The 144,179-nt window shown below is 42.3% G+C and overlaps 1 protein-coding gene and 2 non-coding genes across 3 annotated transcripts; 1 reads left to right on the forward strand and 2 right to left on the reverse strand.

The window, feature by feature from the left end:
• Nucleotides 1-5,284: 5,284 nt before the first annotated feature.
• Nucleotides 5,285-98,688, forward strand: KCNK10 (potassium two pore domain channel subfamily K member 10). The gene is made up of 10 exons (XM_038746055.1): nt 5,285-5,386; nt 6,384-6,388; nt 9,459-9,616; nt 11,891-12,016; nt 23,332-23,660; nt 46,204-46,321; nt 57,685-57,845; nt 82,670-82,856; nt 94,341-94,483; nt 96,313-98,688. Exons 1-10 carry the CDS (start codon nt 5,285-5,287, stop codon nt 96,931-96,933), a joined length of 1,950 nt encoding a protein of 649 aa, XP_038601983.1. The 3' UTR covers nt 96,934-98,688.
• TRNAK-UUU lies at nt 27,498-27,570 on the reverse strand. Its single transcript has one exon. It is a non-coding gene; the product is annotated as a tRNA-Lys (tRNA).
• LOC119935713 lies at nt 44,843-44,980 on the reverse strand. Its single transcript, XR_005453421.1, has one exon. It is a non-coding gene; the product is annotated as a small nucleolar RNA SNORA7 (small nucleolar RNA).
• Nucleotides 98,689-144,179: the final 45,491 nt, after the last annotated feature.

Consider the following 144,179-nt stretch of genomic DNA (forward strand, 5'->3'; position numbering starts at 1 on the left):
TGACAATTCAGCTTTGCCTCTACCACTCTGTTTTCATATTTTTTATATTAAAAACATTTGCATGAACAAATCTGTAGTTTTAGTGTTCAGGTTTTCTAGCTATCCTTCACCTAAATCATAATCCTTTCTGCACGATATCACAGGTAGTTGTGGGGGAAAAAAGGTATTATTACTTAATGTAAGAATAGATGAAAATTTAGCTAGGACAGGATCTAGTGCCTGGTATTTCAAGGCAGCCTGGAGATAATGATGCCCTTTCTAGTCATGAAGCAGATATCCTAAAGCTCACTGTGGGCAGGGAACATAATATACTGTTATATTGGATACTGTGATATTGGACTCTCTAATACAGTGCTCTGCTCACTGTTAGTGCTCAATAAATACCTTTGATTGATTGATTGAAAGTTCCTAGAGTTTTTCTAAATTGATTCTTTATGGAAATATAATCCCATCCATTATTCATCTTCATTCTTCTCTCTCTCTCTCTTCAAACCTACATAAAAAAGTTGGGGATTGACTAGAGCAGACCCCAAATCTTTCCATTTCCAATGGACTCAGACTGGGTTTGGAATGGGGAAGGCCTAGGTTGGGTTGGATAGGTCCTAAAAGTCTAGTCCACGCAGAGGTCAAATATGTATATGTATTCTCCCTGGGGATCTAGAAGATTTCTAATCCCACTGAGTACACAGGAGCTTCTGTAAATGTATAATTTTTCAAGCATGAGTAACAGCTTCACAGTTGCTTTGCTTGCCCAGAGCCATCATTAGGGTGACCAGTCTTCTAGTTTTATACCAGACAGTTGTGTTTTCCTCTGGTTTGTCCCCTGTCTGGTATGACTCTGACACCGGTATACTTATTTCAAATGACCAGGATTCTTCCAATGTGGTTCCAGCTACCTAATTCTGTGATTTAAAATCTGTGCCCATGTTCAGAGGGACCGGTGGGGAAAGCAAAGGCTCTGGAGCAAGTAGGGTTGGGGGTGCGGGAGACTGCAAGGACCCTGTGGACAGAGAACATGTCTACCAACTCTGTTATACTGCACTCTCCCAAGTGCTTACTACAGTGCTCTACATAAAGTAAGTGCTCGATAAAAAAATTGATTGTTTGGGAGGGTCTTCCTGGAGAAATTCTCTAGGTTAGAGGGCTCTGGATGTATGTGTGCAAAATGGCATGCATGATTTTATTATGTTATGCTAGGGACAAGAAAAACACCTGCAACACCATGTGTGTCTCTTTGTATAGCATTCATGAGGGGTATGATGTCTATCCTTTGTCTGAGGAGGCCCAAACAGATGAGGCATGGCTCCAGGGCAGGTAGAAGGGTGGCAGAAAGCAAGAATTGATCAGTAGTATTTTCTGAGCATCTCCTACATGCAGAGTACTGCTCTAATCGAATGGGTGAGTATAATTCATAGACTTGATTCCATGCCCTCAAGTGCTTAGAGTGTAGTGGGAAACACAGACACAAAATAAATTGCAGAAGGAAGAGGAGAAAGGAAAAAGTAATATGCATATGAGCTTGAAATAATAGATGTTGATATGTACAGAAGTGCTTTGAGAGCATAAGGGTGAATATAATTCACGCAGGTGTGCTGACATAGTAGAAGGGAGGTATGACCTGTAGAGAAGAAAAATTAATTAGCAGGTTGGGGTAAAGGGTGGTGCTGCTTTTCTTCATAAAAAAATATAGCTTATTTTTCTTTCTTCAGTTTCCATCTAAGTTTTCCTTATTTACCTTTTTTGGGTTTGTTTGGACATATTTTTCCTTCCCATTTTTGTTTCTTTAAATTTTTAGATGTTTTTCTTTTATACTGCTTTTTGCAGGAAATTGGAAAAGTAACCTAGGTTTATTAAAGCCGACATGAGTATCATACTCAGCAAGTGGCTTCATGAAAAATGGGCAAGGATACAACAGTTCTGCTGCTCGTGAGGTCTTAGGGAAATTCTGCACCTGTGCCTGATATCCTTGGCAGCTGTCTCTCAGTGTGTGTTGCTGGGTATAGGGGCACAAGGTGAGAAAGTGTGGACGGTTCAGTACAAACCATTGCCACTCCTACAAAAATACCTCAAGCATGTGTCATATATCTTTCCCCTCCCCTAAATCATTTAGTCCTATGAAACACACACAGGTCTATTCTGGTTTCTTGTTGAGAGAAATAACAGTGACATTGGATACTAGGGATGCAGTGCTCATCCTAAAGGATGAGGGGCTGGTTAATCAATTGATCAATCAATCATATTTATTGAGGATTTACTATTTTCAGAGCACTGTATTAAGTGCTTGGGGGAGTACAACGCAACAGAATTACAGACACATATTCTGCCCATTACGAGCTTACAGTCTAGAGAGCAATGAACCCTTCCGTATTTTTTCCAGTATATATAATGATGGTATTTGTTAAGCGCATACTGTGTGCCAGGCACTGTACTAAGCACTGGAGTACATATAAGCACATGGTGTTAATAAAAGTCCCTGTTCTATGTTGGACTCGCAGTTTCAATCCCTATTTTACAGATGAGGTAACTGAGGCACAAAGAAGTGAAGTGTCTCGCCCAAGGTCATACAGCAGACAAGGGTGTAGTGGGATTAGAACACATGACCTCCTGTCTCCCAGGCCTATGCTTTATCCACTGCACCATGCTGCTTCTATATAACACCTCCACACAAATGCAATTCAGCAGACCAAATCTTTAAATATACTTGGCTGATTACTCCCACCCTTTGCCTCCTCCCCCACAGCACACGTATACACACATATGTGGTACTGCTGCATGATGCACACACACACATGTGGCACTGCTGCACTAAGATATAAGGTGGAATGCATCAATTTTTAATTGCAATTAATAGGGCATAACGTGGCTTTGAAGCAGTTCAGGGTAGGAAGAAGAAGAAGCATTCTTATTGAAATTTCAGAGGATCTTTGACTCACTTTCTTCAGCTAAGTCTCTATATGAAGTAGGGGGAATGGAAGGTGGAGTGGAAGAGTTGTTTAAGTTCCAGAAAATTGATGGACAAATACAATCCATTCAGCTTGATGAGAGAGTGAAGAAGATACTGATAAGCCAATTTGAATTTAGAGTATCCAAAGCTCCAGCAATCCTTTACAGTTCTAATGCACTGTTATAATGGGCCCTAAGGATGCTACCAGATGTTCCTTAATAGATGTATTAGGTTTTATAGCTCTGAATACAGGACATTATGCCTATTGGACTTTTTTCTTTTCAAGAATAACTTGAGAACTTTATGAAACTTTCAGACTCTACTGGTATATCTGGGCTTCAGTTTTGCTGATATTGCATCTAGATGTACAAGTTCTGAAGTTTATTTTTAGGGTTCTTTCAAAAAGCAGTCAGGTACTTTGTGTTGGAGAAAATTATGCAAATCAGCTGTTAGTTTTTTTCAGAGCTATCTTTATTTCCCTATCAATTCAATCAATCAATTGTATTTATTGAGCACTTTTTATGTGCAGAGCACTGTACTAAGCACTTGGGAGAGTACAACACTATTGAACTCTATAAAATCTGTCCATCCAGCCTCTCCTGAGTCTTAGTTCCACTATGAATTCATATTGCCAGGTTTAGGAACCTGAATCTCAGGACTCACATGAGAAGCAGCATGGCCTAGAGGAAAGAGCATGGACCTGGGAGTCAAATGACCTGGGTTACAAATCCAGCTTTGCCAATTGCTTGCTGTGTGATCTTGGGCAAGTCACTTAACATATCTGTGCCTCAGTCATCTCATATCTGAAATGAAGATTAAATTTTCCTCCCTCCAGTTTAGACTTTCAGTCCCATGTGGGACAGGGACTATGTCCAACCCGATAAACCTGTAGCTACCTCAGCATTTAGAACAGTGTTTGACATACAGCAAGCACTTCATTCATTCAATTATGTTCAATCATATTGATTGAGTGCTTACTGTGTGCAGAACACTGTAATAAATGCTTGGGAGAGTACAATACAACAATAAAGCAAAATATTCCCTGAATTCCATAAAAAGAGTGGGGGCCACTCTCTGGGACATATACCTAAGACAAGAGGAATTCTAGGGAAAGCTAATGGGGAATACTTCCAGGTAATTAGCAGGAAAGGCAAGCTATGGAGAAATTCTCTATTTGCTTATGCTTCTACCTCTCATTTCCTCCTCATGCCATCCTGTTCAGCAGTTAAATACTAAAAGATTCCTCTTGGCTTTACTTTCCATTATAATTTCATTCTACTATGGCCAAAAGGCAATGAAAGATTGCTGTTATAATTTCATGACTCAGTGACTGAGCATTTCAGTAGGATGCATGACTCTGAGGATACACAAATGAGCTGGTGAACAGGCCAAATTTAGCGACTAATGAATACTGAAAATTATCTTTCAAATATCTGTGGTTTGGCTGAAAGTACTTTCCTTTCATATTTTTTATCAGGAATATTTTAAGGGAAACATATTATCTTTCTCATTCACAGACATCAAATCATCATGATGTTTTTCAAGGACCATTTGATTTCCAAGACACATTTTGCTAAATTTGAATAATCAAAACTCCAAATCCCTTGGCTTCTAAGGGTCTTATTGGTCAAACCTGAAACTTACAATTTATGCAGAATTACAGATGTGGAGTCCCATCTTTTAATTATAATGGTCTTAACTCCATTGTATTCTCCATTTTAAAGTGAAAAGGAGATAATTTTTTACCATTTACAATAACCTGAACTGCTTTCCCAAACTCAGTAGGAGCCGGATAAATTTGTGGATTAGAGTTCCAAAGAGGGTATTTAGGGAAATGGAGAGATATTGGTAGGTTGATTCAATCAATCAATGGTACTCACTGTGTGCAAAGCACCGTACTAAGCATTTGGGAGAGTGTGATATGCTGCCACATGGCTGGATATTAAGGAGGGCCATCAGCCCAGTGTTCCTTCGATGACCATGTTACCACTCTCAGAGATAAGGTGTTGGGCTGGCTGATTGATCCAACCCACTGTGGCACTGCTTATGTTCTTATAATGAATCAATCTACCATGAAGTACTATATAAAGCACTTTCCTAAAAAGCATGTGCCACTGAAGTAGCTGCTCTGAAAATGGATTTGAATTCTCTGGATAATTTAAACTTTTGCAGATTATTCCTATCTGTTTGCGATCTCATTAAATCATTCAGACTGCTTAGAACAGAGTATATTATCAGAATTTGATCAGAATACAGAATGTATTATATCAGAAAATGGTATTATGAGATTATATCTCCTAAAGCCTGGATTTAAATCATCTCCAAAATGTACAATAACCCATGTCGAGATTTCGGCATCCTGAAGCAAATAAAAGTATAAAAATTCCAAATATAAGTGATAAGACCATTGAAAAGAAACCCCAGTTGATTTCTGACCTGAAGGTATTGCCTCATATATACAGTTATCCAGTTTTGTTGTGGGCAGGGAATGTGTCTGTAATTTTGTTATATTGTACTCTTCCCAGCACGTAGTATAATGCCTGTATACAGTAAATGCTTAAAAAATATGATTGATTCATTGATTGTTTGTAAACGGTTCCCAGTATCCAAAAGAACAGCCATTCATAGGAAATGTAAGGAAATCAATCAATGGTATTTATTAAGAGCTTACTGTGTGCAGAGCACTTATTAAGCACTTGGGAAAGAACAGTACAGTAGAGTTGGTTGACAAGTTCCCTATCCTCTAGCTCATAGTCTTGAGGGGGACACAGTCATTAAAATTAATAAATTACAAATATGAACATTTCCACAACACACCCTGGGTAGTGCTGCAAACCACTATCAAGTCAATCAGCAATTTAGCTAACACCAATGCTAATTTTCAGGCAACAATTTGGGGATCAGACACAAGTCAGTGTTCCTGATTTCTTTAACATGGATGTGAAAATTACTTCCAGGGTTTTAGCTTTTAGTAGGGAATCACCATTAGTTTGATGCTTGTTGTTCCCCACCAATGAAGGGATGTTTCCAACACAAAAAATAGGAGCAGCCTGCCCAGCCATCTATTAAGAATTAAAATAATTCTGGGAACTTTCAATCCACTAGCAAAGATCACTTTTCAGCAGTTCTCAGTGTGTCAGTCACAGTATTTTTTTGAGGTTTGAATTCAACCACACTTCAGAGAAGCAAGTCTTTTGACATTAAGCACGATGTGGGAAGGAAATGTGTCTACCAAATCTGTTATATTGCCCTCTCCCAATTTGCTTAGTACAATGCTCTGCTCACAGTAAGCGCTCAATAAATATGACTGATTATGACAATATTGAGTAAAGATTAATGAGTAGCACCAGCAGGTATTAATCGACAAAGTTCTGTATGCTTTCTGTCTCACCTGATGCTGTATGTCCTGCCGAAAAATCTAAGAAATTTTCCTTTTTAGCTCAGGTATGCCTATGTCTAGGGCTGGAGGAATCTTTGTATTTTTAAAACTACGTAATTTGCTGTAATTTGGCACAATGGTAAGAAAATGCAGAGCTAGCAGGGAAGGAAAGCTATGGATAAACTCTCAATTTGTTTACCCTTCTACTTCTCATTTCCTCCTCAAGGCACCCAATTCCGCCGGTAGCTGCTAATTAAATACTGAAAGATTCCTTCTGGCTTTACTTTCCACTATGATTTCATTCTGTTATGGCAAAAGGGCAATGAAAGATATCTCTGTTATAATTTAATGACTCAGTAACTGAAGGCTTCAGTAAGAAGCATGACTCTGAGGATGTACAAAAGAGCTGAAGGTAGACTGTAGACTGCTAGCCCCTTGTAATAATAATGACAGTAATTATGGTATTTGTTAAGCACTTACTATGTGCCAAGCACTGTTCTCTAAGCACTGGGATAGATACAAGGTAATCAGGTTGTCCCACGTTGGGGTCACACTCTTAATCCCCATTGTATAGATGAGGTAACTGAGGCATAGAGAAGTTAAGTGGCTTGCCCAAGGCCATCCAGCAGACAAGTGATGGAGCCAGGATTAGAACCCATGTCCTCTGACTCCCAAACCCGTGCTCTTTCCACTGAGCCACACTGCTTCTCCTTGTAGGCAGGGATGCCAACTCTATTGTATTCGATCAATTATATTTATTGAGTGCTTCCTGTGTGCAATGCACTGTACTAAGTACTTGATTTGTATTTTGACAAGTGCTTAATACAGTGCTCGGCATACAATAAGTGCTTAGTAAGTACTATTTATTGATGGAATGACTGACTGATCGAATAGAGTAGAAACATTTGCAGTTTAACGCCTTGATGCATCTTATTTTATCTTGACCAACCTTTATTCAACTGTAAATTACAGTTTTACGTTTAAGACTGGGATAGGCTAAACATAACCTTCAGATTGAGACAATACTTGGTGATGAGAAAAACCCAACTACAATTAAATCCCGAGAAAAACTGAAGTTCTTTATTTTTCACTAACTAGCTCAAAGGTGGGAAGCTTGACCATTTTTATTGCAGTGCATATATTGACCAGGGTCATCCTTGGGTAGGACAAAGTGACATAATTGCCCTGGATCTTGTCCCTCAGTGTGGGGGGTGGGGGGAGTCCTGCTGCCACTTTGTGCAAGAGGCTCTGCTGCTTACAGAGACTGTGTCCAACCCAATTTGCATGTATCTGCCCCAGTGCTTAGTACATTGCCTGGTACATAGTAAACATTTAACAAGTATCACAATTATTATTATTAGTCTTGGAGAAACTGTCTGAAGAGGGAACCAAACTAGTCCACTTACTAGTTGCTTACAGGATCAGGCTGGGAGGTAAAGGTGGCAGGTAAAGGAGCAATGCTACTGCTCCTTAATGTCCCTTTCCTCACCTGCTGGATGGTCTCACATCAGATAGCTTACCCCAGGTCTCACACTGCCTAGGGACAGTCCTGAATTTTGGTCCAATTATGAGAGCCCAGAACTGGGAGGCAGAATCACTGTGTTCTCAGCACTGTTGTGGTAATGACTGAGTTTCTCTGGGGTGAGTTAGATGTGTGGCAAGCCTGAAGGTAGAGGAATGAACAAGTTGATCTCCCTTCCTTGAGTATTCAGACCAGGGGCCTCTGCTCTGGAATTATCCCAGATGATCAAATCTGTGTCTACTCTAGCCTCTGGTAATCTGAGTTAGTTCTAGGTTGATTCCTCTAGACTGTAAGCTTGTCCTCTAGACTGTAGGCTTGTTATGGACAGGGAATGTGTCCGCTGATTCTGTTGTGTTGTACTCTCCCAAGTGCTTAGTACAGTGCTCCTCACATAGTAGGAGCTCAATAAATGCCATTGATTGATGGTTTATTCCAGGGCCCTGTACTGAAAGGGATCACACAGCTCCTTCTTGAGTAGATCAGAGTTCTTGGGGCTGGTCTCATAGGGTCCCACTGGACAGAGGCCAGCAAACTTGGCTGTCTTGGGGGACACCCTGGCTAATAAAGCAGAAATGTCCAGAGGCGAGGCATGAGCCTGGCATGCTCTAGACTGAGCTCGCTAAGAGCAGGGACTGTCACTGTATACTGTTGTTTTGTTCTTTCCCAAGCACTTAGTACAGCGCTCTGCACACAGTAGGTGCTTAATAAATATGATTGAATGAATGCTCACCTGGATATGTAGTGCTCTCCCACCCTGGGAGTCACCTCCTTTACGTAGGGTGTCCTGCTTCCCCCAGATGGGGCAGGATGGGATTTAACCTGACTTTCCTTGACTTTAAAGTAAGCTTACCTTTGCAATTTCTGTAAGAATACTCACTTGCCCGCAAGAGCATTTTGAGAAGGTATTAATCACATTAAAACATGTATCATTTTCTGGTAGGGGAAACAATGCAACTTCTATTTACCTACCCATTCAGCTTCTGGGGATTAACGGTACATTTTCTTCTCCCTTTTACATTACTCTGTACCTCTGTACTAGATTCATTCTTTGCCACTGATACTTCATGCACAGTAAATCACAACTAGGTTGCTGAGTCAGCAGTATTAGTACTGCAAGAGAGAATTCACTTTAGAGGAAATTATGTTAGTCTATTCAAAGGGATGCTGGTATTGCGCGGGAGACTATATTGATACCGTTTTTTTCCAGGGAAACTTTGTATTCCATTTTACTTCTTTAAATCCCAATATCAGAAAGTTGTCACATTTTCACCGAGTACATTTTTGTGCCTACAAAAGGAACAGAATCAGGAGGCATGGAATGCTCAGTTTCTCCACACTTCACATTCAACACAAGCAGCACAGGCCCCAAACTGTTCTGACACTTCAAATGTTTTCTAGATAAACCTCACTAGGGAAGAGAGAGTTCCTCATCTCTTTGAATGATTCAATGTAAGTGTTTTCTGGGTTGGTCAGCCAGTCACATATATGTTGAATATCCATATGGTGAATAGGTTTGTACTAGATGCTTATAATATGGGGCACATCTGGGGGCTAACAACAAATGTGGAGATTGCATGGGCTATATAGCTATACCCTTACAATTTGTCCTGCAGCCCAGCAATTGGTGTGCTTGCTGAAGACTGTATTATCTTCTTTCCTGGTGATCTTGAAGAACAAGGGAAGCATCCATCTGTATGGGATAGTTTAGGTGTGGCCCTTGGTGACAACTATATTAGTCACCTAACTTTGCCTTCATCTCTTCCCCTGACTGGTCTATTCTTTACTCTGATATTAGCAAATCATTTTCCTAAAATGTTGTTCAGCAAACCTGTCTATCCATAATAGTAATAATCATAATAATAATGATGATGGTATTTTTAAGCGCTTATTATGTGCCAGGCACTGTCCTAAGAGCTGGGGTGGATACAATAAAATCAAGTTGGACTCAGTCTTGTCCCACATGGGGCTCACAGTCTCAATCCCCATTTTACAAATGAGGTAACTGAGGCCCAGAGAAGTTAAGTGACTTGCCCAAGGCCACACAGCAGACAAGTGGTGTAGCTCATACTAGAACCCATGATCTTCTGACTCCCAGGCCTGTGCTTCTCAAATCATGTTGCTTCTTGAATAGTTACCTGCTCATCTTTGCATAAAACAGAAACTCGTGCCCATTGGCTTTAAAGCATACCATCAGCTCTCATTATCTTAATTATCTGCTCTCTCTACTACACACCAGCTCCCAAGCTCCATGCCCCCAAAGCTCACGTTCTAATTTTACTTCATTAATGAGTCTCCCAGCTTCAACCCCCTAATTCATGCCCTTCTTCTTTCCTGGAATTCCTTCTCCCTTCAGATCTTCCAGATCTCAATGCTCCACCTTTTCCAAGTTCTTCTCAAATCCTTTCTCCTTTGGGAAACTTTCCCTGATTAACTTTTCTTCTTCCCAGGTTACATCCCCTCATCTGAAATTTCAGCATTTTTCCACAATCCTGAAACTTTTGCTCGTAACCTCGTATTGTATTTTTGTATGTATTGATTTGCATACTCTACTGTGTAAGCACTTCTTCTGTGATTCTGAAAATTATTATAACTGCCTTACTCATTAGCGTGCAAGCTCTCCAGGAACAAGAATCAGGTCTTCCCCACCATCTATTGTGCTCTTCTAAAGATCTTCATTCTAAAGAGCTCTGTACACAGTCTATATTTAAGACTATTGGTATTTGAAAGCTGTAGGTCCTTTCTAGACCTGTGATAGTCCAGATGCACATACCCTTCCGCACACTGTAAGCGCTCAACAATAAAAATTTATATTAATATAAATTAATTTATATTAATAATTTATAATAATAATTATTGAGTGCTTAGTACAGTGCTATGCACACAATAAGCACTCAATAAATAAGATTGTTTATTATTACAGTGATTTTTAAGTGCTTACTATGCTCCAAGTGTCGTACTAAGTGCTGGGGCGGTTACAAAATAATCAGGCTGGACACAGTCCCTGTCCCACATGAAGCTCACAGTCTAATTGGAGGGAGTAGGATTTAATCTGCATGTTATAGATGAGAAAACCGAAGCACAGAGAAGTGAAGTGACTTGCCCAAGGTCACCCAGATGACAAATGGCAGAGCCAAGATTAGAACCCATATTCACTGACTCCCAGGTCCTTGCTCTTTCCAAAGCAGGCCATACTGCTTTCCAATGATTGACTGATTTATTGTATCTGCAAAAATACAGTAATCACCCTTTAATCATTATTCAAAAAACAGTATCTTCAGTTTTGAGGCAAGATGGCTGCAGTTATCTGGAGATTCTGGGCAAGTATGATCTTTTCCCTAATTATCCTGGTAATTGCCTCAGTGCACTTCTTTGCCTGAGTTTATATGCCATTATGCCCATTTCTCTGATTGCTGAATAATTATTGCCCCAAAATGAAGCTGAAAACATGTTCAGCCTGAGAAAAAAGCCTGAGAGTATAAATAAAGAGTGTCTCTTGCATAGGCTTCTCCTTCATTTAAGAGGAAATAAGATATATTTAAAGGAAATAAGATATATGAAAGGGAAATGAAAAGACATTAAATATGGATTTTACTAATTGCTGTGTGCTTTCACTTGGAAACAACCTGTAATCTTTAATCATAGAATCTAATGATTTTAGGTTAACTTGAGTCAAGCCCAGTTCTGCTGCTCATTTTCTGAGCTCTGCTCTCTCTCTCATCTGCAGAGCTTCTTGTGTCCTAATACATTTCCTCTTTTAAAGGAGCACAATCCCAACACTAAAATAGAATGCTAGCAAGATTATCTACCCGAGCTCTTAATATAGTGCCTAGCACGTAGTAAGCGCTTAACAAATCCCATTTAAAAAAAAGAGGTGCAATTCTGTTGACTCCTGGTCTGTGATGTCGTGGTACAAGTTTGGAAAGTGGATGGACTACTTCTGAAGGGTAATGGGTGTCCTGCCAGAAGCACAAGAAACTTGACATACATCAGCATATTCAAGGATGAAAAATCCAAAGGGAGATGTCCAGTTTGCTTTTGTTTGCAGAGCAAACTATCCCGAGGACTATCCTGTCCCTGGACTACCTCTGGAGCAACAGCAAATTGGTTTCATATGTATTTCAGGACTCCACCTGTTATCAAGAATTCATCTCCAAAAGAGAGAAGACGCATGGTAAGTGTGTATGCATCCTCAGATTATGAAAGGCTAGGGCTCTGTCAGTAAGGGACTTCCTAATAGAGAAATTTACATTTATCCAATTGGAATAAAAAAATGGGAATGGGGAGTATTAATAATGGAGTCTGTGAAACCTCATGTCATTTAACTGCATAGATTCTTGCACAGATGTGTAAGCAGAGTAATTACTACTATTCTCCAACCTCAGGAAGAGAATAAGAACAACAAAAAAGACAGTAATAACTGTTAAATACAAAGGCATGAGGTGGTGATGACAACATGGATTTTGCAGCCATTTCTGATGGCCAGATAGGCTGAATTCCAGAAAGCATCCAACAGAGTCCTAGACCAATTCTGTCTTTCTCTAGTCAGCCAGTCAGTCTGTTGAGTGCTTACTGTGTATAGAACACTGTACTAAGTGCTTGGGAGAGTACGATATAACAATATAACAGACACATTCCCTGCCCACAACGAGTTTACAGTCCAGAGGTTACAGTCTCCACTCTTTCTACCCTGCCAAAATAAGTAGCACTGATGAAAGCTGTATGTATGAGGGTGGATTAGATGTTCAGGTATTGGGACTTTCATTTTGCATGAAAGGAAAAATTTGGGATGTTTTAGGGGAAATCACTGGTGAGTTGAAGTAATGAGAATAAATTGACTCATATATGATGAAATTAGCTTCTGCAAATGATGACCATTTAATTCTCCCACCCACTGAGCCAATTCCCTCAGGGGGTCTTCTAAGGATGAACTAAAATTGGCAATTGCCAAAACCAAAGTGGCGGCCATCTGTTTTATTTATATGAACTCAAATTACATGAGTTGGAGAAGACTGTTCTTTTTGTCCACTGCCACAATGGCAAATCACCAACATAAGTTTCACTAACTTAACAGGATTTATATATAGTAGTCATATCACATGGACCAATGAGGAAAGAGATCTCACCCTTTCCCAGCCAACTGGAAAAATGTACTTTTCAGCTATTTTTCTTAGCTAGTGGGCTTGCAAATTATGCCATGTTGTTTATATACTATTTGGATTAAAATAACATTTTCAGATCCTAGCTCTAACTGGTTGTCTCTGAAGGCTAAAATCATTATAGTACAGTGCTCTGCACACAGTAAGTGCTCAATAAATATGATTGAATGAATGAATGAACAGCACTATCCTTCACTGGCCAAAAGAGAAATTTCCTTTCACAAGTCTTGTGAAATCTGTATCTTCTGTTGGTTTCATTACAGGACATAGTAAGTAAAAATACTAGACTCTTATCAATCAATCAAAAGTCATATTTATGGAGTGCTTACTGTGTGCAAAGCACTGTACTAAGTGCTTGGGAGAGTACAATATAACAGAATTGGTAGACACATTTTGTGCCTGCAATAAGGTTACAGTCTAGAGGGGTAGACAGACATTAATATAAAAAAACAAATTGTTTATATAAACAATTAAATAAATAACAAATATATATACATTAAATATAAATTTATATAAACAGTTTAAATACATTAGCTGTGAGGCTGAGGAGGGATGAATAAAGGGAGCAAATCAGGGCAACACAGAAGGGAGTGGAAGAGGAAATGAGGGCTTAGTCAGGGAGGGCTTCTTGGAGGAGCTATGCCTTCAATAAAGCATTGAAGGCGGGGAGAGTAATTGTCTGTCAGATATGAACAGGGAGGGCATTCCAGGCCAGCAGCTGTATGTGGGTGAGAGTTCGGCAGTGAGATAAACAACATCGAAGTGCAGTGAGTAGGTTGGCATTAGAGCAGCAAAGTGTACAAACTGAGTTGTAATAGAACAGCAGCAAGGTGAGGTAGGAGGGGCAAGGTGATTGAGTGTTTTAAAGCTGCATAGAAGGAGTTTCTGTTTGATGCTGAGGTGGACAGGCAACCACTAGAGGTTCCTGAGGAGTGGGGAAACATGGATTGAACATTTTTCTAGAAAAATGACCAGGACAGCAGAGTGAAGTATGGACTGGAGTGAGGACAGACAGGAGGCTGGGAAGTCAGCAAGGTGGGATAGAATAAGTGCGTGAAGTGTGTGGATTAACGTGGTAGCAGTTTGGATTCTGAGGAGAGGGCAGATTTTAGCGACGCTGTGAATGTTGAACAGAAAGGATTTAGTGATAAATTGAATATGTGGGTTGAATAAGAGAGATAAATCAAGGATAACACCAAGATTGTGGGCTTGTGAAACAGGAAATATGGTGGTGCTGTTTACAGTGATGGGAAAGCCAAGGGGAGAACAGAGTTTGGTGAGAAGATAAGGAATTCTGTTTTGGGCATGTTTAATTTGAGGTGACTGCAGGACATCCAAGTGGAGATATCTTGAAGGCAGGAAATATGCCTTTTTCTTTGCCATTCTCTCACTGGAAAGTAAAACTGATGAGGAGAAGCCAAAGGCAACCCCCTTAGCGAAAAATAATTTGCCAAAATACTGCATCTGCACTGAGCACCAGCAGTGCCTTTTAATAAAGCAGCTTATGTCTAATTCAAGATGTAGCATTCATGCCTGGCATATAATCTGCATTTGAGAAACAGTCCAGATGACATAATGTATTGAAACAGAGCAAGAGCACTTTTTACAAAGCCTTCTGTGCTCTGTTGCAGCAGGAAACAGCTAGAGTGAAACTAGTCATAACCAAAAAACAAACATGGCAGAGAATCTTGTTCCCACCTAATGGGACTTATTTTAAAATTCAGCACAATTAAATCTTTATACATCTTGTATATGAATAGTGGCCTCAAGTTTCTGACCACTTGTGGCTATTAAAGATCCCTTGGAGGTTTTCAAAAGAGCTGGGGCATTGACCTTTGTACTCTGGCCAGATTCCAGATGGGTAAGTACACTTTGCTGTGTTACATTCCCTCAACAGTGTTAGTTCTGCTTCTTCATCACTCCAAATTTTCTGGGCAATGCTGGACAATCGGAAGTTGGCTACATTTTTCTATCAATGAAAAGATTTCTTATTCATATTTTGGACAATGAATTGTTCAGTTGGTGACATTTTGGAGGCCAGAAATGATTAAAACTATAAACATCTTTTATAATTAAATGACATGTTAAAAAAATCATCATATTCACCATGACCACTAAACAGGACTTCCAGGTGAAATACAGAAAAACCTTTTATTAGAAGCAATGTTTCTAAAGAATCTAGGGGAATATATTGGGCTTCATTTTTCCTACTCCATAGCCGAGCATAATTTTTGCTATTTTCTACTTCATTTCTAGACATCACAAAGTAAATGGACCATTACTCTTAATAGTTTATCAATTATTGACGCTTTTCACATGACAATTGTAAGTAATGGGACAACAGTAGTTGCTAGCTACTCTACTGAAGTGGAAATTATTTCACACCTGTAAAGTACTGGTCACCAATATGGGAAATTGCATCTCTCACATTTCAGAAATGAGGCCAACTTGATCCATTCATTTGGGAGATGAAGCATCTCTGAAGGAAAAGGACAGGAATAGCCCCTTCTAGACTGTTAGCCTGTTGTTTGGCAGGGATTGTTTCTATTGCAAAATTGTACTTTCCAAGCGTTTAGTACAGTGCTCTGCACACAGTAAACGCTCAATAAATATGTTTGAATGAATGAAGAAGGGGACTCATTCAGTTAAAGGTCACTATCCTTCTGCTGGACAGCACAGAGCACAAAAGTTCCCATAGTGGTATTTACTTCTCATAGTGGCATTTACTCAGGGAAGAGACATTTTAATTGATGTAGGGTTTAGATCACAACAGTGTTCAACGACATAAACCACAGTCAAAGGTATATCATAATAGTTTTCACTTTCAGCATGGTACTTTTATCTAAATTAAGACTTCTAGCTTGCCAGAGAGGTAAATATTTTGGAGCCCTATTCTCCCAAGGGAGGAAAAGGGCTGCATAAAAGTTCATAAGCATGCAGAAGCCATCCTCCAAGGATTTAACTGTGCTCCTTCAGGGAAAGAATTGCTCCATTTCCCCTTTCTGCCTCCTTCTCACCCCCAGAGACACACAGCATGGATTGGGGGTGAGGACTTTTGGGGCAATTCTGTCACCTGTGCAGCCCCTTCCTAGACACATCTTTCTTGAATTTTAAAGTACCCCTGCTGCATACCCCTTTAGGGGGTTGCTTCTGAAGAGGGAAGAACCAGGGCTGTTTTGAGGTTCCCTTTGTGTGGGACAATGGTTGCGAGCAGTGACTGGAATTGCTCCCTAAAACAGAGGCCCCCTGAGGATAATTCTGTCCTCTCCTGGTTCTTGTCTTATCTCTCCAGCCGTTCATTCTCAGTCTCCTTTGCGAGCTCCTCCTCCCCCTCCCATCCCCTTATTGTAGGGGTTCCTCAAGGGTCAGTTCTTGGTCCCCTTCTGTTTTCTATCTACACTTACTCCCTTGGTGAACTCATTTGCTACCATGGTTTCAGCTATCATCTCTATGCTGATGACACCCAAATCTACATCTCTGCCCCTGCTTTCTCTCCCTCCCTCCAGGCTCATATCTTCTCCTGCCTTCAGGACTTCTCCATCTGGATGTCTACCCACCATCTAAAACTCAGTATGTCCAAGACTGAACTCCTTATCTTCCCTCCCAAACCCTGCCCTCTCCCTGACTTTCCCGTCACTGTAGACGGCACTACCATCCTTCCTGTCTCGCAACCTTGTAGTCATCCTCGACTGCACTCTCTCATTCACCACACACATCCAATCCGCCACCAAAACCTGCCAGTCTCACCTCCACAACATTGCCAAGATCCGCCCTTTCCTCTCCATCCAAACTGCTACCTTGCTGGTTCAGTCTCTCATCCTATCCCGACTGGATTACTGCATCATCCTCTTCTCTGATTTCCCATCCTCCTGTCTCTCATGATTTCAGTCTATACTTCACTCTACGGCCCAGATTATCTTTGTACAGAAACAGTCTGGGCATGTTACTCCCCTCCTCAAAAATCTCTAGTGGCTGCCTGTCAACCTACGAATCAAGCAAAAACTCCTAACTCTCGGCTTCAAGGCTCTCCATCACCTCGCCCTCTCCGACCTCACCTCCCTTCTTTCCTTCTCGTCTGGACTACTGCATCAGCCTTCTCTCTGATCTCCCATCCTCGTGTCTCTCCCCACTTCAATCCATACTTCATGCTGCTGCCCGGATTGTCTTTGTCCAGAAATGCTCTGGGCATGTTACTCCCCTCCCCAAAAATCTCCAATGGCTACCAATCAATCTGCGCATCAGGCAGAAACTCCTCACCCTGGGCTTCAAGGCTCTCCATCACCTCGCCCCCTCCTACCTCACCTCCCTTCTCTCCTTCTACAACCCACCCCGCACCCTCCGCTCCTCTGCTGCTTATCTCCTCACCGTACCTCGTTCTCGCCTGTCCCGCCATCGACCCCCGGCCCACGTCATCCCCCGGCCCTGGAATGCCCTCCCTCTGCCCATCCGCCAAGCTAGCTCTCTTCCTCCCTTCAAGGCCCTACTGAGAGCTCACGTCCTCCAGGAGGCCTTCCCAGACTGAGCCCCTTCCTTCCTCTCCCCCTCGTTCCCCTCTCCATCCCCCCCATCTTACCTCCTTCCCTTCCCCACAGCATCTGTATATATGTATATATGTTTGTACATATTTATTACTCTATTAATTTATTTATTTATTTTACTTGTACATATCTATTCTATTTATTTTATTTTGTTAGTATGTTTGGTTTTGTTCTCTGTCTCCCCCTTTTAGACTGTGAGCCCACTGTTGGGTAGGGACTGTCTCTATATGTTGCCAACTTGTACTTCCCAAGCGCTTAGTACAGTGCTCTGCACACAGTAAGTGCTCAATAAATACGATTGATTGATTGATTGATTGATTCTACAGCCCAGCCAGCACCTTCTGCTCCTCTGCCGCTAACCTCCTCACTATACCTCATTCTCTCCTGTCTCGCCGCTGACCCCCGGTCCACGTCCTTCCCCTGGCCTGAAATGCCCTCCCTCCACAGATCCGCTAAGCTAGCTCTCTCCCTCCCTTCAAAGCCCTACTGAGAGCTCACCTCTTCCAGGAGGCCTTCCCAGATTGAGCCCCCTTTTTCCTCTCCTCCTCCCCATCCTCCCCCAACCTCCTTCCCCTCCCCACAGCACTTGTATATATTTGTACAGATTTATTATTCTATTTATTTTTCTTATACATATTTACTATTCCATTTATTTCATTAATGATGTGCATATAGCTTTAATTCTAATTGTTCGGACGATTTTGACACCTGTCTATATGTTTTGTTTTGTTTTGTTGTCTGTCTCCCCTTTCTAGACTGTGAGCCCGTTGTTGGGTAGGGACCGTCTCTATATGTTGATGACTTGTACTCCCCAAGTGCTTAGTACAGTGCTCTGCACACAGTAAGTGCTCAATAAATATGATTGAATGAATGAATGAATGAATGAATGTTTGCCAAACAGAATTATCCCTTCTTCCCTAGCCAACCTTTTCCTCCTTTCCTCCCTGAAAAGTTCCTAAAGATTCCAGGAGATCTCTTGAAAGGGCAGCAGGAGCTCAGAACTCAGAACCTGGGGATCCTGGCCTTGTGGATGTTGCCTTCTTAATACTACTACTACTACTAATAATGATAATTATGGTATTTTTAAGTGCTTACTATGTGCCAGGCACTGTACTAAGCAGTGGGGTGGATACAAGCAACATGGCTTAGTGGAAAGAGCATGGGCTTGGGAGTCAGAGGTCATGGGTTCTAATCCCAGCTCTGCCACTTGTCAGCTGTGTTACTTTGGGCAAGTCGATTCACTTCTCTGTGCTTCAGTTACCTCATCTGTAAAATGGGGATTAAGACTGTGAACCCCACGTGGGACAACTTGATCACCTTGTATCCCCCCAGTGCTTAGAACAGTTCTTTGCACATAGTAAGCACTTAACAAATGCCATTATTATTATTATTATTATAATTGGGTTGGACACAGTCCAGGTCCTGCAGATGTCTCACAGTCTTAATCCCCATTTCACAGATGAGGTAACTGAGGACGAGAGAAGTGAAGTGACTTGCCCAAGGCCACATAGCAGACATGTGGCAGACCTGGGATTAGAACCCATGACCTTCTGATTCCCAGGCCCATACTCTATGCCACTATGCCATACTGCTTCAGAATAAGGAATGTACATAAAGCCTGGGACTACTTCCAGGTAATGACGGGGAGAAAAGTTGTGGACTCGTCCAAGATTTGAAAGGCAGGCTAAATGAGGCATAAAGGGAGACTATCTTTTTAAAACAGGATCAACCATGCCTCTTTCAGCTTAAACCAGAGAAACAGATTTGACTTTCTCAATTTGTGAGGCATGGTTCAGTAAGAGTAGCATATTCTGAAATAACTCAACCATTTGTTTTTTGCATTTAACAGGTATTAATCTGGCATGTCCCTTGTCCTCTAGACTGTAAACTTGTTGTAGGCAGGGAACATGTATACCAATTCTGTTATATTTTACTCTCCCAAGTGCTTTGTACGGTCCTCTGCATACAGTAAATGCTCAATAAATATGACTGATTGATTCTCAGAACAGAAATGTGGAACCTGAACAACAACTACCATGTCTGCAAACTCTCATCTTCAGCCTAAACTACACTCTGCAGCCTTGTTCATCTTAAAATGTCTATCGGCACAAATCTCTTCTATCCTCAGAAGCCTCCTCTTGCTGCCAAGTTCCCCCTCCATCAAGGAAAAACCCTTTTACCATTGGGTTCAAGTCTTTTCACCAGAGCTTATATATTGGCTCTTTTCATCTGCTACACTCTAGCTTGCCCTTCATGTCTCTCCCACTTCCAGTCTCTTACTCGTGTCCTCTCCTCTGCTTGGAATTTCCCTCCCTCCAAATCCTCAATGCCACAGCTCTCTCCATCATCAGTTTCTTTCTAAATGTCCACCTCTGGCTACCTTAGCAGTCTGAACTTGCACCTCCTTTCAACACTTAAGAATATATCCTTCTAACTGTAATATGATTCTACCTTATTACTATTATTGTCATTATTATTATTATATTTAAGCATTTATAATAAGTCAAACAATGTTCAAAGTACTGGAGTGGATACAAGTTAATCAGATTGCACACGGTCCCTGTCCCACATGGGGCTCACAGTCTAAGTATGGGGGGAGAACTGGCATTGAATCCCCATTTTACAGAAGAGAAAACTGAGGCACAGAGAAGTTAAATGATTTGACCAAGGTCACACAGCAGGCTATAGGCAGAGGCAGGATTAGAACCCAGGTCTTCTGACTCCCAGGCCCAGGCCCTTTCCTCTAGGAATGCAATGTTCTTCAGGAACATAATCCCCAAAATGTACCAATAGTATTGAGATCTCTGATATAACCTTTGTCTACATGTTTCTTCTCATAGATTGAAAGTTTCATGTAGGCAGTTACTATGCCTTTATACTCTGCCATGTTAGATTTACTTAGTGCAGTCCTCTACACAGAGTAGACACTCAAAAAAAGATCATTGATTTTTTTTAAGAAACGACAAGGAATGTATTCTTTTAAAATGCTCTCCACCCCTGAGAAATCATCCATCTTTAAGAATAAATGCAATTCTGAATCTTTGATTTGTATCTGTACCTCTTAAGCATTTGATATTCACTCCACTCTCAGTCCTAACAGCACTTTTGCACATATCCCATAATTTATTTTAATGTCCATCCATGACTCTTGATTGGAAGCTCCTTCTAAACTAAGCACTGTGTGAGCAGGGACTGTGTCCATCAATTCTTTTATATTGTACTCTCCCAAGCATTTAGTACAGTGTTTGGCACATAGAGCACTTAAGATGTTCACATCCATAATTTACTATTATGGCTGTCTCCCCCTCTACACTCTGAGCTCCATGTAGGCAGGGATCATATCTACTAACTCTGTTATATAGTGCTCTCCCAAGTACTCAGTAAAGCACTCAATAAATGCTATTGATTTATTGATTTGAAAATCCTGAAAAGTCCATCAATGTGTTATTTTAAACTCATACTTTCTAGGCAAGCCCTGAAAAAAGAGCACTCACAAATTCAAGCAGAGTGGCTTATTGGAAAGGACACCTGCCTGAGAGTCAGAGGACTTGAGTTCCAATCTAGACGCTGCCACTTCTCTGCTGTGTGACCTTGGGCAAATCACTTCACTTCTCTGTGCTTCAGTTTCTTCGTCTTTAAAATGGAGATTAAATCCTTCTCCTTCTTACCTCGACTGTGAGCCCCAAGCAGGACAGGGACTGAATCCAACTGATAACTTTGTATCTACCATCGCTCTTAGAGGAGTGCTTGGTACATAGTAAGTGCTTAATAAATGCCATAATTACTATTCAAAAGAAGGCCTATACTACTAAGATTCCTACTCTATCCAGAAATGCCAAATCCTTCTTTAAGAGTATATGAATGAATTTTACACTGTCCTGTGGGCAGTACTGAAACTCACAAACTGACTGACTGACTCTTGCTCATGCTAGAAATAGGGCAAAGCTACACTACTGGATCTATGAAATTAAGGAATGTACTTTTCTAAACTTCTCTCTTAAAAAGTATTTGTAGTGCTGACATTTAGAGTTTTGAAAAATAAGAAAGCATCATGTACTTTATGCAGCCTAAGATTTAGCCACACAAATCCTACCAGTGCTTAACTGTTTACACCTCTTTTGTTAATTATTTGAAATCTCTTAAATCTTCTCCTTGTTCATGAAGAAACTGGGAAGCTCAGTGACATGCAATCTAAGGGAATAAGAGGGAAAGGAAACTGGAAAAAAATATGTATCACTCACTCACTTAACAGTACATTTTTGCATTGCATTAAAAAACTAAATATCATATGGCCATTTAATTCCTGCCACACCAGTTGAGACTGGGAGATAAATTCTTGTTTCCAAATTAATTAAATTACAACTATATGGAATAGTTCTGAAAGATTTCATGAAATCCTAAGGAAATTACCTTCCAGTGGAATTTTGAGAGGTAGGGAAGAGGGAACTTCAGGGACTAATAAGCTAGAAGGAATTTTCAGCTAGCTAACTTGTATTTTCCATCAATAAGTCAATCAATCGTACTTATTCATTCATTCATTCATTCATTCACTTAGAGGGCTTATTGTGTGCAGAACACTGTACTAACTGCTTGGGATAGTACAATATAACTGAGCTGGTAGACATGTTCCCTACAGACATGCATTTAGAATCTCCCATAAACTGTATCTACTTTTTAGGAAATACAATTTGACTTTGAACACCAGTCACCATTCACTTTTTGAATCACTGTGATCTTTACTCCTGAGCACAAAGTAATCTTCAGAAACTCAGATTTTCTTTGCTATTTGTGAATTTTGGCTATTTTCTTTTCCAGCTTTTCTATGGCTCCTTGTCCCAGGAGCCATCCTATGTGTTGCACTCACCTTTGCATTCTTTTATCTATTCTCTCCCCTTTGTACATTTATCTCTGGATATTATGAAGAAGTCTAGCTGAACAGGTGAATTATTTTTATTCCACATAACTTTTCCCGAGGGTTTTGTACTATTTTTTATGACATTTGTTAAGTGCTTACTATGTACTATGTACTATGTACCAGGCACTGTACTAAGTCCTCTAGACTGTGAGCCCGTTGTTGGGTAGGGACTGTCTCTATATGTTGCCAACTTGTACTTCCCAAGCGCTTAGTACAGTGCTCTGCACACAGTAAGTGCTCAATAAATACGATTGAGTGAATGAATGCTGGGTTAGATATGAGATAATCAGGTTGGACACAGTCCATGCCCCATATGGGGCTCAGTCTTAATCCCCATTTTACAGCTGAGGTAACTGAGACACAAAGAAGTTAAGTGACTTGCCCAAGGTCACACAGCAAAGTGGCAGATCTGGGATTAAAACCCAAGGTCCTCTGAATCCCAGGTCCCTGCTCTTTCAACTAGGCCACACTGCCTCACTGCTTCAGTTCAGTTCAAGAATTCATGCCCTTCAAATGTTACCATAGTTTTATGTCTCTTACTCTTAGTAAAGAAAGCACAGAAGAAACAAAATATCAAAAAGGGTTTGTGAAAAATAAATCATTTTCAGAATTTTCACTGGCTTTGTAGAGAAGTGAAGGACTAAGTTCAAGTTTGGGTCCTTTTGCTAGGTTCCAAAAGTTGACACTGGGAGATTCAATGGGCTATCCCAATGGTATATTGGTATATTAAGATTCCCTGAAGGGTAGGACTGGTTTTACTAATTTCAGGGCTTAGGCCCCCAGTTTTAATGTTCCTGTTTGGAAACTGGACTGCAAAAGAGCTCTATTTTAAAACAATGGGATGTTAACATTAAACATTTCTTTTCTTTTCCCCAAGTGGCTGTTCCTGCGGCAGTGTCGGCTTGTCAGCCCAAGGCCCCAACTAACGGTCATCGTCCGGCTCCGCGTCTCTCCCTCACTTCTCGGGCCACGGTGGTTGCCAGAATGGAAAGCACTTCCCAGGGCTTGCAAACAGTCATGAAGTGGAAAACTGTCGTGGCTATCTTTGTGGTTGTGGTGGTCTACCTGGTCACTGGCGGTCTGGTCTTCCGAGCCCTGGAGCAACCTTTTGAGAGCAGCCAGAAAAATACAATCGCCTTAGAGAAGGCAGATTTTCTTCGGGATCATGTCTGTGTGACCCCTCAAGAGCTGGAAACCCTAATTCAGGTGAGTAGAGTGGGTTCAAGACAGCCTGATCCTTGGGAACCACAGCTGAGGGACAAATATGGATGGGGGTTTCCTGGAAAACTGCATTTTGTATTTCATCAAGAGTAGCAGGTTGCTGTAGTGTGGGGAGCAGGAAGAGGAAGCATGGAGTTTTTAGTCTCCAGGCTGCTTGTGGTTTCAACCTGAAATTTCCATAATTTTAGATCAATGGGAAATCCCTCAGTTTTTTATGTCTCAGAAAGGATTTGCTGTAGGAGTCCATGCGGGGGTAGATATAGTCCATCATTTAAGACAGCATGGTGTAGTTGGAAAGAGCATGGGCCTGGCAGTCTGAAAGTCATGGGTTCCTAATCCTGGTTCCACAATTTGTCTGCTGTGTGACCTTGGGCAAGTGACTTCACTTACCTGTGCCTCAGGTACCTCATCTATAAAATGGGGATTGAGACTTGAGACTGTGAGACCCACCTGGGACAGGGACTGTGTCCATCCCTGTGGATCCATCCCAGTGCTTAATATAGTGCCTGGCGCATAGTAAGCACTTAACAAACATTCATTCATTCAATCGTATTTATTGAGTGCTTACTGTGTGCGGAGCACTGTACTAAGTGCTTGGGAAGTACAAGTTGGCAACATATAGAGATGGCCCCTACCCAACAACGGGCTCACAAACATTATTATTATTATTATTATTATTATTATTATTATTGGCTTCCCGGGCAGTTTAAATAAGGGCCAATATTCACTCCTTTCCTGGAGCAGAGGACTTAAGACAAGGTCTAGGGGAGAGGAAGTAGGGACAAGAGAAGAGGCCTGTTCACTATTCAATCAATCAACTGAATTTACTGAACACTTACTGTGTGCAGAGCACTGTGCTGGGTGCTTGGAAGTGTACAAGATAAGAAATTTGGTGGACATGTTACCTGTTCACAAGTATATTACAGAGGGGGAGATAGACATTAAAATAAATTATGTATATGACATAAGGGCTGGGGGACTGAGGGTGGGAAGGATAAAAGGTACAAATCTAAGTGCAAAGGTGGTTCAGAAGGGCGAGGGAGTAGGGGAAATGAGGGCTTAGTAGGGGAAGACCTCTTGGATGTGCTACAGAGAGTCTGTGAAGCACGAGAGAATTGATTATCTGACAGGCCTGAAGAGGGAGGGAGTTCCAGCCCAGAGACAGGATATGGGCGAGGGGTCGTCGGCAAAATAGACAAGGTTGAGGTACAGTGAGTAGGTTGGTGTTAGAAGAATGAAGTGAGGAGGGTGGGTTACAGTCAGAAATCAGTGAGGTAAGATAGGAGGGGGCGAGGTGATTGAGTGCTTTATAGCCAATGGTAAGGAGTTTCTGTTTAATGTGGAAGTGGGTGGGCAAACACTGGAGGTTCTTGAGGAGTGGGGTAACATCAGTCAGCCAATCAATCAATTGGGACTGAATAGGTTTTGAGAAAAATGATCTGGGTAGCAGAGTGAAGTATGGACTAGAGTTGGGAGAGCCAGGAGGAAGAAAAGTCAGTAAGGAGGCTGATGTAGTAGTCAAGGCAGTTTAGGATAAGTGCTTGGATCAACGTGGTAGGAGTTTGGGTAGAGAGGGAAACATGGATTTTAGTGATATTCTGAAGGTAGAATTGACAGGATCTGGTGACAGATTGAATATGTGGGTTGAATTAGAGAGGGGAGTCGAGGATAGTGCCAAGACAGGGAGGATGATGGGCTGCCTATACTGATGGGAAACTCAAGGGGAGTACAGTGCTTAAATGGGGATTAAGACTGTGAACTCCATGTGGGTCATGGACTGTGTTCAACCTGATTAGCTTGTATAAGCACCTAACAAATAAAGTTAAAAAAAGGGGAGGAGTTCTGTTTTGCTATGTCTGAGATGTCAACACGACATCCAAGTAGAGATGTCATGAAGGGAAGAGGAAATACGAGACCAAAAGGAGAAAGGTTAGGGCTGGAGAGGTCGATTTGGGAATCATCTGCATGGAGATGTTAGTCAAAGCCATGGGAGCGAATAAATTCTCCAAGGGAGTGGATGTAGATGGAAATTAGAAGGGAACTCAAATGGGCCTTGAGTGACCACCAATGAACTGTTTCCATGGTGAGCCCTGGGAAATGTCTAAGGTGGCCACTGATGACACTCAAGAATACCAAAACACACTGTTACTGACCTGACAAAGGACAGATTGGCTGAAAATTGGACAACCCAGTATAATAATAATAATGATGATGATGGTATTTGTTAAGTGCTACTATGTGCTAAGCACTGCTCTAAGTGCTGGGGTAGATATAAGGTAATCACGTTGTTCCACATGGGACTCACAGTCTTAATCCCCATTTTACAGATGAGGTAAATGAGGCACAGAGAAGTGAAGTGACTTGCCCAAAGTCACATAGCTGATAAGTAGTGGAGCCGGGATCAGAACCCAAGACCTCTTACTCCCAAACCTGGGCTCTTTCCACTAAGCCATGCTGCTTCTTAGAACCAGATGGATGATCTCCCTAGCAACTTCAAATCCCATAACCTAAAGCAGCCCCATATATATTCAGCATTGTGCCTACTATAGATTTTAGCTCATTTTATGCTTCTATTTTAGGTTCTACCACAGATTCTAACCCTTTTTTAATGCCCAAACATCATGGGACTAACAGCTATGGCTATGGCTTGGATATGTTGTGCTACAGGAACATATTGCTTCTCCTGAGCAATAATCACCAGAGAACTTAATTGTTCTGAGGTGATATGGAAAGGCTTCTAATCACCTTGCCTATTAAATAGCACAGACTTCATTTCTCCATCCCTTCTCGCCATGCACACTAAAAAAATCCCTCAATTTTAATCCACCTATCCCTCCTTTACACCTAGAATCAGCTCTACAGTAAGCCTTAAACAGTCTTTAAAAGCTCATCAAATGGGGTAAAAATGATTGATGCACTTTCATATTGGTCTCTGTAATACTATATATTAAATGAGGTCATGGAAATAATTTTGACAATGTGGTGGAGTATATAATAGCTTTAGGGTAATCATTAGGATGATTTAACTAAAAAAATCATTTCCTAATCTGGCAAAATGGCTTTTCTCTAAAGCACCAAATTCTGAAGACAGAAAGCTGAACAAAGGAATAGCTATAGTCACCTTTTGGGTTTTGACGACCATGAGTTCACTGACCTGAAAGCTGTGCATGAGTGCCTGCTTGCTTTGAATAATCTAGACTGTGAGCCTACTGTTGGGTAGGGACTGTCTGTATATGTTGCCAACTTGTACTTCCCAAGTGCTTAGTACTTATCTTATTGAGCACACAGTAAGTGCTTAATAAATACGATTGATTGATTGATTGATGTAGTCTATCATGGCTTTGATGGGTCTCTGAATAATTTTCAAAGTCCTCAAATGGTTAGCCACCTCCTTCGTATCAATCAACGACTCCTTATCATTGGTTCCAAGGCTCCCCACCAACCTTTCCCACCTGATTTACTGGCTCTTCTCACCTACTACTAGCCTATTTTCACTCTTTGCTCCCAACATCACCTATTGCTCTGACTCCATACTCATGTTGACATTTGGCACTGGAATTCTGGAACCCTCCCAAATTTACCAGACCTCAGCCCTGCCTATCTTCAAAGCTCTCCTAAAATCCCACCTCCTCCAACAACCTTTCCCCAACTAATTATCAGTACTTGAAATTTATCAGCCCTTAATGAATCAATTGTATTTATTGAGCGCTTACTGTGTGCAGAGCACTGTACTAAGCGCTTGGGGAGTACAAGTTGGCAACATATAGAGGCGGTCCCTACCTAACAGTGGGCTCACAGTCTAGAAGGGGGAAAATATTTCCTCGCCCGCACAGGGACGTGAACCCTGGACCCTCAGATTAAAAGTCTGATGCTCTACCGACTGGGCTACCCGGGCCCTTAAGCCACCTCGTACACTGAGGTATGTTTTTATTTATTCACATTCTCAACTCTTGTTAATACACTTGTTTATATCTATATTGATTGACTATTTCATTGAAATGCTTCTTGTTCCAGTCCTTGCAAATACTTCTGTGTTCTCCTCCACCTTTAGAAGGTAAACTCCAGGCAGGAGGCAGGTAGGGAAGGAGTCTTGTGCATTTGTTGTACTTCCCAAGTATTAGTACACAAAATTACACCCAGGGGGTGCTCAACAAATACCATTACTACTACTACTACTACTACTACTACTACTACTACTACTACTACTACTACTTCTACTACTACCACCACCACCAGAGGTATCAGTTCAGAGGTCTTTCAACCCTCACGTAAAATCAATTGCTGAATCTTGTCCATTTTTACTCCTTAACATTTCCCAGGTCTGCCCTTTCCTTTCCACCCAGAAACCTCCAATCTGGCTCAAGCTCTTGTCATAAAATGGTTAGACTGTTGTATTCACCTCCTCACTAGTCTCCCCCTCCAGCCTCACCTCCTTTCAGACCATACTCCCCAATAGATCATTTTCTTGAACTGTCACTTGGCACACATCCCTCCATTCCTCCAAACCCACTGATGGCTGCTTTCTTCCTTTAAAACAAACATTTTGTTTAAGGCATTTCATCAACTTTCTCTAGCTTACTTATAGGCTCTCTTACATGTTACATATAGGTTCACTAAACTCAGAGGCTCACTTCACTTGCTTACCTATAAGCATTCTAATAACAGTCAACCTATACATATGTTCTCTTTACCATATTCTCCTTAGTTCACATTCTTTGTGCCTCCTAAGTGCCCCTCACTCTCAACTCTCCCACCTCTGATTCATGGCTCCCTGCTCTTCCTCCTGCTCAGAACTCTTTCTCAGTTCCAGTTGGCCAGACCTCAACTTTCCCTATCTTCAAAGTCTTTCTGGAATCACACTTCCTCCAGTAAGCCTTTTCAGATTTATGAAATAAACCTCACTTGTACCAATCCAACCCCTATGCTTACCACTTACATATTCTCTACCTAGCCTCAGCACTCATGTACATTTTTATTTTTGTATTCATTTCTACATGTACTTATTTAGTCAGCTAATTTATTTCTATTACCTCCTGCCATATCCCTCCTCCCACTTTCACTATTTGTAATTAGTTTTGCTGTCATCTCATTAAATTGGACTGAAACCAGGGATCGAAAGGCAATTCTGAATGGAAAGGGTTTATCCCATCATTTTAATTCCCCCCTCCAAAAAAAAAAAAAAACACCTAAATGCTGTTTGACTATTGGTTTGATTTCTGTAGTGGAATTTGGACATGAATCCATTTTGAGGAAACATGATGAGAGATATTGTGGTCTGACACATTAAGAAGTTCTTGAATGTAATCTTGTTGTGGGCAGGGAAAGTGTCCACCAGCTATATAATACTGTACTCTCCCAAGTGTTTAATACAGTGGTCTGCACACAGTAAGCCCTCAGTAAATGTGATTGATTGATTGGGTTCAATTCCCAGACTGAGCATCCAATTGTTTCTGTTCCCAAAAGAGAGTCCCTAAAACTCTGTCTCAGGATGTGGAGGTACAGGTTTTACCTCTGGAGGTTCATTCTATAAGAGTTTAGAATCTGGTAAGGCCCAAAGAGAAGTTGAAGATACTTCCTTTAAAGGTTCATCCTAAGAGGAAAAGCAACATTAGCTGTTTTGTCTGAATTCAGGTGTTTGGGGGAATAACTATATCCGCAACAACAGTTTTGAAAAAAATACTCAGTTGGAGATTTTTTTCTCTCAAGTCAGAGAGCCATTGAGTAGGGGAGAGAGGAGAATTAGGTAGAAAAGCACATGAAGCTGGAATAAAGGGACTCTGTAAATTTCTTGAAATGCTATGCCCGATATGATGGCATTAGGCAAAGGCAAAGGCAAGGACACTGGTTTCCCACCTTTTTATTTTTGTCTCCTCAGCTCCTCTAGGCAATCTTTCTCAAGGCCTCAGCAGTAGAGAAGAGTCCCCCTGCTGATTCTGGAAGGTTGGCTCATTTAATGGAAAACGCTGTTGGCTAATGGGGCCTCTCTCTATTTTTTCTGTGGTAATTGGTAAACACTTACTATCTTCCAGGCACTATACTAAGCACTAGGGAAAATACAAGATAATTAGGTTGGACACAGTCCCTGTCCCACATGGGACTTACAGTCTTAGTCCCCATTTTACTAAAGAGGTAACTGAGGCACAGAGAAATTTAAGTGACTTGCTCAGGGTCATTCAGCAGACAGGTGGTGAAGTTGGGAGTAGAACCTAGGTTCTCTGACTCCCATGCCTGCGCTTAGGCCACCCTGCTTCTCTTATTGTTCTCAAGCTAGAAAAATAGGTTCTGAATTATGTGCTTTGATTAGACTGCTACTTAAATTTGACATAGTAAATAGGTCTACACTACCAAACTGCCCGGATAATTAAGACCAGAACAAAGGATCTTTTCTCTCAAGACACCCAGACAATTGGGGTCAAAGTCTAATTTTTAATTTGAATTGTCCAGGTAATTTCTTAAGCTCAGTGTGGGCATGGAATGTGTCTGTTATATTGTTGTTTATTACCTCCCAAGCACTTAGTACAGTGCTCTGTACACAGAAAGTGTTCTATAAATACAATTCATTGATTAATAGTGTAGATAGAAACTTCAGAATACAGTTTAACCTTAGTTCAGTAAATACATAAACACACACACACAAACACACACACATACGTATGCTCTCTGCAAGTTGAATGATTCTTATGACAGCAAAAACATTTTTGACATTATGGATTATTATTTGAGGATGTAGTCTCATTGCTGGCAGCATCGTCTTTTTTTAAAAAAAGGCCAGCTCCACTACTATTATTATTAGAGGATAAAGTACCACTTGGTCCAAACAAAACTTGACCACCACAGCTCAACTTTCAGACAGTCTTTGGAGGGGAATTCAACATTTTAAAAAATAATTTTGACCTAGTCAGAGATTTTTTAAACAAACAGAACATCATTTAGTAATTAAGCACTAGGATATTGCTTGTCCTTAATCTTCCTGAAAGAATTTTGTCCAAATAATTTTAAATTCTGCAGAATATGGCTGTAATATTCTAAAACACCATTCAAAAGCATGCATAACTTTCTGAAATAATCATCCTTTGCACAGATATTTTCAGCCACAAATAATGCTACAGGCAATGTACCTTATTCAGGATTGCAAAGTGTTCACTTGTGTTCATACTAATAGTCTATTATTGCCAGTTGGTAGATCTTTGAAAGAATAATGCAATTTCTCTTTCCCCTAAAGAAAAGTCATTGCTATGTTACAGCTGAACCCATCAAGTGAGAAGTGATCTGCATTATATAAGTTGGTGACTGCAGTGATTTTTGGTCTCCAGTCAGCATTTTTGTTATCTCCACATATTATTCATTTTGTTACTGTGAAATGAATATCCAAACCTATTCCAGACAGAAATTAAAGTGATAATGAAAATAGCTATGTGTTTGGAAGATGAAGACAGAAATGTCTTGAGAGCACCAGAGAAAAGTAATATGTGTCCACATTCGTGTCAAATATACTCATTTTTGTTCTTCAGAGCTGATGAATGAATGCATTTTAGAGTAATTCTCAAAGTAACCCCTCCCAATATAATGGTGAATATTGCTTTTGGGTGTACTTCAAACATATTGGCTAGGGACCATGTTTAACTTCATGGACCCAGGAGAAAGAAAATCTGAATGAAGAGACTAAGAATAATAATTATGGTTCTTGTTAAGCGCCTACTATGTGCCAAACAGTGTTCTAAGCACTGGGATAGGTGCAAACTAATCAGGTTGGACACAATCCCTGTCCCATATAGGGCTCAAAGTCTTCATCTTGATTTTACAGATGAGGTAACTGAGACCCAAAGAAGTTAAGTGACTTTCCCAAGTTCACACAGCAGACATGTGGCAGAAGTGGCATTATAACACAGGTCTTTCTGACTCCCAGGCCCTTGCTGTATAAGTCTGGAGACAGAAACTGGTGCGGAGAAGGGTTGAGAGCAGAACAGCAGCTGTGAACTTTGGACAGTCCTGCTTGTTTAGCAAAAACTTCTTCATTCCCTTCCCAACTGTTCCCAAGTAAGAGTCCAGTGAAGACTATGGCATAGAGGCAAAAGGGGAGGACACTCTTCCTCCCAAACTACTTGGGGAGAATTTGGCTCAATGAGTCTCCCTGAGACAATGAATCCTCACCTGAAATTTAGAAAGCATGAAACATGCTGATAACTTTGGAGTTTGACTAAGGTTATTATTTTACTAGCTTCCATGGAAGGCTTTACATTTACTTCTTAATTATGACTACTTACTTTCATTCATTCATTCATTCAATCATATTTATTGAGCACTTACTGTGTGCAGAGCACTGTACTAAGCACTTGGGAAGTACAAGTTGGCAACATATAGAGATGGTCCCTACCCAACAACGGGCTCACAGTCTAGTTACTTCCTAACTCTATCTCTCTTTTCCACATATTCAGAACCCTAGAAAATATTCACTATCAAATATAGAGTGCAGACCACATTTCTGAAAAATTTGAAATCCATGACAAAATGCATAACCAAGCAAGGATACTTGGCATCAATATAGACACAGAAATGCAAATGAAGTTATGACAAACCCCACTGTTGTATCAAAGGGTAAACAGAAGTATCAAAGGAAAACTTGCCCTCAAATACTCAAGATTTCAGGGGTCCAAACTCAGTTTGCAAATTAGATATTCTTCTTTTTCGCTTATTCTATCCTACCATCATCACTGCTTTAGTAGAGAGTTTGGTACAGAAACAGGTTTCCAAGATGGCCTTTAAGCTCCCAATAGAAAATAGTTGCTTAGTTCACTCCAAGGAACCTGGAAAAATGTGAATTTTTGCATTTAACTGATTTGTTCTGGCCCAACTGTGATGACTCCTGCTAGGCTGTAAGCTCATTATGGCCAGAGAATGTGTCTGGTAATTCTGTTGTATTGCACTCTCCCCAGTGCTCTCAAGAAATATGATTGATTGCCAATGATGATGATGATCCTCTACACTGTAGCTTGTTGTGGGCAGGGAATGTGTCTATTTACTCTTGATTTGTACTCTTCCAAACGCTTAGTACAGTGCTCTGCACACAATAACTGCTCAATAAATATGATTGAATGAATGAATGAATGATGATGATAGCTCCTGTTCGTGTATGCTGTTCTGTTCACCTGTTCTCCTGTTCCTTCACTGGACTGTAAGCTTGTTGTGGACAGAGAATGTGTCTGTTATATTGTTATATTGTACTCTCCACAATGCTTAGTACAGTGCTCTGCACACAATAAGCACTCAATAAATAAGATTGACTTACTGGCTGTTGAGAGCCAGCCATTCTTAAAGAAATCAATTACAGCTCCAGTGGTTGGGGTAGTGCCAGTCATATTCTTTTGCCCTGCCAAATCATCTTCCATCAGGGAAATGGAGTGCAGTGAGCAAGTATGCAGGCAGGGGTGCAGTGAACTGTGAAGGGGCCATGCAGGTTTTTGGGTTTGTTTGTTTTTTTTCAGACCCATTCATGGCTGAAATGACTGCTGCACAGTACCAATACTGTGCCAGAGTGTCACACCCAGCAACAGGCTGCTATCTTGGTAGCCACTCTCAGTCTTTACTGCTCATGTTAGGCTGCAATTTTTCTGCTCAGCTTGTCCTCCTTGCAAAATGCCCTAGATGGTTTTTTGGTCAGGAACCTTGGTTTCATGATTCCCAGAGTCATGCTCTTTCTACTGGACCAACATTGGGACTATAGCTATGGAAAACAGCCCTGGCCCACAAGCATGGAATCTAACAGAATTAGGATGGTGGAGGTAATGAAAATCAGGCAGTAAACCTAAATGGCATTTCATAAACTCTATCTTTCATTTTCAGATTAATTTCAGGGGAATCTGTACTTGCAAAGGAATACTGAGTCTATTTACTGTAGGCTCTCTGAGCCAGCAACAGGGAGCAGAAGGAGCTGATGAATGAGAATACTTAGGGCAATGGGAGGGCAGGCCAAACTGAGATTTTGAAACCTATTAACAAGGCTGAGTCAAAATACTGCAGGCACATCCCATTTCATTAAGTTCATCCAATGGAGGAGTCAGAGGAAACAACCATGAAAGCATTCAGAAACTTGACATTTTTTCTCTGACAAATCCCTGCATCTGAAATAAGGATGAGTGGATATGTTCTGAGAACTTAAATGATGGATTGTGAGTATTGACTGTACCAGAACCAATCCATAAGAAGGAAAAAAAAAAGGAAGAGGAATTTCACAGAGCGGTTGCTAGGGAGTACCTCCTTAGATCTGTTTTTTAATTAAGAAGAAACTATCTGAGAGAAAAAAAAGAGGAAAAAGAATATTGCTCAGAATCTTGCACAATCCTCTTTTAGGAAAAAGGAGGCTAGAAGTAGAAATGAAATGTGAGAAGCAGTGTGGTCTAGTGGAAAGAGTACGAGACTGGGAGTCAGAGGGACCTGAGTTCTACACCTGCCTCTGCCACTAGTCTGCAGTGTGACATTGGGCAAGTCACTTAAGTTCTCTGTGCCTCAGTTACCTTATCTATAAAACAATAAGCATTTAACAAATATTAAAAAAAAAGTGAGGGGAAGAGTGAATGCAGAATCAGGTAATTCTTAGAATTAGAAATGAAGAAAGAATCTGATTGGAATTTTCTATTTACAATCATTCTTTGAATAGTCCTTCAAATAGACCCCCTGTAATCACTTTCAATTCTGTTTCTAGAGGGCATTTTAGGAGGGCTTTTTAGAGCTCAGGTTTAAATGATACCCTCCACTTCTACTTAATATCTGAGATAGACTGCATGTTTTGAAAAAAAAGCTCATAGTGAGCTCAGATCTAAAATGTGGCCCAAGACAAAGGTCTTTTCTGCCTTCTTTTTAAAGAAGAAATTTGTTTTATACTAAGTATTAAGCAGGACCAGCAGGATTTTATACTTGTGTAGGACAATTTGCACAAGTCATTTGGTCATCTTTGGTCTCATTTGGCCTACTCTGGTCATTTTGTGCCAGCATCCCTTTGGGTTAGCTAGCACTAATATCTCATGGAAAACTTTCCTGACTTTTCTAGTAACTTGCTACAAAATGAACAATAAAATTTGCCTGCATTGGGAGATGGGAGTGATGGCAGGACCCAGGACCGGCTCTACTGCAACGTGGCCTGGGCTGGACACTGCAGTGCAGGAGTGGGGGATTCTGGGAATCCAAAACTACTTTGGATGGCAGGGGAGGGGACGGTAAGAGAAGGGGGGCATGTGAGAGGAAGACACAAAGCCAGATTTTCTCAAGGCTGGATAAATCACCCAACTTGCTGTCTTGCCTAAGTCTGGCTTGATTTCCCACTCCATTAAATATGTTACAAACCACAAATCCCTCCCCAAAGCATCCCCTAACTTTTGGACCAGGAATTGCCTTTGTTAAATTTTGGTTTTTCTTTTTTGCAGCTACCAACTGGGGAAGGGGAAAAATGTGATGGAGGTTCCCAGCATACAAAGAAAGAAGCTAAAATGGCTATTAACCAATAAAATACTCATTAACCTTTTAACCTAAAGTATTCATTAACCAAAAAAGAAGAGTAGAGATTTGTTACTCAACAGTAACTAGTTAAAACACAAAAAGCCTCCAATAAACAATGTGTCATTAGTTGGATTGGTCACAGAGGAAGAGAATAGAAGCTTAAGTCTGACTCTTGCATTATCCATTTCAAGAAAAAAGTAATTGACGTTTTAGAAATTTCTGCTCCAAAGGGGAATGACTTCGTTGTTAGCTTCAGTGAAAATATTTATTACTTTTAGCTCAGATCTTCCTCATCCTGCAGATCACAGTACTCCCACTTTCATTTATGTTTATTTCGATCTGAAATATTGTTGACTCATAAGCCAAGGTAATGAAATAATATGTGTGGAAAAGAAATGAACAAAGTTCTGTACTGCATAAGCTTCTGGTGCTGATAATTTGTCTTGTGCCCCTTTATTCTAGGTTCAATACTTGAGGGTAGAAAGATGAAAGGAAATCAGCAGATTCTGGTTAACCTGTAAGTGGGCTTTCAAAGCCTAATGGCATTTCAGAGTTGTGGTGATCCCATCTCACCAACTATTATTAACCACCACACATATATTATTGTTAACCTTTTTTCCTCTAAGGAGGTCCTAAAGGAGAAAAGAGGGTTCTTATTTTTAGCACATTTCTGAAACCACAAGTTAAAAATAGATCCTAAATAGTAAATCACATTCCCAAGAGTGCCCTATTGTGGACAGAGAACAATGTGGATATAGAACAATCACTTGATTGTCAAAATTTAATTCTTTCTATTTGTCCCAGTGGTACATATTAGCAATGCACTTGGTTAGGGGTGAAAGACTCAGATTGTTCAGTTAGCATGATGCAAAATGAGCTAAGATAATCTGCCATTTCTTAAACATTTAGAATCAGATAATTAAATGACCACAAAATATATGAAAAGATTCAGACATTCATCATCATCATCATCAATCATATTTATTGAGTGCTTACTGTGTGCAGAGCACTGTACTAAGCGCTTGGGAAGTACAAGTTGGCAACATATAGAGACAGTCCCTACCCAACAGTGGGCTCAGGGGGAGACAGAGAACAAAACCAAACATACTAACAAAATAAAATAAATAGAATAGATATGTACAAGTAAAATAAATAAATAAATAAATAAATAGAGTAACAAATATGTATAAACATATACATATATACAGGTGCTGTGGGGAAGGGAAGAAGGTAGGATGGGGGGGATGGAGAGGGGGACGTGGGGGAGAGGAAGGAAGGGGCTTAGTCTGGGAAGGCCTCCTGGAGTAGGTGAGCTCTCAGTAGGGCCTTGAAGGGTGGAAGAGAGCTAGCTTGGCGGATGGGCAGAGGGAGGGCATTCCAGGCCCGGGGGATGACGTGGGCCGGGGGTCGATGGCGGGACAGGCGAGAACGAGGTACAGTGAGGAGATTAGCGGCAGAGGAGCGGAGGGTGTGGGGTGGGCTGTAGAAGGAGAGAAGGGAGGTGAGGTAGGAGGGGGTGAGGTGATGGAGAGCCTTGAAGCCCAGGGTGAGGAGTTTCTGCCTGTTGCGCAGATTGATTGGAAGCCACTGGAGATTTTTGAGGAGGGGATTAACATGCCCAGAGCGTTTCTGGACAAAGACAATCCGGGCAGCAGCATGAAGTATGGATTGAAGTGGAGAGAGACACGAGGATGGGAGATCAGAGAGAAGGCTGATGCAGTAGTCCAGATGGGATAGGATGAGAGCTTGAATGAGAAGGGTAGCGGTGTGGATGGAGAGGAAAGGGCGGATCTTGGCAATGTTGTGGAGCTGAGACCGGCAGGTGTTGGTGACGGCTTGGATGTGAGGGGTGAATGAGAGAGCGGAGTCGAGGATGACACCAAGGCTGTGGGCTTGTGAGACGGGAAGGATGGTAGTGCCGTCAACAGAGATGGGAAAGTCAGGGAGAGGGCAGGGTTTGGGAGGGAAGACAAGGAGTTCAGTCTTGGACATGTTGAGTTTTAGGTGGCGGGCAGACATCCAGATGGAGATGTCCTGAAGGCAGGAGGAGATGCGAGCCTGGAGAGAGGGGGAGAGATAAGGGGCAGAGATGTAGATCTGGGTGTCATCAGCGTAGAGATGATAGTTGAAGCCGTGGGAGTGAATGAGGTCACCAAAGGAGTGCGTGTAGATTGAGAACAGAAGGGGACCAAGCACTGAACCTTGGGGAACCCCCACAGTAAGGGGATGGGAGGGGGAGGAGGAGCCTGAAAAAGAAACTGAGAATGAACGACTGGAGAGATAAGAGGAGAACCAGGAGAGGACGGAGTCAGTGAAGCCAAGGTCAGATAGCATGTTGAGGAGAAGGGGGTGGTCCACAGTGTCAAAGTCAGCTGAGAGGTCGAGGAGGATTAGTATAGAGTATGAGCCGTTGGATTTTGCAAGCAGGAGGTCATTGGTGACCTTTGAGAGGGCAGTTTCCGTGGAATGTAAGGGACAGAAGCCTGACTGGAGGGGGTCGAGGAGAGTGTTGTTGTTGAGGAATTCGAGGCAGCGAGTGTAGACAACATGTTCAAGGAGTTTGGAAAGGAATGGTAGGAGGGATATAGGGCGATAACTAGAAGGTGAGGTGGCGTCAAGAGAGGGTTTTTTTAGGATGGGAGAGACATGGGCATGTTTGAAGGCAGAGGGGAAGTAAATCACAATTCACTCCCAAGTAGCAGTAACATTATTCATATCATCTTGGACTATGACACACGCAACATATACACACTGCCTTGGGAGAAGTGGCAGTTTTAAACCTGATAATTTTCCCACGTATAGTTCACCTGCTTGGGATTAATCATAGAAGCCCATAATCTTATTTGGATACAGCATTTCTCTTGATATCTTTTATGAGTAAGCTTTGTGTGGTCAGGGAACATGTTTACCAACCCTGTTACATTGTACTCTCCCAAATGCTTAGTACAGTGTTCTGCACACAGTAACCATTCAATAAAATGATTGATTGATTGATTGACTGAGTAGTGAAATACTGACCTATGAGCAGGGCTGGCTCTATGGCAGGCAGATCTCTGAGCAAGTTTAGGATAGGGTCATATCCTGGAGGGGTTAGGGAAGGGAAAGGGGTGTGCATATGTGAACACACACATACACACACACATGAGAAAGTGCTCAATCTGGGGTGTAATGGGGGTGTGGAGATTTGGTTGAGGAGCAGTGGCAGAGAGAGGTCCTATACTTTGGGCAGGGCTGAGTGGCCCCATGCTGTGTTCATTTTTTTCTTTTTTTAATGGAACTCGTTAAGCACTTAGTATGTGCCAGGCACTGTACTAAGCACTGCAGAAGGTACAAGATAACCAGGTTGGACACAGACCCTGTCTCATTTGGGGCTCACAGTCTTAATCCTCATTTTACAGATGAAGTAATTGAGGCACAGAAAAGTTAAGTGACTTGCCGAAGATCACACAGCAGGCAAGAAATGGATCCAGAATTAGAAGCCAGGTCCTTCTGACTCCTAGGCCCGTACTCTATCCTGCCACTCTGCTTTACGCATCTGTGAATTCTCCCATGCTGAGTCTGTTAAAAGCAACAGAGGGTATGGAGCACAGCAACGGAGCCAATGGAATGTCACCAGTGAGAGAGGCAGCCCAGAATCAATGGCCATGATAGTAAGATGCAGGTCTTATTAAAATACATTCTCTGACAATATACCCCACTTTCCTTCTTTCACACCTGAATCCTCATGTAAAGAACCCCAAATTCCTAAGTTTTGCTGGGCACATTTTAGGACTTCTTTTAGTTCAGCCAGATGGATTTATTCCCCTGTATTATATCTCTTGTACTTGTCTGATTTTAAAATTAATGACCCTGATTCTCTTCCCTTCACTTTTGGGACACAGTATGACCTAGTGGAAAAAGCATTCATTCACTCATTCAATCGTATTTATTGAGCACTTACTGTGTGCAGAGCACTGTACTAAGTGCTTTGGGAAGTACAAGTCGACAACATATAGAGACAGTCCAAAAGCATGGTCGTGGGAGTCAGAGGACCTATGTTCTAATTCCAGCTCTGCCATTTGCCTGCTGTGACCCATGGGCAAATCACTTAACTTCTTTGTGCCTCAGCTTCCTCACCTGTCAAATGGGAATTAAGTACCCCTTCTTCCTCCCTTTTCGATTTAGAGACAGGGGTTGTAGATTGTAGCTATGTCTTACCTGGGATTTGAACTTGGTATGCACTCACTACATAGACTGCTTTAAACACTATAAGAGTGAAAGCAATTACTAGTCACCCTATTTAACCCTTAAGCCATTTCAACTGAAGTATCAAGTGATGGATTAGAAGTCAAGAAAAGTCATGAGAATGAGGAGGCATAAAAATTCAAAGCCCTCCTGAAAACCCACATCCCTAGGAGTCTTTCCCCAATTAATTTCCTTTCCCCAGGTCACATCTTCAGTGCTTGGCCATAGTAAGGGCATAATGAGCACCACAATTAGTATTATTTTGATTATTATTTGTAGTGGGATCCTTCCTAATGGATTCTCACAGTCAGCTGAGCATATGCCAATAAAATCCCACTCCTGGCTGCATGGTGGCCAAGAAAAGCCATTTCTCTGCCCCCCAAAACCCTTGGGTTTTGCCTTGAAGGCAATTTGTACAGGAAATGAGAAGACCAAATAGTCAAAACTTAGTGTGTTAGTGAGTGATGGCATTTATTAAGGGCTTACTATATGCCAAGCACTGTACTAAGAGCTAGGATAATAATAATAATTATTATTATTATTATGGTATTTGTTAAGTGTATACTATGTGGCAGGCACTGTATTATGTTCTGGGGTGGATACAAACAAATCGGGTTGGACACAGTCCCTTGCCCCATGTGGGGCTCACAGTCTCAATCCCCATTTTACAGCTGAGATAACAGAGGCACAGGGAGATGAAGTGACTTGTCCAAAGTCACACAGCAGACAAGTGGTGGATCTGGGATTAAAACCCATGATCTTCTGATTCTCAGGCCAGTGCTCTATCCACTATGCCATGCTCCTTCTTAATAATGATGGTATTTGTTAAGCACTTACTATGTTCCAGGCACTGTACTGAGTGCTGTGGTGAATACAAGCAAATTAGGTTGGACAGAGTCCCTGTCGCTTGTGGGGCTCACTGTCTCAATCTCCATTTTCCGGATGAGATAACTGTTGCACAGAGAAGTAAAGTGACTTGCCCAAGGTCACACAGCAGACGAGTGGTGAAGCTGGGATTAGAACCCATGACCTTCTGGCTCCCAAGGCCGTGCTCTGTCCAACTGTGCCATTAACGTATCCAACACAGTCTCTGTCCAAAAAGGGTCTGACAATTTAAGGTGGGGATATTTAAAGAAAACAGTAACAATAAACTGCAGACCTCAAGCAACCTCATCAACAAGCTAAAATAACATCATCATCATCATCAATCGTATTTATTGAGTGCTTACTGTGTGCAGAGCATTGTACTAAGCACTTGGGAAGTACAAGTTGGCAACATATACAGACAGTCCCTACCCAACAGTGGGCTCACAGTCTAAAAGGGGGAGACAGAGAACAAAACCAAACAAACTAACAAAATAAAATAAATAGAATAGATATGTACAAGCAAAATAAATAAATAAATAAATAGAGTAACAAATATGTATAAACATATATACATATATACAGGTGCAGTGGGGAAGGGAAGGAGGTAAGATGGGGGGATGGAGAGGGGGACGAGAGGAAGAGGAAGGAAGGGGCTCAGTCTGGGAAGGCCTCCTGGAGTAGGTGAGCTCTCAGCAGGGCCTTGAAGGGAGGAAGAGAGCTAGCTTGGCGGATGGGCAGAGGGAGGGCATTCCAGGCCCGGGGGATGACATGGGCCGGGGGTCGATGGCGGGACAGGCGAGAACGAGGTATGGTGAGGAGATTAGTGGCAGAGGAGCGGAGGGTGCGGGGTGGGCTGTAGAAGGAGAGAAGGGAGGTGAGGTAGGAGGGGGCGAGGTGATGGAGAGCCTTGAAGCCCAGGGTGAGGAGTTTCTGCCTGATGCGCAGATTGATTGGTAGCCACTGGAGATTTTTGAGGAGGGGAGTAACATGCCCAGAGCATTTCTGGACAAAGACAATCCGGGCAGCAGCATGAAGTATGGATTGAAGTGGGGAGAGACGCGAGGATGGGAGATCAGAGAGAAGGCTGATGCAGTAGTCCCGATGTGATAGGATGAGAGCTTGAATGAGAAGGGTAGCGGTGTGGATGGAGAGGAAAGGGCGGATCTTGGCAATGTTGCGGAGCTGAGACCGGCAGGTTTTGGTGACGGCTTGGATGTGAGGGGTGAACGAGAGAGTGGAGTCGAGGATGACACCAAGGTTGCGGGCTTGTGAGACGGGAAGGATGGTAGTGCCGTCAACAGAGATGGGAAAGTCAGGGAGAGGGCAGGGTTTGGGAGGGAAGACAAGGAGTTCAGTCTAAAATAATGGAACTTGGAGGTGGAAGCCCTCAGTTTCCCACTGCTCTTGGTAAACTGTACTTAGTTACAAACCACCAGCAACATCCCCAGGATTTTGAAGAATATTAAAATAGTTTTTCAGAGTGTGTCCTGCAGAGCTGGGGAGGATGGACTATATGGTTCGATGATAGCTAACCTGCCAGATGGCTAAAGAGGGGGTGGGTGGAGAATCAATCTGGTTTTAAACAGTGCCTTTCTTTCATTCATTCATTCAATCGTATTTTTTTTATAATGGCATTTTTTAAGCACTTACTATGTGCAAAGCACTGTTCTAAGCACTGGGGAGGTAACAAGGTGATCAGGTTGTCCCATGGGGGACTCACAGTCTTAAATCCCCATTTTACCTATGAGGTAACTGAGGCCCAGAGAAGTTAAGTGACTTGCCCAAAGTCACACAGCTGACAATTGGCTGAGCCAGGATTTGAACCCATGACCTCTGACTCCAAAGCCCGGGCTCTTTCCACTGAGCCACACTGCTTCTCTTTATTGAGCACTTACTCTGTGCAGAGCACTTACTAAGTGCTTGGGAAGTACAAGTCGGCAACATACAGACACGGTTCCTACCCAACAACGGGCTCACAGTCTAGAACAGGGAGACAGACAAAACAAAACATGTAGACAGGTGTAAAAACCATTAGAATAAATAGAATTATAGCTATAATAATAATAATGATGGCATTTATTAAGTGCTTACTATGTGCAAAGCACTATTCTAAGCATTGGGGAGGTTACAAGGTGATCAGGTTGTTCCATGGGGGGCTCACAGTCTTAATCTCCATTTTACATATAAGGTAACTGAGGCACAGAGAAGTTAAGTGACTTGTCCAAAGTCACATATCTGACAATTGGCGGAGCCGGGGTTTGAACATCATTAGGATATGCACATATCCTAATGTGCACAGCTATATGTGCATATGTACATTGTTAATAAAATAGAGTAGTAAATATGTACAAGTAAAATAGAGTAATAAGTATGTACAAATATATACAAGTGCTGTGGAAGGAGGTAGGCTGGGGGGACGATGGGGAGGAGGAGAGGAAAAGGGGGTTCAGTCTGGGATGGCCTCCTGGAGGAGGTGAGCTCTCAGTACAGCTTTGAAAGGAGGAAAAGAGCTAGTTTGGTGGATGTGTACTGAAACTGCCCTCTCAAAGGTCACCAATGACCTCCTTCTTGCCAAATCCAATGGCTCCTACTTTAGCTTAATCCTCCTTGACCTCTCAGCTGCCTTCGACACTGTGGACCACCCCCTCCTCCTCAACAAGCTATCCAACCTTGGCTTCACAGACTCTGTCCTCTCCTAGTTCTCCTCTATCTCTCTGGCCATTCATACTCAGTCTCCTTCGTGAGCTCCTCCTCTCCCTCCCATACCCTTACTGTAGGGGTTCCTCAAGGGTCAGTTCTTGGTCCCCTTCTGTTCTCTAACTATACTCACTCCCTTGATGAACTCATTCACTCCCTCAGCTTCAACTATCATCTCTACGCTGACGACACCTAAACGTACATCTCCACCCCTGCTCTTTCTCCCTCCCTCTAGGCTCGTATCTCCTCCTGGCTTCAGGACATCTCCATCTGGATGTCTGCTCGCCATCTAAAACTCAATGTGTCCAAGACTGAGCTCCTTGTCTTCCCTCCCAAACCCTGTCCTATCCCTGACTTTCCCATCACTGTAGATGACACTACCATCCTTCTCATCTCACAAGCCCGCAGCCTTGGTGTCATCCTCGACTTCACTCTCTCATTCACCCCACACATCCAATCCATCACCAAACCCTGCTGGTCTCACCTCCACAACATCGCCAAGATCTGCCTTTTCCTCTCCATCCAAACCGCTACCTTGCTGGTTCAATCTCTCTTCCTATCCCGACTGGATTACTGCATCATCCTCCTCTCTGATCTCCCATCCTCCTGTCTCTCCCTGATTCAGTCAATACTTCACTCTGCTGCCTGGTTGCCACTCTCCAATGGTTGCCTGTCAACCTACGAATCAAGAAAAACTTCTCACTCTCGGCTTCAAGGCTCTTCATCACTTCGCCCCCTCCTACCTCACCTCCCTTCTCTCCTTCTACAGCCCAGCCCACACCCTCCAATCATCTGCCGCTGACCTCCTCACTGTTCCTTGTTCTCATCTGCCCTGACATCGACCCCTGGCCCACATCCTTCCCCCGGCTCAAGAGGCTAACCTCTGTTATCACACGGATTATCTTGTTCATAGTGTCTATTAACTCTGTTGTATTGCATTCTTCCAAGCACTTAGCACAATGCTCTGCACACAGTTAAGTGCTCAAACAATTGACTGACTGTTTCATCCTCAAAACATTCTTCTGAGGTTGGAAGGAGCAAGCATTATTATTACCATTTTACAGGCAGAGAATCTAAGGACCAGAGAGGTTACGTCATTTTTCCAAGATAGACAGTTACTGGTAGCACTAGCCTTTGGCTTCCTTTTGATTTTTTTGATTTTTGATTTTTATAAAGGTTTTAAGAGATTCGAGAGCCATATCAATCAATTTTATTTACTGAGCATTTACTTTGTACAGAGCACTGTACTAAGCACTTGTGAGAGTCCAATGTAACAGAGTTGATAGAAGTTGATAGACAGGTTCTCTACCCACAGTAAGCTTACAGTCTAGAGAGGGAGACATACATTAATATAACTAAGTATATTACAGATATCTACATAAGTGTTGTGGGGCCTAGAGAGGAGTGAATAAAGGGTACAAATCTAAGTGCATGGGTGGCACAGAAGGCAGTGGGAGAAGAGGAAATGAGAGCTTAGTCAGGGAAGACCCCTTGGAGGAGATGTGCCTTCAAAAAGCTTTAAAGATGGAAATATGAAATGATTGATCTTTTTTAGGAATTTGCAAATGTCACGTGTAAAGGAGGGAACAAAGTGACAAATCTAGCTGTGCCCCTAACCATGACCCTAAGTGTTTTGGTCTCAGGTGAACTATGAGGGGAAATTGTCTTGTTTTGTCTTATGTTGCCGAGTTGTCTCAGACCCATAGCGACTTCATGGACACATCTCTCCCAGAATGCCCCACTCTCCATCTGCAATTGTATTGGTAGTGTATCCATAGAGCTTTCTTGCAAAAATATGGAAGTGGTTATCACTGCCTTCTGCAGAGTAAACTAGAGTTTCCATCCTCGACTCTCTCCCTTGCCGCTGCTGCCTAGCACAGTAAGTTTTGACTTGAAGCAGATTGCCTTCCACTCACTAGTCACTGCCAAAGCTAGGAATGGAATGGGTATGCCTCTGCTTGACTCTCCCTCCTGTAACCGAGACTGTTAGAACACTGGAAACTCTCCAGGTGTGATCCTGAGATGGGTGAGGGGAGATTAGGCAATGAGATATTGAAATAGTAGGAATGATTTAGTGTGAAATTGAATCTGAAGGCTTTCGGTCCGTACTGAATAAAATAGGACTTTTCTAGCAAAAAGGACATACCATCTGTTTCTTCTTCAACAACAACATAAGGGGCATATATGAATAAGTGATCTGTGTCAAATCACTGATTTATTCTGTTTCATAAATAGATTAGCCTAACAACTCAGACATCTTTTAGACCGAAAAACCAAATTGCAGCCTTATGTAATTTAAAATAAGGCTATGAATTCCTGAAAATCAGGATTTATATTACAAAGAGTGGCAGTCAAGATATGGTGGCAATATTTCACATTCTTAAAAGCAGGAAGAAATTGAAGAATTGCTTTAAAATTACTGCATTTTCTTTTGTGACTTGCATAAACCTGGTAGCCTCATAGATAAGAGGTAGGTCAGTCTTTCAGGAAGACTGGAATCTTGCCCATCTATTATTATATCAAGATTATATGTGGCAATCGCTAAATGATGGTGCTATTTTGTGCAGATCAGTTCAGAAGTCCTAAATATATTCTGGACCTACTTGCATGTTGTTTTGCTTCCTGACTTTTTTATTTTAAAGATTGGCTTTAAACCAGAGGTAGAAATCAGTCTGTGAGCTCATTAGCGCCTCCTCCAGCCTGTAGGCTCCTTGTGGGTAGGGAACATGTCTACCAACTCTGTCATGTTGCACTCTCCCAAGTGCTCAGAGAAGTGCACTGCAAACAGTAAGTCCTCAATAAATATCACTGATTCATTTTACATTTTCTACTGCAATCTGTAAAGCATCAGAATTCTGGAAGTCCAAGATGTAGTCTAAGATGTAGTCAATAGTTACCAGTTTTTCAAATTGGAACTCTTTACTGACTTTCCAATTTCCCTCAGGGAATAATGCATTACTCCTTTTAGGTTTTTTTTACTCTTTTCCCTTCACAGTAGATACTCTGTCTTTTCATTCCATCTCACCACTTCCTCTCCTATAGCCATCTTGATTGTCTGCCAGTGCAGCTTCCTTTCTAATTAACTCTACTTCCTACTCATCTCAGCCTCAGGAATCATTTACCCTTTGCTTTATTTTGGTTTACATCATTTGCAGGAGATGTGCACAAAACTGTGCTATTTTATAGTGTTAGGATTTCTTTGAAAAGCAAAATCCTGCGAAAGCTCACGGCTTTCTTTCTGTATTTGCAGCATGCTCTTGATGCTGACAATGCTGGTGTGAGTCCAGTAGGAAATTCTTCTAACAACAGCAGTCACTGGGACCTTGGAAGTGCCTTTTTCTTTGCTGGAACAGTCATCACAACCATAGGTAACCCGCTTGTTTGGTAACATTTTCTCCCTTGCCCCAGAACCCAGTGAGAAATTCAACATCCTCACCAGCTTGACCCTGGGCTCACTTCATAACTGTAAAAGGAGTTAGCCCCAGGACATGCAGTTGTAATGTATGTGTAGGATGCCCAGGGGGAATTGTAGATCTATTCTATTAATGACCATAGTGCTTTCACTACAAGGTAAAAGGGGATGCAGAATTCAGTTTTCAGACAAAGGGCCTGGGGACAGCTAGGTTGAAAGAAGGCAGTGACAAAAATGTAGAGATCAGTTAAGCTCAGAGGATTCAGCTGACCTCTACCTCCTTAGCAAATTCTAAATGCTGCCTTCATTTAAGCATCAGAGATGGGGGATGAGGAGGGCAAGAGATCTTGGGTACTGTGGAGGGTGTTAGTGACTCTTTTGTTAATAATGAAATTTGCCAGAAGCTGGAAGGTGCTATAAAATGAGTTTCACAGCTCTAGGCATCACTTTATGACATTGTTGTGGCTCCAGTTAGCAGAAGACAGATGTCTCGGTTTCTACAGCCATACTAACCTTCTCACTAACACAAAGACCAAACTTAAAATAATTCAGGGTAACAAGGGTCCAGTCTCTGTGAGCTTATTGGGAATAGCAGATTCAGATTGTTTCTAAGTGGGCCACCAAAACACCTGACAACCCAGTCTCTTTATGAAAACTCCTTATATACAATAGAAACCTCTAACTAGTGAAGTTTTCCATGGGTTCTGGCAACCCGGGTATCACAGATGTGCAAGGCTAAAGGTAAGATATTTATTTACTTATTCTTAATGGTATTTGTTATGTGCTTACTATATACCAGGCACTGTACTAAGCGCTGGGATAGACACAAGCTAATCAGGTTGGACACAGTCTATGTCCCATATGGGGCTAATATTACATATGAGGTCACTGAGGCCCAAAGAAGTTAATTAATCAATCATATTTACTGAGCACTTACTATGCATAGAACATTGTACTAAGTACTTGGGAAAGTATAATACAGCAGAATTAGCAGACACGTTCCCTACACATAACTACCTTACAGGCTAGAGGGTGACCAGACATTAATATGACTAAATAATTTATAATACGTAATTTAAAGCTCTGTATATAAGTGCTGGGTGGTTGGGGATGGGGCAAATATCAAATATCCAAAGGTAACAGATTGAAGTGCATAGATAATGCAGAAGGGAGAGTGAGAGGGTGAAAAGAGAGCTTAATTAGGGAAGGCCTCTTGGAGGAGTTGTGACCTTAGTAATGCCTTGAAGGTGCAGAGAGTGATGGTCTGGCGTATATAGAAGGGGAGGGAGTTCCAAACTAGGGGGAGGATGTGAGAAAGGGTTCAGCAGTGAGATAGATGAGATCGGGGCACAGAAGTAAGCAGGCTATAGAGGAGCAGAGAATGTGGGCTGGGCTATAGTAGGAGAATAGTGAGGTGAGGTAGGATGGGGAAAGCTGTTTAAGTGCTTTAAAGCCAATGGGAATGAGTTTTTTGTTTGATGAGGAGGTGGATGGACTGCCATTGGAGGTTTTTGAGTGGGAGACATGAACTGAACATTTTTGTTGATAAATGATTTGTGCAGCAAAGTGAAGTAGAGATTGGAGAGACAGGAGGCTGGCAGGTCAGTGATTAGGCAGATACAGTGGTCAAGGTGGGTTAGGATAAATGCTTGGATCAGCATGGTAGCAGTTTGGATGGAGATGAAAGACCACGTTTTAGCAATGTTGTGAAGGTAAAACTGACAGGGTTTGGTGACAGATTGAGTAAGTGGGTGGAATGAGAGAGATGAGTCGAGGACAACACCAAGGTTAGGGGCTCTTGAGGTAGGGATGATAGTGGTGGGCAAGTTAAGGGGCTTGCTAAAGGTCACACAGCAGACAAATGGTAGAGCCAAATCTTTGCCGGGCCACTCCACCTTTGAGCACTCAGTTATTGTAATCAACAATTGCCTAATAAAGATAAGACTAAAGTTTCAGGAGTGTCATGCCACCAGTCCATCCTCTGTATTCTGGCATTTCTATATCTGCCTGCTAGACAGAGAGCAGTTAGACCAGCCCCAATCCTGGCCCTACAATCTGCTGAGTGCCCTGGGGATCTAACTTACTATAGTCTCCAAAGTTCAGGCAAATTTCCCCATCCCCTAATGTCACTTCAGCACTTCTTTGTCACCTACACACTTGGATACTCACTCCCTAACCACTATTTCCATATCTCTAAACTCTGTCACTTCCCCTTAGGTGGAATTTATTTTATTGACTATCTACCCTGCTAGATGGTTAGGTCTACAAGGGCAGCAGTGGTGTCCCTATTGTACTCTCACAAGTGGTTAATACAGTGCTCTGCCCAGGGTAAAGGCTCAATAAATACTACTGTTCAGTGAATAATCCTTTTTAAAAACATCTATACAAAATGCTCCCCCACCAAAAAACCCAAAAAACGCACAATTTTTTTGGGGGGTATTTGTTAAATGCTTACTATGTGTCAAACACTGTTCTAAGCCCTTGGGTAGGTACATGTTTGTCAGGTTGGACACAGTCCCTGTCCCACAAGGGGCTCACAGTCTAAGTAGGTGAGAGAAGGATTGAATCCACATTTTACAAATGAGGTAACTGAGGTACAAACAAGTTAAGTGACTTGCCCAAGGTCACACAGAAAGCAAGTGGTGGCGCTGGGATTAGAACCCAGGTCCTCTGATTCCCAGGCCCATATTTCTTTCCACTAGGCCCTGCCACTTTTCTATAACAAATAACATAAATAATAAAGCCCTCCAGAATTGGTCCCTGAGTTTCATTTCCCCTTCCTGTTCACCATCATTGAGAAGAAACCCTTGTCCTCTAGGATCAGGAGAGGCAGAAACTGCCCTGCCCCATGGCCCTGAGCTCCTGCCATCAGAGGGGCTCCTTGAACCTCTAGCACTTTTCCTCTCCCTTCCTGCCCATCAATGCTGAGGGGAGGCCCTTATCAAACCATTCAAGGGGTGAGAAAGTTCAGCCTGATTCTGAATTAGACTGTAAGCTCTTTGAGGGCAGGGAATGTATCTCTTTCCTCTACCATTCTCACCATAGAGCTTAGATACAGATGGTACTCAATAATGAATACCACTGATTGGCAAATTCATGGTATTTACTAAGTACTTCAATCCAGTCTACATGTTTTGTTTTGTCTTGTTTTGTTGTCTGACTCCCCCTTCTAGACTGTGAGCCAGTTGTTGCGTAGGGACCGTCTCTATATGTTGCCGACTTGTACTTTCCAAGTGCTTAGTACAGTGCTCTGCACACAGTAAGTGCTCAATAAATATGATTGATTGAATGAATGAATGAATAATCAATGGTATTTATTCAGTCCTTAACTATGTGCAGAGCACTGTACTAAGAGTTTGGGAGAATACAATATAAGAGTTGGTAGACACATTCCCTGCCCAGTCAATCACATTTATTAAGTACTGTATGCAGAGCACCATACTAAGCACTTGGGAGTGTACAATATAACAATATAGCAGACACATTCCCTGTCCACAGCGAGCTTACAGTCTAGAGGGGAAAGCAGACATTGATTCTGATTGGAGTGGTGACAAGCCTGAGGACCATTCCCTCCCCACAGTACTAGACTGCAACTTATTATTATTCTTTTTACATAGTTTTACTTAATTGTGTGAGTAGCATAGCATAGTGGATAGAGCATGGGCCTGGGAATCAGAAAGTCATAAGTTCTAATCATGGGTCAACCACTTGTCTGTTGTGTGTCCTTGGGTAGTCACTTCACTTCTCTAGGCTTCAGTTACCTCATCTGTAAAATGGGGATTGAGACGGTGAGCCCAACGTGGAACAGGGACTATGTCCAACTCGATTTGCTTGTAACCACCCCAGCACTTAGAACAGTGCCTGGCACATAGTAAGCACTTAACAAATACCATTATTATTATTTTATTATTATTAATCATTTGCCCAGTTATTTTCTTCCAGGGTTTCAATCTCCTCTCCCCTCTCACCTAACCCCATAAACCCCCTCTCCAGCCATGTGTGTTCCATGTGGGTCATTGAACGTGTCTGAATGATCATGCATGTGTCTATGTGTGTGCAGGTGTATACATGAAGTTCACCTATATGTTTAGTTCAGTACTTATCACAAAGTAAGCACTTAGTACAATAAATGATTATTATCATGAAGGGTTCTACTGCCCTGGTCATCACTTCTTTAAATTATGTATTATAAGTTACTCATTTATTCTGTCTCCCCCTCTAGACTGTAAGCTTTTTACGGGCAGGGTATGTGTCTGCTGATTCTGTTGTTTTGTAGTCTTCCAAATGCTTAGTACAGTTCTGGACAAAGTAAGTGTTTAATAAATACCATTGATTGTTTGATTAATCATTCTGTAGGCTACAGTGCTTTCAACACAGGAATGACGAATTATTTTTTTCTTGTTTAAATTCGTTAGGAATGTTAGGACAGCTTTGCTCTGAAATGCTTTCTTTTAGGATCTGACAGTTCAGAGAAGATTGGACCATGTCCTAACCAATTTGCTTGTATCCACTCCAGAGCTTAGTATAGTGACTAGTGCTGAGTAAGTGCTTGACAAGTACCACAATTACTACTACTATTATTATACAGTATACACCACAGTACTACTATAATAGTAATGGAATTTATTGAGTTCCTACTGAGTGCAATGCATTGTAGTAAGAACTTGGGAAGCACAGCACATAAGACACAGTCCCTATCTCCAAGAAGCTTACATTCATTTTACAGTAGAGGTGAAAGTGAACCCTGGGAAATAAAGGGAAAGTAAGGAAGTGAGTTCAGGTTGTGATGAGAAGCAAGAAAGCCTTCTGGAACAGGGGAGGGTTGATGATAAAAATAACAATAATGGTATTTATTAAATGCTTATAATGTTCCAAGCCCTGTAAAAAGTGGTAGGACAGCTACTTATATATGCAGCTTAGACACAACCCCTGTCCCACGTGGAGCTCACAGTTTGAGGGAGAGTTAGAACAGGACTTTTACCCCTGTTTTACAGATGAAAAAACTGAGGTGCACCAAAGTTAACTGAATGTCCTAAGATCACACAGAGCCAGGATTAGAACCCCTCATTCCACTAGAATGCTTTTCCATTGACTACCTATGATGATAGGAGGGAACACTGGACCAGAGGTACACATGCTGGGGTAAGGAAACAAAGAGGAAAGGTCACATCTCTTATGTTTTGTGGGGGTGGCCCAACTCGTGGGATGTCAGCGTTTGAAATGAAAGATACTGCTACCTTTACAACCTGGGCTTTCATAGGGTTGAATCTTAGATTTACTAAGTTTTTTTGCAGCTGGGGATTCATTATCTGGATCTGGAATTCATTTAAGTTATGAGTGCCTTGCAGTAAGCGTTAATTTTTTATTTTGCAGCTAAAAATTAACCAAAAATTGAATGGGGACTTTCATCATGGGCCACCTTTTGTCTAGTGATTGAGGGTCAGTTTTTATCTGAAAATCTCAAAGCACTTATAAGTCCTTTTCTGACCAGTGAAAGTTATGTGCCTCTTTTTACACATGGGGAAAACAGGGGGAAAAGGTGGTTAATTTTCTTCCAGGTAATCTCCGTGCTAGGGGCACTTCAGGGGGAATATCTATTTATTCCTATTTATTTTATTTTGTTAATATGTTTTGTTTTGTTCTCTGTCTCCCCCTTCTAGACTGTGAGCCCACTGTTGGGTAGGGACCATCTCTATAGGTTGCCAACTTGTACTTCCCAAGTGCTTAGTACAGTGCTCTGCACACAGTAAGCGCTCAATAAATATGATTGAATAGATGAATATCCCACATCCTCAAGCACGAGGCCCAGGTTACTTCTCTGAACATCTGCCCAAATTCCATTCTCATAATGAGTTCCAATATCTGTAGCAGAACAAATCAAGAAATTCACATTTATGGACATCATCTTTGCACTACCAGAAGTCAGTTCATAGTTTGTATGCCCATGATGAAGAAGTCAAATATTTTCCACTGAAAAGCATAATAATAAGCTCTTGAATAAATAGCTTGAATAAGTAGCTTGAAGATTGTAAAATATAATTTAGATTTCCCTAAAAAGCATTCAGATTATCCTATTAAGCTGCTACCAAACCAAGCATCAGTTAAAGGACCTATTGCTTTCAAAGGGATTAATTTCATTATAGTAATATTAAGGGAGTTACTAAATGGAAAAAGATAACCCTAAGTGTTTCCAGGCTTGATTTATGTTAGAAGGACTATGAAAGTTTGAGCAAAATGGCTGAGTACTTCAAACTCCAAATCTCTTGTAGAAGCAGCGCTAATAATAATAACAACAATAATATTTGTTAAGCCCTTACGATGTGCCAGGCACCATACTAAGCACTGAGGTAGATACACGCAAATCACAAGTGGTTCCCCCCCGCCTTACCTCCTTCCCCTCCCCACAGCACCTGTATAGATGTATATATGTTTGTATGTATTTATTACTCTATTTTATTTGTACATATTTATGCTATTCATTTTATTTTGTTAATATGTTTTGTTTTGTTCTCTGTCTCCCCCTTCTACACTGTGAGCCCACTGTTGGGTAGGGACCGTCTCTATGTGTTGCCAACTTGTACTTCCCAAGCGCTTAGTACAGTGCTCTGCACACAGTAAGTGCTCAATAAATACGATTGAATGAATGAATGAAGTGGTTAGAAAAGGACTTGTAAATGATTTGCGATTCTCAGATAAAAAGTGACCCTCAATTACTAGACGAAAGGTGGCCTAAGATGAAAGTCCCCATTCAATTTTTGGTGAATTTTTGGCTGCAAAATAATAAATTAATGCTTACTGCAAGGCACTCACAACTTAATTGAATTCCAGTTCCTGTCCCACAGAGGGCTAACAGTCTCAATCCCCATTTTACAGATGAGGTAACTGAGGCCCAGAGAAGTGAAGTGACTTGCCCAAGGTCACACAGCAGACAAGTGGCAGAGGAGGATTAGAACCCAGGCCCATGCTCTATCCATAATGCCATGATGCTTCACTGCTGCTTCACTCATCATTATCATTACTATCTTCATCCAGTATTTACTGAGCATTTCCTATATGAAGGTGGTTTTTCAGGTTTGTGTTAACAATGCAAATTCCTGAATGGGTGCAGAGCTTTTCCTAGCAGGTAGCTATGGGGCCTTGGGCTTCTTTAGGCTTGTAGGTAGCTCTCTGCTTATTCTAAGAAGTGGCTCATGATCATGTGCATGTCTTCTTATGTGTGTACTTAATAATCAATTGTATTTATTGAGTGCTTACTGTGTGCAGAGCACTATTAAACACTTGGGAGACTACAATATTACAGAGTTGATAGGCATGTTCCCTGCCCACAATGAGCTTACAGTCTAGAGGAATAATTGTGGTATTTGTTAAGCACTTACTAAATGGAAAAAGATAACCCTAAGTGCTTCCAGGTTTGATTTATGTTAGAAGGACTATGAAAGTTGTAACAAAATGGCTGAGTACATCAAACTCCAAATCTCTTCTCTACAAGTAGTGAACTAAGTTGTGGGGTAGATAAGAGATCTTCAGGTCCACATGGAGCTCACAGTCAAAGTAGGAAAGAGAACAGATATTGAGCTCCCTTTTTACAGATTAGGGAATTGAGGCTCTCAGAGCAGTTGTCAGTGAATAGAAGCTCCAGTATGTTTCAATGATGCCCTTATCTTATTGAGTTAAAGATTTTCCAGCAATCAGAATGGGTTCCACCACTTGTGTGCTGGGTGACCTAGGGCATGTCACTTAACTTCTCCTCAGTTACCTCATCTGTAAAATGGGGATTGAGACTGTGAGCCCTATGTGGGACAGGGGCTATGTCCAACCCAGTTTGCTTGTATCCACCCCAGTGCTCAGAACGAAACATGGCACACAGTAAGCGCTTAACAAATACCATAATTATTTATTATTATTATTATTGTTGTGATACCAAATGCCATGTTGTGTCCTCAAACACAGCTGTGTAGAATAGGTTGAAGACTGAATTACATACATATACACTTGCATTACTACTCCAGATGACACTAGGAAAAGAGCAGACAGGGAAACTCCAATTCTGAAGTAGTCTACCCTAAAATAATAATTATAATAACAATAATAGTAATTGTGTTTTTTTAAGTGCTTATTATGTGCCAAGTACTGTACTAAGTACTGAGGTAGACACAGGATAATCAGGTTAGACACAGTTGCCCAAGGGACTCTGAGGGTGAATTCCCACTATCTCTACACCACCACCCGTGTATCCACTGCCTCCAGCCCCCATCACTCTGATTCCTTGTGACCCCTAGAGAAGGGTCTGGTAGATGGTAAACTCTTCCACATCAGATAGAAACGGCTTCCTTCCACCTACACATCACATGGAAGTTCCTTACCGCAGACTTTAAAGCACTCAATTACTTTGCCAAATGAGTATTTATTACTCTATTTTACTTGTACATATTTATTCTATTTATTTTATTCTGTTAATATGTTTTGTTTTGTTCTCTGTCTCCCCCTTCTAGACTGTGAGCCCACTGTTGGGTAGGGACCGTCTCTATATGTTGCCAACTTGGACTTCCCAAGCGCTTAGTATGGTGCTTTGCACACAGTAAGCGCTCAATAAATACGATTGATTGATTAGGTGCTTGCTATGTGCAAAGCACTGTACTAAGCACTGGGGAGGTTACAAGGTGATCAGGTTGTCCCATGGCGGGGGTGGGGGAGGGGGCTCACAGTCTTAATATGTTTTGTTTTGCTACCTGTATATATGTATATATGTTTGTACATATTTATTACTCTATTTTATTTGTACATATTTAGTCTATTTTATTTTGTTAATATGTTTTGTTTTGTTGTCTGTCTCCCCCTTCTAGACTGTGAGCCCGTTGTTTGGTAGGGACCGTCTCTATATGTTGCCAACTTGTACTTCCCAAGTGCTTAGTACAGTGCTCTGCACACAGTAAGCGCTCAATAAATACGATTGAATGAATGAGTGTCCCCGTGGAGCTCAGTCTAAATGGAAGTGAGAACAGGGATTTTATCTGCATTTTACAGATGAAGAGCCTGAGGCACAGAGAAGTTAAATGGATTTTCCAAGGTCACACAGCAGGCAAATGGCAGAGCCCATGTTATAACCCAGGCCATCTGACTCCCAGGCCTATCAATCCACCATCAATAAATCAATCCTGTTTGTTCAACATTTACTGTATTCAGGGCACTGTATTAAGCACTTGAGAGAGTACAACATAATAATATAACAGACACATTCCCTGCCTACAATGAGCTAACAGTCATTAACAGGGGGAGGCACATATTAACACAAATAAATAAATTATGGATATGTACATAAGTGCTGTGTGGCTGGGGGAGGGGTGGTTAATAAAGGTAGCAAGTCAGTGAGACGAAGAAGGGATTAGGGGAAGAGGAAATGCTGGTTCCCATATCATCATGAAGCAATCTAGGCTCTTGATAAACTTCTTTAGAAGTTGCCAGAGCCCAGGTTTGGTGGTGTGAATATATGTAAGCGGCATGAACACCAGAGAGATGGGTTTACTCTGAGGTACCACTTCTAAAATGCAGCTTCCCAAAATAGTTTTTTCTGCCCATAGCAATCAAGAGACCACCAGTAAGGTGCCATTACTTAGACAGAAAAACAGGCCGCAGAGGTTAGCAGTCTTTCTTCAACAATGGGAAGCATCATGGCCTAGTGGAAAGAGCACAGGCCTGGGAGTCACAGGACCTTGGTTCTAATCCCCGTCTGCCATTAGTCTGTTGTGTAACCTTGGGCAAGTCACTTAGCTTCTCTGTGCCTCAGTTACCTCGGCTATGAAATGGGGATCGAAACCTCCTTCTTCTGATTTAGACCAGAAGCCCATGTGGGACTGGCACTGGGTTCAACCTGATTATCTTGTATCTGCCCCAGTGTTTAATATAGTGCCTGGCACATAGTAAGAGCTTAACAAATACCATATAAAACAAATGTCATCAAGATGCTTGGAAGAATTGGTGTAATCCTTCCCCTCCCTAACATCTAACCTCACTATTAGCAAGCTTGTTTGCTGTATACTCACTAATTTCCCCCTAGTAGCTCTTTATGGACTTCTCATTCATTTAGTTGAATCCTTTCCTATTTAATTATGTGAGTTAGTCAGTTGTATTTATTGAGCACTTCCTGTGTGCAGAGCAGTGTAAGTACAATATAACAATAAACAGACTCATTCTCTGCCCACAATTGAAGAATCCTTATCTTTTGCACCTGAGCACATACAGTCCTGCTTTAAAGTAAGCCTAGTGCTTAAAGTTAGGTTTATGTCCACAGATTCAAAATAGCAAAGAAAATTTTCTGCAAAGAAATTCTTTCCAAAAATACTCCTTGCATTATGCAAACCAAGCTAAGAAGATGCCTATTCAAGGAATTTTTGGGCTTGAAATGAGTTGCCTAGATCTACAGTCTGTCCTCGTGAAGATACTCAAACAGAAAGAAAAGCTTTAATTAGCCGACAATTATAAGGCGATTATGTGACAGTGGGAATGGGGGAAATATTTTCCAAAGTAATCTGGAGGAGTCCATGAGTTCCTCTAATTTCTGGGCAAACAAAGGCGTGTAGGTGTCTTCTTCCATTTTAATGGAGCTATTTAAATGTATATAGGATCCTTCCAGAAATAAGGCTGAAACATTCCTTTTTCTGAAAGTCTACAAAAAAAGAATTTTTAATGCTGCCAAAAAAATGAAATGGGGGCTTTTGTTATTAAACGGAAAATATGGGAAAGAAAGGAGTGCTGGCAGATTGTCTCCTAAACATTATTTTAAGAAACAGAAACTGTAATCCAGATCATTTATAAGAGCCTTGAAAAAATTCGAACAGAAAATTGAAAAGGAAAATGGATAGGTGAGTCTTTCTTGAAGGCAAGAAATAATTTGTAAAGTACAGTAGTGGAATCGATCACTTCACTTCACTTCTCTATGCCTCAGTTATATGAGCCCATTCTTGGGTAGGGATCTTCTCTATATGTTGCTGACTTGTACTTCCCAAGCGCTTAATGCAGTGCTCTGAACACAGTAAGCGCTCAATAAATATGATTGAATGAATCTGTAAAGTGGGGATTGAGACTGTGAGCCCCATGTGGGGCAGGGACTGTCCCACCCGAATTTCTTATATCCACTCCAGTGCTTAGCACAGTGCCTGGCACATAATAAGAGCTTAACAAATACCATAATTATTATTATTACTTTAAGCAGGCTTATGAAATCAGGAACTCCATTGTTGGGACAGATAGGGAGGACAAATTGGAGCCTCTCAATTTCTCTGACGTCTAATAGATCTCTTGACTCTTGATCTTTCCTAACAGGGTATGGAAATATTGCTCCAAGCACTGAAGGTGGCAAAATTTTCTGTATTTTGTATGCCATATTTGGGATTCCACTCTTTGGCTTCTTATTAGCTGGAATTGGAGATCAGCTTGGGACTATCTTTGGAAAAAGCATCGCAAGAGTGGAAAAGGTATTTCGAGTAAGTACTCTTCTCAAATCCTAACTACTGTGGTCTAATTGGTTATATTTTGACATCTGGGCACCTGACCCAGAGTCCAGGAGTGTTTATCTGTGGCACAATTAATCTGATTCTCCTAGAATTGGAGGTTAAGGAGTATGGGAGGTGTACAATCTCTTTCAGGCTATTACAGTGCTAGCCTGTAAGCTCATTGTGGGCAGAGACTGTGTCGGTTACATTGTCATGATTGTACTCTCGCCAGCGTTTAGTACAGTGCTCTGCAGACAGTAAGCACTCAATAATTACAACTGACCGACAATGACTGCCCTAGTGTACTTCTCAGAGGTTCTAATCTGAAGATGGAGCACCATAAACTAGAAGTCTCTATTCCAGTCCCCTGCCTGCAGGCAGAGCCTCCACACCTAGGATTTCTGGGCAGTTTCCTTTCAGTGTAAGCAGGGGATGTGTCTGTTTATTGTTATATTGTACTGTCCCAAGCATTTAGTACAGTGCTCTGCGCATAGTAAGTGCTCAATAAATACAATTGAATGAATGAATTAATACTAGCTGGATCCTGGTCTGTTTGCTTTTGAAATCCAGCAAGATCTATCAATCAGTGGTATTCACTGAGTGCTTACCTTGTGCAAAGTGCCTAACTAAGCACTTGGAAGAGTAAAGTACAACAGAGTTATTAGACACATTCCTTGCCCACAGTGAAGCAGTGTGACCTAGTGTATACAGCATGGGCCTGGGACTCAGAAGGAGCTGGGTTCTAATTCTGGCTCCACAACTTTTCTTCTGTCACTGGGAATTAATGGGGATTAATACTGCGAGTATCATGTGGGACATGGACTGTGTGCAACTTGATCAGCTTGTATCTTCTCCAGCACTTAATATATTACCAGGTACATAGTAAGCACTTAACAAATACCATAAAAAATGAACTTACAGTCTAGAGATGAGTTTACAATCTAGAGATCAGGCTTATTCAGACTGCTCTGGGAGTAGTGTCACATGTTTTCCTGCTGATCAGAGAGAGTTTTCAGCAGTCTTCTTGAAACCAAGAATAAAGCTATCTATCCTGCCTTTTCCCCAGGGATAGGGCAAAGGCGTTGGTTGTCTTTTGAGCCAGAGGACTGGGAATGACTGGCTAATAATACATCCACCTAGATATATTCGTGCTATATTTATTTGGGGCTTGAGAAACTGCCAGATACTTAAGACACTGTGATGACGACCGCAATCTGTTTCTAATAGCCAATTAGTATTTTAATGAATCTGTCTGACATAAAGTTGTACTTATGTGATGCAGAGAGTATGCTGCAGACTATTAGCATTATGATCAATTCCTTCAGGCAGCTTTTTGGTTCCAAAGTCTCTGTGGAGGGACTGCGGCTCATGCACCATTTAAGGTGGGAGACTCCATCACCCCCATGTTTCCAGGTAGTCAATGTGGTGTTCTCTACTAACCAATCAGTCAATCAGTAGTATTTATTAAGCAGTTACTGTTGTACTAAGTGCTTGGGAGAATACAATACTAAAGCTGGTAGACACATTCCCTGCCCACAATGAGCTTACAGCCTAGATTGAGCTTACAGTCTAGAATCAATGCTTGAACATGGTAGTGATGAGCAAGAGAAAAGCTTATTTGTCCATAGCTGGCCAAGCCTCGTAAAAAAAAAGAACATATTTTTCTCCATCACCTTCTTCACACTGTTCCCCCAGCTTGGAACTCCCTCTCTTCCCATATCAACTGGACCGTGGCCCAGCCATATTCAAAATTCTTCTGAAATTCCATCTCCTCCTATTAAGCCTTCTCTGATTCATTCCCAGCACCCCAGGTGTTATAAACCCATCAGCCTTCTCTCACATTTATGTACTTATTTCTACCCACCCATAGCACCTGTGCATATACAATTGTACATTCAGCCTTTAATTTTCTTTATTCTGTTTGTACAGGTTTTTCTGTCTGTTTTCCTTCCCAGCAGTACCCTCAGAGGAGCTCTCCTCTCTCCTCTCAAGTGCTACTCCGGCCACCTGTGCTTCTGACCCCATTCCCTCTCATCTCATGAAATCTCTCGCTCTGTCCCTTCTCCCCTCCTTAACTTCCATCTTCAACCGCTCACTTTCCACTAGGTTCCTTCCCCTCTGCCTTCAAACATGCCCATGTCTCTCCCATCCAAAAAAACCCCTCTCTTGACCCCACCTCACCTTCTAGTTATCGCCCCATCTCCCTCCTACCATTCCTTTCCAAACTCCTTGAACGAGTCGTCTACATGCGCTGCCTAGAATTCCTCAACACTAACTCTCTCCTTGACCCACTCCAGTCTGGCTTCCGTCCCCTACATTCCACGGAAACTGCCCTCTCAAAAGTCACCAATGACCTCCTGCTTGCAAAATCCAACGGCTCATACTCTATACTAATCCTCCTCGACCTCTCAGCTGACTTCGACACTGTGGACCACCCCCTTCTCCTCAACATGCTATCCAACCTTGACTTCACATACTCCGTCCTCTCCTGGTTCTCCTCTTATCTCTCCGGTAGTTCATTCTCAGTCTCTTTTGCAGGCTCCTCCTCCCCCTCCCATCCCCTTACTGTGGGGGTTCCTCAAGGTTCAGTTCTTGGTCCCCTTCTGTTCTCGATCTACACTCACTCCGTTGGTGACCTCATTCGCTCCCACAGCTTCAACTATCATCTCTACGCTGATGACACCCAAATCTACATCTCTGCCCCTGCTCTCTCCCCCTCCCTTCAGGCTCGCATCTCCTCCTGCCTTCAGGACATCTCCACCTGGATGTCTGTCCGCCACCTAAAACTCAACATGTCGAAGACTGAACTCCTGTCTTCCCTCCCAAACCCTGCCCTCTCCTGACTTTCCCATCACTGTTGATGGCACTACCATCCTTCCTGTCTCACAGGCCCGCAAACTTGGTGTCATCCTCGACTCCACTCTCTCATTCACCCCTCACATCCAAGCCGTCACCAAAACCTGCCGGTCTCACCTCTGCAACATTGCCAAGATCCGCCCTTTCCCCTCCATCCAAACTGCTACCCTGCTCGTTCAAGCTCTCATCCTATCCTGTCTGGACTACCTTATCAGCCTCCTCTCCGATCTCCCATCCTCCTGTCTCTCCCCACTTCAATCCATACTTCATGCTGCTGCCTGGATTGTCTTTGTCCAGAAACTCTCTGGGCATGTTACTTCCCTCCTCAAAAATCTCCAGTGGCTACCAAGCAACCTGCGCATCAGGCAGAAACTCCTCACCCTCGGCTTCAAGGCTCTCCATCACCTTGCCCCCTCCTACCTCACCTCCCTTCTCTCCTTCTACAGCCCAGCCCGCACCCTCTGCTCCTCTGCCACTAATCTCCTCACCGTGCCTCGTTCTCGCCTGTCCCTGGTCCACGTCATCCCCCTGGCTTGGAATGTCCTCCCTCCCAACGTCCGCCAAGCTAGCTCTCTTCCTCCCTTCAAGGCCCTACTGAGAGCTCACCTCCTCCAGGAGGCCTTCCCAGACGAGCCCCCTCCTTTCTCTCCCTCTCGCCCCCCTCTCGATCCCCCCGTCTTACCTCCTTCCCTTCCCCACAGCACCTGTATATATGTATATATGTTTGTACATATTTATTACTCTATTTATTTATTTATTTTACTTCTACATATCCATTCTATTTATTTTATTTTGTTAATATGTTTGGTTTTGTTCTCTGTCTCCCCCTTCTAGACTGTGAGCCCACTGTTGGGGAGGGACCATCTCTATATGTTGCCAACTTGTACTTCCCAAGCGCTTAGTACAGTGCTCTGCACACAGTAAGTGCTCAATAAATATGATTGATTGATTGATTGATTTTCCCATTAGAGTGTAAGCTTCTGTTGAGCAGGGAAGGTCACTTCTTTGGTTTGTACCTTGAATGCACTTTGCATAAGTGCATTGTTCAAAAAATGCTACTACTAAGCATATTATAGATGGAGAAAGGAGGAGGGCTCCTTCTGAAAATATATTGAAGGGACTCAGATGAGTCAATACCAATCCTCCATTTGCTTCTTACGTTTGGGTATGGCCAACTCAGTTTGGGTAACGGGGTAGGCTGGGGCTGCCTTCTGCTCGGGCCCTGACTGCCTCCTCTTGGTCAGGGGTTGTTCTGCTCCCTGAGCTGCAGAAGTTAGAGTGGTCTTCAGGTCTGGATGGCCTAAACAACTACCCATTTTGTCCAGTGGAAAAAGTGGCCCTTCTTGCAGGTGTCATTTCAAGACTGATGCCCCCTGAAGCCATCCTCAGACAAGAGATTAAGTATCCAGTGCTCCATTCAGTGCTTAACATAGTAAGTACTTAACAAATACCATAATAATGTTATTATAATAATAATCTTAAAATAATAATAATTTAATTATTAATAATAAATGGGTTACTGCTTCACTGGCATGAAGTCCCCATTTTGGAAACCAGGTACTATTTCTGGATATGTATGCCTGGTCCCATTAGAAACAAAAATAGACCTGAGGGATCAGCTCAGACAATCAACCTTGCACACGAACAGGAAACCACCTAGGGGAGGCATTTTTAGACCAAGTTCTTCCTTGGTAGAGGAAGCAACCCAGAGACGCAGTCCAACTGCAGTAGAGAGGGGATGTGGGGATGAATGGGGCAATCTAAGTAAAAAGTCACTTTATGATAACATTCTTCCAGATGACTAAGAATCATGTTAATAGAACTCAACAATTTAATTTGTGCTGATGATCAGCATAGATAATAAGCCTACTTCTCCAGTGCCCACATGTCCTCTGTGGTAGTAAATTGGAAGTCTGGGGAAGAGGATTAACTCTTTTAGATCCCTAGATCTAAGGACACTGCTGCACATATGATGCAAATGCTGTTACAGTGCCCTGAATGGTTCCCTAAAGCTCAGCATGAGTAATGCCCCTTCCAAGGTGTCTAACTTGGTAACAGGGAGAAATCTTAGGCATTAGGAGAATTGGTCTCTTTAATTTTAATTTAGATAGTAACCTCATGGTACTAAAAACTACCAATTTTAAAAATGAAAATAAGGTTGATAACCCGTATGTGAAACCCAGGGAGGTTTTTCCCTTGCTGGAACAAATCTGGGGCTGCTTGGGCATATGTGCTAAAATTGCTGGCCACTCTAGGTTTGACCCTACCCACATGCCAAATATGGGATTAAGAACCTCCTCCAGGACCGAGTGGATACTGCCATGTAGGCCCCAGCTGCCATGATTGAACCAAATACCCAAATCATGCAAGATCGAAATCAGGACTTAATCTGGGGAACAATCTCAACAGAGAATACTAAGGAAGAGGTTTGCAAGAGAGTATTTGCAACTCCTCAAGATTTAATGCTAATGCTGCTTATCATTGTGGTATTTGTTAAACACTTACTATGTGCAAAGAACTGTACTAAATGCTGGGGTAGATACAGGTAAATCGGGTCAGACACAGTCCCTGTCCCACTTGGGGCTCAGTAGTCTAAGTAAAAGGGGAAACAGGTACTTATTCCTCATTTAAGAGATGAGGAAACTGAGGCACAGGGAAGTTAAGTAACTTGCCCAAGATCGCATACCAAACAAATGGCAAAGCCTGGATTAGAACGCGGATCCTTTGTCTCCCAGGCTAGTTCTCTTTCCACTAGGCTGTGCTGCTTCTTTGAGGTTGCACCAAGATAAAAATTCATCAGCAAAGTTGGAGGTCTGATTCCCAGGTCGTGTAGTTTATGCCAAGTGCTGTCTGAGACATAATACTAGAAGACATAATAAGAAATAGGCTTTCAACTAAAATCATCCATAGATTAAGTTCATAAACAAATTAACACATACTAACTTCCTTTTTACCCTAAGGAATAGCTTGGTTGGAAATAAGTACACTACCACATATGGATCTTTCTGGCTGGATCTCCAAGGCAGAGAAACACCATCTGCTATTAGTAACAGCTTCAAAACTGAAAACCTTCCCTCACTTAATGCAAGGGAAGTAGCATCGACCTGTGGAAAGGGCACAGGCCTGGGAGTCAGAGGACCTGAGTTCTGATCCTGACTCTGCCACTTGTTTGCTGTGTGAACTTGGGCAAGTCACTTAACTTCTCGGTCCTTCAGTCACCTCATCCGTAAAATGGGGATGAAGACTGTGAGACCCATGCGGGAAAAGGACTTGATCCAGCTTGATTAGCTTGTATATATCCCACTGCTTAGTACAGTACCTAGCACAACGCAAGTGCCTAACAAACACCATAAAAAATGCTTAAGAGAGCTCAACTCTACCCATGCTGTGGTTGGGGCAGAGCTCTTCACTCTATTGGTCAAAACCAAGTCCCCTCTCAGAATATTCCCTTTGACCCTTGGAGCAGATTCTGACCTAAGATAGATTGTGACCTTGCTATCTAACAACTTGTACATATTTACTATTCTGTTTATTTCATTTTGTTAATATGTTTTGTTTTGTTTTCTGTCTCCCCCTTCTAGACTGTGGGGGAGGGACCGTCCCAATATGTTGCCAACTTGTACTTCCCAAGCACTTAGTACAGTGCTCTGCACACAGTAAGCGCTCAATAAATACGATTGAATGAATGAATGAATGAACAGTGCTCGGCACATAGTAAGCGCTTAACAAATATCAAAATAATAATAATAATTATTATTATGGAAATCCAAACTTCAATCAGCTCTCCTAGATGAAGCAAATTACACTTGCGTCAGCCAAGCCCCACAAAGATTGTCAGATGGGCCACTACCTAGCTCAGCGACCCAGGAGACCAAAAAGCAGGCACGGAGCTTGGAGTAGACACATTTAGAATTTAGACGGCTTTCATTGCACCCAAAGGAGTAAGCCCCTGTCTCCCGCCATGTTTTCTAATGCACAGAGTGAGACAGGGGCAGGGCTTTTGACAGTGGTAGGGCCAATGGCCTGAGATTAGGGGTGAGAAAAGGACAGAAATACAAGACAGAAAGACATAGACAAGCAGAGAATGATGCTGAGGGAGAAAGAAATGCTGAGGGCCTGAGGGGCAGAGAGAGATGGAGAGAGAGAAAAAACAACTGTACAGATTTTATGTTCCAAAATGCAAAATTTGTATTCTCTTTTAAAAATGTCTTACCATTTTTGTGAGAAATTGATTCCACTTTTTTCTTCAAGGACCTGCAAGTAAACCTTTGATTTTGGGGTCTTTGGTAGCCTACTCCTTAAAATCTCATTAATATGGATTAAATGAAAGGCTAGGGAGAGGAACATGAATTGGTGAAAAGAATGAATTATAGAACTATAGCTGTGTTGTGTTGATGTAGCTCAACACAAATTCCTGGTGACTCAATTGGCCTGATTTTCTCTTTAAAGATACTTAGGACAACTGGAGAGTCAGCAAATGTCTTTTCCTCCCTTACTACCCTTCTTCCCTAATATACACCCTGTTCCCTCCTTGTTGCTTCTGCATATCACCTTCCATTTGCAGCTTAATTGATGTTTTGTTAACCATATTATGGGCCAAACACTCTGTAGAGAAAGCAAAGGGAAGAAGGGAGCTTAATTCCATATTAATGGAGTGAATATTAATGAAGTTTTCCAGTTTTTATCTTCCCGCCGCTGTTGATTCACTATGAGATCTGTTTGAGCAGCCACCCGTCTCTGTCTCTGCCATCTGGTTTTGGCCTGAATGGGCTGAAAATCAAATAAATCACTGTGGGAGAGGGCAGTGGACTGTATTTCAATATTTTCTACAAGTTTTGCCATCATTTCTGGCTTGGCTGGTTCAAGGTTCACAGGCAAGGCAGGTGGCAACTTTAGAAGATCAATGAGGAGTGCCTATTCTAACAAGAATGGAGCACTATCTATAGCAAAAGAAGAACCTAGAAAAGACCAACATTCGTGTGTAGTTCAATGCTCAACTGTCTCATAGCCGATTCTGTGTAGGAAGAGAAACCTCGTTCCTTGCAACAGTGCAAGCAAAAGATATCAATAGCAAGATAGAAATTCAGTTTCAAATCCATGACTTCCTCTTATTTTAAATGGGTTTAAAGACTGCAGGTTCACATACTTAGATCCATTCATTCATTCATTCCAGGATTTTTTAAAGAATAAGTTCCTTTGCACAAAACATAGGAACCCAGATATGCACTGGGAAATAAAGGATCTGGTCCCTTTGTCTTCTGTGAGTTGTTCTGTTTTGATTTTTTGGTTTTAAACATCAGGAAATACTTGGGACTTTTTAATATCATTCAGTTATTACACCTAATTAAAGACCATGAGAGTGTAGATTAAATTCTACTGAGGAAATCTGAGCGTGACATCTGAAACAAATTCAACAGGCCATGTGGTCATTATGGAGGCAAAGGAAGAGAGAAATGGTTTTTCCATAGACCATATGGAGGTGTCTCTCCTGTGAGCGAGAGATCCTCCTTCTAGCTTATTCTTCGCCATATTGTGTTTTCATGGCAGGTATTAGTCCAAGCATACACAGACAATTCAGGCAAAAAACAAACATCCGGCTTTGCCTGAATTAGTTGAATAATCAAGGTGAAAGCAGGATTTTATTTTAGTCTGAATTATTCAGATGACTGCACAACCCTTTATTTCACTTCAAGGACATTTCTGCCAATAGGCAGTTATATTCAGGAAGATAATTCTTCAGTATAAACATCCATCTTGGATGCACTGGGGCAAGACTAATTTTAAGTATTAACCTCACCTTAACGACATTACCTCATGCAGATAATGATGATTTTGGAGCCAAATCCAAAAGTGCCTAAGAAATCCTGACAAACTCGTCTGTCTGACTGACAGAACTCTTCATTCATTCATTCATTCATTCATTCAATCATATTTATTGAGCACTTACTGTGTGCAGAGCACTGTACTAAGTGCTTGGGAAATACAAGTTGGCAACATAAACCCCCAGCCCCCAGCCCCAGCCCCCCAGCCGACTACCAGTCTGGTCCCCTCGAGGCAGTCCCCAGCATCCATGCTGGCTGGCAATGGGGTGAGAGAGGGAGGGCAGAGCTGTCAGCTCTGTCAGCCTGGAAGACTCCTTGGGCAATGAGAAAATATGCTTGAATATGAAATCAGATGACAAAATATCCGATCTCCACTAGCTCAACTTAATTTTTTTCTGCCCTACCATGTTGAATTTTAACAAAAATTATTAGGAGTAAATACCCTCCACAGGTTAGCAGTCCAGTGAGTCAGACATCATTAGAGCCATCGAGACACAGGCAGAATCTAGGGATTTTTTTCAGTGAACTCCTATGCTTGTACTTTTTTTCAGTCGACTTCTAGGCTTGTACTAGTGGGACTACCCTACATGTAGCCTGGGTTGAAGAGATATTTGTTTAGTGGACCCTTCCTAAACCCTGAATGAGAAAGTACAGTCATTTTTGCAGAGGAAACTATCTGCAAAGTTCTTCTTACTAAAATTATTTTTTTTTTTTGCAAGACTCCTCCAGTTGAAAGGGCTTTCTCTCTCACCTGAAACCTAAATGTGGTACATGCTAATTTTAATAGGAATTGCATTTTCACATTAGAGGAAAAAAATAGGGGTTTTAAAAAGTGCTGCCTGTAAATTTTGAATTATTATTCTATGAGAGTAGTTTATTTGCATTTATCCATTTTAGTAATAATCACACAATCCCATCTGATAGCTGAATTATTGTCCTCACTTTTTTATAGGTTAGGTTTTTTGCAGAAAATTATGTCTTGATTTAATGGAATATATAAAACAGTGATACTTCATTGTTCTGAAGAAGTCTTTACTAGAATCGTAGAACTATTTCTAATTGTGAAGTAAACTCCAACTCTCTTTTTTAGACTGGGCAAATTATTATACATCTCTTTTAAATGTTAATAAATCAAGTCATTGAGGAAAAAAGGACTTGTCCAGATCACAAAAGGCCAGAGTCAAGATTCTGTATAAAAATCCTACTTTTCACTGTTTGTTGCATTGTGATTTATTTATGTGTTAATACTTTGTCAGAGTAGTCAGTTATAAGGATTCATTATGTTTGCATATATTTTGGCTTTTGTGGATAATTTACTTCTAAATGGTCATTGTCCAGAGGGGCCACGAAGTATTCTTAGCAGGACCCAGGTAATTCACTTGATTGAAATGAAAAGCCTAGATATAAAATTCATGATAGACATAGTATAAGAGCACTGAGTTCTGAATTGCCTGTCAAGGAGAAATACTTTGCCTGAATCCAATAAGCCAAAATTCATTTAAATAGGGGACAAGTAAAATTTATTGTAGGGCATAAATGCACAATGACTTTTTGACCTTTGGTATATTTATAATAGTATTGATAATTATAATGGTATTTGTTAAGTGCTTACTTTGTGTCAAGCACTCTTCTAAGCACTGGAGAGGATACGAGATAATCAGATCAGACACAGTCCCCTGTCCCACACAGGGCTCACAATCAAAGTAGGAAGGAGAACAAGTATTTAAAACTCACTTTACAGATGAGGAAACTGAGGCACAAAGATGATAAGTGACTTGCCTACTGTCACCAGGAAGCACTTGGTGGAGCTAGGATTAGAACTAGGTCCTCTGACTCCTGACACCTATGCTCTTCACACAAGACCAGTCTGCTTCTCATGTCTACTCCAGATTTCTTCTTTGAAGGGTCAATCAATCAACTGTATTTACTAAGCACTTACTGAGTACACTTACTGAGTGCACAGGTCAATACTAATTGCAGGGGAGAATACAATATAACAGAGTTTGTAGGCATGTTCCCTGCCTACTAGGAGCTTACACTTGCTTCCCTCTCAGCTCTGGTTAACAGTAATTAACTTTTAAAACTATGCTGATGTTATTTGGCCCATGATCTATTTGGCACCTAAAAGGGCCTTCTTTCCTGTCAAATGAAAAATGCTAAGTTATAATACCTGATCACTTATCATGCTTGAGCCCCATTCAGGCCTTTGTGAAATTTACTCCTTGGGTGTTAGTTAAAATAGGCCTATTGGGGAAATGCAGTTAACTGTTGCAGGTGGAAAGGGTAACTATGTTTTAGTTTCAGTGCAGACTGAGGAAAAGCCCCCAGAGTCACCTTTCTCCCCTCAGGGATCACCTCCTTGCCTAATAAGTTCCAGCAGATTTTTTGCCTTTAAATCCAGATCAGCTGTAATCAGAGAAAGGAGTGAGAGACTTTCTTAACCTTTTTTGGCTAGATATCTGATTTCAGTTGGTTCTGCTCTCTTTTTTTGTACATCCAGAGCACATGATTATACTAAGGTGTCACTAGACTATTCTTTTCACACTCCAGGGAACTGTCTCATCAGTCCACTCCATAGTACTACCTGATTGTAGGGTGGCCACTGATGGCATGCATAAACAGCAGACACCCCTTAGCCACTCTGAATTTAAGAGATGAAGAATTCATCACATGCACTATGCAGGGTATACAACATTATGAAATGATGCCAATTGAACTAATTAGCCAGGGCAATCCTTAACCACCTTCCTTTGCTCCAGAGACATTGAGTTCCCTTCCCAAGTCCTGGTGAAGATTGACTTCACTTCCCAAATGCAGGACAAGACAGCAGGAACAAAGGCACAGGGAGATCGGGAGTTTTAAAAATACAAATACCAAACACTATTTCCTTCATGTTCAAGTAGCACCTCTTTTTTTTTGGCTAAATGATTTCAACAGATCATACTTTAACAGTTCTATTGTAACTATTTCTAAGCTGTTAATGTGCAAGGAGTTTTCACATCCCACACTTTTTTTGTGTGACTGAAGAGAGTGAATGCTTTGGCCCCTGAAGCATTCCAGTTCAGACTCAAATTATCTCTGACATCCACCCATTTGCAACTTTCCTAATTATCTTTTCCTCTCAAGTTTCCTCATATTTTAAAACACAACCCATTTCATATATGTCAAACAAATCACAGCCTGTATCCTCCAACGCTGACATTGTGAGGCAGTAACTAAATGTGAAGATATCTTGAGAGGATTCCACAGAAAAGAATACATTGGGTTTCATCTCCACCTCCATCACTTGACCTGTCGTGCTTTGGTTTTTTTTGTACAAATCACTTGAATTCTCTGGGCCTCGGTTTCTTCATCTGTGAAAGGGGGATTAAATACCTCTTCTCCCTAACCCCCTTAGACTGTATGCTCTGTGGGCAGGGACTGTGTCCGATCTGATTATCTTGTATCTATTCCAGTGCTTAGTACAGTGTTTGGCATAGAGTAAGGACTTACCAATTCTATCGTTATTATTATTATTGTTATTGTTGTTGTGTTTGGGACCAGGATCAGTGTTTTTCTAAGTTCTGTCTGGGTGAACTTTAGGGATGACTTAATGGTGAAAAAGGGGACTTAGGGAATAATTTTTTTGAAAAATCAATTAAATAATGGGGGGCAGCATAATTCCAAATTAGTTTTTTAAATATATATTTTGTCAAGAGTACACCATATGTGCCCAGAAAGCAAAGATTAACATTTTAATATCACTGAAAGACATAACTACTGTGTAGTACTATTATAGTATTATTGCAGTTCTCTTTTGGCACTTACATTTGCTTGGTTACATTTTCTGTCTAGGTCCTGGGGTTCAAATTTTAAAATCTCAGCATATTTTAGCACTTTGCTCTTTGCATTAGAATTAGTTTTTTTTCTTTCCTTTCATTCTATCCTTCTGACGCCGGTCAACTATTTCCCAAAAGAAGATGAAAAATAATGACCTGTCCAGATGGCATTATAAATGTGACAACCCCTTCTGGGACCTGCTCTGTTGATCTGAAGATTTATCAGGCCAGAAATAATCCTGCAGAAAATGGTCAAAATGAATTCCAACCTTTCCCCATTATTTTAAAGCATCAAATCCAAAGGTCTTCAATGATGACTTCCCTGGAAACGTATTATAATTACATTTTCCTATTCTCATTGCATTATAGATGCTAAAAATAAACCCCATTTCCAAAACAATGTAAACTGCATTTAAATCAAACCACTTTAATTTATCACAGTTAATATACTTCTCTGGATTATGCCTACTGATTATTTTTCCTTTCATTTGCTATAAAATTGCTTATAGATTCCTAAGCCACGGACTCCTCTAATAAACTTTTCTTAAGACAGTCCATGTCTTTTAGTGTGCATTTCTAATGAATGGTTAGAAGAGAATGTAATGAAAGAAGATGCTGGCATAGGCTTCCAGATTATGTGGCCACCTTTTAAGTTTTTTTAAAAAAGGAAATATTTATAAAGCTCCCATTCTTTTACAAACTCTGAAATCACTGATTGGACAAACCACAGTCATCCCTAGGGGATGCAGTAGCAACTGTTTCCTAACAAATAGCAGTGTTACATAAGAGCTTATAGAGGAAAGGAAAGAAGAATGGTGCATTTCACTGAAACTCCAGGAGGGATCAGAGGAAGCTGGATGTAATTATCCATGCTGGAATCTGATCAGAACACAATAGACAACATCAGACATGACTGGGCTTCTGAAGGTGTTTGCAAAAGCAGCGCTTCCACTGGGAAATACCCATTCAGAATCAATATATTGAAAAAGCAGCAAGGCCTAGTGGATAGAGCACAGGCCTGGGAGTCAGAAGGACCTGGGTTCTAATCCTGCTCCACCACTTGCCTGCTGTGTGAATTTGGGAAAGCCACTTAACTTCTCTGTGCCTCAGTTACTTCATTTGTAAAATAGGGATAAGACTGAGTCCCAGTGGGACATGGACTGAGTCCAAACTGATTAGCTTGAATCTTTCCCAGCACTTAGTACAGTGCCTGGTACATAGTAAGCACTTAAATACCATAAAAAATTGCAGAAGGAAATGGCACCTGCTGTTTCTTCAGCCTTCCTTCAAAGAAACTCACAGAATTTTATACGTCTCCTCATAGGGCCCAGCTTCCCTGTCCCATCCCACTTTAGGGACAGTGGAAAGCAATTTTCTAGGACAGATTCTGCAGCACTCTGGGCTTGAGGAGAAGCTTTCAAAACAGGATGGGAAGGTAACCATGCTGCCAGTTACATAGATTTGAATGGGAGGGGAAAAATAATTCAAGGATGAAGTATGACCAAAGGGACATACCTATTGGCCTTCCTTTTTTTCTTTTTCTTTTTTTATGATATTTGTTAAGCATTATAGGAAAATTCTCAGAAATAAAACACCCACTTCTGGTGTTTCTGAATCATGTCTGTTTGCCTCAGGGTAAAGGTGTGGTATTTATGGTATTTATTATTTGTTAAGCACTCACTATGTGCCAGGCACTGTAGTAAACACTGGAATAGATACAAACTAATCAAGTTGTACACAGTCCATGTTCCATATGGGGCTCAATGTATTAATCCCCATTTTACAGATAAGGTCATTGAGGCCTAGAGAAGTGAAGTGATTTGCCCAAGATCACACAGCAGACAAGTGGAGGAACCAAGATTAGAACTCATCTCCATCTCCTCCTTCTGCTGTTTTTCTTCCTCTTTTTATTTCTTCCTCATTCCCTCCTTGCTTTTTCTTTATACTTCAGACAATTTCAGTTATACAACCTCTTTCCTATCCCTAGTTGTTTTCCTCTGGAGGAGGGTTGGCTTTTTACTCCTGATACAGAGACAGAGCTTACTGTTGTAAGAGGGAACAGTGTTTTAAAGAGGAAAAAGATCACTGTTTTTGAATGTGGGCAGCAGTTTCTTAACAGGGAAAAGGACCCTCCTGGACACAATGGAGCCTGGAATTGTACTACTTGGAAGAGCACTGAGGGATGTTTGATCTCATGCAGACAATGGTTATTTCTGATTCACTAACTAGTTTAACATGAGTTGACACTATGACCATCTGTCCCAGGTTAGCAGGCAAAGACTAAAAGGAGAATACTTTGGGTACATTCTCTTACTTGTCTCTGCCGAATTGACAGCTGCTTTCAGGGGATCAGGTGGATTAGCTTCTCCTTCTCTCATTCCCCAGTAACCTGTCTAGACTCCATGGAATATCCTGAAACTGCCAGTGTGGCAGCAAAAGGATGGAGAGCAGGACTGAGAGGTGGAAAAGTCCCCTGTCATTTGGGCTGTCAATAGCGGACATCCATATGGCTCACCAGTGATGAACGTTTCTTAATTTTGGTTCTCAAAGTGAAAAGGTCAGACACCTGTGAGCTAGGCCCTCCTTATGTTTTAATGATAATAATAATAATTATGGTATTTGTTAAGCACTTACTATATGCCAGACACTGTTTTAAGCGCTGGGGTGGATCCAAGCAAATCTGGTGGGACATAGTTCTGCTCTCAGGGCTCACTGTCTTCATCCCCTTTTTAAAGATGAGGTAACTGAGGCACAGAGAAATAAAGTGGCTTGCCCAAGGCCACAAAGCAGACAAGTGGCAGAGCCAGGATTAGAACCCATGACCTTCTGACTCCCAGGCCCATGCTCTAATAATAATGGTATTTGTTAAGCACTTACTATGTGCCAGGCAATGTACTAAGTGCTGGGGTGGATACAAGCAAACCAAGTTGGACACAGTCCTGGACCTATATGGGGCTCACAGTCTCAATCCCCTTTTTAGAGATGAGGTAACTGAGGCACAGAGAAGTGATGTGACTTGCACAAGGTCACACACCAGACAAGTGGAGGAGTCTGGATTAGAACCCATGACCTTCTGACTCCCAGGCCTGTGCTCTTAAGAAACAACATGGCCTTGTGGATAGAGCTTGGGTTCAAGGTCCTGGATTCTAATCCTCTCTCTGCCACTTGTCTGCTCTATGACCTTGGGCAAGTCACTTAACTTTCCCATGCCTGAATTACCTCATCTGTAAAATTGGGATTAAGACTCTGAGTCCCATGGCGAACATGTACTATGTTCAACTGATTAGTTTATATCTACCCCAGTGCTTAGCACAGTGCCTGGCAAATTCTTTCATTCACTCAGTCATATTTATTGAGCACTTACTGTGTGCAGAGCATTGTACTAAGTGTTTTGGTGAGTACAATACAACAATAAACAGACACATTCCCTGCCCCAAACGAACTTACAGTCTACAGTGAGGGAGACAAGCATTGATAGAAATATATAAATTATAGATATGTACATAAATGCTGAGGGGCTAGGAGCGGGGAAAGAACAGAGGGAGCAATTCAGGACAATGCAGAAGGGAGTGGCAGAAGAGGAAAGGGGGACTTAGTTTGGGAAGGCCTCTTGGAGGAGATGTGCCCTCAGTAAGGCTTTGAAGGGAGGGAGAGTAATTGTCTGGTGGTTTTGAGGAGGGAGAGCATTCCAGGCCAGAGGTAGGACATGGGCCAGGGGACAGTGGGGAGACAGCGAGATTGAGGCACAGTGAAAATGTTAGCACCAGAGGAGAGAAGTGAGGAGATGTAGGAGGAGGCAAGGTGATAGAGTGTTTTAAAGCCAATGGTAAGAGGTTTTTTTGATACAGAGGTGGACAAGCAACCACTGGAGATTTTTGAGGAGGGGGAGGTGACATGCCCTGAATGTTTCTGTAGAAAGATAATCCAGGCAATGGAGTGAAGTATGGACTGGAGTGGGGAGAGGCAGAGGTTGGAAGGTCAGAAGGGAGGCTGATGCAGTAATCTAGGCAGGATAGGATGAGTGATTGTACTAACATGGTAGCAGTTTGGAGGGAGAAAAAAGGGTGGATTTTAGCAATGTTGTGAAGGTGAGACTGACAGGATTGGTGAAGGATTGAATATGTAGGTTGAATGAGAGAGCAGAGTCAAGGATAACAACAAAGTTATGGGCTTGTGAGACGGGAAGGATGGTGGTGCTGTCTACAGTGATGGGAAAGTAAAGGGAGGACAGGGTTTGAGTGGGAAGATAAGGAGCTCTGTTTTAGACATGTTAACTTTGAGGTGATGGGAAGACAACCAAATAGAGATGTCTTGAAGGCAGGAAGAGATGCGAGCCTGGAGAGAGGGAGAGAGATCAGGGGAGATGTAGATTTGGGTATCATCTGCACAGAGATGGTAGTTGAAGCCATGAGAGCGAATAAATAATGATGGCGTTTGAGTTATCTAGTGATGTTGTGAAGGTGGGACCAGCAGGATTTGCTGATGGTCTGAAAATGTGGGTTGAATGAGAGAGAGGAGTCAAGGATAACACCAAGGTTAGGGGCTTGTGAGACAGAAAGGATGGTGCTGCAGTCTACAGTAATGGAAAAGTCATGGGGAGGACAGGTGGGGAGATAAGGAGTTCTGTTTTGGACATGTTAAACTTGAGGTGATGGGAGGACATTCATTCATTAATTCAATCGTATTCATTGAGCACTTACTGTGTGCAGAGCACTCTGCAGCTGTGCACAAGAACTGTGGAGGCGGACTGTGAAGATGATCCAGGACTGTTGGTTAGTGGTATATAGTGTTTACTGTGTGCAGAGCACTGTACTAAGCGCTTGGGAAGTGCTAGTCAGCAACATATAGAGACGGTCCCTATCCGACAATGGGCTCACAGTCTAGAAGGGGGAGAAGTAGTGATTTCTTGAAGGCAAGAGGAAATGTGAGACTGCAGACAGGGAGAGAGATTGGGGCTGGAGATGTAGATTTGGGTATCATCTGCATTGAGGTGGTAGTTGAAGCCATGGGAACAAACGAGATCTCCAAGGGAGTGGGTGTAGATGGAGAACAGAAAGGGACCCAGAACTGAACCTTGAGGAACCCCCACAGTTAGGGGGTGGGAGGCAGAGGAGGAGCCCACGAAGGAGACTGAGAATGAAGGGCCAGGAAGATGAGGAGAACCAGGAGAGGACAGTGTCAGTGAAGCCAAGGTTGGATAATGTTTCCAGGAGAACGGGGTGGTCCACAGTGTCGAAGGCAGCTGAGAGGTCGAGGAGAATTAAGATGGAGTAGAAGCCATTTGATGTGGCCATTTGAGAGAGCAGTTTCTGTGGAGTGATGGGGATGGAAGCCAGATTGGAGGGGGTCAAGGAGAGAATTGGCTGAGGGGAATTTGAAACAGTGGGTGCAGACAACTCGCTCAAGGAGTTTGGAGGAGAATGGTAGGAGGAAGATGGGACAGTAACTGGAGGGAGCAGTTGGGTCAAAGGAGGTTTTTTTAGAATAGGGGAGACATAGGCATGTTTGAAAGCTGTGGAGAAGAAGCCATTGGAGAGTAAACAGCTGAAGATGGTTGTTAGGGAGGGAAGAAGGGAAGGGGTAAGAGTTTTGATAAGATGTGAAGGAAGGGGGTCAGATGCACAAGTGGAGGAGGTGGATTTTGAGAGGAGACAGGAGATTTCCTCTAGAGATACTGCTGGGAAGGATGGGAGAGTTGAAGAGGGGGCTGGAAGGGGGAGGGGCTGAGTAGGGGAAGGGGTGATTTTAGGGAAATCATGCCTGATAGTGTCAATTTTCTTAATAAAGTAGTTGGCCAGGTCATTGGGGGCAAGAGATGGGGAAGGAGGGGGTCAGGGGGTCTGAGGAGGGAGTTAAATATCTGGAACAACTGGCAAGGGAGATGGGCATGGATGTCAATAAGGGTGGAGAAAAAATTTTGCTGGGCAGAGTTAAAGCATGCAAGGATAAAGTTGAAGAGGACAATGTTGGCCTGATATTTAGATTTCCACCGGCAACACTCTGCAGCTGTGTACAAGAACTGTGGAGGCAGACTGTGCAGATGATCCAGGGCTGTTGGTTAGTGGTATATAGTAAGCAATTAATGCCATTAAAAAAATTGGAATTGTCTTCACAACATGTTTTCTATGGCCAGATATCTTTCATAATACTAAGAAACATCATGTGTGTGACATTGGTAAAAGAATCACTAAAGAGACACAGTACCTAAAGAAAAGATTTAGAAATACCTACAATGAATAAAATCAAGTGGGGATGTAATCTTCACACAGTCATACTCAAGTGTTTCCACAACTTGGGCCTTTATAGAAATGAAAGTTTAACAAAGTTAACAATATAAGAAATGTCATATTGGGTCAAAACCAGGGACCAATCAACCCAGGATTCTGTGTCTAAAATGAACCCAAAGGACGATTAGAAGTGGTAGGAGCAAAGATAGTGTATCCAAAACTGATTTTAATCAACTAAAGCTTTATTGCTATTGACACCATAGTGACCATAGAAGGCATTTGATCTTCATACAATATAGTTTTCTCTACCAGGGAATGTTTTCCAGAATTTCAATCTCAAAGCATGTTAATTGTGAACCTGAAATAGTCTTTAGCTAGCATATCGCATTGATGGCAAATTTTCCCCAGCTTTTAGGATTTTCCAATAATGTTCAGCTGAAGATGTTCAGCTCAAGGTTTGCCTAGTTTAGCCATGGCCTGGTTTTACACTAAACTTCTGAGAAGAAAATTTTCAGAAGGATCTGTGGGGATTTAACTGTTTGACTCCCATTAATGTTAGTTCATAGCAAGTATCCTATCATGGAGACAGTAGGCAAACAGGTACAAAAGTACTATTAATAGTTTGAGGAACTGCAGGTGCTACTTGGCCATTTTTTGTGATGTTGAGAAAATGAAACAGTAAACATAATAATGTAGGAAAAAAACAGTCTTTCTATAAGGCAGTTTCCATGATCATTTCTTCTTAAAAAACCTTTCATTGTGATGATGTATTTATTAGTAATAATAATATTTATTAAGCTTTTATTAGATGTCATGCTATGGCAGATACAAAATCACATACTTTGGTGGCATATTTGCATTCAAATCACATAAAACTGGACTCTGAATTGCCAGCTAATTTCCCTGAGATTTTTCTAAGAAATCATCAATTCCCTAAGGGGAAGGAAAAATGAAATAGTTCCTTATCGAGAATCAACAATTTAGGATGTTAATTTGTTGGTCAGAAGAAACAACATGAAAACTAAGGAAAGAGAATCGAAGCTAATCAATCGAACAGACAGATAGTTTTGCATTATTAAACAAATAGAAAATGAGTAAATGATCAATCCAAGTAAAATTTTTTCTTTCATAAAACAGAAAGTTTCAGAATCACAGTAAAATCAGAAAAGTATATAATCTCTAATGAGATCTGGTACTTGAAGCCCTAGGCTTTTTTAAATTTTTGTTTAGATGGTATTTAAGTGCTTACTATGTGCCAGGCACTGTTCTTGAGGTCCGGCGAAAAATCACGTAAGCATTTTAGCACAATTCTCAGGGTAAAATCCTTGCTTCTGGCATTTCTGAAGTATGTCTGACTCAGGGTAAAGTTATGGTATTTATGGTATTTTATGGTTTTTTAAATTTGTTAAGTGCTTACTATGTGCCAGGCTCTGTACTAAGTGCTATGATAGATAATGATGATGATGATGGTATTTGTTGAGTGCTTACTATGTGCCAAGCACTGTTCTAAGAGCCAGGATAGATACAGGGTTATCAGGTTGCCCCATATGGGGTTTACAGTCTTAATCTTCGTTTTACAGATGAGGTAACTGAGGCACAGAAAAGTTAAGTGACTTCTTCAAAGTCACACAGCAGACAAGTGGTGGATCTGGGATTAAAACCCAGGTCCTGCTGACTCATACGTTAATTCTCTATCCATTAGGCAACACTGCTTTCAGGTGAACTAAACATATTAACAAGCATTTGTGTGTTCAACATACATACATATAATTGTCCTGCATCTTCAAGGATGACACCACTGATAATGAAGTTTATGTTTGGGTGAGTGTTGGTACAAAAAAGCCTGAGGTGTGCCTGACCATCTGACCAGTAGACGTACCACTAAAGTAGTCTTCTGCTGTGCAGATATGTTTGCTGTCGGCAGTGCCTGACATTATTATTTAAATCTTATATGAAAATATAATTTTTAAGTTAAATCAAATCTACAATAATGCATACTTACTAAAATTCCTACAGAGTTTTCTACCAAACCACTGTAAAATAACTGCTTACAAAATCTTAGTTCAGGAGATGGAATTTAAAAAAAAATGTATGATGAATGCAGAAAAACAACCAAAGAGTCTCAAATGCATCATAAAAAGGCTGAAGTCAAATATCGGGGGCAAGCCAATCATTTCTGCACAAAAGTTACCCCCTGAAGCCTTTTTACAGATAGAATTTCTATTTTGTATTTAGTAAAAGGGTAAGCTTAGCCAGGTCAGTGTTCTCAAGCTGCTTGCTTGGCTCACTATTCCTGCAGCTAGTAAATAAACCAAGGCAAATTTGCCTAGCAACATCCTCAGTGAAAACCTGTTTGGTTCTGCTATATGGAGGGAAGAGTCACATGATCAACTAGAATCATATACAGCAATATCTAGAATACTGCCATTCCCTGTAGTAGCACGATGATAAAAACATATGAGAAAATTTATAGGAAGGCAATAGAACCTCTTCAAAGATTGTGAACAGAAACTGTGAAGACGATCAGTTGAATCATAGCATAGGAGAAGAATCAAAAAGATTGGCAGGGTATGACAACACAGTGGTTTCTTGCCAAAGAAAAGAGATAATTAAGAGTGAAAATATAACTAGTCAAAAGGAGGAAGGAATAACCTAAAATTGAATGAGGAAAACTTTAGCCTAGAAATCAGAAAATGTTTCTCAAAAGGAGAGCTTTCTCAGCATGTATCTGAGAATAGTAATAATTAAGCGTTGGTGGTATTTAAGTAGTATATGCCAAGCACTGTTCAAGTACTGGGGTAGACACAAAAAGTTCATACTGACAAGTCCACATTTTTGTCCAGATAATTTTCCTTGGCTTTGGTTTGAATTTTCAGGAGACCATCCTAACATTAACCCAAACTGAAACATAATACTTGCTTGGCATTCTACCATCTTGGCAGAAACAATCAGAATTCATGGAATCCCAGCCCTGAGCCCACATCAGAAACTCACGTGATTTACTGATTGCATTTCAGTTTTTCCCACTTCCCAACTGGACCTTGGCTTCACTGGCTCTGTCCTTTCCTAGTTCTTCTCTTATCTCTCTGGACGTTCATGCTCCTTGGCTTTGGTTTGAATTTTCAGGAGGCCATCCTAACATTAACACAAACTGAAACATAATACTTGCTTGGCATTCTGCCATCTTGGCAGAAACAATCAGAATTCATGGAATCCCAGCTCTGAGCCCACATCAGAAACTCATGTGATTTACTGATTGCGTTTCGGTTTTTCCCACTTCCCATCTGGACCTTGGCTTCACTGACTCTGTCCTCTCCTAGTTCTTCTCTTATCTCTCTGGGTGTTCATGCTCAGTCTCCTCCGTGGGCTCCTCCTCCCCCCCCCCCCGCACCCCGTAACTGTAGGGTTCCCTCAGGGGTCAGTTCTTGGTCACCTTCTATTCTCCATCTTCACTCACTCCTTTGGAGAACTCAATCGCTTCCACAGCTTCACCTATCATCTTTATGCGGATGACACCAAATCTATATCTCCTCCCCTGTTCTCTCTCCCTGCTCCAGGCTTGCATCTCCTCCTGCCTTTAGGACATCTTTACTTGGATGTCCTCCCGCCACCTAAAACTCAACTTGTCCAAGACAGAACTTCTTATCTTCCCTCCCAAACCCTGTCTTCTCCCTGACTTTCCTGTCACTGAGGACAGCATAGCAAACCTTCCCGTCTCACAAGCCTGCAACTTTGATGTCATCCTTGACTCTGCTCTCATTCACCCCATATATCCAATCAGTCACCAAAGCTTGCCAGTCTCACCTTCACAACATCGCCAAGATCCACCCTTTCCTCTCCATCCAAACTGCTACTACATTGGTACAATCACTCATCCTATCCCGACTGGATTACTGCACTAGACTCCTTTCTGACCTCCCAACCTCCTGTCTCTCCCCACTTCAGTCTATATTTCACTCTGCTGCCCGGATTATTTTTCTACAGAAACGTTCTGGTTTTGTTGCTTCTGTAATTATTTCAGTTAATCAACAAAAAACAATAATCTCTGCTGAGGTTGAGTTATTTTATATTTCCACCAATAAATGCAGACAAGATTATCTAAAGTCTTCCTACTGTTTTCATTTGGTAAAAGAAAAATGATATAATCTGGAGGAATTCTCCCTTGATTTTCTTGCTATTTAAATTTGGTTATATTATTTGTAAAAGCCATTGCTCTATCAAGAAACTTCTAAATTTCTGGTATAGGGAATACTGTTTTTATTGTAGGGTGTTTAACATGTAAAATTATTTATGTCATGAATTGTTTTCCCTACAATTGTTGTGAACTCTGTTTAGTATGGTAACAAATCTCTTTTTAATAAGGGATCATGTTTGCTTTCTCCTTCTGTCAGTATCATTCATGGAGTATGCTGATCAGGGAATTGAGGTGCTAACAATGCTGATCTGGGTTTGAGCAAAGAAGTATTCCTCTTCCACCTCAGGCATTCACTAAAACATTGCTCTTATTACCATCTTGAACCTGTCTAGAGAGTTATCATTCTTATCTCAGAGGATTGATTGGTAATTTTCTGAGGTGGATATTTAGGGAACTGTTTCTTCTGAAAAGGCACTTCTTTCTTGGAGCTTTTCATTGAAATCATGTCCCCGTGAGCTTCTCCCATGATTAAAGAAGAGAACAGAGGAAGGGAAAAAGGAGGAAGGGGATCTAATCACCTCTCACTTCTAATCTAGGAAAAGATGAGTGAATAATCTGCAAAAATCATCTTCTCTTTTTCGTGTTTTCCTAGAGTAGAGGTTTGCTCTTCTATTGCTTTTTAGTGATTGTTGACAAACATTGAGCCTCCATGATGTGATTTTCACCTCTCCTATTTATAGAAGGCCTGCCCCTGCATCCTACAGAAAGACCAAAAGCCTTGTGTTTCAGGGTGGGGCATTATTTTCAACCCTGCCATTGATCCCATGGAAAGAGCCCTGCTCTGGGAATCGGGAGACCTTGACTCTAGCCTCATTTTGCCTGTAGTAGCTGACAGGGTGAAGGCCACACAGATACTTTGCAATGAGCTGCACCTCTGCCTGCTTACTTTCTCACTGCACTCCATGTCCCTGGTGGGAATGTGGTGGCTAGTATGGATGAGACAGTGCAAGTGGGGCTGTGCTAGCCATCAGGACTACAGTCAGTTCCTCAGTGGAGGTTCACTGTCTTAAATTCTCAAGACTGAAACTTATCCATCATTCCTGATGGGAGACTCCATCATCCTTATTTGAGAATATATCATAATGTTCATTAATGTTACTGGAAAGCAAAAATAGGCAAATGGATCCATCATCTTGTTTCCTCATTTCCAATTTTGCCATTGTGATAGGCTCTGAGAAGGAATATCTTTCATTGCTTTTGCAAATAATTTCCCATGCCAGTGAGAAGAGCACAATAAGCTGCAGAGATTTTACAAACAAAATATCTTGTTTTCACTGTAGCAACCGGATTACTAAAAAAATACACTCTTACCTCAATAATCCAGGGACTGAATGCCAATCAAACAACTGTATTTACTGAGTGCTTATTATTTGCAGAGCACCATAGTAAGCCCTTGGTACAATACAACAGAGTTAGCAGATATGGTCACCACCCACATTGAGCTTACAGTCTAGAGGGAGCAAAGCCAAAGTGTATTGTTTGACCTGATTTATCCTGAAATGTGAAAATATAAATCTGGCATTAGAAGAGTCAAATACAAATCCAGTTGAAGCAGTAGTAGGCCATTTATATTCATCATCTTACAACCACGACTGGAAAATGATCTAACAAAGGGAAAGTTCAGGGGGGAAACTCGGCGGGGAATTGGGTCACATAATTCACTCAATTCTTAAAGCATTTGAAATATGGATTTCTTCTATAGGAAATGGTAGAAAGCTTCTTTGAAATATTTAAAGCTACCTTGGCATAGGGGCCAGAAAATCTGGATGAGGATATCAATTGGGAAAGTGACTCAAGGGACTTCAAGAAATGATCTAATGGCTTTACTCCATCTCAAACTTCTAATTCCAGGATGTTAAAATTGATTTACCTTCTTCTCTCCTATTTTTCTTCCTAGAAAAAGCAAGTGAGTCAGACAAAGATCCGAGTGATCTCCACCATCCTGTTCATCTTGGCAGGCTGTATTGTGTTTGTAACGATCCCTGCAGTCGCTTTTAAATACATTGAAGGTTGGACGGCTTTGGAGTCTATTTACTTTGTAGTTATCACCCTAACCACTGTTGGCTTTGGTGATTTTGTGGCAGGTAAGAAACCGGGCTGTTTAGAGGGAATCCACCTACTGAAATGAAGAGCTATAATCCTGGAATGCTTTTCTCAACAGAATGCTAAGATGTGTTATGTTATAATTCATTCATTCATTCAATCGTATTTATTGAGAGCTTACTGTGTGCAGAGCACTGTACTAAGCACTTGGGAAGTACAAGTTGGCAACATATAGAGATGGTCCCTACCCAACAATGGGCTCACAGTCTAGAAGCTGAGAAGCAGCATGGTGTAGTGGATAGAGCAGGGGCCTGGGAGTCAGAAGGTCATGGGTTCTGATCCCTGATCCACCACTTGTCTGCTGTGTGACTTTGGGCAAGTCACTTCACTTCTCTGGGTCTCACTTACCTCATTTTAAAAAAATGGGGATTAAGAGCGGGAGGACAGTGTGAGACAGTTGGGTCCAGCCTGCTTAACTTGTATCTACCCCCACGCTTAGAACAGTGCTTTACACACAGTAAGCTCTTAACATGTACCATTATTATTATTATTATTGAAAGTCAGGGCTTCTATGCTGTTGGCAATAACATTACCACAGACAAGAGCAAGTTCATTTGAAACTCAGGAACTTAAAAGATCCAAAGGAAGTCCTTATAATGAGAAAAAAGTGAGTGCTTTTTTACCTCTCGGTCATATAACGAACTATATGAGTGAAATGAGTTTCAAGTGTACTTCTGTACTTATGAAACTATATTGGTATTAAATTAGAATTGAATTAATTGATAACGGTCACAATAAGCTATACACATAGCCACTACTACATGCTGCACAGATCTTCTCAGAGGATGATGACAGTGGACTGCTGGTTATGTTTGTCATCTTGACAAACTCACCTCATAGCGAATGTCTCTAAGGCAAGGGACTGGGGAGTTTCCAACATCTTTCCCCAGGGAGTACCAGGAATTTCCTCACAGGACTATTTGGCTGCCTCCAATTGAAATGTCATAATTACCATAAAAACCACTGCCCATTTTATGAGACTTACCAACAGGGAGTATGATAGGCTAGGAATGGCAAGATCACCATTGTATTCAACTGATGGAAAAAAGAAAACTTGGATGTCTGCTGTGTGACCTTGGGCAAGTCACTTCACTTCTCTGAGCCTCAGTTACCTCATCTGTAAAATGGGGATTAAGACTGTGAGCCCCCCATGGGACAACCTGATCACTTTGTATCCCCCCCAGTGCTTAGAACAGTGCTTGGCACATAGTAAGCACTTAGCAAATGCCAACGTTATAAGCACTTAGTACAGTGCTCTGCACACAGTAAGCACTCAATAAATACGATTGATGATACAATGGATAAATCCAGACAATGCACCATCCCACTGTTAGAAGGCCAAAGTAAACAGATGACTCAGCCACACTATTCTAGTTTTCTCTCCAGTTACAGCAGTAGGAGTAATTCCCCAGGAGTCAGATTATAGACTGCTGCTTTAGGAGTCCTTTCAAATGACAGGGGCTCCTGGTGGGTGGAGAAGCATGGCATAATAGGACAGGCAACTGGAGAAAGCTGAGGTTCAGGATTGGGGTTAGGACATTTGGGCCAGCCTCTCTCCACCTCCCTGCCATCCCTCCTCAGAGTTTCTCTTTATGCCATCTCTCTTTCCCATCCTTCTTCTCAGCCCAGAAAAAATCAAAAGCAGAAGTTCATTTTTCAGAACCTCCCAATACCGGCACCCATATACTTGTTGCGTGAACATGGCAGATTTTTTTTTTTAATTTGGGAAACAAACATCTAGTCAAATTGACCACCCAAATGTTTCTTTAGACATGTCGGGCTTTCCTCCTCTTTCCTTGTTGGGTTTGGGCAGCAAGAACCTTTGCAGTGTATAATTTGTGCCAGGGTGCTTGGCGGCCAACCAGAACCCGTGAGCAGAGATTCAGAATCTCTTTGAGAACCCTGGCACCATTTTGGAATGTTGGGTAGCAGAGAAAGGATGCTGACTAAGTTTGTGATAAGCTTCCACTCCAGGGAGTCCAGAGAGAAGGGAAACAGTAGAAATAACAGAACTTTCATTTTTCAAATTCCTTAGCCTCACCCTCCATACCCTCATCTTCAATTCTGCAGTTGGTAAGCAACATTTCAGTCACCAGGAAAAGTACCCATTTGCAGCTCTTTGGAAGATCTCCTAATACAAATAACATGTTGGAGATTTAGTTCTACATAAATCTTGCCAATTCTGAGCTTGCTATGTGATTCCAGGTGATTTATTTCACTTCTGGTGCCTCAGTTTGATCTTTTGTTAAATCTGGGAATGGGGAGGAGGAGATGCCTTTTGGCCTAAGTGTTCAGTGATCAGTGATGGATTCCAGGTAAGAATTTCTGGGAAACAGGTTGGTCTATCGGAAAGAGCACAGGCCTGCGAGTCATAGGACCTGGGTTCTAATTCTGGCTCTGCCACTTGTCTGCAGTGTGTCCAGGGGCAAGTCAATTAACTTCTCTGTGCCTTAGTTCCCTCATCTGCAAAATGGGCATTCAATACCTGTTCTGCCTCCTACTTAGAGTGTGAGCCCCATGTGGGAGCAGCGCTTAGTGCAGTGGTTATTAAGAATGTTCAGAGGGGGATCATGGTAGAGATTCAAGAGCCTGGGATCAATCAGTCATATTTATTGAGAGCTTACTAAAATCTGGGGTAGATACAAACTAATCAGGTTGAACCCAGTCCATGTTCCACCTGGTGCTCACAGTCTTAATCCCAATTTTACAGATGAGGTAACTGGGGTACAGAGAAGCTGACTGTTTTGTTCAAGGTCACACAGCAGACAAGTGACAAAGCCAGGATTAGAACCCATGCCCTTCTAACTCCAGAGTCATGCTCTATCCACTAGGATGCCCTGAGTAGCTTGCCAGAAAATGTGTTTGGTTACTCACACTGTGACAATGAGGCTGAATAATCTAGACATCCCATAGAAGCAGAAGCTTTGGCTGGGAATTAAAAAGCCAAAGAGATAGAGCTGAATCTGGGAAGATGATAATAATAATAATAATGGTATTTGTAAAGTGCTTACTATGTGCCAAGCATTCATTCATTCATTCAATCATATGTAATAATAATGATGGCATTTATTAAGCACTTACTATGTGCAAAGCACTGTTCTATTGAGCACTTACTGTGTGTACAGAACTTTACTAAGTGCTTGGAAAGTACAATTTGGCAACACATAGAGAAAATCCCTACCCAGTAATGGGCTCACAGTCTAGAAGGGGGAGACAGACAACAAAACAAGTAGACAAGCACTACGTTGGACAGCCTAGATACCTTGTATCTACCTCAGCGCTTAGAACAATGCTTGTTGTCCAACGTGGGGCTCACAGTCTTAATCCCTATTTTACAGATGAGCAGCTAAGGTACAGAGAATTTAAGTGGCTTGTTGAAGGTCACACTGCAGACTAGTGTGGAGCTGGGATTAGAACCCACATCCTCTGACTCCCAAGCCCATGCTCTTTCTACTAAGCCACACAGATATTAACACAAAACTGGTATATGGGTACACATCAACATTTGATCGTTGAGGATGCAAGGGAAGTTACCGTTTCATTGCTAAGGTTTCAACCTGGATGTATCAGATTTTCTATAAACTACAGAGGTTGTGAGCAAAAACAGTCAATTGGTAATAGAAAAACACTCAATAGATTGAAAATGGTCTGGTCTGTGCTTGTAATCATACATATACAGCTCTCATGAACAGCAGTTGTGACAAAAATATAACTATGTAATGCATGAAATGTAAACTGCAGAAATGTGATACTTTAAAATGAGAATTGTACATTACACTTGCTTAAATAGTAAAAAAAATAGAAATTGTTTGGGACCAACCTGCACAGAATAATGTCCTGTGTGATCACTTGGAAATGTGTTTTCCTTCCTGAATATTGCTAAGGAGTTATAGCCAATACTGAAAATGTTAATTAATACACTGAAAAGCTGGTAGGGCCTTAATATAAATCTGCACTTACAGAATGCAATGTTTTTCTAAAAAATAACAAAACATTTCTGTTGTAGTTGCTGCTTATGATTCACTCAAAACAGTCATCTTGGCTTTGGTTATTTCCTTGTGTAGTTGCTACCTCAAAGTAAAGGTGTATTCTAGCTGGTGGGCCTAGAAAAATCTCCATTAAACTATAAACTCCTTCTAATCCAGTCTGGCTTCCTTGTTATGGCCCACAAAACAGAAGTCAGTGCTCTGGATCTAATAGTAATAGTAATAATGATGATGATAATGACAATTGTTAAACACTGTTCTAAACTCTGGGGTAGTTACGAGTTAATCTGGTCAGACACAGTTCCTGTCCCATATAGGGCAGGAGGGAGAGAACAGGTATTGAATCCCCATTTTATAGATGGGGAAACTGAGGCACAGAGAAGTTAAGTTATTTGCCCAAGGTCATTCAGAAGACAATGTCAGGATTAGAACTGTGGTTCTCTGACTCCCAAGCTTGTGTTCTTTCCACTAGGCCATGCTACTTCCCAATAGGAGCTTAATCAGTACGGATGGTAATGATGTTAATGATGATACTGATGATGATAGGGATACTACTATTTCGCAGGGTACTTGAGCAACTCTTTCCACTTACTAATTGGTCCTTCTCATCTTGTGACTCGACTGCCTTCCATATTCCTTTTGTTTGTCTAGGGGCCAAAATGTTTCAAGCCAATTCTGGTCCCTGGGAAGTATATTTAACATGGGCACTGCACTTTAGAATTGTGGTTTCTGGCTCCAATTCACATACTCCCTGAGCCATAAAGAGGAAGAGACGTTTCTCTTCCTTGTGTTCCTTCCCCACCCACTCCTTGATTCTCTATGGAAGCTAGACTTAAGTAGGTTTCAAAAGGAGATATCATGGATTTCAGAAGTGTGGCTTTGGCTAGTTGCCCTGCCTTCAGCCATCCCCAACCCCAGCCTGACTGCACAGCCTAAGCAAGTACATAGATAATGGTCTCAGCCGTAGACTGAGGTAACCACACGTATCTTTGTGAGCCTTTGGTTTATCCTCACAAGAGAACCCTTGAGATGTACATTGCTGAAGATGGCAGTAGAGACATCAGTTGGTCTAATTAAATCTGGATTACGCTTTGTGAAAATAATTCCTTCTATCATTAGACAAGGAAATGCATCTCTTTAGAACTCCTTTTTGAAGGTACTGCCTGAAAAATAAAGACTGGATGGTATACTGTTGTTCGTTATGTGTTTATTAGAATTGTTCATGCATTAGAAAGCCTTGCTTCTGCTTATAACTTTAATTTATAGCTTCATTGGTTTTGCATTGTATTGTTTATCTTAGGCTCCATAATAGTCAGGCTGCATCAGACTGCCCATTTGAAAAATAGCTTTGCACTGACAAAGGTGACAGGATAAAAGTTAGGTCCAGATTTTTCTTTTCAAAGACCTCACTTTATGCCCAAGCTAGTACACTGTACTACTTGGTACCACCACCTCTGAAGTATGGTTCATTCATTCAGTTGAATTTATCGAGCACTTACTGTGTGCAAAGCACTGTACTAAGCACTTGGGAGAGGTTGCTAACTGCCTGTAAGTTCACAGATAGTACGTTAACTTGCTAAAATTGGCTTTGACCATAAAAAATGTTGATGTCTGTAAAAACGTTGGGGAGGGGGAAGAGGGCAAGAGGAACCCACTGTCCGCCTCCTTCGCTCTTATGCTCGAGCTGCCGAACGCTGCTGGTGAAATTCTAAACACCATGCCAACCTTGTTCACTTCACGTTTATCCTTTCCTGCCTTAACTCAGCCCTCTCCTCTGCCAGACAAAACTATTTCTCCTCCCTTATTGACATCCAAGCCCATCATCCCCTCCAGCTCTTCCGTACATTCAACTACCTTCTCAGGCCCCTGATTCCTCCCCCTCCTCCTTCCTTCACCCCCAACGATTTGGCCTCCTACTTCATTAACAAAATTAAATCCATTAGGTCTGACCTCCCCAAAGTCACTCCCCACCTTTCTCCAACCCCCTGGCTCTCAACACTCTCTGCTACTCTCCCATCCTTCCCAGCACTTTCCTCAGAGGAGCTCTCCTCCCTCCTCTCAAGTGCTACTCTGGCCACCTGTGCTTCTGACCCCATTCCCTCTCATCTCATGAAATCTCTCGCTCCATCCCTTCTCCCCTCCTTAACTTCCATCTTCAACCGTTCACTCTCCACTGGTTCCTTCCCCTCTGCCTTCAAACATACCCATGTCTCTCCCATCCTAAAAAAACCCTCTCTTGACCCCACCTCACCTTCTAGTTATCACCCTATTTCCCTCCTACCATTCCTTTCCAAACTCCTTGAATGAGTCATCTACATGCGCTGCCTCGAATTCCTCAACACCATCTCTCTCCTCGACCCCCTCCAATCTGGCTTCTGTCCCCTACATTCCACGGAAACTGCCCTCTCAAAGGTCACCAATGACCTCCTGCTTGCCAACTCCAACGGCTCATACTCTATCCTAATCCTCCTCGACCTCTCAGCTGACTTCGACACTGTGGACCACCCCCTTCTCCTCAACACACTATCCAATCTTGTCTTCACAGACTCCGTCCTCTCCTGGTTCTCCTCATATGTCTCCGGCCATTCATTCTCAGTCTTCTTTGCAGTCTCTTCCTCCCCCTCCCATCCCCTTACTGTAGGGGTTCCTCAAGGTTCAGTTCTTGGTCCCCTTCTGTTCTCGATCTACACTCATTCCCTTGGTGACTTCATTCACTCCCACGGCTTCAACTATCATCTGTACGGTGATGACACCCAAATCTACATCTCTGCCCCTGCTCTCTCTCCCTCCCTCCTGGCTTGCATCTCCTCCTGCCTTCAGGACATCTCCATCTGGATGTCTGCCCACCACCTAACACTCAACATGTCCAAGACTGAACTCCTTGTCTTCCCTCCCAAACCCTGCCCTCTCCGACTTTCCCATCACTGTTGACGGCACTACCATCCTTCCCCTCTCACAAGCCCGCAACCTTGGTGTCATCCTTGACTCCGCTCTCTCATTCACCCCTCACATCCAAGCTGTCACCAAAACCTGCCAGTCTCTCCTCCGCATCATTGCCAAGATCCGCCCTTTCCTTTCCATTCAAACTGCTACCCTGCTCATTCAAGGTTTCATCCTATCCTGTCTGGATTACTGTATCAGCCTCCTCTCCAATCTCCCATCGTCCTATCTCTCCCCACTTCAATCCATACTTCACACTGCTACCCGGATTGTCCAGAAACGCTCTGGGCATGTTACTCCCCTCCTCAAAATTCTCCAGTGGCTACCAATCAACCTACACATCAGGCAAAAACTCCTCACCCTCAGCTTCAAGGCTCTCCATCACCTCGCCCCCTCCTACCTCACCTCCCTTCTCTCCTTCTACAGCCCAGCCCACACCTTCCGCTCCTCTGATGCTAATCTCCTCACCGTGCCTCGTTCTCTCCTGTCCCACCGTCAACCCCTGGCCCACGTCCTCCCCCTGGCCTGGAATGCCCTCCCTCCGCACATCCGCGAACCTAGCTCTCTTCCTCCCTTCAAGGCCCTACTGAGAGCTCACCTCCCGGAGGCCTTCCCAGACTGAGCCCCCTCCTTCCTCTCCCCCTCCTCCCCCTCTCCCTCTCCATCCCCCCGCCTTACCTCCTTCCCCTCCCCACAGCACCTGTATATATGTATATATGTTTGTACGTATTTATTACTCTATTTATTTATTTATTTTATTTGTACATATTTATTCTATTTATTTTATTTTGTTAATATGTTTTGTTTTGTTGTCTATCTCCCCCCTTCTAGACTGTGAGCCCACTGTTGGGTAGGGACTGTCTCTATATGTTGCCAACTTGTACTTCCCAAGCACTTAGTACAGTGCTCTGCACACAGTAAGCACTCAATAAATATGATTGAATGAATGAATGAATGAACCCGGAGTCCATCCTCTCTGCCTCAGTGTTGCAGCATTCATCCCAGCTGCCTCGTTTGAAGCAGTGAATGCCTGGAGGTGGAATTTGTTAGGAGACTTGGCCGGCTGCTCCCTGGTGAATCAATCAATATTAACTGTGTGCAGAGCACTGTATTAAGCACTTGGGAGAGTCCAATACAACAGAGTTGATAGACACATTCTCTGCCCATGAGGTGCTCACAATCTAAAACAACATAACCCTACCATCCCCTTGGAAAGCTGCTCTCCGCCACCTGTGATCTGTCGATGTAGATATTTGAAAGGTGGTAATTTTTATTTACTGCCTGTCTAAACATTTCTCAGTAGTTGGCAACTCTGCTTTGAGGAGACCTTGGAATTCCCACTCAGCGGAAATCTGGGGATAAACTCAGAACAAGAAGGGGTTAAGGAGGGAGCTGACCCTACAGTTGCTCCCTTTTTTACACCCTATATTGACAATTTTGCTGTGATAATGAACTGACCTTTCCACTGAGTTACCGCTCATACACAAAAAGCTTTAACGATAGGTTTTGGCTTAATCGTTGTTATTTATTGAGCACTTTGAACTGAGAACAGTACTAAATGCTTGGGATAGTACAATACAGTTAGTAGACATGATCCTTATGAGGATTTTACATCAAACTCGCTCTGGGGTATTAGCTTGAAAAATAAAGCCATTCACAGGTGGCATCCTTAAGAAAATATATTCCGAGGAACCTTAAAGGGAAACTCAAAAAACAGATCTTTAAACTTACCCAGAATGTTAGTGCTTTCACTTTCACCAAGTTGCTTTAGTCATTGAACAGAAGTAGTACGCTTTGGGAAGCTTTATTCAGAGCCCCAACTTGAAAAGGTTCATATAACCAACTTACTTCTGAGAGCCTCGTTTCCAGGACTGAAATTAAGAGTTTTTATTGCAAATAAACTTTGGCATGCTAAATTTGGGATAGAACCCCAATCCTTTGGGATTTGCTATAGAAATCTATTCAATACTCATCATTTGCTTCATCGCAGTTCAATACAATCTTGCTAATAGTCATTCACCCTTTCTGTTACAACCTGTTCCCAATGAATAGTAAAGGATGTAATTTCAATTATTTTATCAATCATATTTATTGAGTGCTAACTTTATGCAGAGCACTGCACTAAGTGCTTGGGAGAGTACAATACAACAGAGTTGGTAGACATGTCCCTTGCTTACAACGAGCTTACACTCTAGAGGGGGGATACAGACATTAGTAAATTGTGGATATGTATATAAGCGCTGTGTGGCTGAGGGACAGGTGAATAAAGCGTGCAAATCCAAGTGCAGGGATGACACAGAAGTGGGTGGGAGAAAAGAACATGAAGGCTTAGATGGGACAGGCCTCTTGGAGGAGATGTGATTTTAGTAAGGCTTTGAAAGCAAGGAGAGTTATCATCCATTGGATATGAAGAAGGAGGGCATTCAAAGTCCTAAGGCAGGACGTGGGCAAGGGATCGGCAGTGAGATAAACAGGGTACAGTGAGTAGGTTGGCATTAGAGGAGGGAAGTGTGTGGGCTGGGTTGTAGTAGGAAATCAAGGAAGAAAGACAGGAGAGGGCAAGGTGATTGGGTTGCTTTAAAGCCGATGGTAAGGAGTTTCTGTTTGATGTGGTTGTGGATGACCAACCATGGAGGTTCTTGAAGAATGGAGAAACAAGGACTGAATGGTTTTTATAGAAAAATTATCCAGGCAGCAGAGTAAAATATGAACTGGAGTGGGGAAGAGACAGGAATCAGGGAGATCCACAAGGAAGCTGATGCAGTAAGCAAGGCAGGATAGGATAATTGCTTGGATTAATGTGGTAGCAATTTGGATGGAGAGGAAAGAGGAATTTTAGAGACATTGTGAAGGCTGAACCAAGAGGATTTGGTGACAGACTGAATATGTGAGATTACTGAAAGAAGTGAGTCAAGGATAACACCAAGGTTACGGGCTTGTGAGACAGGGAGGATGGTGGTGTTGTCTACAGTGATGGGAAAATCAGGGTTTGGGTGAGAATATGAGGAATTCTGCTTTGGACATATTTAGACTGTAAACTCACTGTGGGCAGGAAATGTGTCTCATATTGTATTCTCCCAAGTGCTTAGTATAGTGCTCTGCACACAATAAGTATTCAGTAAATACAATTGATTAATTTAGTTTGTGGTGCCAGCAGGAAATCCTTGTAGAGATGTTCTGAAGGCAGGAGGAACTATGAGACTAGAGAGAAGGAGAGAGATCAGGGATGGAGATGTAGATTTGGGAATCATCTGTGTGGAGACAGTAGTTGAAGCCATGGGAATGAATGATTCCCCGAGGGAGTGGGTGTAGTTGGAGAATAGAAGGGGACTCAGAAATACCTGGGGAGAAAGTGGGCTGGATAAAAATCATAAACTGGGGAATGTTTTGTCTTTATTTGGAAGACTACTTGATTTAAGGAACATGGTCTAGTGGAGAATGCACCAGACTTGGAGTCAGAAGATCTGGGTTCTAATCCTGGTTCCACCACTTGCCTGCTATGTGCCCTTGAGGAAGTCATTTAACTTCTCTGTGCCTCAATTTCCTCATCTGCAAAATGGGGATTAAATAGCTGTTCTCCCTCCCCCTTACGTGAACCCCATATGGGACGAGGACTGAGTTGGATCTGATTGTATCTGCCCCAAAACTCAGTACCTTTCTGGGTACATAGTATTTAACAAATGCCACTTTTGTTATTAGTATTATCATTAATATTGATGAGCACTTAATATAGTGGCACATGAATAGAAGGGCTGTTTATGCCCATTCTCAATCCTACCTTCAGTCGTTCACCTGCTCCTAGGGAAGTATGTTTGAGTATCTGAATGAGTAGCATGGCACAGAGGATAGAGCACAGGCCTTGGAGTCAGAAGGTCATGGGTTCTAATCCCAGCTCTGTCACGTGTCTGCTGTGTGGCCTTGGGCAAGTCACTTCAATTCTCTGTGCCTCAGTTCTCTCATCTGTAAAATGGGGATTAAGACTGTGAGTCCCATGTGGGACAGGGACTTTGTCCACACTGATTTGCATGTATCCACCACAGTACAGTACAGTGCCTGGTACATAGTAAGTGCTTAACAAATACCACAATTATTATAATTAAATAGAGGGGTTTAATTTGTCCGGCCTGGCTTCAGAAACTGCGTGAGTTAGACAAGTGACTCAGAGCATACCATTGGTGGGGAAGGGAGGGGAGGAAGGATGGCGTTCCCTCTTGATCAACCTACAGTCAGGGTCGGTCTTGGGAAGACCTAGTTCAAGTGAGTACTGGAGTCCAAGCTCAAAGATGCTTTATTCTATTAGGTTCATCAGCTAACAGGGATCCTAGAGTCACATGGAGATTAGCTACATGTATCTGACTTGCAAAGTTGTCTTCAAAGGCCTGGAACACAGGTTTTCATCTTTTTCTTCCTGTATTAACTTTTATATGATTAGCTGATTATGCTGGCACTGGCCAAGAAATTAACCCTTTGCTAGCTTAATGAAAATGTGTTTTCTCTCTGTAAAAGCAACTAAAGTAAAGCAATGTTTCTTTATTCCAGGGGGTAATGCAAGCATCAATTATCGGGAATGGTACAAGCCATTGGTGTGGTTTTGGATCCTGGTGGGCCTTGCCTACTTTGCTGCTGTCCTCAGTATGATTGGAGACTGGCTACGGGTTCTGTCCAAAAAGACAAAAGAAGAGGTAGGGCTCCTTCAAAACTGAGGACCATGGCAGTGGGGATATCACCTTACTTTCTACCAGGGTTCAGTAGCTTTTCTAACTGAACTTTTCTTGAAATTTTCCACAACTTGTCTTTTCATTGTGGGCAGGGAATATGCCTGTTATTTTGTACTTTCCCAAATGCTTAGTAGAGTGCACTGCACACTAAGTGCTCAATAAATGCTAATGATTATGAGTACTTTCAAAGAAAATAACAAACATGAATTGTTAACCCCTTAATGGAGAGTACCATGAAAAACACAACTAAAAAAGATCTGTGCTTGATCCAAAGGCCTCTCCTGCCTCCTCCAAAGCCAAAGGGGGAAGATCCAAACTCTGCAGAGAGAGTATGAAGCATCATCCACCTGAGTCAAACAATAGGTCATCTTCATTGGTTGTGATCTGAGAAATCTAGAAAATGAAAAGAAGCAAGGATCTCTCTCCTCTCTGATTTCTTTTCCAAGCATATGCTCAAGCCATCCAGTTTTCAAAAATCTTGGGTCCTCAAAAAGTTTCCACCAACTCCCCAAAAATCATATCTGCCTCAACTACATATAATAATAATGCTGCACCCTGTTTGCCTCCACCCCTTCCTTCAGCTCCTCATATCTTTAGGAACATATGTGTTTCTGCATCTAAATGACTCATTCAAGGATATTTGAGTGCTTCCTCTGTGCAGAGCAATCAATTAATGGTATTTATTGAGCACTTACTATGTGCAGAGAACTGTACTAAGTGCTTGGGACCATGCAATAGAGCTAGTAGACATGACCCCTGTCTCTAAGGAGCTTGTAATCTAATAGGGGAGACAGACGTTAATATAGATTATCTACAAACTTATATCTTATGAAACTCTAACCATAAAGTACTAAAAAGGTGCACTCAGGAAGATCAAGGTAGGTGGGATGATTACAAAATATGCCTTGAATTGTAATTCTTTGATGAAGAGAGAAAGAGCAAGAAAGGGAGAAAAAGAGGGGAAAAAAAGTGGGGGAGAAAGGGTAAGGAAGGAGGACAGAGAACAGTCAAGTATAAGGAAAATCCCAGCGTTTTTCAAAATTACTTTTGTTTGTGTTATTTTAGGTTTTTTAAGATCTTGGGGGATTTGGGGTAGTTCTACAATTGGTAAAAACATTAGTGTAAATAAATGCCAGTTCAAACTCAAACCCCCTACATATCTCCTAAGGTCTCTCAGAAGACCGTTTTAACGAATGAGCACCTTGCAGTATTACTAGATTTTCTGTAGGTAAACATTTGAGGTATTTTTTGGCTTACTGAAGCATGCTGTTAGTTTGACAACCAATAGCCAGGAAATTGTTTATTTAAACCAGCATTTTATTAGTGTGCTTACTAATGCTTTCTAAGCATTTCTTCATTCCTCCTTTTTGGGTGGGACAAATGTGAAAATGTCAGTATTTCAACTAAAATGCCTTGGCCCATCACAACTGGACCATCGCAGAGATGCAGCCTAGGAAATGAGGTGTAATAGAAGAAGTCAGAGACCCGGAATTTAATTCCCTTTCTACCACTGAGCTACTGCAGTTTTGGGGCAAGGCCTTTCTTTGTCCTTTCTGAATCTCAGTTCCTCATTTGTGCGATACAGGTAATACATTACCATAGCCTGTTTCAGAGGGGGCTGATGAAGTTATACTATACAGTCGTACATCATATAGTAATAGTAATAAGTCCAAGATCAGATGTGATCTACAACATTTTAGTTAGGTACTGGGAATAAAGGGGCAGGGCAAAATGAATTTAATGTGGGGCTTTCTGGTGTTCTCAGCATCCTGTCTTCTTTCTCCTTTGGAAAGGTCGGCGAAATAAAAGCCCATGCAGCAGAGTGGAAAGCCAATGTGACAGCAGAATTTAGAGAGACACGGAGGCGCTTGAGTGTTGAGATTCATGATAAACTGCAGAGGGCAGCGACCATTCGGAGCATGGAGCGCCGGCGCTTGGGGCTGGACCAGAGGGCCCACTCGCTGGACATGCTCTCTCCAGAGAAGCGCTCTGTCTTTGCTGCACTGGAGACCGGGAGGTTCAAAGCCTCATCTCAGGAAAGCATCAACAACAGACCTAACAACCTGCGCCTTAAAGGGACAGACCACCTGAACAAACATGGGCAGGGCGCGTCCGAGGACAATATCGTCAACAAGTTTGGATCCTCCTCCAAGTTAACCAAGCGGAAAAACAAAGACCCCAGAAAGAGCCTCCCTGAAGATGTTCAGAAGATTTACAAGACTTTCAGAAATTACTCTTTGGAGGAAGAGAAAAAGGAAGAAGAGCCTGAGAAGATGTGTAACTCAGATAACTCAAGTACAGCAATGCTGACCAATTGCATCCAGCAGCATTCTGAAATGGAGAATGGACTGGTACCCACTGAAACCAAAGAAAGGGAACATGAAAACAAAGCATTACTTGAAGACAGAAATTAAATGTAAAAGATGTTGGATGTTGATTAAATAACACTAGTTTTTTTTATAGAGACATATTGAGACATGTGCCTTATACAGACTTATTAGTCCGAATTACATAGCATCGAAGATTATTTCACTGTGCCATAAATGATGGAAGGCTTGGTCTGCCAAAATGAATCAAAGTACTGCATTTTAAATGGTGACGGTGGACAACACATCACAAATTTCAGCATGTATGAGGTTACCATGGTGAAATGTTAAGGGAGAGAGTTACCATGGCAATACAATTGGAGGGTTCCTACTTTGGTATAATAGTCAAAGGGCAGATATTCAGAAAGAAAAGACTGAGAACCGTGAATCTTTTCAAAAGATCACAGCATCCTGAACCCCATGTAATTGCTATATTTATATGAATGCATACACACACACACACACGCACGCAAGTGGAAAGGAGTAAGGTAAGATCAATGGATGGCATTCATTGAGAGCTTACTGTGTGCAGAGCCTAAGTGCTAATGAGAATACAACAGAGTTGGTAGACACATTTCCTGCTCAAAGCGAGCTTAAATGGTGGCTTACTAGAGATTAAGTTTACATTTTGGCACATACTTTAAGCTTAAAGTTTTACCCCCAAACACCAAATTCATAGTTTTTCTGAACTCCAAAAAAATTTAAATGGAAACTAACACTGGCAGGCAGAAGTAAGAGCAGGTGTACTTAACAGGTGTGATTGCTTTTCTCATAAAAAAAGAAAAACAAAATCATCACACTGTGGATATTACCTGAAACAATTACAAAACCGTGACTGAATTTTTCTTCTTTTTTGAGAGGGAGCCAGCAATTGCACATGTTGACAGAACCCCGACATCGACTGCTCTATGGTTTAAAATTTCATCTCATATGTAAAAAAGTGGGCAAGCTGGTGTTAAATTCATCTGCCCTCCCTCATGGTGGAACTTAGGTTTTAAAGTGTTCATAATTAGAGAGAAGGAAAGCTGTTGCTGTGCAGGTTATCTGTGGCTTGCTGTTCTGTGTAGCTGAAGTTGAATTTTACAGAAATAGACACTATTCCCTTCTGTTACTGAGAGGTCAAACATGGCATTATTGGAATCTGATAGTTTTCTGACCTTTTGGTGGATTAGGACTCAGCTATAAGCTCCAGACACCCTACCCCGAAGAGAAAGAGATGCAAACCCATCCATCAGGTTCAAAACATTTTAAGTACTTACAGCTTAAGTGCCATTCATGACATCACATTTCATAACTTTTTAAAAAAGTATTTTGAATACTCTGATTTTAGGTTTAGGCTTCCTTCCCTTGGTCTCCTCTTTCATGATCCTTTTTTCCTTCTCATAATCTTAACCCCAATTCTAACGGTTGTTTCAAGGCAAACAATAAAAACTAACCAAAATGCCATGTCTCTGAATGTTTCACAATATCCTAGCAGGGCAAGGGAACATAGATAGTCCTAGTGGAAGTGACCAGGGGCTGGGAGGGACGTGGTTATAAACAAGGGAAAACTGAGAAAAGGTCAAGAGCCCAGGACCACACACCTTTAATGTGGTCCAGGCTTTACCATCCCTAGCCCACAATTTAACAGAGGTAGACTAACACAGCTGACTGCAAACCGACCCTCTTTCCTACCCATTGAATACCAAGACTCCTCCAAAGAATCCAGTTGGTGACCTTTGGACCCATAGCCTGCTAGGTAGGAAGAAGGCTGTGAGAAGCAATGTGGCCTAGTGAGCAAACAGGGGCCTGGCAATCAAAGGACCTGAGTTTAAATCCCAGCTCTGCCAACTTGCCTGCTGTGTGACCTTGGGCAAGTCACTTAACTTCTCAGTGCCTCAATTTCCTCATCTGTAAAATGGGGATAACTGTTCTCCCTCTCCCATAGACTGTAAGCCTCATGTGGGATGGGGATTGTGTCCATTCTGCTTATATTGGATCTACCCCAGGGATGTAGTACACTGCTTGACACTTAGGAAGCACAGAAGAAATACTACTTTTACCATTTAGACTTTCATAGATTGTACAGGTTCATAAGGCCAGAAAGGAGCACAGTCACCTAACTCATCCCCCACTTCTAGGGATGCACATATATCCTTCTGTATCTATTCAGTTTTTAAAAATCATCAGGTATTGTTTATCATGCACAGACAAAGTACTCCACCCTGTACCCTATAAATCACCTTGCTCAGACAGTGGACGATACAGCCAATAGAGTTGACGTCCAGGCCTTCTCTAGACTGTAAACTCATTGAGGGCAGAGAATGTGTCTGTTTACTATTATACTCTCCCAAGTGCTTAGTTCAGTGCTCTACATGCAGAAAGTGCTCAGTAAATATGATTGACCGACTGATTACCAGCTTTTTATTCTGGTATTCCTGTCTAGATTGAGTCAAGCAAATATTAATTTATCTCATTTAGACTGGTCTGTACTCAATCTATTTTGTTAGTGGGAGGGCCTAAACTCACTAGGTCTTTATGAAAATCTGACTTGATCATTTTAGAATGTTCCATTTTAATGTGTTCTGTGCCTGAAGCACTCTCCAGAAACACAGTAGTGACCATGCATAACAAATGGAAGAACTCAAATTGTAAATCTGTACACTAAATGGAGCATCTTTACCAAAACCAGAAGTGTATTCTTCTCAATGTTACAAAAAAACCAACAAATTTTTAATTAGCCCTTATCCCAACCAATCAACTAAAGTGATCTTTCACTGCAGTACAAAAAAAAAATCATTTTTTTAAATGATATTTGTTAAGCGCTTACTATGTGCCAGGTACTGTACTAAGTGCTGGGATAAATACAATTTAATCAGGTTGGATATAGTCCATGTCCAACTTGGGGCATACAGTCATCAGCCTATTTTGCAGGTGAGGTAACTGAGGCACTGAGAAGTGATTTGTCTTTGATCACAAAGCAGACAAGGGGCAGAGCCAGGATTAGAACCCAGATACTCTGGCTCCCAGGCCCGTGATAGTCAAAAATTGAAAGTTGAACACTGACCACATTGTGAGAGAGTAAAAAACTACTAGACTGTAATCTCATTATGGGCAGGGAACGTGTCTGTTTATTCTCTTGTATTGTACTCTCCCAAGTGCTTAGAAGAGTGCTCTACACATAGTAAGTGCTCAATAAATACCATTGATTGATTGATATTGAGAGGAGTGAAGCTTTTCCTCTGTTGGCTGGAAAACCAGCACTTGGCATAAGAATTTGGTAAATTAACTCATGGGAGGATGTAAATTTCCCAGGTTCCTTTCTCCCAGAGCTGGTGCAATGATCAGTGGTAGAAGAAAAGTGTGTGCAGAAACTCTCCCACAATACAAGAATTTGAAACTGCCATTGGTGACTTAGGACATACTTAGTAACTCAGAACTTTTGAAGTGGTTGACACGATTAATGTAAATTAAATTATTGAAGAAGTCTCCCCCTTTCTACCATTGTATTCAACTTGCTGAGAAAGTCACTGCTTTAATCTTTGAATATATTCCAGTGGTTTTGATTCCTTTTAAGGCAAGGGCCTATTAATTAAATTCCCTCACCTTCATTATTCCTTTTATGAAAGGTAGATGGAGACCAAAACTACACAGGGGGTCAGAATTCAAATGATTTTGACATTTTCCAACAGAACCAAATCCACTTTTTATCAACTCTTGTTAGTAGAAGGGAGTCAGAATAGTCCAAGCTACATTGACAGCCTTTGCATCATGTTTGACCCTAGTTCTGTTATATTTCCATTATAGGGAAGATTCCCTTTAACATGTCATACAAATGAAGGAGTTCACTGAGACCCTTGGAAATATTTCCATTTCTGGGGTCCAGGGGATAAGATGAACATCTGGTTAACACCTATAGCACACCTTGAAAACAGGATTTCCTGTTAACAACCCAGGTTACCAATTGTCTGGGTCCTTTCCTACTTGTATTTGTAAAACCGGAAGATGCAACTCTTCAAGTTCTTTCCCAATTCTTGACAAAAATTTAGGCACCCCAGGCTCTCAGTATATGGGGGGGGGGGGCACCCCCATACATAGAATAAGGATGCTTAAAAAGCATGCAATGGCTTTGTCAAAATAATAATAATAATAAAAATCAATGAAAGGAGTGATCTGTGTTCTGATGCTACCTGCACGTGGCTGAGATTTCTAGTTGGCTGGTCAACCTCTCACTATTATGCTGCAACAGCCTGAAACGACTGACAACTGTTGCATGATTTGAGTGAAGTTGCTCTATATGCAGTGCAAAAACCTAATCGGTAATCGCCTTAAAACTAGAAAACTGCTGAATCTGACAAGATCATTTACATAGATACTGTTAACTCTGCTTGTGGGAACTGGGGAATAGCATGAACTTAATATGATTGTAAATAAAATCCACATATTTCATTTCGGAACATGTATTCAATGCTTGCAAGGTAAAATTATGGTGTTGCCCTTTTACTGTCAATATGTTCTCAAAGGAAATCTCTATCCTCCCCCATGTTGGTATGTAAGTCCCAGTTTCAGTGTAGTTGTCTTGAGAAATGCTAAATATTTATTATTTTCTGAAAATGAGTACCATTTTTTCACAGGTGCCTAAGAGATACACAATTTCCATTCTGTTCTGGGTTCTTAAATGAGAAGCCTTTAACAGGTCTTTATGTATTTTTTTTCTTTTCTTTTCTTTTTTTAAAAAGAGAGAATCATACTCCCTGCCTTTGCTGAAGAGGTTAGCTGCAAAACTTCTCCTTCACCATTAGAGCTGTGTTCGTAGGGAAAAAAAACTGCTGTGGTGCCTAACAGTGTTATGCAAACCAAACATACCAGCCTTCAACCCTTACTTGTTGGTTTTGCTTGTCCCAAAGTCACCTACAGTATGATTAAACAGTTACTGATGAAGACAATGCCATGTGTAGAGAGGTTTTACTTATTTTTCTCTCTTTAAGATTTCATGGTGCTTTAAAAAGGCATTTACAGAAAAGGGAGGATGTCAATGTTACTAGAAAGAGTAAAAGCAAAATTGCTTGTAACATTTCAATAAGCTGTGCTGCTATTGTCTTTACTGGGTGATGTAATTTTTTCAGTGATGGAAAACAAAAATGCAACAAAGACCTTGGAGGATACAAATGGCCTTTTCTGTTGTCCTTTTTGCTCTCACTGTTGCCCAGGTGGCTATGATGGCTGTGGTGGGGTGCCTCAGTTCCTTATTAAATCAGGGCCAGAAGATAGAGAATGTGTGATTGAAAAGTTCCACATTCCCCACTTGGCACTTTCTTCTTTATCCTAATCTTTGCAATCAGCAAGAAATAATGGCACAAAACTCCCCATGAGAACCTATTAGACCAGTTTGCTGGAAGACTCTTCAAAAAGAGAACAATTCCAAGCTTCCATAAGCATGTGTGAGAACAATCAAAAGAGCAGAAATTCCTAGCTCTAAAAACATCTACTTTTCAATTTCTATCTACTCTTATTTCTACATGGTCTGGGGTTTGACACTAACTTGAAGGCTTTTGATGGAAACTGTTACTGAGTGTCAGATCATAAGAAAGTCCTTCATTGATGAATCTGTCAGATTCAGATGAAAGACTAATTCATTCAGATTTAAAAGATAATCTATTTTCTGAGGGAAATGTTTTATTCAAAAGTCAGCCTTTTATGTGATTGTTCTGGTGTTATAATCTTTTCACTTATGTTTCAATCCCATCCCAAATATAATCCTCTCTCAAGTATCTGTGGTCATGGGAAAAGAATAACAAGGATAATTAAAAAAAAATTAATTCAGCTTTAAAATGATGCCTTTTCCAGGAAACAGCTTTGAGTTCCCTTTTCATACTTAGAATGTTTCTGTTAAGTCTATTGATAGGTAAACTGACCACAAAGAAAGCAACATTTTTGTCCATTTGGTTAATATGTAACTAAGCATAATAGAATGGCAGAGAGAAATATACAATTTTGGATTTCCTTTCATAATTCTTGGAAACATTAGTCAAGACAAATCCTACCAGAAAAAAACCTAATTTTCTTACATTAATCTTCATTCCCTTTGTACTTCCTTTAGGAAGGTTAACAGTCACTTGAGGCACTAAGGAAATGATCTATTTTTCCTTGAAATGTAATATGAGCTTTTTATGCTGAAAATGCCTATTAATAGCTCTCTTCTGTTTTTAATTTATATGAATGATACAAAATGAATAATGAGTGCGTTGTAGATTGTGAGCACCTCTAGTACAGAGTTCCAAAGACCCTTTCTTTCATTATATTCCAGATGAGTCACTGAAGCTTGGAGCTATCTCAGAGTGTCCAAAAGCCCTTTGTGAAGTAAATTTACAGGATCTGACCTCTGTGGCAAAGAAACTAAAATTTAAATGGCATGAGGAGAGAAATCCTATAAACAACCCAAGGGAAAAAAGACCCAAAACATTCTAACCGTAATATTATTCACATGCTTTGAGTAATTTGTGTTTTTACTCTGAGTGCTGAAATCCCAGCACTAAAATCATTCTGTCCACAATATGATTTTCTGAAAAAAAAATCTCTAGTCATAGCCCCTTTGATGAAAACAAAATTGTAACAGCAAACCTTAATGAACATTTTAATGAGGACAGAGAGCTCAATTAATTTGCCCTACACTTTGGAAGAACTTGGCATGGGAGGGGAGAGATGGGGTAGAAGAGAGACAGCTAGAGATACAGGTCCCACTTTTTGGCTTGTTCTTCACCTCTGACTTGCTATATTTGATTTAACTATTTTCTTTTTTAAGAAAATACTGAGCCACACTGCTATAATCTGGTTCAACATCACTGGTCTGCTGTGATCAATTGTCTCATCCTCTTGGAGGTGCTTATTGTCATATTGTACTCTCCCAAGCACCTAACACAGTGCTCTGCACATAGCAAGTGCTCAATAAATATAATTGAATGAATTAATTAATTAATGTGGAGGAATTTGAAGAGTGAATGTGTCCTTGCATCTGACAAACCACACTACCCTCAGGTCCGGCTCCCAGTGGCTTGTTAAGCACTTACTATATGCCAGGTACTGAACTATGTTACTGCCCACAAAGAGCTTACGGTCTAGAGGGGGAGACTAATGTTTTCATCAGGATAAGCCAGAAATGGTAAGAACTTTGGGGCCAGTCTTTTCCCTCAGCTTTACTCTATAATTTGTGGATAAATTGCATGACACTGCTCTAGCCATGTCTTCAATGAACTAGCCTATCACCTATCAGGAGGAAATAAATTTACATGGAATTTGCTTCATTCTCAGCTCTAGTTCCCTCTATATTCATTCATTCATTCAATCGTATTTATTGAGTGCTTACTGTGTGCAGAGCACTGTACTAAGTGCTTGGGAACTACAAGTTGGCAACATATAGAGATGGTCCCCACCCAACAGTGGGCTTACAGTCTAGAAGGGGGAGACAGAGAACAAAACAAAACATATTAACAAAATAAAATAATTAGAGTAATTATGTACAAATAAATATGTACAAATAAATATGTACAAATAAAATAAATAAATGAATAGAGAAATACGTACAAACACATACACTTATATACAGGTGCTGTGGGGAGGGGAAGGAGGTAAGGCGGGGGGGATGGGGAGGGGGAGGAGAGGGAGAGGAAAGAGGGGGCTCAGTCTGGGAAGGCCTCCTGTAGAAAGTTTCATATGAGGTTCCTGTTACACCTTGCTATAAGGTTTAGGAGAAGAGTGAAATTTTCTTTTGAGGCTCCTGGTGAAGGAAACCCTGTCCCAAACTAACCCCCTGATATTTCTTTGTACTTGACAAAGACTCACCATGTGTTCCCTTCATTATAAAAATATGGCTAACCCAAGTCCAGGACTGGTTTCAGGTCTTTGGCCTCCCTGAGGCTAGAAAGAAAAAATAGCACTCACCCGGCTTTCCTGAAGACCATCCAGGATGGCCACTCCTTCCCTACGTTGGGGACACTTAGACATGTGTTGCATGTTATGGGCTTACAGCATAACATAGTGACATCACACAGAATCCCGGCCTCATCCATGTGGACTTAGAGCATTTCTTTGGGGATGTTCCTGGTGCTTCCCCTGCTTTGGAGCAATTGGGTTCTCCTCCCATGCCCCTGCCAACACAGGTACTGCTTCTAAAGCCCCAGGACTTGGAATAAGGAACTAAGGTAGAGGGAGGCTGGGTATCTTCTAATTTGGTCTGCCATAAGGAAGCTACCTCTTTTTGCATACTATCTGCATGTGGCCCTGATTGGGCCTTCCCACAACCTTAAGAGATGGTGTAAATTAAATATGACCCTTACTTAGATGGAAAAAAGGCAGACTATTATTTTAGAAATTTTGAACTTATTTAGAGATGTGGTGGAGAGAGGTCACTTCTATTGACTACACGGTCACTACTCGAAAAAAATGGGTAATTCGTGACAGAAGAGTCTTTTGTAGCACAATACACTTTATTCCCTAAATTGGTTTCCAAATAAACCTTCCTTAAAGACATTGCAAAAGGATGAAAACTCCCTTGACAGCCCACGAAGATAACTCTTTTCCTGTCTCTGAAACTCAGTCTAAGAATCTTGGAAGGAAATTGTGCACATTCAGTTGAAATTGATGCACTGGTGTTAGTTGTCACTTGTTAAAAAAAGTTGATTGTCTAATAAATCCAAATGATGCAATATATCATATAGCTATGCATGCCTAATTTTCCAATTAACCCTCTTCGCTCCTCCAAAGCCAACCTCTCTCCACACTTCAGTCTATACTTCACTCTGCTGCCCCGATTATCTTTCTACAGAAATGTTCTGGGCATGTCACACCCCTCCACAGAAATCTCCAGTGGCTGCCTATCAACCTCGGTATGAAGCAAAAACTCTGCACTACTGGCTTCAAAGCTCTCCATCACCTTGCCCTCTCTTACCTCACCTCCCTTCTCTCCTTCTACATTCCAGGCTGCACATTCTGCTCCCCTGGTGCTAACCTTCACACTGTGCCTCACTGTGACCTGTTCCGCTGTCGACCCCTGGTCCACAAGCTACCTCTGGCCTGGAATGCCCTCCCTCCTCAAATCCGCCAATCAGACTTCCCCCTACTGAAGGCTCACTTCCTCCAAGAGGCCTTCTCAGACTAAGCCCCCCTTTTCCTCACCCCCTCCCCTCCCCATTGTCCTTTCTTACTCCCTTTGCTCTACCCACCCACTGCATAGCAGTTGTGTTTATATGTACATATCTATAATTCTATATATTTATATTAATGCCTATTAACTTGTTGTGATGTGCATATATCTATAATTCTATTTATACTGATGTTATTGATGCCTGTTTACTTGTTTTAATGTCTGTCTCCCCCCGCCCCCCGCCTCTAGACAGTAAGTCTGTTGTGGTCAGGGATTGTCATTATTGCTGAACTATACCTTCCAAGAGCTTAGTACAGTGCTCTGCACCAAGTACTAAATAAATACAACTGAATGAATGAATGAATGTAAATACTCATAAATGACTAAATATTCAATTTTATGTATTCTGATTCCACTATTTGCAACTATTTCTGCGTCAATCTCCTCCATTAAAGTGTAAACTCCTTGTGAGCAGGGGAAATGTCTACTACTGCTGTTTTATATCCAAAGTATTTAGTCTAGTGCATTATATATAGTAAACACACAATAGATACATTGCTATTAACATCTTCTAAGGTGATGTCTTACTGTGGGGGTTCCCCAAGGTTCAGTGCTTGGTCCCCTTCTGTTCTCGATCTACACGCACTCCCTTGGTGACCTCATTCACTCCCACGGCTTCAACTATCATCTCTACGCTGATGACACCCAGATCTACATCTCTGCCCCTGCTCTCTCCCCCCTCTCCAGGCTTGCATCTCCTCTTGCCTTCAGGACATCTCCATCTGGATGTCTGCACGCCACCTAAAGCTCAACATGTCGAAGACTGAACTCCTTGTCTTCCCTCCCAAACCTTGCCCTCTCCCTGACTTTCCCATCTCTGTTGACGGCACTACCATCCTTCCCGTCTCACAAGCCCGCAACCTTGGTGTCATCCTCGACTCCGCTCTCTCATTCACCCCTCACATCCAAGCCGTCACCAAAACCTGCCGGTCTCAGCTCCGCAACATTGCCTAGATCCGCCCTTCCCTCTCCATCCATACCGCTACCCTGCTCATTCAAGCTCTCATCCTATCCCGTCTGGACTACTGCATCAGCCTTCTCTCTGATCTCCCATCCTCGTGTCTCTCTCCACTTCAATCCTTACTTCATGCTGCTGCCCGGATTATCTTTGTCCAGAAACGCTCTGGGCATATTACTCCCCTCCTCAAAAATCTCCAGTGGCTACCAATCAATCTGCGCATCAGGCAGAAACTCCTCACTCTGGGCTTCAAGGCTCTCCATCACCTCGCCCCCTCCTACCTCACCTCCCTTCTCTCCTTCTACAGCCCAGCCTGCACCCTCCGCTCCTCCGCAGCTAATCTCCTCACAGTACCTCGTTCTCACCTGTCCCGCCATTGACCCCCGGCCCACATCATCCCCCAGGCCTGGAATGCCCTCCCTCTGCCCATCCGCCAAGCTAGCTCTCTTCCTCCCTTCAAGGCCCTACTGAGAGCTCACCTCCTCCAGGAGGCCTTCCCAGACTGAGCCCCTTCCTTCCTCTCCCCCTCGTCTCCCTCTCCATCCCCCCATCTTACCTCCTTCCCTTCCCTACAGCACCTGTATATATGTATATATGTTTGTACATATTTATTACTCTATTTATTTATTTATTTATTTTACTTGTACATATCTATTCTATTTATTTTGTTAGTATGTTTGGTTTTGTTCTCTGTCTCCCCCTTTTAGACTGTGAGCCCACTGTTGGGTAGGGACTGTCTCTATATGTTGCCAATTTGTACTTCCCAAGCGCTTAGTACAGTGCTCTGCACATAGTAAGCGCTCAATAAATACGATTGATGATGATGATGATGATGATGTCAATTTTCTCAGAAAACTCTCTTAAGATTCATAATATCTAAAGATTTGGTTGTTTCCCCATTTAATCAAAGAGGTAGGTGATGATACATGTTAGCATATGTTTGATTAGACAAACAAGGTGTGGTATTCATTTTTAGAATATTTAATTATTTTGTTCATTCTTATGCAACAAAAATAAAGTAGGGCTCTTCAAGTCAAGAATTACAGAAAGGATTAGGGCTAGTAGAATTTAAAATTTGCTCACTTAACCTGTTAAAATAGTAATTGTAAATTCATCACTCTGAATGATCTGGTGGAATAAAGAATTTTCTCCATCACACCTCCACCACATCTCCATCACAGATAGATTCATCTCAATTTTGAAGGGCATGATTGTTCATTTCTGCAAGTTGATAAGAGTAAAATTTCATAGACACAAGCAAATCACATCTCCAATCTTAAGACATTTAGTCCTGTACAATTCCTAAAGAGCTGAATTTCTATGTTCTTTATTCTACAAATTGAGCATATTTCACAGAGAAGAAAGAACTGAAAGAAAATAGTATATTTTTGTCAAGTTTTCCTCACCAACATCTTATGGCACTCACTTTGCAACAAAGACTCTTCTGAATGATTTGTAGGGGCCTGGGGAAAAATATCCTCTCAAGACCCTTAGTCTGAGTAAAGAGATTTTAAAAGAAGATGGGAAAATTATTTCTAAAGCCTTGGGATTGATATAATTAGCTATCAGTATTTATAGAATTAATATGGTAGGAATATCATGTGAACCTCTGTTTGCACATTTAAACATTTACTTAGCGTTAATGTATGTCTAAAAATCATCCTATTCCTTCAGCTATATGATGCCACAGAAAGATGAAAAGGTAAGTAATTTTGTTTTTATAATGAATGGCTTCAAACTGGAATGCCCTCCCTCCACATATCTGCCAAACTAGCTCTCTTCCTCCCTTCAAATCCCTATTGAGAGCTCATCTCCTCCAGGAGGCCTTCCCAGGCTGAGCTCCCTTTTTCCCCTCTCCTCCTTCCATCCCCATCACCCCCCCGCCCTACCTCCTTTCCCTCCCCACAGCACTTGCGTATATTTGTACATATTTACTACTCTATTTTATTAATGATGTACATATAGCTATAATTCTATTTATTCTGATGGTTTTGACATCTGTCTACATATTTTGTTTTGTTGTCTGTCTCCCCCTTCTAGACTGTGGGCCCATTGTTTGGTAGAGACTGTCTCTATATGTTGCCGACTTGTACTTCCCAAGCACTTAGTACAGTGCTCTGCACACAGTAAGTGCTCAATAAATACAATTGAATGAATGAATGAATGAATGTAAAGGAGATTGTGTGCTTATCCAGGGGAATAATATAACTGATCAACAGTTTTAGTCTCTTATGTGTGTTTGGTGTACAGGAACACAAGTTGTGAGGCTATTTCTGGGTTTTTGTGACCAATTTGTTTATCAAGAATCAAAAAAGATTAGTTAGTTCCTTCAACTGTGATAAATTAATTTGCATTCTCACAAGGAACTGTGCACTTACTGCACCCAAGAAGGCCAGTAAAAAGGAAGGAACATGACTGCACTGAATCATCATTAGCAAATCTATCTGCCACTGCTGTGTCCTGAGAACTCAATTTAGGAAGACGACTACACTGTTTTATTTTGTATGCCAAGTTCTCAGGTGAAAAGCAGGGATGAAAGTTGTTGAATGCATCCCCTTAATGTATTTTTGTCAAGGGTGTCTAAAGCCCTTAGGAGTTTAAAATCGATTAGAACCATCACCCATGCCACTTGAACTCTGAGCAGGGTGACTGTTGGGAGCAGTGGGAGAAGGACTGAGAGAAGTACCTGAGGAACTAGACCAGTGTGAGCCCCATTGGCTGCAGTGGGGTCATTAGAAGGGCAGAAGTTGCAATTTTCCCTCCTCTCACCCCTCTGCAGATGAGAGAGGGCATGTAAAGAGCAGCTTTCATTCAATCATACCTTGTCTCACCAACACCTTTTGCTTGGCAGCTCTCTGGCATTATTATTTGGTGGAAATTAATAATAATAATAATAATGATGATGATGATGATATCCATTAAGTGCTTGTTATGTACCAAGCACTGTTCAAAGCACTGGGGGAGATGCAACATAATCAGATTGTTCCATGTGGGGCTCACAGTCTTAATCCCCATTTTACAGATGAGGTAATTGAGACTCAGAGAAGTTAAGTGGCTTGCCCAAAGTCACACATCTGACAAGTGGCAGAGCTGGGATTAGAACCCACAACCTCTGACTCCCAAGCTCGTGCTTTTGCTACTGAGCCACACTGCTATAATCTGGTTCAACATCACTGGTCTGCTGTGATCAATTGTCTCATCCTCTTGGAGGTGCAATGCTGCCATATGACCAGGGGTACCCAGCTATTTTTGTTTTAAGATTCCCTCCTATTGTTGCTGCATGTGCATTCCATACCGCCTTTCCCCCTCACACTGCACAATGGCTGAAAATGCTTGCCTGTGCCACAGTCTTTATGTGCCCCTGTTAACAGAGGCCCAGAGGGGAATGCAATGATTCTGGAGCAATAAGGGTAGAGCTGGGGTTCATCGTCATTAATGGCATTTATTGAGCATTTATTGTGTGCAGAACACTGTACTAAGTGCTTGGGAGAGTAAAATACAACTGAGTTGGTGCAATACAATTGAGTTAGTACAATACAACTCAGTTTTTATTGTACTGGAGTTCTCGCTCAGATTTTTAAAAAAGAAAAGTGAAACAAGCAAAAATATTCTAAGTTCAGGTTTAAATAGGATTCTGCATGATGTCATTATGTTACACACACACACACACACACACACACACACACTCTGTACAGGCAAGAGGCCTTTGAAAAACTAAAGATAATTTTGGTATTTGATAACTGTTCATTATGTGACAAGCGCTATTCTAAGCACTGTTTAGTAGGTAAACTTGCAATAATAATTGTGACATTTGTTATGTGCTTACTATATGCCAGGCAGTGTACGAAATGCTGGAGTACATACCAGGAAATCATGTTGAACACAGTCCTTGTCCCAAAGGGGGCTCACAGCCTTAATCCCCATTTTATAGTTGAGGTAACAGCCATAGAGAAGTGAAGAGACTTGACCAAGGTCACAGAGCAGACCAATGGCAGAGCTGGAATTAGAATCCAGGTCATTCTCACTCCCAGCCCCATGCTCTATCCACTATGAAATCAGATCACATTCATTTTCTGTCCCACTTGGGGCTCACAGTTTAAAGTGAGGGAGGGGAGGAAGAACAGGTACCAAATCATCATTTTATAGATTGGAAATTGACAGAGAAGTTAAATGACTTGTCCGAGATCACACAACAGGTAATTAATAGAAGCTTATTAATTTTTAAATGAATTTATTTCCCTTCAAAGGGGGAGGAAAAAATCCTCCAGAAAGTTAATGATTACTCATGATTACTCTCTTCAAACACATGATGAAAATAAAGGCTTCTTCTCGGAGAAACAGCTGGGCAGGAATTTTTCCACCAGGTGACGGGCTACACTGGTGCCCCTCAACCTGCATTTCCTTATTAGCTTCTGAGAACTACACAAGGAGTTGGCGGGTGTTTCTCAACCTTAAATAGTTTGGTTCTCAGACCCTCAGAAGTCACCCTTACAGAATATCAGACCAGAAACCTTCAGATAATTGTTCTAAGTTTGGAGTTTCCAAAGGACTTCCATAGGACATCATCATGTTAAATTGTGTGAGAGCACAGTTTAGTGAAAAGACGTTGTGTGGGAGGGGCAGCAAATTTTTCCCTCCATAAGAAAGTGAAATGGCTGAAGCCCCATCTGCCGTTGGGGACTGGAGAATTCTATTTTTCCTGAGGCTTCTGAAGCAATCCTTGTCTGCTTTGATTGTCTAAAGGGAGATTTGATAATTAATATTTCACAGTAAACGTGGCCAATTACTGCAGCTCTGATGTGTTCTAAGTGTTTTATATTTGGAACTTGGATCCTGAGGATGTTTTATCGAAGAAGTGGCAATGCATGGATTTACTTCAAAATAGAGCTATTCATTACAATAGTAGGAAGTTTGGCTTTCACAAGTATTTTCTTCTGTATGTAAAAGACTCTAAACACAGAAGAATAAATTTGCCTATAGCATATGTCATTTTGGACTCTGTGCCCCTATTTCAATAAAAAAATTGGCTCAATAGGGTTATAAGTGGAAAATCTGGGTTCCCAATCAAGTAAAACTCCTTGCCACACTATAAATCTTAATGTGAATTTTAGGTAAATTAATTGCTTTCATGGTGACTAGCACATCTGCACTCTCTTAAAATCGATTAGATTTCCATTAAAAGAGTAGTAGTCCATTTGAGCATCCTTGCTGCATTTAGGAGACAAGCAGGTGCATCTACGAGAATGTATCTGGGTGATTGAGGAGCATAGCAAATGCATTCTCTCTGGGAGTACTTACTTCATTGATGATCTGTAATCACCGAATGGAAATGTGAAGTGAAAAAAACATTGCTATAACCCATTCAATCCATCTGCAGCAGCTCTGAATTGCTCCCCACAATTGCATTCTATGATGTATGACATTCATTTTTAAAAAGTGCTGTCTGACCCAGCCTTCAGTTCTTAGAACAGTGCTTGGCACATAGTAAGTGCTTACCACATACCATCATTATTTCAGAATATAAAGGCCCAACATAGATAATAATAATAATAATAGTGACATTTATTAAGCACTTACTATGTGCTTACTTAAAGCTTACTTAAGCACTGTTCTAAGCGCTGGGGAGGTTACAAGGTGATCAGGTTGTCCCATGGTGGGGGCTCACAGTCAATCCCCATTTTACAGATGAGGGAACTGAGGCACGGAGAAGTGACGCGACTTGCCCAAAGTCACACACAGCTGAAAAGTGGTAGAGCCAGGATTCAAACCCATGACCTCTGACTCCAAAGCCCGGGCTCTTTCCACTGAGCAATGCTGCATCCACACAGTTCACTTTTTCTCTCCCACCTTAAAAAACAAACAGAAATGGAGAAGAACTAGTCCAGGTAGAGTTGATATCTAAAGTAAGCCACTGCTTCAGGGCATGTCATCAGAGTGGGTGCCGGTGGTTAATGAATGTAAAGGCACAGTCTGACTTGGAAGCAGCATCTGCATTAACAGAGTTCTCGAGGATCATCTAGGTTTGGGGCTCAAATGGGCTTCTCTCTGACGTCATTCTGTTAAACTTTATGTCTGCCCAAAGTAATGTGATTTGGCATGGTTGAGAGGTGCAAGTAGATTTAAACTCTTACCAGTTTGGTAAGACTATAGACTGTAGGATCATTTAAGCAGGGAACATGTCTGCCAACTCTGTTGTATTGTACTCACCCAAGAGCATAGTACAGTGTTCAATAAGTAGTACTAATTGATTGGGTACCATTGCTGACCCTGCTCACCTCACAAAAAGAGCTCTAAGAGGATAGCACAATTTTCAATAACTGGAGGAACTAGTCCAGTGATAAGTTTCACACAGTTACCCTAAAACATTGCCAAAATGGAGACTACAGCAATGACCCATGGCTCAGTATGCACAGAGAATCCCATAACCACTTAAAAAATGTATATTTCTTGGACAATGTACACTAAACATTGTAACCTTGTAAACTTGTAAGCCGTGTAACCTCCCCAGGGCTTAGAACAGTGCTTTGCACATAGTAAGTGCTTAATAAATGCATTATTATTATTATTATTATTAATAAACATCTTAATGATACAGCACACCTGACATTTCTGCTTTTTTGTGTCTTGCTACTCCGTCTGGACATCCAGACCAGACTCAGAAGCTCCAGGGTACTGAAGGTCCTCAGAGGAAATAGCTCCAAAATTCCACTCTTGGGCAGTCATCTCTTTTGGTTCACTGCATAGGCCCATGAAACAATCAGCCAAATAGTGGCAGAGGTGTAGAAACAGAGCCAACCCAATCACACCAGGGCCAAGGATGATTCTTGATTTCACTAGATTTACACTTCCCAGTCCTCCACTTCCAACACCAACTATGAATGGAGGGGCAGGGTTTTAGACTGTATTCAACACAGGCCAATTGGGCAGAAATTGATCTTTCCTTAGCTCATTGACAGAAATAATCTCTAAAAGAACAATGAAAAATCATAAACGCATTACAGTTCCCAACAATTCAATAAATCAAAGTCAGATCATTGATGAATCTAGGTCAAAACCCTCTCTTGATTAGGTTAGGGTGGCCATTTGTCTAGTTTTACATGACTAAGTCTGGTGTTCAGGTGGTCGATCCCCTGTCCAGTACCTTAATGTCTGGCATTTTTATTTTAAGCATCCAGCCTTCCTCCATCTCACTTCTTGCGACCAAATCCCCAGGCTCCAAAGCACAGAGACCCGGAAAGGGTGCACAACAGTTCTGGGGAAAAGGGGGCAGGATCAGGGGTTCCCCTAATGACATGCCATAGGTTTTCTGTAAAAGGCTCTAATATGTCAGTCAGTTGTAATTATTGAGTGCTTACTGTGAATAAAGCACTGTACTAAACACTTGGGAAAGTGCAATAGAACAATGTAACAGACATATTCCCTGCCTAAAGATATAACATATAGATACAACTGGTACCTGAGCAATCAGTGTCATGACTCCTCTATGACAGTTGCGGTAGACCTGGCCTCCGAGGGTAACAATATTAGATGTGCAAGGTGGCAGCAGTCCTGGCCTTGGGAGGCACACAATATCAGACTGGCCCAAGGTTGTGGTAGCCTTGCCTTAGAGGGCTCATAATATCAGATAGCCAGATGGTCACTGTTGCCTTGCCCACAGTGAGCTCACCTGTGTTGGCCAGGCCCCTTGGACTGACCTATGTCCTGTCATTTACTGTGCAGAACAGTGGAGTGAGCACAATTTCACATTAAGGGGGTGGCTAGATGGTGTTTTCTCTGTTCAAACTGTTACCACATTAATATAATCACTCATCCTGTCCCACCTAGATTACTCCATCATCCTCCTTGCTGTCCTTGCAGCTTCCTGTCTCTCCTCACTCCAGTTCACAGTTCACTCTGCTGTCTGGATCTTTTTTTTTTTTTTTTACAAAAACGTTCAGGACCTGTTTCCCCACTCCTCAAAAAACTCCAGTGGTTGCCCATCCACCAGCACATCAAATGAAAACTCCTCACCATTGGCTTTAAAGCACACACTCACCTTGCCCCCTCCTACCTCATCTCACTACTCTCCTACTACAATCCAGGTCACACACTTCATTCCTCTAACACTAACCTTCTCACTGTGGCTCGAACTCATCTAATTTGCCGCCAGCCCCTCGCCCACATCCTGCCTCTGACCTGGAGCACCCTTCATCCTCAAATCCTACAGACAATTACTCTTCTCTCCTTCATAGCCTTATTGAAGGCACATCTCCTCCAAGAGGCCTTCCCTGACTAAGCCCCCCTTTTCTCTTCTCCCACTCCATTCTGAATCACCCTGACTTGCTTTCTTTGTTCTTCCCACCTCCCAGTCCCACAACAGTTATGTACATATCTCTATTTATATTACTGTCTCTGCCCCCCAACCTCAGCTATACTGTAAGCTCACTATGGGTAGGGAATGTGCAATGTCCCTGTTTATTGTTGTATTATACTTTCCCAAGTACAGTGCTCTGCACACAATAAGTGCTCAATAAATGCAATTGCATAAATGATTGAATGTACACGTTGTATGTCCCAAGCATCATCAGTAAGGCATCATCTGTCCTCACCCTCCAGAACCCTCAACCCCAGGTCCAGGAGTCACCCCCAAACCAAACCTGGCCTTCCCCAAAACCAAAGACATCTGATCCCAAAACCTTCCTCCAACCCCTCCTCACCTGTTTATGCCCTTCACCCCCAGTCTGAACAAACAAGGGCAGCTCTCACCTCTACCCTCTCCTCCATCAGACCCTCCCTGCCAGCCCTGCCCAGCAGCAATATCAGAAACATAATCCAAACCCCCAACGCAATCACACCCCAACCCCTCCCCACTTTCCTAGTGCCCAGTCAATGCACAATTTATACACATCATTATCAGTGTCACAACCCAGCAGTATCAAGTATGCCAGCAGCTCTCCACCTGCCCAATGCCCACAGTTAAACAACACGTACACCTAAGTCATTTCTGAAACCCTGTAATCAATACCTCCTCCAACTCCCCTTCACCCAACTAGCATAACACTGATAACCCTGATTCCCCCACCCTCACATCATCATAACCACTACCAATACAATAGGTATCAACAATCCCAGCAGTCCCAGATCCCCCCAAAAGGCAGGGAGGAGTAGCTGAAGCAGCCAGGGCCCCATACTCAACAAAGCCCTGGGTGGGCCACGCTCTGTCTCCTTTCCACTTGCAAACTAAGGCAGGCCTGGCTCAGGAACTTTATATAGGGCAGGCACGGGCCCAGCAGCCTCTGGGGACTTAAAGGGGCAGTGCTTCCTGGCCCCATTAAGAGACACCTTTTTAATAGTTGAAGTTTGCATGTTTTTAGTCAATGCTGTGCTACTGACACACTCGAGAGATATTATTCTATTCAATTAGGCAATGGGCATCAGTCAGTGATATTTGAGGGCTCACTGTGTTCAGAACACTGTACTTTATAACTTGATGCAATGTAATACAATAGAGTTGGTAGACAAAGTTCCTTCCCTCAAGAAGTTCAGAGTCTAAGAGGAGGAAGACAGACATTAAAATAAATGAATACACTTAACACAATATTCATATATTACCTCCAAGTTGAAAGTCTTATCCAATATCTGCAAGGGCTGTCATTGGACACCCTAATAATAACAATAATAATAATATTTTTATTATGGTATTTGTTAGGCACTTACTATGTGCCAGGCACTGTACTAAGCTCTAGGGTGAATAATAATAATAATAATAATAATGATAGCATTTATTAAGCACTTACTATGTGCAAAGCACTGTTCTAAGTGCTGGGGATGTTACAAGGTGATCAGGTTGTCCCACGGGGGGCTCACAGTCTTAATCTCCATTTTACAGATGAGGTAACTGAGGCGCAGAGAAGTGAAGTGACTTGCCCAAAGTCACACAGCTGACGAGTGGCGGAGCCAGGATGTGAACCCATGACCTCTGACTCCAAAGCCCGGGCTCTTTCCACTGAGCCAGGCTGAATACGAGCAAATCAGTTTGGACACAGTCCCCTGTGTGGTTTACAGTCTCAATCTCCATTTTGCAGATGAAGTAACTAAGGCCCAGAGAAGTGCAGTGGCTTGCCCAGGGTCACACAGCAGACAAGTGGCAGAGCCAGGATTAGAACTCAGGTCCTTCTGATATTCAGGCCCATGCTCTATCCACTAGGCCTTGCTGCTTCCCAGGCCATGATGTGCTGAGAAGAGTGGAATTCTGGAGACCAGAAAGACAAACCATAAGGTAAGAGAAATTGTCACTCAATAATAGCATCAGAATCATGATTATTTTTATGCCAATATTTGTATCTAATTATATATGGATGGTGGCCTCTAACTCCTTAAGCACAACTTAAAGACTTTCTTTTCAAGTCTTCTACTTGTGGTTCCAGATGTGAATAGAGGGGTTGGAGATGAAAATGGCTATTTGTTATATGTTATTTTCATGCATTTGGCTGTATGGAAGGTGAAAGAGGAGGGGAGTCGGGGCAGAATTTTAAAGATCACCCACAGATGGGCAAGCAGTGGAAAGCCTCTCCTCTGCCAAAAAGGGAAAGTGGCATGGGAGGAAGCTTTTGGATTTGGAAGAGAGGTCACTATGTATCAACAAATGGGGACTTTAAAGGGCAAATTTGGAGCAGAAAGAAAAGATTTTTATGCAGAAAAATTTTGAACAAAGTAGCAGTGTTGGGTTCAGTAGAAACAACATTCACAATAGGAGATGAAACAAACCATCCACAGGATGAACAAGTTGAATCCGAGCAGGACAGAGAAAGGAGAGATTTGGCTGGTGACACAGTAAACTAAGAGTTGAGAGTTAATATCAACTTCTGAGGGAACTCAGGTCTTACCTAAGGAGGAACTGCTGCAAGCGCTTTTCTCACTTCTGGGGGCCTTGGGTTAAGAAGTTGGGTGTTTTAACATAATATTTCTCCATTAACCAATAGTTTTACTGAGCACTTACTATACTCTGAGCACTGTACTAAGTGCTACAACTGAGTGAGTAGCATGTTTCCTGCCCACAAAGAGCTCACAGTCTATCCTTATTGACTTATGCCCCATTGCCTGCACCAGTTGGTACATACTTTAAATTTCCTCTTCAAACCCTCTGGTCTCCCCGACCCCCATTTCTTGCCCTTAGTAACCTTCGTACATGCTAAAGTGATAAAATTAAAGAAATTAAAGCCATCAGCTATGATTTCCCGAAAATATCACCTGCACTCCCCTCAACTCTTGTATACTTCCCAGCAGTATCTCAAGAGGCGATCTCTTACCTCCTCTCAAAATCTACTCCCTGCACTTCCAAACCCACCCTTTTGCACATCATCAAAACACTTCCATCTTCCCCTATTCCTCCCTGAGATCAATCTTCAACTATTCATTTTCCACTGTGTCCTTCTCTAGTGCTTTCAAATATGCTCATGTCTCCACTATCCTAAAAAATCTCTCCCTTGACCCCATGGCTTATTCCAGTTATTGGCCCTTTGCCCTTCTACCATTCCTCTCCAAACTCTTTAAATAGGTTGTCTATATCTGCTTCCTCCAGTTCTCTCATTGATTCCCCCCCCGCTTCAAAACTGGCGCCTGCCCCTTAACTCCATGGAAACAGCCCTAAGGTCACCAATGACCTCTTTCTTACCAGATCCAATGGCCCCTATTCCATTCTAATCCTCCTTGATCTCTCAGTTGCCTTTATACTGTGGACCACCTCCTTCTCTTGAAAACATTATTTAACCTTGGCTTCAGTGATATTATCCTCTTCTGGTTCTCCTCCTATTTCCTCAGTTTCTTTTGTGGGCTCCTCTTCTGTCTCTCACTTCTAACTGTCAGAAGCGGGAGGCAGTGTCCCTCAAAGCTCAGTTCTGGATTTCCTTCCAGTCTTCATTTAATAATGATAATAATAATGATATTTGTTAAGCACTGTGTCAAGCATTCCCTGGGAAAACTGATTTGCACCCATCACTTCAGCTACCATCTCTACATAGATGATTCCTAAATCTACCTCTCCAGCCCTAACCTGTTTCCTTCTCTGAAGTCTCACATTTCCTCCTGCCTTCAGAGCATCTCTAAATGGGTGTCCCACTGACACTCAAGAAGCAGCATGGTTTAGTGGAAAGAGCATGGACCTAGAAGTCAGAGGACCTGAATTCTAATTCCTGCTCTGCTGATTGCTTGCTGTGTGACCTTAGGCAAATAACTTAACTTTTCTGTGCTTCAATTCCCTTAACTGTAAAATGGGTTTAAATACCTGCTAGACTGTAAGCCTCTTGTGGGGCAGGAATTGTGTCTGGCCTAGTTCTTTGTACCTACCACAGAATTTAGACCAGTGTTTGACACATAGTAAGCACTTAAATACCATATAAAATAAAGCTTATTTTCAAAACAGAACTCATCTTCCTGCCCAAACCCTGTCCTCCCCATTATGTTAGATATCCCCACCACCTGCCCCTTCTTAAGCCCATAATCCTGGCATTAGCCTCAAATAATCTTGTCATCAAATCCTGGCATTCTACCTTTGCAACATCCCTATTACCTGCCCTTCTCTCTCCATCCAAACTGCTACCATGCTGATCTAAGGACCTATGTCCCACCTTAACTCCTTTTTCTCCCTTATCCAGTCCACATACCACTCTGCTACCCAGATCATTTTTCAAAAAAAAAAATCACTATATGTCTTTCCACTCTTCAAGAACCTTCAGTAGTTGCCCATCCACCTCTGCAAAAAACAGAAACTTATCACTGGTTTTAGGCCCTCAAACACCTCTTCCCTTCCTACCTTAACTCACTGGTATCCTACTACAACCCAGTCCACACACTTTGCTCCTTTAACCCCAATCTACTCACTGTACCTTGATCTCATCTAACTCACTGCTCATTGAGCATGCTCTCAAAACTCTCCAGTGGCTACCAATCAATCTGCGCATCAGGCAGAAACTCCTCACCCTCGGCTTCAAGGCTCTCCATTACCTCGCCCCCTCCTACCTCACCTCCCTTCTCTCCTTCTACAGCCCACCCCGCACCCTCCGCTCCTCTACCACTAATCTCCTCACCGTGCCTCGTTCTCGCCTGTCCCACTGTCGACCCCTGGCCCACTTCATCCCCCTGGCCTGGAATGCCCTCCCTCCGCACATCCGCCAAGCTAGCTCTCTTCCTCCCTTCAAGGCCCTACTGAGAGCTCACCTCCTCCAGGAGGCCTTCCCAGACTGAGCCCCCTCCTTCCTCTCCCCCTCGTCCCCCTCTCCATCCCCCCGTCTTACCTCCTTCCCTTCCCCACAGCACCTGTATATATGTATATATGTTTGTACATATATATTACTCTATTTATTTATTTATTTATTTATTTTACTTGTACATATCTATTCTATTTATTTTATTTTGTTAATATGTTTGGTTTTGTTCTCTGTCTCCCCCTTCTAGACTGTGAGCCCACTGTTGGGTAGGGACTGTCTCTATATGTTGCCAACTTGTACTTCCCAAGCACTTAGTACAGTGCTCTGCACACAGTAAGCGCTCAATAAATATGATTGATTGATTGATTGATGCTCTCCCTTGGCTCTGGAACTCCCTACCCCTTCAGATCTGACAAACCACCATTTTCCTTACCTTCAAAATCCTACTAAAACTTACATTTCCAATAGGCCTTTCTTAAGCCCTCATCCCCTATAAGCCTTCTCTTCTGCATTGCCTATGCCTTTGGATCTGTGTTCCTTAAACACTGGATATTTACTTCAGCCCCACAGCACATATGCATATATTCTTTACTTTCCAATTTTCCCTGTCTGAATTTGATAATAATAATAATGATGGTATTTGTTAAGCACTTATTATGTGCAAAACACTGTTCATTCATTCAATTATATTTATTGAGCACTTACTGTGTGCAGAGCACTGTACTAAGCGCTTGGGAAGTACAAGTTGGCAACATATAGAGGTGGTCCCTACCCAACAATGGGCTCACAGTCTAGAAGGGGGAGACAGACAACAAAACAAAACAAAATATGTAGACAGGTGTCAAAATCATCAGAACAAATAGAATTAAAGCTATAAGCACATCATTAACAAAAAAATAGAATAGTAAATATGTACAAGTAAAATAAATAAAGTAATAAATCTGTACAAATATATATATATATATATATATATATATATATATATATATATATATACAAGTGCTGTGGGGAGGGGAAGGAGGTAGAGCAGGGGGATGGGGAGGTGGAGAGGAAAAAGGGGGCTCAGTCTGGGAAGGCTTCCTGAAGGAGGTGAGCTCTCAGTAGGGCTTTGAAGGGAGGAAGAGGGCTAGCTTGGCAGATGTGTGGAGGGAGGACATTCCAGGCCAGGGGAAGGACGTGGGCTGGGGTTTGATGGTGGGACAGGCGAGAATGAGGAGAATGAGGACAGTGAGGAGGTTAGCGGCAGAGGAGTGGAGGGTGTGGGCTGGGTTGTAGAAGGAGAGAAGGGAGGTGAGGTAGGAGGGGGTGAGGTGATGGAGAGCCTTGAAGCCGAGAGTGAGGAGTTTTTACCTGATGCGTAGGTTGACAGGCAGCCACTGGAGATTTTTGAAGAGGGGAGTGACATGCCCAAAGCATTTCTGCACAAAGATGATCCGGGCAGCAGAGTGAAGTATAGACTGAAGTGGTGAGAGGCACGAGGATGGGAGTTCAGAGAGAAGGCTGATGCAGTAATCCAGTTGGGATAGGATGAGAGATTGAACCAGCAAGGTAGTAGTTTGTATGGAGAGGAAAGGGCAGATTGGCAGATCTTAGTGATGTTGTGGAGGTGAGTCCAGCAGGTTTTGGTGACGGATTGGATGTGTGAGGTGAATGAGAGAGCGGAGTTGAGGATGACACCAAGTTTGCGGGCTTGTGAGATGGGAAGGATGGTAATGCCATCTACAGTGATGGGAAAGTCAGGGAGAGGACAGGGTTTGGGAGGGAAGATAAGGAGTTCAGTCTTAGACATATTGAGTTTTAGATGGCGGGTAGACATCCAGATGGAGATGTCCTGAAAGCAGGAGGAGATACGAGCCTGGAGGGAGGGAGAGAGAGCAGGGGCAGTGATGTAGATTTGGGTGTCATCAGCGTACAGATGATAGTTGAAGCCATGGGAGTGAATGAGTTCACCAAGGGAGTGAGTGTAAATAGAGAATAGAAGGGGACAAAGAACTGACCCTTGAGGAACCCCTACAGTAAGGGGTTCCTTACTGTTCTAAGCACTGGGACAGATACAAAGTTATCAGATTGTCCCACATGGGGATCACAGTTTTCATCCCCATTTTACAGATGAGGTAACTGAGGCACAGAGAAGTTAAGTGACTTGCTCAAAGTCACACAGCCGACAAGTGGTGGAGCCGGGGTTAGAACCCATGACCTCCTATTCCTAAGTCTGTGCTCTTTCCACTGAGCCATGCTGCTTTCAATGATTTGAATTGATTTGAATGTTGGTCTTTCCATTCAAGATTGTAAACTTTTTGTGGGCAGAGATTATGTCTACCAACTCAACTGTATGTACTCTCCCAAGTACAGTACCCGGCACAGAGTAAGCACTCAAATGTCATTGATTGATAGAAAGAGTATTGATGCTTTTAAAAAAGCAGTATGACCTATTGGAAAAAGCACAGTCTGGGAGTCAGAGGACCTGGGTTGTAATCCTGACTCTGCCACTTGTGTGGTGTGTGATCTTGGGCAAGGGACTTAACTTCTCTGTGGCTCAGTTTCCTCAACTATGAAATCAATCAATCATATATTTGGAAAGCAGCATGGCCTCGTGGATACAGCACAGGCCTGTGAGTCAAAAGGCCATGGATTCTAATCCCTATTCCGCCATTTGTCTGCTGTGTGACCTTGGACAAATCATGTCATTTCTCTGGGCCTCAGTTACCTCATCTGTAAAATGGAGATTAAGACTGGGAGCCCTACTTGAGGCAGGGACTGGGCCCAACCTAATTTGCTTGTGAGCAGGAAACATGCCTAGATACTTTGTTATACTCTACTCTCTGAAGTGCTTAGTAAAGTGCTCTGCACACAGTAAGAGCTCAACTATGATTGATTAATGCCACTAACACTATTTGATGACTATTCATATCAAAGGAAAATTTTCAACAAACAAGCATCCATTCATTCATTCATTCAATCGTATTTATTGAGCACTTACTGTGTGCAGAGCACTGTACTAAGCGCTTGGGAAGTACAAGTTGGCAACATATAGAGATGGTCCCTATCCAACAGTGGGCTCACAGTCTAGAAGGGGGAGACAGACAACAAAACAAAACATATTAACAAAATAAAATAAATAGAATAAATATGTACAAATAAAATAAATAGAGTAATAAATGGAAGCTGGCAGGATTATCTTCTGCTTAGGGCCTCCAGGGGCAGGGCTTTGGTAGGGGCTGGTGACCCATCAGATCCCCCCTCATCCCCCAAAACAATCGTCATCGACGGTGGTGCCACCCTGGGAGCCGCTGACTGGGGAGCAATGTGCTGGGCACCTCCTGGGTAGGAAGCACTGTTTAAAGCACTTGGGAATATTCGGTATGAAGAAAAGACACAGCCCCTGCCCACGGAGACTGTACCAGAATAATAGCAACTGTGGTATTGGTTAAGTGCTTATTCTGTGCCAAACACTGTACTAAACCCTGGGGTAGATACAAGATTAGCAGGTCAGACAGAGTCCCTGTCCTAGATGGCATTTACAGTCTAACAATAATAATAATTCTGGTATTTGTTAGGTGCTTACTGTGTGCCAGGCACCATACTAAGCACTGGGGTGGAAACGCGCCAATTGGGATGGACACAGTCCCTGTCTCATGTGGGGCTCATAGTCTCAATCCCCATTTCACAGATGAGGGCACTAAGGCCCAGAGAAGTGAAGTGTCTTGCCCAAGGTCACACAGCAGAAAGATGGTGGGAGTCTAAGATGCAAAACAGTGTGGCCTAGTGAATAGAGTACTGGCCCAGGAGTCAGAAGGACCTGGATTCTAAACTCAGCTCTACCACTTTGCTGTGTGACCTTGGGCAAGTCATCTGTGTGCCTCCTGTGTGTGTAGGACACTGGGCTGGACACCTTCAGATAGTAAAGCCCTGTACTAAGCACTCTTAGAGATCGGTGGGCAGGGCAGACCAGACTTGAGAGACCTGGTCCTGGCCCACCGGGAGCTAACAGTCTAGCGGGGGAGGCAGACGCAAAATAATTACAGCTAAGAGGAAGGCGAGAAGGGAAAGGAGGATAGGTGGGTGACAAGGAGCGTAGACAGGAGGGCTGTGCTGCCCTGCTCCTCCGGCCCAAGGCACCTGGGACTGGAAGGGGCGGGATTTTCTGGGAAAGCCTCCAGCAGCACTGCCAGTCACACCCCGGGCGAGGGGAGCGGGCTTCTCCCCACCACCACCCGGCCGCCGCCTCCTCCCATGCGGGGCCCCGAGGTTCCAGCAGCTCCACGGCCGATTGAATATCCAAGCAATTGGATAACACTTAATAGCCTCTCATGACTCTGACAAAAGTCTTTCAGAAACCTACATGGGGACATAGAAACCACTTTAATGAACATATGAAAAGTGGTGGAGTGCCAAAGCTGAAGAAATTCAAAGCTATTTAGTTAACGACTGGCCGGGGTGAGAATAACCCATCTTGACATATTCTGTTACCATGAATGGATTATCTACATGAAAAACAATTTCTTTGGTTCATTAAGTAAACTATTTTAGATTGCTGTGTGTAAGTCCATAAAAATAATTGGTGTAAAATGGAGGGCAGAGTGGTTGCAGAGTGGTTTGTTTGAATGGAACCTGTCTTTGCTCTCCTTTTGGAAGATGGGAATTCCAAATGTCAGGTGCCTAAAAGGTATTTTTGATTCAATTTTACTGGATGAGATCACTTGATGCAAGTAGGTTACATATTTGGGCAAGCAAAGAAATAAGTAATTTATCACCTAAATTAAGACTGCTTCATCTTTCAGCAACAAAATGTGTAGATCAATGTTTGAAGCATAGGGGATGAACTAAAACCTTGAATTAAATAGTATAATTTTTATCATTTTGATTCTTTTATAATTTGCTTTATTTCATACTTGGACATCCATAACAGTCAAGTTCGGAAATAAAATGGAATTTAATGCATAGAATTTCTCCTTTAACTCCAATTTACTTGATGTGTCTCGACCTAAACCTTCTTGACAGTCTCTTCCCCCTCACACCTCTACACACAGGCACACAACTGTCCCTCCTGCCTGGGATAACCTCCTCTTTCAAATCCAACAGACCACTATTCTCCCCATCTTCAAAGCCTTAATAAAATCACATCTCCTTCAGATGATTTTCCTCTAATCACCCACCCATCTGTGTCACCTATATACTTGGGTCTTTACCCCTAAGCACTGTAATACTTACCCAATCTTGCAGGATTTATGTATATATACTATGCTGCATCCCCTGTATTTTAATTAGTCTCTCCCAATGGTCTTTAAGCTCCTTGAGGGCAGGGATCATGTCTGTTTATGCTATTTGTCTTTCCTCAGTACTTACCATAGTGCTCTGCATCCAATAAAAACTTAATTAGTGTGGCCCAGTGGAAAGAGCACGGGCCTGGGAGTCAGAAGGACCTGGGTTCTAATCCCAGCTTCACCCTTGTCTGTGGTGTGACCTTGGGCAAGTTACTTGAGAAGCAGTGTGGCTTAGTGGAAAGAGCCCAGACTTAGGAGCCAGAGGACATGGTTTCTAATCTCGACTCTGCTCTTTGTCTGCTGTGTGAGCTGGGGCAAGTCACTTAATTTATCTTTGCCTCAGTTACCTCATCTGGAAAATGGGGATTAAGATTGTGAGCCCCAAGTGGGACAATCTGATTGCCTTGTATCTACCCCAGTGCTTAGAACAGTGCTTGGCACATAGTAAGCGCTTAACAAATACCGTCATTATTATTGTTAAGTTCTCTGTGGCTCAGTTACCTCGTTTGTAAATTGGGGATTAAGACTGCGAGCCCCATGTGGGACAGGGACTGTGTCCAACCTAATCAGCTTGTATCTACCCCAGCGCTTAGAGCAGTGCATGACACTTAGTAAATGCTTAACAAATACCATCACTATTAATTAATACCACTGACTGGAATAGTACTCTGCATGCAGCAGGACCTCAAGTACAGGGTGTGGATGAAATTGGACAGAACTGATGATACGGGCCTTCTTTTATTTCTGAAAATCTGGCATTATTCATAAATGCGTTGGAAGCAGCAGGCTGGTAGCTGCACTCAATCCATCATTGGTATTTGAGCACTTACTGAGTACATTGAGTCATTCGTATTTATTGAGCACTTGTGTTCAGAGCAGTACAGAGCAATGTACTGAACGCTCATGGCTAGGTAGGGAGAAGGGACTGGGAGCAGATTGTGGATAATCATAACATGAGAAAATGAGAGCGATCATGGGATCTGCCCATTGACAAGTCATCTTATAAGCGGCAATTTTACAATTTGGTCACTGAAGCTACCAAAGTCCTTTCCAGGTCCCTTTAGGAAACTGTCGGGCTCTATGATACTTGGATTGTTCTTTACTTGCAGCCACAAATATAAATCTGCATTTACTAGTGGGGCATAAGATTTTGTAAGAGTGAATGATGACCTCATTCTTCTGGGCTTTTCCTTCTTCAGATATTGTAGCAAAATTTAAATTTGCCCCTGGAACCTGCTGCTCTGTAGTTAGATTTGTATTAACCTGCTGGTCTACACCAGCCTGTACAGACCATATTTCACCGTCCATTTCTAAAGCAGTGAAGACAGAATGACAAATTTTTTCTGGATTTGTCATGTAGACAAACTATCCATATGTGCTCCCACACACTAGAGAAAGGTGACAATTGAAGAGATAGACAGGAATACTCAGGGTGATATTTCTTATGGACCTACCAGCAGTGTGGACCATAGGGAAGTGACTTGGAGGCATGCACAGTTCTCAGAAAAAATCTGATGTTAACAAAAATTCATGCTGGGGTACTTCCCCTGTTACAATGTGCATCAGCAGTTTCTTCCAATAACATGGTACACTGAGCTCACACAGGCTCATATTGGAAGAAGGTCCTATAATAGCCCAACAACATTCTTGCCAAAGTGATGGTGAAAACTCACAGTTTGGCAGAACTGGGTGTACTCACTTGCTTTGATGCATTCATTCTGAAGCTGTGAAGATCACACAGGAGAATAATTTCCACTTTATATGAGTTCTCCTAAGAGGGAACTTTTTTTGAGTCTGTGTTTGTATGGTCCAGTGACATGACCAAAGGGATTGACATATTTCTCTATGCCTGATTACAAATCACATTAACATCTAAGTCCTGATTTTTGCAATCCTTGCCTCTTTTGCACTTTTTAGATATCTTTTTATTTCTCCTCCAATAATTTAAAGCCTTACTGCTCCACAGTTCCACTCCATGTGCTTAATGATTTTCATAAGATTTGGTACTTTGATTAATTTATTATATCTCCAGGAGGAAAAAGATAAGGTTTTCATTCATTCAATCGTATTTATTGAGCACTTACTGTGTGTGGAGCACTGTACGAAGCGCCTGAAGCCACCAAAACCATCACTGTAGGGCAAATTTTAGTCAGAGTTCCCTGTTTATATCAGAGATCATTGGAATCCAAGGTGCTACTGAAAGTTCAACTTCTGATTCCCTGACAGGAGACATGAGCTGGTCAAAAAAAAAGTTACTAAATGTTCTTAAATGGGGAAGGCATCTCTAATGGATATTGAGGACCTGACCAATGTTTGAGGAGGCTGCTTTATATCACACTGTTGTGTGGAAGATTAGACTATTAAACTATTGGTAAACTTACTGTCCATAAAAAGCTAGGGTTCTTTCTTGTTTTGCCTGACTCTTGGCATGTAGCTTGTGATCTTAGAGCCCGATTGAGAGTTCAGAGACAGTATATCTAAATTGGCATATTTAACCCTGCCCTATCCTGTGGTACCCAGGTTAACCTCCTTGCTCACACACCTCATCCCTCCCTGCTACCTTCTGCACTCAACTCCAGCCCAGATCCAGCTCCCATTACCCAGGTTTTGCCCCAACTGGAATCCAACTGTTTTTCTGTGGTACTAGTTAAGATCTTACTATGGTCCAAGCACTGTACTAAGCATGGGGTAGGTACAAGCTAATCAGGTTGGACTTGGACAGAGTCCATGTCACACATGGGGCTCACAGTCTTAACCTCCATTTCACAGATGAGGTAACTGAGGCATAGAGAAGTGACTTGACCAAGGTAACACAATAGACAAGTGACAGAGCTGAGCTCAGGCCCTTCAGACTCCCACGCCCATACTCTATCCCCTTGACAATACTGCTTCTCTTGCTCTATTGTCCATCTCTGCCGACCATAGTGAGCATAGTGACCATAGTGAGCAACAACTAAATTTTTAATCAAGCAATCATATTTATTAAGATCTTACTGTGAACAGAACATTTAACTGTTTGGGAATAAACAATAGCTGTGAGAAACAGATCAATCAATCAATCACATTTATTGAGCGCTTACTGTGTGCAGAGCACTGTACTAAGCACTTGGGAAGTACAAGTTGGCAACATATACAGACAGTCCCTACCCAACAGGGGGCTCACAGACTAGAAGATCCTGCCATCTAAGAGCTTATAAATTTACCTTTTCTTATCCTTGTTATCCTCTATGTTGTGTGGCATCCATGTTAAGGAATCTTCCTGTCACTAGAATCTTCCAAATACCATTGGACCAGGGCAGGGCAGGCACTCACTGATGTGCAGATCAAGGCCCAAGGGCCACTCTGGTGATTACAGAGGAGGCAGACATAGATCTACAGACTATCTTGCCCCCTGACAAGGTCTGAGGTCTGGCTGTTCTTCTGCATTTAATACATTGATTAAATGCAGAGCACGTAGGTCTCTAGTCATCATTAGGATGATAAACTATACAGGAAAGCAGGAAGGTTAGCTGAACTACAGGGAAACCGGGAGGTGAGCTGAACAACAGCTGAGAGAGATGCTGATGAGAGAATGTAAAAGCTGAGACCCAAGGTGAGAGAGGAGAATGGGGTCTTGTTGATGAGAAGCAAAAAATTTACTGTGGTTTAATCTGGGTGATCATCTTCTTTCCCCTAACAAAACTAGGGAGGGTCTCCAACAACCTGCGGCAGTGCTTCCAAAAGGGATGAAGCAGAGATGCCATTCAGTGGTATTTACTGAGCGTTGACTCTTGTCGAGAGCACTGAACTAAGCACTAAGCCTAGAGGAAGACTGAGGGTGCCAATTGTCTAAGTTCATGGACAGTCTGTAAAAAATATTTTGACATATGGAGATACTGCAGAAGCCATAGCTTCAGCAGGTTTCTGCTCCAGGACTTTCCCTGGCCACTGTGGTGGGCCCAGGAGCTGTAGAATATGTGGAATACTTGCCATCATGAACCAAGGGCCACTTTAATAAGTTGTCACCTTGTGGAATGTCAATTCCTACCTTTATTTAGACAATTTAGCAATACAAACTTTGGAGAGACCCTGGGATTGACTATGCAGTGCCAGTTTCTGTGGATGGCTTCTAAAGGTAAATACATTCTACCCAGGAGGAAGTCTTTGATGTAGGTTTTAATAGATAAAAAATGTTTCTTTGCCTCAAAAAATAAAAATCGTTCGCTGCTTCAGACAGCATAAGCAGGGCTGCAGAGAGGTTGAGAGTCAAATAAGATACGAGCATTGTGTTGGTTTTTACCATGGAGGAAGTGATACTGGAAAGAGAAATATTCAAAACTGATCATTTTATTATGATTTTTTCTTCAAAAAATATTTCCTTTGACCATTAGTTCTGGGATTTCTTTATTCAATGCATAGAGGGAAGGTTCCACAGGTGTAAATAGCATCAATTCGTCTTAAATGAAGGGCATCGAATAGTAAATCAACTGAAAGGGAAATACATCTGGTGTCCCTTTGCTATTAACTGTCACTATAGAATCACCAAAAAAGAAAAAAAGTGAAAGAAAAGTATTTCCTTAGCTGAGTCCAAGGCAGAATACAGGTGGCACAGACCTGATAGTTGGAGAAAGTGGAAAACCACCAGAAACCTGAATCCTGAGGTCCCAAGGATTAGAGTTGAGGAAGAATATACCACTATTTAAAAGCAGGAGATCTGGGGAAGATGAAGTTTGAGTAACACAAAGATAGATATCTTGTATATAATTTTTCTGAACCCTAGAAGACAATGTTATCATTGCTAATATTTACCCATAAGGGAAATGCATGACTGAAAATGCTGGGGACAAAATTGCCAACCCCTTATGTACTTGCTTAGTTCATGCTTGCCACTCTCATGATAAAATCCAAGTCACACCTCACCATGGTGTATGTTGGGGCTGAAAGTCAGAAATAGGGGAAAACCTGCTGCAGTGTTGCCATCAGTGATGAAGGTTTCTGATGGACTACCTAAGTAGTCTCGGAAGATGAACATGTTCAGCCGGAATCCTGAAAGTAGCTGGCTAATGTGGGCAGAGAATACTGAAGCAGCTATAAATCAATGGAATTGAGTGCTTACTTTGTGCAGAGCACAGTACTAAGCACTTGGGAGATTTCATTACAACAGAGATGGGGCAAATTGAATGAAAGTTTGAAAACAAACACTGGCTAGTTAATCAGACTTTACAATTTTCAGCAGTCTCATTTTCAGCACAACTAAAGGGAACTTAGCAACTAATATTTTTCATCAACATTCAACTTGGAGAAGCTGAAAAAATATAGTTTAAAAAGCACTGATAGATTCCACTGATTTTCCTAGTTACTATTAAGGTTGCCTTGTGCAGGCCTGTGGGCAGGGAATGTTTCTGTTTGTTGTTGTATTGTACTCTCCCGAGCACTTAGTATAGTGCTTTGCAGGCAGTAAGCTCAATAAATACAATTGAATGAATGGTCACCAAGACACTCCAATACTTCTGTCACTTGCTTTTTGAAAGTGGGAGAGTTCCTCTAGTATGACTCCCTTAAATGATTGTAATCTCACCCCTCTCTCTTTCAGCCTTTCATACTTTTAATTCAATTGTATTTATTGAGCACTTGCTGTGTGCAGAGCACTGTACTAAGCACTTGGGAAATACAAGTCAGCAACATATAGAGATGGTCCCTACCCAACAACGGGCTCACAGTTTAGATACTTTTTTCAGCTCTACTTCTTTCTTAGATTCTCTTTTCCTACCACTGTCCCACATTTATTCATTCATTCAATTTTATTTATTGAGCACTTACGTGTGCAGAGCACTGTACTAAGCACTTGGAAAGTACAATTCAACAATAAAGAGAGACAATCCCTGCCCACAGTGGGGTTAGGTGCTTGGAAGAGTAGAATATAACAGTTTGTAGACATGTTTCGTGTCCACAAGGAGCTTACAGTCTAGAGGGGGATACAGACATTAGTTTAAATTATTGATATGTACATAGTACTGTAGAGCTCATGGGGAGGTGAATAAAGAGTGAAAATCCAGATGCAACGGTACATAAGGATTGGTTATGGAGCTCTACAAGTGTAGAAGGAGGTGGCAGAAGAGGAAGTGTAGACAGTTGGGGAAGCCCTCTTGGAGATGTGCTTTAAATAAGGTTTTAAGGTAGGGAGAGTGATCGTCTGTCAGATATAAAGGGGGAGAGAGTTCCAGGCCAGAGGCAGAACATAGTTAAGGGGTTGATAGTGAGATAGTCAAACAGTTGTATTAATTGAGTGCTTGCTGTGTGCAGAGCACTGTACTAATTGCTTGGGAGGGTACAAGATAACAATTGCATCCCCTGCCCACAAGAAGCTCACAGTCTAGAGGGGGATGACAGACATTAATATAAATAGTTATAGATATGTACATAAGTGCTGTGGGATTGGGAGTGCGGATAAATAAAGGGAGCAAGTCAGGGTGACACAAAAGGGAGTGGAAGGAAAGGAAAAGAGGGCTTAGTCAGGGAAGGCCTCTTGGAGGAGAAGTGCCTTCAGTATGGTTTTGAAGGGGTGAAAGTAATTGTCTGTCGGATATGAAGATGGAGGGCATTTCAGGCCAGAAGCAGGATGTGGGTGAGATTTCAGCAACAAGATAGAGAAGCGGCGTGGCTCAGTGGAAAGAGCATGGGCTTTGGAGTCAGAGGTCATGGATTCAATTCCCAACTCCACCAACTGTCAGCTGTGTGACTTTGGGCAAGTCACAACTTCTCCGGGCCTCAGTTACCTCATCTGGAAAATGGGGATGAAAACTGTGAGCCCCCTATGGGACAACCTGATCACCTTGTAACCTCTCCAGCACTTAGAACAGTGCTTTGCACATAGTAAGCGCTTAACAAATAACATCATTATTATTACAGTGAGTAGGATGGCAACTGAGGAGTGAAGTGTGTGGGCTGCGTTGTAGTCAGTAGCAAGGTGAAGTATGAGGGGGCAAGATGATGGTATGCTTTAAAGCCAATGGAAAGGAGTTTGATGCAAAGGTGGATGGGCAACCACTGGAGATTACTGAGGAGTGGTGAAACAGGTAAACTCACCCAGAACTCTGTAAATGATTTTTAAGATGTTTATTCATAAATGGAAGTGATCACAAACCTGATGAAAAGATATTGACACTGCCCTATGTATTGACAATAAGGCTTTAAAATATAGGGTTGCCACAATTACATTTTCATTACACAGAACACTTGATAACAGAGGTTGCCCAGAGAGAAGTAATGGGGGATAGAGTTCCACTGTACTGTAGCAAATGTGTGATTCAAAACACTACAATTAATACTGAAAATAGAGACACTTCCAAGTCATGTGGTTAATATCACATATGGTGGTGGTATAATATTGATCTACCGAAAGATCTAAAGATCTAAATGTTTCCCAAACTAGGAGACAAATATATGTATTGACCTTGCCAGTTGATCATAGTTTAAACAAAGTCCTGGTTTCTAGGTCTTGTGCTAAGTAGCATTAATTGCCAAGGCTCCATATGTTCCCTAACTGACATCTATAGCTTAACATGTCCAAAGCTGAACACCTCACTTTTCCGCCCAGATTCTCTCCTCCACCTAGATTTCCCATTAAAGTTGACAGCACCATCATCCTGCCTGTCTCTGAAGCAGGGCTGGTTTCAGACAGTGGACTGTTCTGAGGTGAGGAAAATTTTCTGTTTCCTCATGTTTCATACGACGTCATCAGGTGATGGTACACCAGGCCTTCAGCACATGATGTCAAATGGAATTCTGTCCCCATCCCCAAGCCTAGAGCTTCCCTAGAGGTGGCCCTGAACTCCATGGTCATTGCATTGTTCTCCCACAGGCACTGCTGTTAACATAAATAACACTTCTGAATTGGGCAGAGGGGTGGATGGAGGCTTTCAAGTCTTCAACCATAGCAGCCCCCCAAATTCCCCAACCTCCTGTCCTCCCCTTCTGCCTCCATCTTGCTTTTGTGCCCAACTGTGAAGGGCTAAGCCAACCCAAGAATAACGGCTGCAAGGTCTGATGCATCCTCCGGATGAGGCCGAGGGCAAAATAGCTGGACAGAGGGTGAGAGAGACAGACAGACAGACAGACAGACAGACAGACACACACACACACACACACACACACACACACACACACACACACACACACAGTTTTCCTGTCACCTGGGCTGGGTATACAGTTCAGCCTTGGCTGGGGAACACCAACCCCAAACTAGTGCGGCAGCCCATGCAAAGGACTCTGAAACCATCACTTCTTGTCTGCCCATTTCCCTTCTCCATTGCCTCTCTCCCCTGCTGGATAACTTCATTGCAACCTGCAGTCTGCCCCTCTTTTCTCCTTCTCTGTTCTCCCTGATGGGTACTGGCTCCTTTCCCATCCTTCTCTTCCCCTCACTTTCAGGACAGGATCCAAAGCTGGAGTCTGGCATCCTGTCAGTGGACTCTGGACTCAAATCCAAGAGGCTGACTCTCCCAACTCCCACCAATCATGGGAACCCTTGTGAAGAGCTATGGGGAGTGGGCTTTCTGTCCCCTCTGCCCTGTGGGTGGCCAGTCATTACCTGGCTTTACTCTCATAGTCTGGGAAAGGGGTCAAACTCCTGATTAGAATCAAGCCAGCAAGGGCCAACCACTGAGAAACCCACAAACTAGCTCCCAAAAAGAACAGGAGGAGTCAAGGCTCTAGGGAGCTGGTTGAGTCTGGAATTCTCAGAAGCCTGGACTTGCTCTCCCTGGCTTGAGTAGAAACAAAAACAAATGTCAAAGCTTTTCAGAAGAGTCCGTTGCTTTGGTGGGCAGCATGGGGAGATGTTTGGGGGGAGAATGGAGGAAAAAGAGGATTTCTGGGGAAAAAAGAAACAAAGATGGCTGCTGCACATGCAACTGAAGTAGGAGTGAGGACTCTGCATGTGTTCAGTGGCCATCTTGATAAGGTCTATGGTGTGGGCATCATAGTGGGTAGAGCACGTAGTGGGAGTCAGAAGGTCACAGGTTCTAATCCCTGCTCTGCCACTTGGCTGCTGTGTGACTTTGGGCAAGTCACTATACTTCTCTGTGCCTCAGTTACCTCATCTGTAAAATGTGAATTGAGACCTTGAGCCCCATGTGGGACAGGGACTGTGTCCAGCCTGATTTGCTTGTATCCACCCCAGCGCTTAGTGCCTGCCACATAGTAAGCACTTAAATTCCACAATTATTATTATCATCATCATCATCATCATCATCAAACAACCCAAGGAACATCATCTAGGCATGATACTGCCACGACCGCTCATCAGACTTTACATCTGAAACCAGCTCTGCTCTGAGGCCTGAAACTTTTGCATTGCATTATACATCCCTCTTCTCACTCAATTTTTATATTCAAATCTGTTGCTAAATTCAGTCAGTTTTTCCTCCACAACAATTTCCATATGCACACCGTGGCTCAGTGGAAAGCACACGGGCTTTGAAGTCAGAGGTCATGGGTTCAAATCCCAGCTCTGCCAATTGTCAGCTGTGTGACGTTGGGCGAGTCGCTTAACTTCTCTGGGCCTCATCTGTAAAATGGGGATTAAGATTGTGAGCCCCACGTGGGACAACCTGATCACCTTGTATCCCCCCAGCGCTTAGAACAGTGCTTTGCACATAGTAAGCGCTTAACAAATACCATTATTATTATTATTACCCTGGTTTTGGCACTTGTCTTATCCTAACTCGTATATAGTATCAACTCCTCCCCATCCTGCGGCTCATCGTCACCCCGGAGCCGGAGCTCGAGCCGGGGGTGGCTGGACATCGTCCCCGGTCTCAGCGGACAGCGGCCGGGCGGCTCCGCCTCTCCCGCCCCGTCTCTGCTGCTCCGGCGCCTGTCCGTCTCGTCGAGGGGCGGCGGGGGCTTCTCGACCGCATCCTCCTTCGACGAGTCCGAGGATGACCTGGCCGGGGCCGCCAGAGACCCCGAGGACTCTTCCAGAGTAAGTGACCCTCACCCCACTAGGGGCGAGACCCCTCCCATCGGAGCTCGGGGTTGGGGGGAGAGAGGCCAGGCCTGAGCCCACCCTGTGGCCCACTCCCCCTGCCCTCTCGCCTCTTCCTTAGGGTCTCGGTAGAGTCCCGGGGGTCCGGTGCACCCCAGGGTAAGGGGGTAGGGGCAGCAGGGGGTTGGGACTCCTCCCCGGGCCGCGACCCTTGGCTGGGGCAGACGAAATGCGGCGTGGCCTAGTGCCTGGAAGTCAGAGAGGGACCTGGCTTCTAATCCCGGTTCCTCCACCTGTCTGCTGGGCGACCCTGGGCAAGTCACTTCACTGCTCTGGACCTCAGTTACCTCATCTGTAAAATGGGGATTGATAGTGAGCCCCATGTGGGACATAGACTTTGTTCCACCTATTTAGTTTATATCTACCCCAGCACTTAGGACTGTGCTTGGCACATAGTAAGCGCTTAACAAGTACCATTAATGTTATTGTCTAGACCGGGTAAGGGAAGGAGCAGAGGCCTGTGGGAGAGGGGTAGCTATGTGAGTAGGTGGGTAGGAGGTGGCCGGCTGTGTGACCTGTCTTCCCTCCCTCTCCGAAACTCGGGGTGTGCTCCTTCTCTCCCCCTCACCCCGCCCCCCCACCAAATCTGTGACTCACAGGCCTCCCTCGCCCCCCCCCGCCCCCCCACGGGAGACGGCCTACCTGCTGCCCCAGTTGTTAAACTGGTTTGGAGATATTTGGGAAGGCCAGGGAGGAGGGGGAGGTCTCTGGGATGGAGGGGGAGGTGGTCTCCGGTGTAGAGAAGGTGGTCGCCTCCAGTCTAGAACTCTACCCTCCTTTCCCAACCGATCCTCAGCTGGGAGAGGCAGGGAGAGCCCAGGACCAGCTTCCTCCCACTCTTATGGGCCGTGGGACACCCCTGCTATTGAGAAGCAGTGTGGCTCAGCTGAAGGAGCACAGGCTTTGGAGTCAGAGGTCATGGGTTCAAATTCCGGCTCCACCAATGGTCAGCTGTGTGACTTTGGGTGAGTCACTTAACTTCTCTGTGCCTCAATTACCTCATCTGTAAAATGAGGATTAAGACTGTGAGCCCCCTGAGGGACAACCTAATCACCTTGTAACCTCCCCAGCGCTTAGAACAGTGCTTTGCACATAGTAAGCGCTTAATAAATGCCTTTATTATTTATTATTAGCCTCACTGCCTCCAGTTTTAACCCTCCCCAATCCATTCTTCCCACGGCTGTCCACACCATTGTTCTAAAATGTCAATCTGAACATGTCTCTACATTCTTTAAAACACTTGAATTGTTACCCATTCCTTTCCACATCAAGGAACCTCCTGAGCCCTGGCTTCAAGGTTTTTCCATCAGCTCTCCTACTGCTACATCCTAGCTCAAATACTTCATTACTCTCAAGTTAACCTACTCTACCTCATTCTTTTTCCTCATGCTTCTGACTCTGCTCCTCCCCTTCCTCCTAGCAGGAGCTCAATCTCCCTTCAAATATGACATGACAGTTCCCCCCATCTTCAAACACCTTCTAAAATTACACCTCCTCTAGGAAGCCTGCTTGAATTTATCCTGATATATTTATCCCAATCAATCAATCAATCAATCAATCAATTGTATTCATTGAGCGCTTACTGTGTGCAGAGCACTGTACTAAGTGCTTGGGAAGTACAAGTTGGCAACATATAGAGACAGTCCCTACCCAACAGTGGGCTCACAGTCTAAAAGGGGGAGACAGAGAACAAAACCAAACATACTAGCAAAATAAAATAAATAGAATAGATATGTACAAGTAAAATAAATAAATAAATAAATAGAGTAATAAATATGTACAAACATATATACATATATACAGGTGCTGTGGGGAAGGGAAGGAGGTAAGATGGGGGGATGGAGAGGGGGACGAGGGGGAGAGGAAGGAAGGGGCTCAGTCTGGGAAGGCCTCCTGGAGGAGGTAAGCTCTCAGTAGGGCCTTGAAGGGAGGAAGAGAGCTAGCTTGGCGGATGGGCAGAGGGAGGGCATTCCAGGCCCAGGGGATGATGTGGGCCAGGGGTTGATGGCGGGACAGGCGAGAACGAGGCACGGTGAGGAGATTAGCGGCTGAGGAGCGGAGGGTGCGGGGTGGGCTGTAGAAGGAGAGAAGGGAGGTGAGGTGGGGGGGCGAGGTGATGGAGAGCCTTGAAGCCGAGGGTGAGGAGTTTCTGCCTGATGCACAGATAAATTGGTAGCCACTGGAGATTTTTGAGGAGGGGAGTAACATGCCCAGAGCATTTCTGGACAAAGACAATCCGGGCAGTAGCATGAATTGGATTGAAGTGGGGAGAGACACGAGGATGGGAGATCAGAGAGATCAGAGAGAAGGCTGATGCAGTAGTCCAGACGGGATAGGACGAGAGTTTGAATGAGCAGGGTAGCGGTTTGGATGGAGAGGAAAGGGCAGATCTTGGCAATGTTGCGGAGCTGAGACCGGCAGGTTTTGGTGACGGCTTGGATGTGAGGGGTGAATGAAAGAGCGGAGTCGAGGATGACACCAAGGTTGCGGGCTTGTGAGACGGGAAGGATGGTAGTGCCGTCAACAGAGATGGGAAAGTCAGGGAGAGGGCAGGGTTTGGGAGGGAAGACAAGGAGTTCAGTCTTGGACATGTTGAGTTTTAGGTGGCGGGCAGACATCCAGATGGAGATGTCCTGAAGGCAGGAGGAGATGCAAGCCTGGAGGGATGGGGAGAGAGCAGGGGCAGAGATGTAGATTTGGGTGTCATCAGCATAGAGATGATAGTTGAAGCCATGGGGGCGAATGAGGTCACCAAGGGAGTGAGTGTAGATCGAGAACAGAAGGGTACCGAGAACTGAACCTTGGGGAACCCCCACAGTAAGGGGATGGGAGGGGGAGGAGGAGCCTGCAAAAGAGACTGAGAATGAATGACCAGAGAGATAAGAGGAGAACCAGGAGAGGACGGAGTCTGTGAAGGCAAGGTCGGATAGCGTGTTGAGGAGAAGGGGGTGGTCCACAGTGTCGAAGGCAGCTGAGAGGTCGAGGAGGATGAGGATAGAGTATGAGCCATTGGATTTGGCAAGCAGGAGGTCATTGGTGACCTTTGAGAGGGCAGTTTCCGTGGAATGTAGGGGACGGAAGCCAGACTGGAGGGGGTCGAGGAAAGAGTTGGTGTTGAGGAATTGAGGCAGCGTGTGTAGACAACTCGTTCAAGGAGTTTGGAAAGGAATGGTAGGAGGGATATGGGGCGATAACTAGAAGGTGAGGTGGGGTCAAGAGAGGGTATTTTTAGGATGGGAGAGACATGGGCATGTTTGAAGGCAGAGGGGAAGGAACCAGTGGAGAGTGAGCAGTTGAAGATGGAAGTTAAGGAGGGGAGAAGGGATGGAGCGAGACATTTCATGAGATGAGAGGGAATGGGGTCAGAAGCACAGGTGGCCGGTTCTTGCTCCAGTGTTGTTGTTCCTTATACTCCTGCTATTTGTAATCTGTCTTTCCTAATAGACTGTATCTCCACAATCAGAAACGCCTTGCCACTGGCTTGAGACTGGGAGCCCCATGTGGGATAGGGACCGTGTCCAACCCGATCTGCTTGTAACCAACCCAGAGCTTAGTATAGGGCCTGGCACAGAGTAAGCACTTAAATACCACAATTATTATTATTATTATTATTATTTATAGATGCTCAATCCAAACTATCAATTGACTAACTGGTTGAAGACGACACAGGTTCTGGCTTATGCTTCTTCCTGCCTGCATTGCTGATCACGATCATGATCACAAAGGTTCTGAAGTGTGTCTTCTGGATCTGTTTTTCACAGAGCTCTGTGAGCCCACTGTTGGGTAGGGACTGTCTCTAAAGGTTGCCAACTTGTACTTCCCAAGCGCTTAGTACAGTGCTCTGCACACAGTAAGTGCTCAATTAATACGATTGAATGAATGAATGAATGAAGCACGCAGCTTGCCCCTCCTCCCTTATCTTACTGATCTCCTACTACAACCCAGCCCACACAATTTGCTCCTCTAGTGCTAGCATACTCACTGTGCCTCCATCTTGTCTATCTTGTCGCTGACCCCTTTCTCACATCCTCCCTCTAGTTTGGAAGCCCCTCTCTCTCCTCATATACCAGACCACTACTCTTCCCTACCTTCAAAACCTTATTAAGGTCATAGCTCCTCCAAAAGGCTTTCCCCATTTAAGCCTTCTTTCCCCCGGTTCCGTCTCCCTCCTGTGTTATCTATGCACTTGGATCTGTGACTTTTGGGCATGCATTGTTCACCACATAGCATCTGTGAACACATCTATAAATTATATATTGATATTAATGTCTGTCTACCCTTATAGATTGTAAGTTCCTAAAGGTAACAGGAACTAACTGTGCTGTACTGCACTTTCCCAAGTGTTTAGTACAGTGCTCAGCATACAGTATGCATGGCCTCAGGCCTTGGGCCTAGGGGGGATCCTCCCCCATTTTCCCTACTGAGAGCTCACCTCCTCCAGGAGGCCTTCCCACACTGAGCCCCCTCCTTCCTCTCCCCCCCTCCCCATCCCCCTGCCTTACCTCCTTCCTCTCCCCACAGCACCTGTATATATGTATATATGTTTGTATGTATTTATTACTCTATTTTATTTGTATATATTTATTCTATTTATTTTATTTTGTTAATATGTTTTGTTTTGTTGTCTGTCTCCCCCTTCTAGACTGTAAGGCCACTTTTTGGTAGGGACCATCTCTATATGTCACCAACTTGGACTTCCTAAACGCTTAGTACAGTGCTCTGCACACAGTAAGCACTCAATAAATACGATTGAATGAATCTCCCCTTATCTCCTTCTCCTCACCACAGCACCTGTATATATGTATATATGTTTGTACGTATTTATTACTCTATTTATTTGTACATATTTATTATATTTATTTTATTTTGTTAATATGTTTTGTTTTGTTCTGTGTCTCCCCCTTCTAGACTGTGAGCCCACTGTTGGGTAGGGACCGTCTTTATATGTTACCAACTTGGACTTCCCAAGCGCTTAGTCCAGTGCTCTGCACACAGTAAGCGCTCAATAAATACGATTGAATGAATGAATTGAAATACCATTCTTTGATGATGAAGAAAATTTATGACTAAAAACATTATCTCTGCCCTTAAAATGCTTACAAACTATTGCACTCTCCTAATTGCTTAATACAATGCTCTTCACACAACAGATGTTCAACACACATTGTTGATTTATTGATTTCCTGTCTAACCTTCAGGAGTGTCAGTAAGGATTTCTGTTGTTCTTGGCTACATCAGTGATATTTGAATGTTAAGCAAGGTAACAGAGTGCTTGGAAAACTCCATCAGAGCTGGAAGTTAAGAACCTCAGTGGGGTGAGAAGTCTGATTAAAACTGATTTAACAAGAGTTTGAGCAGGGAGAAGAACACTATACAATAGGAAGTAAAATAAACTATGATTAAATGGCATCTACAAATAATGTGACTACACAAATAAAAATGTACATATAAGTGCTGAGGCTAGGAATAAAATACCCAAGTGCTAAAGTAAATGTTTACTTTATTGTGGGGAGAGTACAATGCCCACAGTGAGCTTTCAGGCTAGAGAGGGAGACAGACATTCTAAGGGAATGATTCTCCCCACCCATATCCATGGCCTAGAAGAGACTGGAGCCAGGACATCTGGGTTCTCGACCAGGCTCCAGCTCTTAACTGCTGGGTGATCTTAGGCAAGTAACATCATGTCCTGATCTGCAAAATAGGAAAAGAATGCCGGTTCACCCTCCTTACTAGATAGTAAATAGAATAATAATAATGATATTAGTGGTATTTTTAAGTGCTTACTATGTGACAAGCACTGCACTAATCATTGGTGTAGATACAAGATAATTAGCTTGGACATAGTCATTCATTCATTCAATTGTATTTAAGCACTTACTGTGTGCAGAGCACTGTACTAAGCACTTGGGAAGTACAAGTTGTCAACATATAGAGACAGTCCGTACCCAACAAGGGGCTCACAGTCTAGAAGTGGGAGACATAACAAAACATGTGGATAGGTGTCAAGTCGTCAAAACAAATAGAATTAAAGATAAATGCACATCATTAACAAAATAAATAGAATAGTAAATATGTACAAGTAAAATAGAGTAATAAATCTGTACAAACATATATACAGGTGCTGTGGGGAGGGGAAGGAGGTAGGGTGGGGGGATGGGGAGGAGGAGAGGAAAAAGGGGTCTCAGTCTGGGAAGGCCTCTTGGAGGAGGTGAGCTCTTAGTAGGGCTTTTAAGGGAGGAAGAGAGCTAGCTAGGCGGATGTGTGGAGGGAGGGCATCCCAGGCCAGGGGGAGGAGGTGGGCTGGGGGTCGATGGTGGGACAGGCGAGAACAAGGTACAGTGAGGATGTTAGTGGAGAGGAGCGGAGGGTGCGGGCTGGGCTGTAGAAGGAGAGAAGGGAGGTGAGGTAGGAGGAGGCGAGGCGATGGAAGGCCTTGAAGCTAAGAGTGAGGAGTTTTTGCTTGATTCATAGGTTGACAGGCAGTGCTCACAATCTCAAGCCCCATTTTACAGGTGAGGTATGAGGCCCAGAGAAGTTAAGTGACTTGCCCAAGGTCATACAGCAGACAAGTGATGAAGCCAGGATTGGAACCCAAGTTCTTCTGACTTCCACAGACTGTACTCACTGGTTATCTTGTATCTACTCCAGCACTTAGCACATAGTAAGCACTTAAAGTACCATTATTATTATGTGGTCCCACAGAGGACATACTATGTGAGGTTATGTGTCCTATTCCCCACTGCATCCTGCAAGGGTAGAGTAGGGGCTAAGCATCTTAATAGATGTTTCTAAAAGCTAATTACTATAATCAGCCCATTAGTCTGTCAAATCTAGGCTCATGCCTCCAGCAGTGTCTGGTATTTGATGCTTCACAGGAGGGAGGGCAGACCAGAGCATACCCAATTAAATACGAAGCTCTGTAAGTGGGTCGTAGAAAGAGGAAATGAAGCTGATGGAGTGTGTAATATTTTCAAGAACATGGAATGCCTCGATCCATCTTACATCATTCTCTCATCTGACATGAAGTTGTGGCAATTGAAGTAATGCTGTCTAATTATTTCTAATTGTTTTGCTAAAGCCACACAATAAATGTGAGCACATTGTGGGCAGGGAACCACACTCCCCAATTTCTCTGTTGCACAAAAGGTGGGTGACATGATTTGCTTGTATCTAAACATGTTAAACCACTTCAAGAAATGAAAAGGAAGCTGTCGGAATAATTTACCTGTAAAATTTCCTCAGAAGGTCCAAGCAAACCTTTATAATCAAGCAAATTAGATTGGGACTATCTCCCACTTCCTTATTAATAATGGTATTTATTGAGCACTTACTGTCAGCAGAGCACTGTACTAAGTGTTAGGGAAACTGTAATACAACAGAGTTGGTAGATGCAATCCCTGCCCATAAGGATCTTTCAATCTAGTGGAGAGTTAATTGGCATGCTCCCTAGATTGCAAAAACTCCACATGGAATCACTTTGTTCATTCTTTATCATTTAATACTTCCTGAAGATGTAGTGGAGAGAACACAGAAATTTTCCCCATACCATAGTTCTAAGATAGGGACACACCTTGACAAATGCATGAAATCAAGAAGGGAGCAGAATGGAAATATCTTCAGACCTCAGAACTGTCTATTTACCTACCAATAGGACAAACAATGGACATTATATTTACAGTTGCAGGCACATTTCTACCAGAGCCAGGCAGGGAGGAAGGGGTACAGCATTTTAGTGAACAGATAATAAAACAGGGTGAAGAAAGAGTTTCCACTACTCTCAGCAGGAAATCAAGAGAAGAAATGTGATCTAGTAGATAAAGCATGGGCCTGGGAGTCAGAGGTTCTGTTCCTGGCTCTGCCACATGTCTGCTGTGTGACCATGGGCAAAACATTTAACTTGTCTGTGCCTCAGTTACCTCATCTGTAAAATGGGGATTAAATCCTTCTCACTCCTACTTAGACTCTGAGCTCAATGTGGGAAAGGGACTGTTTCCAACCCAATTAACTTGTATCTCCCTTAGCATTTAGAACAGTGCTTGGTACATAGTAAGCACTAACAGGTACCTTAATGGAAAACAAGCCCGCAACATTATCCACCTGTCACAGTGGAGTATCAGAGGTGGGGGGAAGGATGAGGAAGATGCCTCTAGACTGTAAGTTCCTTGTGGGCAAGGGAACCTGTCTACCAACTCTGTTCGATTGTACTCTCCCAAGTGCTTAGTACAGTGCTCTGCATACAGTAAGTGTTCAATAAGTACTACTGATTGGTACATGAGAACTGGTCTTGGGGAAATGAGTAGCTTAGCCCAGCTCTTACTAGGTAATTATTAAAGTATTAATTGATTATTGAAAGATAGGTCAGCCAAGGAAAATTCTAAGGAAGATTTAAGTAATAGAACAAATCCACCACCAACAATCCGCCAGCACATTTTGCGCAAAGGAACATTATCACCAGCATGCCAGTTAATAGTTATTTCAGTCTACATAGATTTCAAACAAGTTAAAATTTAAATGAAATTGCTCCTAACAACTACAGGACTTATCCCAGCTCTAATACCTCATAGGTCACCAGATCCATCTGTTTTCAGATGATAGAAATGAAATGGAGTTGTCAGCTAAGGTACAGCTGATTCTCTCAGGATTCTTCTCTTGCTTAATTAACCCACTTGCCTTAAACCTCTAG

This window comes from Tachyglossus aculeatus, chromosome 1 (assembly GCF_015852505.1).
Source record: "Tachyglossus aculeatus isolate mTacAcu1 chromosome 1, mTacAcu1.pri, whole genome shotgun sequence".
NCBI classification, from domain to species: domain Eukaryota; kingdom Metazoa; phylum Chordata; class Mammalia; order Monotremata; family Tachyglossidae; genus Tachyglossus; species Tachyglossus aculeatus.

Excerpts from the sequence above, each read along its gene's own strand:
- KCNK10 (XM_038746055.1), top strand. The coding sequence starts at position 5,285 with ATGTCGAGATTTCGGCATCCTGAAGCAAATAAAAGTATAAAAATTCCA. Across the intron at positions 46,322-57,684 it reads AACAGTCATCACAACCATAG|GGTATGGAAATATTGCTCCA; the intron begins GTAACCCGCTTG and ends CTTTCCTAACAG. Across the intron at positions 82,857-94,340 it reads CTTTGGTGATTTTGTGGCAG|GGGGTAATGCAAGCATCAAT; the intron begins GTAAGAAACCGG and ends TCTTTATTCCAG.